The sequence below is a fragment of the Liolophura sinensis genome, chromosome 11, assembly GCF_032854445.1.
Source record: "Liolophura sinensis isolate JHLJ2023 chromosome 11, CUHK_Ljap_v2, whole genome shotgun sequence".
Taxonomy (NCBI): domain Eukaryota; kingdom Metazoa; phylum Mollusca; class Polyplacophora; order Chitonida; family Chitonidae; genus Liolophura; species Liolophura sinensis.
This window is the reverse complement of record NC_088305.1, coordinates 14232376-14376554: the sequence shown is the minus strand read 5'-3', so window position 1 is coordinate 14376554 and position 144179 is coordinate 14232376. Positions and strand designations below refer to the sequence as shown.

At 38.8% G+C, this 144179-nt stretch overlaps 2 protein-coding genes across 2 annotated transcripts; both read left to right on the top strand.

Annotated features, from left to right (window-relative positions):
- Positions 1–74881: 74881 nt before the first annotated feature.
- On the top strand, positions 74882–115048 carry LOC135478105 (kielin/chordin-like protein). The gene is made up of 38 exons (XM_064758376.1): positions 74882–74926; positions 75965–76052; positions 82125–82241; positions 83439–83549; positions 84597–84707; positions 86851–86961; positions 87295–87405; positions 90380–90490; positions 92129–92242; positions 93169–93282; positions 93974–94087; positions 95159–95269; positions 95818–95931; positions 96570–96683; positions 97548–97658; positions 98572–98685; positions 101830–101943; positions 102209–102322; positions 102632–102742; positions 103346–103459; positions 103849–103962; positions 104099–104212; positions 104353–104466; positions 104719–104832; positions 105112–105222; positions 106076–106189; positions 106327–106440; positions 106579–106692; positions 107338–107448; positions 108052–108165; positions 108304–108417; positions 108807–108863; positions 109566–109676; positions 110543–110656; positions 111160–111273; positions 111585–111695; positions 113114–113227; positions 114927–115048. The coding sequence occupies exons 1-38, from the start codon at positions 74882–74884 to the stop codon at positions 115046–115048; spliced, it is 4155 nt and encodes a 1384-aa protein (XP_064614446.1).
- Positions 115049–115218: 170 nt separating this feature from the next.
- LOC135478104 (kielin/chordin-like protein) lies at positions 115219–135412 on the top strand. Its single transcript, XM_064758375.1, has 17 exons — positions 115219–115255; positions 118012–118125; positions 119688–119801; positions 120292–120402; positions 123804–123914; positions 125298–125411; positions 126388–126501; positions 127600–127710; positions 129806–129916; positions 130667–130720; positions 131081–131188; positions 131830–131940; positions 132810–132926; positions 133293–133409; positions 133986–134105; positions 134870–134983; positions 135285–135412. The coding sequence occupies exons 1-17, from the start codon at positions 115219–115221 to the stop codon at positions 135410–135412; spliced, it is 1806 nt and encodes a 601-aa protein (XP_064614445.1).
- Positions 135413–144179: the final 8767 nt, after the last annotated feature.

The following is a 144179-nucleotide window of genomic DNA, read 5'->3' as shown; positions in this document are numbered from 1 at the left end:
GCCTCTCCTGTTGTGTTAGAGGGAAATAACGACGAGCACGGAATTCTCGGACTGAAACACCAATGAAACCAAAGTCAGGCACCAGCTTAAATTTATTTACATGTATGCTTTTAGTTTAATGTCAAATTTCCAGTCATATGACGACGATGAGTCATCAGGTGTATGTACATATACTGAGTTGTCTTGTGGAAAAGCGAGTCCATGCCGCCAAAGAGCTGCCGCCTCTAAACTGTCATGATGATACGCCAAGCATAACACTTCACCAAATGGCATTGTATTGACACCGGTCAACCAGTCCTGTTTCCTTTCTCTACAATCTTAGTGCTGAGTACCATTTTATAGTCTTTGTTATGACCCTTCCCCCGACTTCGACTGTCTCCCGACTTCAGCATTATTCCACCGAATTCCGTCAAAGCCGAGCAAAAAATGTCTGCTCGGTCGAAGAGTTATTTACTTACACGTATAAACACGTAAATGCATCGAGTTTTGGATAGAGAAAAGCAGACGTCGAACACAATTAAATTACAATTTAGTTTTAGAGTGCTCAATACGCACAAGATGATAACGTAACGTTAACTTACCTCTTACTCAGCCAGTGAACTGACATAAAGCTAACCATAAAATCAAGACTTTCATTTGGCATACATTTAGAGTAAAAACTGCAACCGGAAGCCAGAACGTAGACATTGGGGAACTCTGCAGTTAGGCCGGAAGTGCCTTCAATTAGCCCTGTAACAAAAATCATTGGGCTTCGTTTGCAGATCATACGTGCATGTATGCCGATTAGGTCATGGTTACATCTGAGTAAGTCATTTTAACTTAGTGAATCTAAGGCTTGAAGCAGACAATCGTATTATAGCTGTCAATGGAAATGGACGTTCCAGGTTAATAATCGCAGGGCCAAAAAGAATTTCAAAAACCACCACAGAACCAACTAAGGCGAGCAGAGAGTATATGTAGAACATTTTACATAGAACAAAATTCATGATACGTGAATGCAGGAAATTTACAAAACACAGATAATTTTGCTGGGAATTTCTAATCCTTATTTCGGGAAATTTGTAAATACATCTACTTGGCTCCATAACTGTCTGAATGTTGCTATATACAACTTTTCATTAGACCTTATACTCTAGTGATTCTTGGTTTTCATAGATCAAAACACGCTCACATGATTATTTATCAAAACATGACGTGCAGAGACCACGTGGTCCAGGCAAAGCAGTGTCACGTTCACAAAATAATGTCTCACGTTCAATAGGCAATAGCCAACGACCTCGCACCAACATCCAACGACCACGTGCACTTGTTCTACTGCTCTTATCTCCCTTTGTGCGCTCAACATTTCATTCGTGTTTTTTCAACCATTTCAACTTTATGTACTGCGTTTGCTTCGGAACCATATTCTAGATTCTGGCACCAAACTAAAATGAAGGCATCTAAAGTGTCTTTTTTACAGTTTCCTCCCTGGCATCTTTCGCAGCTTAAATTAAAATTTGATCGGCGTGGATAAAAACAGTCAGATACAATCCGCTTTTACTTCAGTAAATTTTTTCTGAAATTAAGGCTAAATAGCCGGGCTATAAATGTATATATGTTGATGGGTCGATGATTGGATATAGACCTGCGGCTGTTAGAGAAGTGATCCTCTTCTCCACAGCCCTCATCATCATCTTCAGTCTTTTGACCCAAAGTTTCTGTTGTGCATGTTAGAAGCCTAAAGATGCACTTACTCGTTTGCCTGCATTTTAGCAAGAGAAAATAATCAATTTAAAATTCCCTTTTTTTTGAAATTTTAGCCTCGCATAGAAATTTTTTAAAAAGAGAGTAGGCCGTTGTTTTCTGATGGGTATTACAATGTAAGTCGTACTGTTATCAACAGAAATGAACAGTTGTATACAGGAAGGTTAAAGCTGTGTTTTAAATATGATAATCTCGTATTCTGATTTTTCGTTTGAATATTCCTAAGTATACTGACCGTCACTGGCGGGGTGAATGGGATTTCGATGAGGCTAAGTTGTTTTTGCAAGGTGTCATACAGGGCATTTTCGCTCAACACAGTCTTAACATCGATCGCGACATTGCCTCCGAGTGTCTTGTGTGTCATGCCTAATGCGGAATGAAACACTGTATAGACTGCTTAGACATTCTGGAAAGGGTTGCTCGCAGTCCACTGCATAATTGATTTGCTTGACCGAATATATGGCAATACGGTCATTCACTATATAAAACATACTGCTCTATATGATAAAAAACTACGCACACATTTGTCTAGATTATAAAACTTTATATTTGTTTAGATTATATGTCTATATAAACTTTCCTAGATTTGTATATTTTTTAAGACATAAATTAGTTTTCGACTCTTACCTAACGATTGTCTTATTTTACGTGTCGTTGATTTTAGAATTGTCCGTCTACATTAGTTTTATTCTGAATGTTCTCATTACCATAACTAAAACCGTTTATTGGCTGCTGTATCACTTGGAAGATATGCCAAACTCTCCAAACATGACTGTCCACACAGTCAAGACATAATGACACAGGGCCGACAACCGTTTGGCCATCGGCTTGTGCATGGCAGGAACCGGGATCGAACTCTGAGTTATCCACTGCCAGACGGACGCTCTAGCCACTAAGATGATCCGGTTCGTGTGACTGTCTGTGTAGACTAACCTTGTGCTCGAAGAAAGACTGGTTTAAAATCATTGATAGGCTCGTCTAGATACACCAACTGGATGGGCAAATCATCGCCATGTTTCTGGCGAAGGAGAGCTAGACAAAGAAAAACAATAATACAACTCAGATGAAGGTGTTATACCCTTTAACCTCAAACAATGAAAATATAAAATATAACACATATAAACTCAGTACAAAGATTCTATTAGACTAACTAGATATCATGTTAAATATAACACAGTATTATGTTATAATAACGTTCTATCAGCACGCAGACAAGAGACTTCCTGTTAAAATTAACACATTACTTCATTGAGTGTACAAATAGCAGACAAATTAATAGACATAAAGTTGTCAAATTTAAATCATTTAAAGTTGTTAAAATTTTATTTAATAGACCATTACCATATGTTAATATGTTTTGTCTCTGTATACTTATGTCACTCATTATTATTCGATTACCATTGTTGCACTCTTGTTCTGCCGAAGCTAGGCTATCAGTAAAACTGTTTCGGCCAGAGGATTGCCGTGCGATTGACACCATGTACTGCATTCTGGCTTCCTCTATCTAAAAAGCTAATCGCCCTCATACAATTTTAAAAAAATCCCAAGCAAACAAATAAGTAAAAAAAGCTGAACCGATAAGGTGGTAATCTAGAGTTTCCACGATCAAGTTTCGTTTCAAAAGTTCCAAAATAAACGAGTAAAATAATTTTCTTTGTAATGCAGTCATGTAATAAACAAAACTTGACTCCTTTGTCACGAGATCAAAATATGACATGAGATCAAAATATGACATGACATCAAAATATGACATGAGATTAAAACATGACATGAGATCTAAATATGCAATGGTACATCTTTATCTTCGTCGAGGACGTGAACTAGAATGCTAAAACATCTCCAGACCACCTCGCGTGGCTATACATACTCTTTCTCACATTCCTCAGCAGCAATCTACACGCTCAACCGCTCAGCCCGCAAATGCTCCTTAATCATCCGTCAAGTTTTTCCAATACCAGATTTTACAAGCGATCCTGCATATCTTAAGTCCAGGTCAACAATTTAACAAGTTATTCATTTATTCTTTACAGTATCTAACACAGCTGTGTTATGTGAACAACTGCAGTCAGCTTCTAAATTTAGCTTGCCACTGTTTACATATGCTGAGTTCAGGGCCTGCTGTCTGCCTCTGCCTTAGGATGTTCCAGAATACGCTCAGTTCGGGGCCTGTTTGTTTACGACAAATGTTCAAGTATTTTCTTATTCTAGAAAATTCCACCAGTCTATATAAGACCTATGAATGGAGGTCAGAGGAGAAGGGAGAATTATTGAAAGTTTTGGATGCTTCTGCTGTGTAATACTTTAGAAGGCATTTTGTGCTGAATTTTGGTGGCTTTATAAACTCTGGCTTTGTTATATCCTATCTCCACCGAGCACTTGTTCAGTCTGAACTTGTATATTTAATTTGTGCTCTTGTGTACACAGTGTTTATTAGTACACGGACCCTGTCTGTGGAATTTTGTGTATATTTCGTCATACACTCAGTTATACTGTGGATTTTCCCTCTTATGAATATTGCCTCTGTGCAATTTTTAAGCATTGTGGAGTATATGCGTCCGTTTGGACTTGACACCGTTGTACATGTAAGTATTTTAGTATTTGTATAGATACTGCTATCCTTTCTTGTTAAACTTAAGTACTTTAGTATTTGTAAAAGTCTTGTTATCTGTTCTTGTTAAACGTAATAAATTGTTGTAAAATAAAATCTGCTGGTTTTGGTTACTTTTTTGTGCGGCTAAACTGTCGTGTATTTCGAACAAGCCATCTCTTTATAATACAGACAGTTTGGGTCTTAACAAATTGGGGACTTGCCCGGGAAGTGAATTTGAATTGGAATTGAAAGGATTTTGTGTAAGTTGTGCCATTTTTCTAGTCTTTGACTTTGTAATAAATTTTGCCAGCAGATTTTATTCATCATGTCGGATTTTAAGCCCGACGAGTTGATGGAAGCGCCAGATCAGGACATTTTTGATGTGTTAAAAAAGAATGATTGGTATGCTTTAAGCAAGTACCTGAATCTTAATATCAAAAAATCCTTACGCAAGAAAGATATACAGTTTAGTATTGCTAAATGTTTGGTAGAATTACAGGAATTTGATGAAAGTGCAAAAGATGCGTACAGGCCTGAGGGCGATGAATTCACTGTAATAAGACTGAAGGAGTTAGAACTAAAGGAAAAGGAAAATGAATGGTTGTTTAAACAAATGGAAAATGAAAAAGTGTTCGAATTGGAGAAATTGAGAGCTCAGAGCGAAATTGAAGCGAGGAAACTAGAAGGACATAGGTCTGGCTTAAGTTGTTCAGATATGCCTCCAAAATTTGACGTCGCTAGAAACATAAGATTGGTGCCACAATTTCGTGAGACTGATGTAGATAAATACTTTCTACAGTTTGAGAAGATTGCTCAAAATTTAGAGTAGCCTAAAAAGTTTTGGACTACCCTTTTATACAGAGTGTGTTAACTGGCAAAGCTATGGATATATACACAAAGTTATCAACAGAACAGGCAGCAGATTATGATTTTGTGAAAGATGTTATCTTAAAAAGATATGAGCTTGTGCCAGAGGCCTATCGGCAGAAATTTTGAAATTTTGAGAAAAGAGATCAGACTAACATTGAATTTGCTAGGCAGAAGGAACAATTGTTTGAGCTGTGGTGTTCTGCTAAAAGTGTAGATTAAGATTATGAAAAGTTAAAACAGATCATTCTGACTGAAGACTTTAAAAGATGTATTAATGATGATGTCAGAACTTTTATTGAGGACAAACAGGCTGATACATTAGAAGCAGCAGCCACTATGGCCGATACTTACATGGTTACACATAAGGTCTCATTTCAGAAAAAGCCGTCTACATTTAGAAAGCCTCAGTCCTTTTCCAGCAGTTCATTTAACTCAAACTCAGACCCACCGAAACAGACTCAAAATTTTGACAAATCAGGTGAGCAAAGAAGCCCTGTTAATTCGAACACTACTCAACGAAGGTCTGACCATACATTTACTGATAGACAGTTTAGCAGGGTTACATGTAATTATTGTAGGAAGCCAGGCCATGTTATATCAAATTATTATCTTTTAAGGAGAAGGCAAGAACAGGAGGGTGGCTCCAAGCCTACTGGTTTGTGTGTTACTGCTAAAAAGTCTGACATAGTGAACAATGTTGATGCATTTGATAATGTTAAGACTCCACCAGTAGATTGTACACGGAATTCTCAGGATAATGTTATGAAGGTTTTTGAGCCATTCATTTGTGACGGAAAAGTCTCACTTAAAAGTGACATGTGATACAAAGATCAGGGTATTAAGAGATACTGGAGCTTCTCAGTCTTTATTGTTACAAGATGTTTTGCCATTTTCTGATGAGTCATATTCTGGATCAAATGTATTAATTAGAGGTGTAACCTCTGCTGAATTTGAAACTGTGCCTCTTCACAAAGCTTACTTGTCATCAGATATTATTTCGGATCCTGCTACTGTCTGCATTAGGCCTACTTTGCCTGTTAAAAGAATTCATCTACTACTTGGTGATAATCTTGCTGGTGACAAAGTAATGGTTAATTCTATTGTGACTGATAAACCTTGTTTAAATCAAACTGTTGATCCTGTTGAGAAAGAAATTCCAGATTTTTATCCCTCTTGTGCTGTAACGAGGTCTATGTCAAACAAACTTTCTGATAACGGTAAAAACACAGTAACGGACTTACAAGATACATTTCTTACACAAATGTTTACTCAAGGAGACTGCATTGGTAATGATGAATCAGACCATAGTACACCTAGTGACATATCACATGTTTCTAAACATCAGCTTGTAACTGAACAGCATAAAGACCCAGAAATTTCATGTTTGTTTGACAGAGCTTTCGATGATTGTGTTATTTTATCTGAACCTGTGTGTTATTATGTCAAGTCTGATATACTTATGCGTAAATGGAGACCACCTGATGTATCTGTTGACGATGACTGGGCTATTAAACATCAGATTGTTGTACCTAAGGCATAGCGAACTGAAATTTTACGTATGGCACATGAAATGCCATTAGCTTGTCACTTGGTTGTTTACAAGACCTACTACATGATACTGAACCACTTCTTTTGGCCAAGATTAAAGGGAGATATAACCCTATTTTGTAAATCATGTCATACATGCCAGGCAGTGGGTAAGCCTAATCAGATTATTCCTAAGGCACCATTAGAGCCTGTACCAGCTTTTCAAGAGCCATTCAGCAGAATATTGATTGATTGTGTAGGCCCTCTACCTGAGACGAAGTCTGGGATTCAGTATGTGTTAACTATTATGTGTACAGCAACCAGATTTCTCGAGGCTGTTGCTTTAAGGAATATAAACACCAAGTCTGTTGTCAAATCTTCAACAAAGTTCTTTCCTCTGTTTGGTTTACCCAAATCCATACAGTCTGATCAAGGTTCAAAATTTATGTCTGGTAATTTTCAGCAAGTTATGTACCAGTTAGGCACTAAACAATACAAGTCGTCTGCTTACCACCCAGAAAGTCAAGGTTCAATTGAAAGATTGCACCAAGCATTGCAGAATATGATTAAGACTTATTGTTATGACACACAGAAAGACTGGGATGAAGGTATTCCATTTCTTATGTTTGCTGTTCGAGGGTCAATACAAGAATCATTGGGTTTCAGTCCATTTGATTTAGTATTTGGACATACTGTTAGAGGACCATTGTTAATTTACAAGGAACAGTTTCTCAATGATGACACAAGTAATGTAAATCTTTTGGATTAATATCTGATTTTCGTGCTAAGCTTGTCAGAGCATGTGAATTGGCTAAAGCCAATCTTGAATGTACTCAAAAGAATATAAAACGTAGATATGATGAGAAATCTGTTGTTCGGTCATTTCAGCCTGGTCACAAAGTTTTAGTATTGTTACCTGTACCTCGTAAATGCTTTGATGTCAGATATTTTGGTCCATATGTTGTTGACAAAAAGCTCAATGAGCTTAACTATGTTGTTAAAACACCTGATTGACGCAAATCAGTCAGTTATGTCACATTAACATCTTGAAACCCTATGTAGCCAGAAATGACACTGACAACACTGCTGTACATTCTATTAATGTTGTTGCTGCTGACATTGACCAGAGTTGCTGTAATACAGATGATATTGGCGAACAGGTGGTTGACTCTAAGCTCAATTCTTTAAAGCTTCAGAATTCAGATGTCTTAAAACAACTTGATTCTAAACTGCAACATCTGGAACCCATTCAGCAACAGCAACTGTCTGAACTTGTTTATGAGTTTTCACATTTGTTTCCGGATGTACCATCAAGAACTGATGTTATTTTTCACCATGTTGCTGTAGGTGCTGTTTTGCTTTAGTAAGACAATCTTGGTGTTGATCATCCAGTTAGTTTCTTTTCCCGTAAACTTAACAAGTTCCAGAGAAGTTATTCAACTGTTGAAAAAGAATGTTTGTCTGTTATTTTAGCTTTGCAACATTTTGAAGTTTATGTAAGAGCTTCGAAACAACCTGTGATTGTAAATACTGATCACAATCCACTTGTGTTTCTACAGAAAGTTAAGGAAAAGAATCAGAGATTGTTAGGGTGGAGTTTATTGTTGCAGGAATACAATCTTGAAATCAAACATGTTAAAGGAAAAGATAATGTTATTGCAGATTGTTTGTCTCGTGTATAAGTTGTGTATAAAATGCTTAATTGTATGTGGTTTTACAATGATGTATATATTATTGTTTAACATATATTGTTTAACATATATTGTAAGTAAAAAAAAAGTTAGGAAAACATTTTTTCTTGAAGGGTGGGTGTGTTATGTGGACAACTGCCGTCAGCTTCTAAAATTTAGCTTGCCACTGTTTACATATGCTGAGTTCAGGGCCTGCTGTCTGCCACTGCTTTAGAATGTTCCAGAATACGCTCAGTTCGGGGCCTGTTTGTTTACGACAAGTGTTCAAGAATTTTCTTATTCTAGACAATTCCACCAGTCTATATAAGACCAATGAAAGCAGGTCAGAGGGGAAATGAGAATTATTGAGAGTTTTGGATGCTTTCAGGCCATTTGGCATTCGTCATTTGTACTCCATTTACTGTACGTTGCACTTTGTTAGCTAATGTTTAGCCTCTTGCTAATCTTTGAGACATTATTTTGGAGCTTGTATCGCTCATTGCCTCTTTGTGCGATTACGCACAATTTCATCACAGTTTACCCTAAAAGTGACTTTAGGTACATTTCCGAGGGGTGAAACACACATCACCAGCTGGGCATTACGGACACTACTGTTAACCCATCCGCCCTGAGAAGATTAACAATCGTCAGCGTCCTGTGTCCACTACAGCTCGTCACTTATTGAACCGTCATCCTAATTCGTCATCCGAATTCCTCATATTTACAATGACTGACCCGCCTGTGGAAATCGGAATATTCCATCGGATTTGGACTCATCTGAGCAAGAGGCTACATGTTTTCTTTTAAATCATTTGTATGGTTTTGTATATAATTTTTAGTGGTATTATTTTTCTATTTTGTTCAGATACATGTATTGGACGTGTTCAAGCTTTTTTTGTGTTTCTTTTGTTTGATCTTGTGTAAGGCCTATCGTTGATCTGAGAGTTGAGCAAGCCAGTTGTTCTCATCTTTAGTTGTACCCTTACACAACAAACTCTGACACATTCAAAATAATGTCCAGTGGAACAAGACACGCCTCACGGCCTTGCACTTACCAACAGCTTTCCGGAACAGCGCGTATGATATCCCACCATCAGCTGATCCATAATCTCCAATAGCAAACGTCTGGCCCTGGAAAGGCACCGTTTTCTCTATTTGCGGAAAACAAATAAAACCAATAAATCATGGCGATGCCGCCTGAACTGTGAGTAATTAAATTGTCCTGTAAAAACTTTATCCTGATGCCAGACCTCCCCTCTTGTAGACAATGAGTAAAAAAAAGTTGGATAAAACCTCAAGAGGTTCTCAGACTTCTGTATGTTGTTTCTTCTATGACTTATCACAGCGACAGCTGCCATTTAAGCTTAACTATTCTGAGCAGCAGAAGAAAAGTCCGATCTTTAATGCAAAGCGAAGTCCATCCATGCTTTCTCAATCTGAGGATTGCAACTGGCTGTTAAAATAGCTGTTAAAATCTCTATATACCTCATTATGTGCGGTAAATTTGTATTTTACATTTGTTCATTTATCTGCTTTCCTCGACTGAAGTCTTAAGACGTAGTCAAGAATATTTAACTTATACAACGACGACCTGCATTATGGTGCCAAAAAGTGCAGGTTGCTATCCGCAGGCTGCTAGCAGACATTCCTACGTACGGCGGGGTAGGAAGCTATTATTCATCTGATTGACGTTTTCAGCCACATACCAATTAAACTATCGTCATCATACTAAAAGGACAAATAACTAAATAGTTATTTACATTTAAAGTGTTATTTCAGTCACAAGAGAAACAAGGTGAAAATATAAAAATGATGTAAATTACACCCCCTGAAATGAAGCTAACACCAGATTCACGAAAGGATTGACGTCGAATAACCCTAACGAGTGAAAAAAAAATAAGAATAACATTTTCGGCATTTTAAGGCAGTTATGCTGAAATGACGCCATGCATCCTTGAAAATACGGCTTCATATGTGGCTATACGTCAGCGCTGGGTGACGCCAAGGGTTCCGGACACAGTACTGGAAACTACAGGGCCGAATCCACAAAACCAGTTTTTGACTGAAGTCCGAAACTTGAAGTATGATGTTAGAGCTAATTTCTGAACCCTGTGAATTAAAATTTTGACCACCTGATTAATGTTGCCAGAAAAAACGAAAGATAGTGACAACGTCTTAAATTTTGATTTAAGTCAGAAATACGTTTGTGAAATCGGCCCAAGAAAACGTTTGTAGCCGTATTACTCCCCGAAAAAAAAACATCGATTTTAAAGCAATGCAACTTTTTAATAATTATTAAAACAATTGAGGCTGTCTGATCCTTAGTTTTTTAACCCTGCTTTTAAAACATACAGATCTTGACACTTAAATAGCTTTTTAAATTCTCAAGATACCTAATATCATTGACTTACCCAGTAGGTTCAATACAATGGGCGAAACAGATTCAACCAGTTTGTAATGAATCATAACTTGGGTCGAATACTCTTCAGATCCATCCTTCTTGAAAGGGGTGAAATTTTTGCCCGACGAGTTCATTGTCCTGCTCATCCAATGTCACAGTATAAGAAAATGTCCAGCTTCATTTTTCGTTAGTATAGCTTAATGTAGATTATCGGTCTGACCAACATATGCATGTACACACGGTGTGCGCAGGATTTCAATATGACGCATGCTGAGTCATTAAACAATTTATGATAACACATAAGAGGACTGATATAGACGGCATGGCACTGTTTTAATGTGTTTGTATATAATGTGTTTACACTACAGCATTCTGAGTAATTCTGGGTCAGTGATGTCTTATATTCCGCAGTCATCACTGTATTTTTTTCTTTTTGTCTAATTCTGCTCAAGTGATCGTGTTATTTGTTACTATTTAACCGTTCATATGAACCGTTAGAATTAAACCCAGAGGTAAACTGACAAGACGTCGTATATCTCGTCGTATGACGTGCCGCTACTTGCCATTCATCACACTCTAGTGGCTGCTCTGGTTTTATTCTTTATGCTCTGGTGTTTTATATTATATTAGAAAACAGTTCGCAATATCTCATACAGCGAGTTCGTCTCTCTCGATAATACTATAGGAATGCATTATCAGTGTTAACGGATAATCATGCGAGTAAACGTGATAATAATGTAAGTAAACGTATTGTCCAAATACTGGAAAGAACGCAGACTTTTAAAATCTGCGTCGACGTGACATTTCACGTGGTCCAGCACGAGCACACGTAAATGATTTAGGGAAACCTAAACGTGAAGTCCGACATTCGTATACCATGACCTGTCCTTGTAATTGGCTACAGTTTTCACTGGAAAACATCATTTATTATGCATATTTTAGACCCTGAAAAACAGCTGAGACAATGCCGAGTCAAGCTCTTCCTGTAAGGGCACGTTCCATTTATAATAAATCCTTTCCAGAAACCTATCTCCAAATGACTGCGTGATACGCCGTCTGTGGTTTCGGTCGGATTAAAAGTTCAGTGACACCGGTGGATTTAAAGGCTATAATTAAGATTATGAATATTATCGCAGTCGGCAAATGAAATAAAAAAGGTTGAAATTCAAAGCTCTTTCATCCTGATTGTTCTTCTTTTCTTTACAAATACTCACATCATATTCTAATGTTTGGATTTCGTTCCCAACAGTTTATTTTTTAAACTGAGCTCCCCCTTGGCATAGTGGGGAGCTAGCGACATCCTGACAAATCCTTCATGCTGGGCGACTTGACGTATGCCAAGTTTTAATTGTCCATATACATTAATACAAAGATAAAGCCAAATATATGTCTGCTTACTCCATAGTTTGATTTTCCCGGTAAGTGCACTTCTCTAACCTATCTAGTTGCATTGTGAACAATGTTTAAAGACAACTATGAACGATTTTCATTGGTTAAAGAAAACAGAGATAATGCAGTAGTTTTGTATCCATGTCAATATTGTCGGCAGCAAAACATTGTGTATACCGTGATCACTGAGTATCTTATAAACTATTAGTTAGCAGGCAGTGTACAATGTAATATCAAATAAAACAAAAATAAACTGTAAGCGCAGGTCGTTTTTGGATTCACAGTCTGCTTTGCCTAAAAGGTCGCAAAGAGTGAAGGTATGCAGATCTTACAATCCGTTTTACGATATATTGTGACCTTAAGGAAAAACAAGACCAACACCAACACTGAGAAACAAATCAATAAACTCAGAATCGGCAATTTTTGAATGACAATAAAATTAGCCAATCATGATGTTTTGGGGACATCTATAAAACAACATGATCTCAAATATGCTCTCTTTTTGGTCTGTCTAGATACATTTGCAGGCAGTACGCTATGCAGGTGTCTGCTTAATTGTTCGCCGACTGTTGTATCTGCAGTTGAAAGCCGTGTGTTTACATGCATAGTTTTAATAAAACCTTAACTGAGGTAAATTGACAATAGAGACGCATTTTACCGGTTACGTGTGACCATTTGCCAGCCGCCACACTGTCGTCGCTGCTCTGGTTTTACTCTCTATGCTGTATGTTGTTAAATTATATCACATTGTTTTACACTTAATTACATCGGCAGATGTATCCCATGCTATAGGACACAGTATTTTCCTTTGGTTTCATTACAACAGTTTTCTTAATTTCAGTAATATCACGATGGTCTCCCCTTGGCAAAGAGTAGCCCCAGTGCTGAGAAGTCTCGGGAATTCAACTCCATCTTGTCAAATTATACACGCAGATGTACTTGTGTTTGCTATCGGACAGACAGTCCTATTTTTTTAAAATCTAGGCCGCTTTCTTGCGGGTCAAGTGATTTTACAACTACGTTAATGTTGTAATGGGTGAATAATTTAGCGTACACGTTTTATGAGATTTTACTCTATACCCATCAAGTAAAGAGTTTTAACTAGTAAAAAAAACTTATATTCACTATTTAATTATTAATTTGTCTTTCCTGAAAAACGTTAAATCTGATAACAAGATGCCCCCTTGGCGGCTTGTAGCTGTCAACAAGGACCGAGTGCTTGGTTTTCATAAGATCGTTATCAGAAATGTACTATGTTCACTGAACACGACCTACTGTAATGTATCTTCAAGTTGAAGAAAGTTTTTGTTCCAGTATTTGCCAATGGCCTCATATATTCACTATACCTAACGCCAGAGAGAAATCACTTCGAATATGCATGACCTGCAGAAAGATTATGTCTGTGTTTATCTGCACCCCACCAAACTTTCGTCTGCTTAAAGCCAGTTGTTAAAAAAGATGACACGCCAGCGCGCCGCACAGGCCCAAGAGCATCTCACCAACGCGGTCGCTCTTAGATCAAGTTCAGTTCATGTTGGCTACCTCTCCGGCCATACGTGGGAAGTTCTGATATCAACCTGCGGATGGTCGAGCGTTCTCACAGGGTTTTGACCATAAGGCTGGTCACGGTCGCATGAGTGAAATATTCTTGAGTACGCCGTAAAACGCCAATCAAATAAATAAATAAATAAATAAAAAATATGATAGCCACAAACAAGCACTACACAAATTTCTTGGTCAATCATAGCAAACCCATGTTAAAGATCGACGGTTTAGAAAAGAGTTTTTGGTGTAGGAAAAGGGTTAAATAGACAAAACCATGTAAATCGGTTAAAACTTGTCTCTGTCAAAATACCAAAACGTTGCAAGACTGGAACAGCAGTTCTCTTCCCTTCCCAATGAAAGGAGAAGTACATTTAGATTACAATAAACACGGTGTCTGCAATTACTTACTTCCACTGAACCAAGTGACATTGTCGTGGCCCAACGCCGTGGGTTTCTCAGACATTCTAATCGTTATTTCTCCAAGGGAGTTAATTTATAGTATATTCTTTTTAGCCAGTCGCTTATTTTCCGCTGTGTGTAAAATTCGTCGTACTCGTTACTAAAATTGCCATTGGTCAGTGACTCAAAACAAAAAAGAATTAATGTGTGTCCCGATAATAACATCCTAAAGTTTGACGCCCTTTTATTTGTCATTATGGGCCATTTCTCATATTGTGTCGGGATTTTGAAAATCCCGAATGACCAATACAGCCTTTGTATACGCTGAATGGTAAATATCGTCCATTGCTTTTTGTTAGAGGTGTGTGTTTCATTAAGCTTGTGTTGGATGGAAAATCCTCAAAATCGAGGTGCGTGGTAAGTAAGTTAAGAGCCAAACATCGCCTAAACCTGTATGTGACAGTTTGTTCGGTGCCACACATATATACGAGCAAAATCGGTATTTAACACGTTACATACTTTATAAACTGTTATATTTGATTTATTTATTTCTTTGATAGGTGTTTTTCGTCCTACTCAAGAATATTTCACTTGTCTGATGGTGGGTGGAAGAAGGGCAGAGCCCGGGGAAAACCCACGACCATCCGCAGGTTAAACTGCTATTTATTTATTTTTTTGATTGGTGTTTTACGCCGTACTCAAGAATATTTCACTTATACGACGGCGGCCAGCATTATGGTGGGTGGAAACCGGGAAAAGCAAGGAGGAAACCCACAACCATCCGCAGGTTGCTGGCAGGCCTTCCCACGTATGGCCGGAGAGGAAGCCAGCATAAGTTGGACTTGAACTCACAGCGACCGCATTGGTGAGAGGCTTCTGGGTCACTAGCGCGCCTACCGACTGAGCCACGGAGGCCCCAACTGCTATTTAATCAGTTACTATAAATACACTGGTTTTATTTGACAGATATATGAATTGCTGAATCTGTTGTTTGGATGAACTACTGGGTTTGACTCGCATGGCATCAAACCTGAGTATAGTGCAACGACTGGTTGACCCGTATCAGTATAATGGCTCGGGCGGGGCGGCTTACTTGCCTTCGGTAAGTCGTCTCAGTGAAGCAGCACTAAATAAAAGAGCGGTGGAAATCCGTCCTGCATCAAGGAGGCACATTACACGTACATGCACCCTAATGATTCCTTCGTCGTCATATGACTGAAAAATTGTTGAGTACGACGTTAAACCGCAAGCACTCACTCACTCAAACCTGAGTTGTGTCATGTGAAAGACTTTAAAAAGACGGTACTTGTTTCTATCTTGTTTGGTGCTCATCTTTGAAACGTTAGAGTAAACAAACAGGACTCGTTGGTCTGGTGTCAGTATAATGTGACTGGGTGGGGTGTCAGGTCTGGTGTCTTCAGTATAATATTTTAGTGATGACAGCACTTTGGGGTGGAATGCACTGAAGAGGACACAACATATGTACACACACCTAATGACCCCTTCTAGTCTTATGTCCGAAAACTTCCTAAGTGCGACGTAAACAACCCATGTTACATAATTTGATATTAGCCCATATATTTGTTTACTGAAACCTGTTTATTTATAGGAGGTTGTACGCGGGAACGTTTAACAGCAACCTGCGGGTGGTCGTGGGTTTCCCCCACGCTCTGTCGGGTTTCATTCCGCCATAATGCAAGCCGCTGTCGTATAAGTGAAATATTCTTGAGCACGGCGTAAAATACCAATGAAATAAATAAATAAATACGTAAATGTTTATTTATATATTTAATTGATTGGTGCTATACGCCGTACTTATAACATTTCACTTATATTTTGTACCATTACTGTGGGATGACAGCCCGATACAGCTCATAAACTGACCCATCGACGGTTACACCTCCCAAATTACCTTTAGTCAATCAGAAAGCGCGCTATAACACCTCAGTTGGTGCTGACATCTTGTCCGACAGTCAGCACTTGACAGTGTAGGTTACAGGGCAGGATGTTGTCAAACAAGACCGTGAAAATCGCTAACATCCCCAAAAATTAAAATATAAATAATGTAGTTTGAATTGCCGAGAGTAGTATTGGGTTGAAATATATCCTGAGCTCAACTTGCGTCTGTTTAATCGTAGAAGTGTGCGTAAAATTTGCATACATGCCATTAGAGGTATGCTTCTATCATTATCGTCAAAGTCCATTGCACACACATAAAAGAAAAGTGTGAATCCGCTGTCTGTTAATACCCACTGTCTGCCCGGCATCATTGAAAACTGATGAGCGCTTCTCTCTTGTGTGTTACCGGCTTTATTTCCTAATTGTATAATTTCTTACATACCTTTGTCTTTGGGAGCTAGTGTTAACGTTGTTTTGGAAATGGATTTTACGATTATCGACTTGGAACGCCCTTTACGGACTACCAATGGTATATGAATGTCGGACATGAGGCTTATATTTATTTTTGTTATTCGCATATTTGCGCACTAGGGCTATTCGGACTTCCCTATGGTTCTTTACACTTTGGCGGAAACATGGAAATAATATCTTAATTTCACTCACTACATGAAGCCCTTTAATACCGACATCGCTGTGTGTTCTGTCGCGATGTTGGAATATAGGTATAAATGAGGGACAAGTACTATGTCGTAGTTCTTCCAACCAGACCGTGCCAGCTACAGTGGTGTATTTCCATGTCGGATCAAGTAAAGATGACCTTCCTTTTGATATATTCATCCAGTGGGCGAGGTTAACTATCGGCCGTCAATCAGCCCATCGTCTTTGTGCTAAGGATTGTACAGCAAACAGTTGAATCATCATTTACTAGATAATAGTAAAAACTATGCACAAAATTATGGCGAATGTGTCAATGAAAGTTGATGTAATTAGGTTTTACTTGATCCTTACGCCTGCGTGTTGTATTTATTTGATATGCTTTTTTTACGCCAAGTTCGAAAATATTTCGCTTGCACACTAGCAGCTAGTATTATGGTGGGAGGAAACCGGAGAAAGCCCAGGGGAAACCCACGATCATCCGCAGGTTGCTAACAGGCCTTCCGACATAGTGCCGCAAACGAAGTCAACAAGAACTGGCCTTGAAATCACAGCGACGGCATTGGTAAGAGATTTGTGGGTCACTGCGCCGCGCTGACACGCTTAGCACCTCGGCCACAGATTCCAACTGCCGGGCATTGAAAGATGTTTCTTATTAACTATAACGTCAATATACTTTTGCTGGATGTGAAACGTGTATTATAACAGCTTATTGCAACACGTGGGTGAGTTATCTGAAACTCAGTGTACTAAGATCTTAGTAAGTGTATGAACTTTGATGTGAATAAAATGTCTGTTTTTTATATTATGTAGGAGTCACATTCATTTAAACATTTATGGTTTTTACGGTAGGTCACGATCATCATAGTTGTTCCAGTCTGTTAGCTATGTATAAGGCATTGACCTCAAATCTGGAAGTCTAAATTAGACTGTTGTGTGTGAACTCGACCGATCATATTTCTTTTTTTTTTCCATATTTAAGTTGTCATCAAGATTGTGACAGCTAGATAAGCATTCAGATTTGTTTTGTTCATTTATTCAGTAGTTTAGCAATTTTGCCCGTATTCTGATTTGATTCTGACCTAAGTTTTAGTTTAGCTTCGGAGAACAAACTGATTTAAGCTATATGTTAAGCTGTTACTGCTGGATAACATATGGGATATAACTGGGTCGCTGTTGTGAAGCCTATACATGCTTGTGGCGGAAGCTTTACGAGTTGATTGATACTTTTAAATGTTGGTTGAGAAGTGAATTCTTTTCCACTAAATCAGTGGAGAGACAAACTGTATATTGCAGGTCTAACTTCAGTATGGAAATACAAAAGACTAAAACCAGAACAGCAACAGCAGTGTGATAGCCGGCGAATGGTCACAAAGAACTGGTGAAATATAGCCTCTTGTCTATGTATATGGCCTAATGTCAATTTTCGTCTAACTGTTCATGTAAATACTTAAATAGCAGCAACTTAAAAAAAGACCTCTAGCGAATCAATGCTTCTGGCTGACTTCTATCTAAATTTATTTCTAATATATATAGTTCATGCATTCTCTGATAAAGTGATTAAAGCCCTGTATAGCCCATAGATTTCCGAGTAGGATCGAGAGAAGTGATTCCTTCCGTCACACTTGAATGGGCTTGTGTTTCACACAACGATCTTAGCTTCCTCAGGAATATCTGCGATCTGATCAACATTAAGGGGATGGGTGATATCTGTCACTAGTATCTGAGGTGTTTTTTCCACCATACTAAATAACGTTTATATCTACACGACGGTTATATAGATATTTGGAAAATAATCACTTTCCATACTTCACAATTTCCGTGATATTTCGGGAACAGGTATTTCATTGTTTACTTACTTCATTACTTTTCTAGTTCTGTGGTGGTTTGTGTTATACGTCGTTTTGGGAATTGGCCTTGCGATTATTGATCTAGAACGTCCTTAGTGATTGACGGCTGGTATTTGAATGTCTATTTCGAGGGATATATTGTTACAGAAAGTCATATACTTAAGAAGTTTCACTGATATAAAATGAAGGTCAGTTTTTTTGGTTGTTTTTGTTTTGAGGACGATATCGGAGAACTCGGGGAAAATCGTTGTCTGTTTGCAAGTTACTTAAGTATACAATGTCAATTAAAAATCAATAGATTAATAAAATACCAAACCATTTACAAATGGTATCACGTACCATATAGAAATCGGCTTTTCGTCAGTTGACATGGGGTAGGTTCCTATACAAACTATTTATATATATACTTAAAAAATAACAACTTTGACACCACTTAGCGCAATGGCATACGCAGAATTAGCTACAAAAATATGTAGTGATGTTAATTGCAGTGTATAAGAAGTCATTGGTCTAAAACTACTCAGAATGCTGTGTTGGCGTCGTATTAAATATATGTTCACATGAAAGTGATGCAAATAAAGCCATTTTTTTCACATTTTTCACAGAGCGTCGCATGCGTTGTATTGAGTATGCATGTATGTGTGTATGTATGCATGTATTTTTGGAGTTTAACGTCATAGTTAACAATATTTCAGTCATATAACTAGTCATTCGGTGTGTATACATATACTGTGTCTTTTTGTGACAGGATCATGTGAGCCAATTCCGCCAAAATGCTGCCGTCACTAAAGTATCACGCCAAAGACTCCAGACAACACGCCCCACTCAGTCACACTATACTCACACCGGGTCAACCACTCCTGTTTCCTCGCTCTAACCTCTCAGTGCTAAGCGCCAATCCAGACAGCATCAATTACCACTTTTAAAGTCTTTGGTATGGCCGGATCCGGGTCTCATCCCGGGTCTAACCATAAGGCCAACGAAGCGACCCTGTAAGCGATGAAAGCCGCCCATGTGTCCTCTTACACAGTGTAACGTTCGTTGAATCACATGTGGTAAAGTTCGACAAAATATAGCTTTTTTTATCTCAGGTTATAACGCATATCAATGTCCACTCAGTCTGTTCGATTTGCAAATAGCATGATTTGACAATGGCCGACATTTGATGACACGATACGTTAATACTATAGCTATAGATGTGGAATATAAATCAACGGGAAAACAAATCATTATACGGATGAGATATTTTAAACACACTGACAGACTAATTAAATAAAGAACACACTGAACGTCAATTTTGACAGTTTTTCCGTCTTTGAAATTACCTTGATGCAAGCTCTGTATTTAGTTTCAGATGGATTAAAAGAGGCCTATTGACATCTACATAATAGCAAGCATTACTGCAGGCGTTGGTTGCCTTATTCAATACTCTCATTTAACTTTATGAATAATGTCGTTAAGAATAATAACTCAAGCATTCTTAACATTACTGTCGTTGCACTGTAAGCACACCTCTCAAAGTCAACGCAAAATTTGTTTCAAATGGATGAAACGGTCTAAACTGCAAACATGGTTTCTAGTTAAAGAGAAGTAGGAAGTTTAGTCAGTCATGTCAGAAATTCCAGCCAGAGCTTTTAATCAGCGCGTCTTTAACCTCAACACATCGACCGTCAGTCCACCTCAACCCACCTGGGGCTACTTCAACAAAGAAGTCGCACTTGTAAGATATCGCATATATAGGACAATGGTACATTAATAAGGACGTACACAATATCATACAAGAAATGTACCATAAAAACATTGTCGCACGTCGTTTTATGAAGGAAACCCCAGGATGTCAAGAACTCGATACATTGACCTCAGCCCTCCACAATTCATCAGCAGCCAGGATGTCATGAGTGTTTCAGGTCATTGCGCCTCAGCTTTCTAGGCAAGCTTGTGGTAAACCAGACGAACCTATAGTATATTTCTTTTAGCCAGTGACCTATATTCAGCTGTGGGTAAAATCAGTAATACTCGCTACCAAAATTGCCTTTGCTTAGTAACACGTGATAACACAGGCTCTACACATTGATATGTTGTACGTCTGTGTCATTGGAAGGAAAATGCAGTTGTTTTTTTTTTCTAATTCATGGTGCTGAACTACATAAGCATGGTTTAAACACCAAAGACTCATTACCTCTGTGACGTCATAATTGTCCGGAAACAAGCGGAATGCTGGGCAATGGGTGTGGAGAGTAATTTGTATTACAATGCATCAAGAAGCGGGTAAAACAAACTCCACGCAGTGATACACATTACACTACTGTGTCTGCGAATAAACAACTACAAATATGTCAGTGTCAGTAACAGGGTTAACAGTTAAGTCGATACCAGTTTAGGTACCTGGTGTCGCCCTGCGTCAAAGATGTTTAACTCCTCCCATTATCCAGCATACCACTCGTTTAGGAGAAATTATAACGTCATCCGAGGCAATTACTTCTTGGTGTCGAAAAAAGGCTGATTGAGTTTAACATTATAAATTAGAACAAGACTTCTACTTTTTTTGGTAACGAGTATGACTGATTTTACAGACATCTGAATATAGGCGACTGGCTAAAAGAAATAGACTGTAGAGGTCAATCGCGTGGGCCCGGTGAAAGATATAGGCCTACATCTTCTCAGCGCTACGATCAGTCGGCTGGTCACGCCTGTTCAGATGTGCGGGAATTATCTTTGATATATTAAATTGTGATGTGAACTACCGCTTAACATGTCAAGACTTTTTCAGAGAGGTCTTCGGACATCCTGGTCGTTCCTGTGAGGTCAACCGAGTGGGCTGATTGTGTTTTTATACAGCTGATCCCCTTGAGTGTGAATGTAAAGTCCACCTGATCAATGGTGGAGTGGATACTGCGTTACTTATGTCTGTACTCCCAGAAGCGGTTTCCTCAAACCGGACCCGGCGAACGTGTGAAACACGGCGCGTTTAATTCTCTCTTCGTTATGTCTTCTGTCAACCTTAGCCCGTGTTAAACAGCCATTTCACTGATCAACTAATCTGGAACTGTTATGTACCGAATCGGCATTTTGGTCTCGTGAGTTCGCAGATTTATGCGAGACATAAATGGGGGCTTTTGTAATCTAGGGGGGCTAAAACACGCGATTTTACGGTAGTTTATAACACCGTTAACCCGGCAAACCTGACCATGCAAAATGTATATTCAGTCTACCAACTACCGTAAGTCACGCCTTTTAGCCGCGTTTGTTTGCGATAATCCCCACCTAGTGTAGCCCGAGCGTGCGTGACATCATGAGATTCATGAGGTATTAATTCAGTTCATTTGACAGCTGTTTGTACGTCGTTTAACGGTTGTGGAACATCTCATCACTGAGAATGTTTACAGGTTATTGCGTTGCCATAGGATTTGCTCAGTGTAGACTTTCAGAAAAATGTTAAAGTCCATAACGGGCTTATTTTCGGTAGTCAGGCCATCAGTAAGCTATGGGACTGTCGTTTAAGAGAACCAGGTTTAATTTATTGATAGAATTCTCATGAGTTTCAAGTCTCTGTGCTCTACTCTGTTTTCAGAACACCCATTTTTTCTGCCGTTGTTTGTCATTGGTTTTGTTTTATTTTTGTACCCAACAGAACTACACCACATTCTATGGATTCCCAAGAATTCAAAATTCAAAATGCTATGTTTTCCTAATGTAAAGTTACACATAGAAGTACTCTTTCTAGAGTAGGTCTTTCGGAGATTTGCTGTCTCAGAATTAAATTTGACCTGTTTGTTGTTGAAATGCTTTAAGGTTTTCAGGTCAATAATATTACTTTTGGCTCAGGAGTCAAATAATATGTCCATGTCTGTGTAACTCAAACCTTCCTCCAGCACATGGTGAATGATGAATGCAAATTATCAGTTTCTTCTCCCTGATTTAGCTTACACTGTACTTCGGATTCACACGCAGAAGAGATCTCTACAATACCACACTTGACATACTTGTCCTCGAATTGGATATGTCGAGTCACGACAAATATGACCTACTAAACCATAGCGATAGCATAACTAGTTCATGTTAATTTTTGCTCTGTTTTTTGCCACCCCACTTTTTGTGAAATCCTGTTTAGTGTTTTATTTTTACTAGCACTTGCTCTCTCGGTATTGTGGAGCTTACTGACAGTGAAGACAACTGTTTGATATGCAATCTGTGTATCTGTTTACACAGTGAAGCAGGAGCCCCTCACCAATGCGGTCGCTGTGACTTCAAGTCCAGCTTATGATGGCTTCCTCTCGGGCCGTAAGTGGGAAGGTCCTGCAGCAACCTGCGGATGGTCGTGGGTTTCCCCCGGGCTGTGCCCGGTTTCCACCCACCATAATGCTGGCCGCCGTCGTGTAAGTAAAATATTCTTGAGTACGGCGTAAAACACCAATCAAATAAATAAATAAATACACAGTGAAGCTATTCTGAGTAAGCAAGACAGTGTCGCGACTTGAACTCCAATATTTTTCCAATTTTTAGCCAACTGTGCGCTTGCTGACTACAGTGTCTTTGATTTCACATCTTCTTTCACCACTGTCCTCCGGCTTTTTAGCAAATTGCGGCAGTTTATTTTGGGTTTTTTAACTGCCTGGACAAAACACGAATTCAGCGCTCCCTCCGCTCTTCCGAAGAGTTACTGCTGTCGTATAGGTGAAATATTCTTGTGTGCGGTGTGTCGGCCAGCATAGCAAAAGATCTTGCACATCGCAGAAGTGAGATTTACATAAGAAGTACATGTATTTAGCATCACAGATGGCGATGCTGTCATTCAGTATTTCAGTCATTGACCTTCATGCAAGGATGTGGTTTTATACATTTATTTATTTATTTGAATGGTGTTTTACGCCGTAATATTTCACCTATACAATGGCGGCCAGCATTACGCTGAGAGGAAACCGATCAGAGCCCAGGGGAAAGCCACGACCATCCGCAGGTTGAGGGGAGATCTAACCAGGTCTGGGCGGAAAGGAGGCCAGCACGAGCTGGACTTGAACTCACAGAGACCACAGTGGTTTATATATAAATGTAGATTATAATAGTACACGCGACATGCCAAAGTCTCGATCGAGACCATATTCACTAGTTATGATGGCGTATTTACTCCAGACAAGGTTGAAATATTGCTGATGAAGCGTAAATCCAAAACGATCCAACCTTCATCCATTCTAGTTTAACAGGGGAAACGTCGAATTTTTCACCACACAATAAATACTGCCCAAATCTTCCCTCGCTTTTACTTCAGACATCTTCACAGACAAGACTGTTGAGTACGACGTTAAACCCCCAGCACTCACTCACTCACAGACATAACAAACCTGCTCTGCGGAAAAGCCAATAAGAATCTGCAGGCAACACTCACAAAACAACCGGTTCTCAGACAAGCGGAATGGAGCAGAAAACGTCCTGGTTAATCATGATTTAATTTGCAAAGGGTGTCGTCCTACATTGATCTTTCTTCGTTGATCTTTCTTCGTTGATTGTCCTGCATTGATCTTTCTTCGTTGATTGTCCTGAAAGACACCCGTAGATCTAAAACCTATCACTTCTGAAATATTTTAACACACCAGTTAAACAACAGTTTCTGAAAAATTAATAAGAGCTAACAATTATAAGGCAGCCGGTGTGGGCAAACACTTTTCAATTTACTTGTGTCCTGTTCTGAGACCATGACCTATTTTTTTCAACGGGTGGAGTTTACATACACATGTGATTTAAGTTGCGGACAACCACAATAGCACATTTATGAGGGAAACTCGACGTTACAGTCGACAAATATCTGACTGATTTACCTGACCGTGTTTATATTTCAATTAAGGATACTGTTTTAATTACTTGATGGCCTTTACGATGGCGGCCATCATTATGGTGGTAGAAAACGACGGAGCCCGGCGCAAACCAACGGCTCTCCGCCCGTTGCTAGAAGACATTCTCATGTACGCCCATAGAGGATGCCAGAATTAAGTGGCTTTGAACTCACGGCAACCGCTATGCTGATAGTTTCCTGAGGCAAATAATTATTTATCAACCATATGCAAATGTAAAATAAAACATACCTTACTTTTGTGACTTATAACTCGCCCGGACTTGTTTCCCTCGGGCAAAGAAACTAACAAACTCAAGCAATTTTCTTATTTTCAAGTTACAAAGATGCGCGAAACTGGTACATGCCTTAAGATTTGATGGACTTTAAAAGGAGGTCCATTTGGAAATGCGAACTAGTACTTGAATTACCTTCGGATGGTTGAAGCACATGTACGTATGTATGAGGAATACGTTGGCTATTTGCATTCGTCCAACATTCATTGTACGACGTCAACATCTTCCTCCTAGATGTTTTGCTTTCTAATCACCATGCAGGTCTGTACCGAATCAGGACTATGGGATAGTGGATCTCGAGCAACCTGGTCACGGAAACGCTCAAAGAACATGTCAAGAATTTTAGTTTTGTCTGCTTCTGATCTGTGCTCGCTCAGTCCTTGATGTAAGCTTCCCTCAATCCACGGTGTTACGGCAGCCACAAGTGCTTTGGCAAGGTCTCTGGCTTCCGAGGACTCTAAAACAAACGTTGATATTCAATGTACATATTCATGTAACAGAGATATTCCATTTATATCTTTCATGTTTTTTTTATGGCTTGGGATTTAACTATTCATAAGCACACACATTTTCACTATGTTTAGGGATCCAAGACATCCAAACTTGAATCCCTATTGTATGTGCTCGGGTAATTATTATCTTCACCAATATTTTGGATCGTTTTCTTTTTTTGTTGTTGTTGTTGTTTTTTTTAACAAAACACCTAATCAGACACCAAATATCCTCGAGGCCTGTTCCCTTTGCATTGTTTCAGTTTTATGGTATGTTAAATGTGATGAAACCATAACATTTTGAGTAATTCTAGACCAGTAATGTCTAATATATTGCAATTAATCTAAGTGATTTTTTTTACCTAATTCTCCTTGTGCCATTGTACTAGTTAGCGTGTAATGTATTTTTATGTATGCATTTACATGAACAGTTAGAATAAAACCTTTACTGTGGTAAATTTATCATGTATACCCTGTAAAGTTTTTCATTAAATTTATGAAACTTCAGTATGCTTTACTGGAACACTGGACCAAAAGCTGCATTTACACAAAACCTTGGCTCGCTATATATCGGTGAAAATTCATGTGACCGAAAACCTTGGGTTTTTTTTTTTCTTGCAATTTCCACCCTGGTTAAAATATTCCCGACAGGTTTATCCACCTATTTGATAAACTGGTGCGCGCTGATTCCGAATGTGTAACTTAGGAAAAAAACGGAAGTGGCATCTTTATGACCGGAAGAGGATATTTCACTCTAATAAATGAACCTAGGACGCAAACTCCTAAAGACTAACATCATCTCAATGCAAGGAGAGAAACCGAAAGTGACCTCTGCAAACTAGTATGAAATGGCAAAGAAATCGCACTTTTTATTATATTTTTTCATAATTTTCACTTTTCATAATTTTAAAAACTTCTTCTACTAAAACGGCAGAACAGAAATAGGCATAACTTTGGTATCAGTTCAGCAGAAAATATCGCGTTTGTGTCCACTTCAGCAGAAAATATCACGTTTGTGTCCGGTTCAGCAGAAAATATCGCGTTTGTGTCGGTTCAGCGGGAAAATATTGCGTTTGTGTCCGGTTCAGCAGAAAATATCTTTCTAACTTTCTGCACATCTGGTGATATTTCGTTTGCCAATAAGTAAAATGGCTAATCTGGTGATCTTTGGTGAATTCATTGGCGATATAACATACGTATTGAGACCACCCAGAGGAGGACATTCTCTGCAGGATATGTGGAAAAGCTTCTTCACTCCTTAGTACTCTGCCTTTTTCCACCCTTAAAACCATACACCGTGGTATAAGAGAATATTTTTGAACGCTCTATTTAACCTAAATCAAATAAACTTGATAAGACTTGTGTATAATTGTGGGAAAAGGTGTAGGCGTAAAGAAAACTGGCTTCATTTAAATATAGTTGACGTTTTAGTATTCATCGCAATCACTTACCATTTTCATGATTTTCAGCAAGTTTTCTGCACTGTTGTCTGAATGGACACTGGACTACATTCGTTTCTAAGGATACCAGCAAAAGGCCGCTCTTTAACACGGAGGATTCTGTATCCTTGAATGGTCTCTCTAGCTCCTCCCGTGACCGGAAGTGAAGAGCGAATTCTGTACGTTCAAACTCCACCTGTGGGGATGTTTAAATGTGTAGGGAAGAAATCGTTACCTTTCACACAGCCTGGAAAACATTTACTTCATTGTTGCATGACGCCATAATTAGGAAGTTTTCGCATCTATCATGGCAGTCAGTTTTATACGTTGAGAAATCCGGATCAACAGACGTTAGATCACGCTAAGGACAACAAGAGCGTCGTCAACAGCTCAGTGTGACCAAAGGCCCCCACACACTAATATTGGTGGAATGTTCGGCGTCAATTCGGCAGAATACTCCCCTGACCCGAATTCAACTCGTATTGAGCCAACGCCTTTAGTCTGGAGGTTTGTCAGATATCTGGCCAAGGGCGGTGATTCCCCGCCCCCCTCCCCCCACACACCCCCCACCCCGAATTAAGTGCTTTCACACCGCCGTTTACAACCCAAATAAATAACAAAATAGAACTTACTAAGAAGAAGTGAATAATTGAGGTCAAACACCTCATTGGCAATGATTCATCCATATTATGGTGAGAACATATTGGAGCCAGAAAACAATTGTGCCTTTCCACATGAGAATAAAAACATCCAAAACCAAAACAAGAACAGATAAACTTCAAAATAACCCTGGGAAACAAAATCAACTAAAAAATTTTAAAATCCGCAATAAATAGTTGTAAACATATGAAGGATACGATATAAATACCAAATGTTACTGTACATGCCGGTGAACTTTAGATATTTAATGACACCATCGAAAACAAATATTTATTGAGAACTAATCTCTAGAAAGCGTTGTTACCTTATTAATGACGCCATCATCAAACAAGTTTCTCCAGACATTCGACATATTAGCATGAAAATCTTTCACTGGAAATGTCACCCGATCATCTGGTGTACAACACAAACTAGTGACCACTAAATATCCACCTGAGAAAGATACATTCATCAGATCGTAAAATACCGCTGCCAAAGCTTGACCCAGGGTACAACACATGAACGATGGAATTTAGCTTAGACACCATACAAGCACAATAGAATTTAACTGAGACATCATACACGTGCCATGGCATTAAAACTGAGACATCATACACGTGCCATGGCAATGAAACTAAGGTACCACATACGTGGGATGGCATTTAAATTAAGACACCATACATGTACGCAGACACTTAGTCTGAGACATCATTCATTTATGACGACATTTAAACTGATACATCATACAAGTACAATGGTATTTAAACTGAGACGCCATACATGTACACTCGCAATGAAACTGATACAACATACATGTACAATGGCATGAAAAGTGCTTGTCCAATGAGACTATACGTTGTTACGTAGTAGGCCCCTATGTTCCACACATAACATCACAACGTGTCAAATATATGAGTAAACACATACGAACACGATATCACATTATGGTTGATTCATTTGATTGTATGATCTCATTTAAAATGATTGACTGAAGATATAATATGAATTACTTTAAAACATCTGGTTGATGATGTTATATGAAGTCATTTAGAACTATTGTAGCCATTCAATTACAGGTATATACTCTCGATATACAGGTCATGTGCAGTGTGTTAGTAATGAGACTATGGTTTGGTCATTAGATGGTATTTATTCCCGAGAACATATCATGACATACGAATTAACTGACTACTTATCATTACACTATAATCGGTTTCATACCAAAGTCTTTAAAAAAAATACGTATTTCTGCCTCGTTCGACGCTCTGCAGAGATAAGTTAGAGTGAGGAAAAAGGGTTTGTTTGGCCGATGTCTTGCCGTTGTCGTATGAATGAAAAATTCTTAACTACGACGTAAATCTCCGAAAAGCATATATGCATTACGCAATGTGACTAAGAATGATCATTTCGTTGGTGGTCATGTATGATACGCTGTTTTACAGCGTTTGTAATATCGGGGTTTATATCATGTCATTTGATAAAAATAAATAACTCCTGAGCATATACACTGTTGTTTGTAATGAGTGACTCTTAAAGACATAAGTGCGACTCTTCCTGACTAAAGGAGGACTTGCGTGACACATTACGATAAACTTTACGAGAACGTGTATTGGTTATAGATCTGTCTGTGTTCCTTTTGGTCTGTTGGTCTGTTGGTCTGTTTGTCTGTCTGTCTGTTGGCCTCTCTGCCTGTTGGTCTATCTGTCTGCATGCTTGTCGGTTTGTCTGTCTTCATGCCTGTTAGATAGTTTGTCTTTTAGTCTGTCCGTCCGTTGGTCTGTCTGTCTCTTGGCCTGACTGCTAGTTTGTCTGTTGGTCTGTTTGTTGGTGTGTATGACTGTTAATCTGTCTGCATGTTAGGTGTGCTGATGTATCTGTCTGTTGGCCTGTTTGTTGGTGTGTCTGTCTGTTGGTCTGTCTCTCTGTTAATCTCTGTAGAACTTGTCTGTCTGTAATTTGTCTGTTGGTGTGTCTGTCTGTCGGTTAATCTATGGTCTAACTGTTGGTCTGTCTGTTGGTATGTCTGTCTTTATGTTGGGTCTGTCTGTCGGTTTGTCTGTCTGTTGGTCTGTCCCTGTCTGCCTTTACGTGTATGTGTTTGTTGGTCGGTCTGTTTTTCTGTCTAACTATCCATCTATTGACCTGATTGTCCCGATTGACTGTTTGTTTCCCTGTCTCTCTGTTCACCTGAATGCCTTCATGTCTCCCTGGCCGCTTGTCTGTCTTTCTGTCTGACCTAGGCTCTTTAACTTTTTGCTGGTTTGCCTGTCAATATGTGTTCAAAATATTGACGATCAATCTGTTAACATGGGCCAATTGTTTAACCTTTGACCTGTATGAAAGTCGACATGGGCATTTTGCGGGCTGACGTAGCTTCATGCATCAGTGATTTGCGCTTATTATTATGTCCATTCGTCTTTTTAAGCCGAAATGGCTGACATTTGTAGTAACTTTCTTTCAGTCCACTCAAACTGTCCCCGACAGCCTTAACCTGACATGTAGATTATAACTTTACATACTACGATGATAAAGAATGTTATGTGATATGTAACTCTCTGCACAGAACGTAACCTCGCCTGATTCTGATATTGACATGCGTTTGTGGCATTTTTGTCCTACCCGATTTTAGTTCTTTCGCCCTCTGAAGAAGAAACATCTCCCAGTCCTGAGCAGCCTGCACCTTGATCGCGTTATGTGCCTCTCCTTTTGTGTCAGAGGGAAATAACGACGAACACGGAATTCGCGGACTGAAACACCAATGAAACCAAAGTCAGGCACCAGCTTAAATTTATTTACATGTATGCTTTAAGTTTAATGTTGTCAAATTTCCAGTCATATGACGACGATGAGTCATCAGGTGTATGTTCATATACTGTGTTGTCTTGTGGAAAAGCGAGTCACATGCAGCCAAAGAGTGAGTGAGTGAGTGCTTGGGGTTTAACGTCGTACTCAACAATTTTTCAGTCATATGACGACGAAGGAATCCTTAGGGTGGATGTACGTATAATGTACCTGCTTGTTGCAGGACGGATTTCCACCGCTCTTTTATTTATAGCTGCTTCACTTAGGCGACTTACTGAAGGCAAGGAAGCTGCCGAAGCCATTATACTAATACGGGACAACCAGTCTTTGCACTATCCCCTTCATGCTAAACGCCAAGCGAGAAAGTGACAACTTCCTCTTTTAAAGTCTTACGTGTGACTCGAGTCAATCTGTTAACAGATTTAGTAAAAACTAAAGGTGTCACTCGATCAAGGATTGATCCTGGATCTACCGCTCTCGAAGCGGACGCTCTACCAACTGTGCTATCCAGGCCGGTGTGCCACCACAGAGCTGCCGCCTCTAAACAATCATGTCGATACGCCAGGCATAACACTTCACCCAGTGGCATTGTATTGACACCGGGTCAACCAGTCCTGTTTCCTTTCTCTACAATCTTGGGCCTCGTGTCTCCCCACTTCAGCATTAGCAACCGAAGCCGTCAAATTCATTTGTCTGCTCGGTCGAAGAATTATGTACTTACACGTATAAACACGTAAATGTACGTCGAACACAATTAAATTACAATTTAGTGTTAGAGTGCTCAATACGCACAAGATGATAACGTAACGTTAACTTACCTCTTACTCAGCCAGTGAACTGACATAGAGCAAACCATAAAATCAAGACTTTCATTTGGCATACATTTAGAGTAAAAACTGCAACCGGAAGCCAGAACGTAGACATTGGGGAACTCTGCAGTTAGGCCGGAAGTGCCTTCAATTAGCCCTGTAACAAAAATCATTGGGCTTCGTTTGCAGATCATACGTGCATGTATGCCGATTAGGTCATGGTTACATCTGAGTAAGTCATTTTAACTTAGTGAATCTAAGGCTTGAAGCAGACAATCGTATTATAGCTGTCAATCAAAATGGAAGTTCCAGGTTAATAATCGCAGGGCCAAAAAGAATTTCAAAAACTACCACAGAACCAACTAAGGCGAGCAGAGAGTATATGTAGAACATTTTACATAGAACAAAATTCATGATAGGTGAATGCAGGAAAGTTACAAAACACAGATAATTTTGCTAGGAATTTCGAATCCTTATTTCGGGAAATTTGTAAATACATCTACTTGGCTCCATAACTGTCTGAACGTTGCTATATACAACTTTTCATTAGACCTTATACTCTAGTGATTCTTGGTTTTCATAGACCAATACACGGTCACATGATTATTTAGGAAAACATGACGTGCAGAGATCACGTGGTCCAGCAAAGCAGTGTCACATTCACAAAATAATGTCTCACGTTCAATAGGCAATAGCCAACGACCTCGCACCAACATCCAACGACCACGTGGACTTGTTCTACTGCTCTTATCTCCCTTTGTGCGCTCAACATTTCATTCGTGTTTTTTCAACCATTTGAACTTTATGTACTGCATTTGTTTCGGAACCATATTTTAGATTCTGGCACCAAACTAATGGAGGCATCTCAAGTGTCTTTTCTACAGTTTCCTCCCTGGCATCTTTCGCAGCTTAAATTAAAATTTGATCATAACTAAAACCGCTTATTGGCTGCTGTATCACTTGGAAGATATGGCAAACTCTCCAAACATGACTGTCCACACGGTCAATATATACTGACACAGGCCCCAGAAACGTTTGGCCATCGGTTTGTGCATGGCCAAAACCGGGATCGAGACGGACGCTGTAGCCACTAAGATCATCCGGTTTGTGTGACTCTCTGCGTAGACTAACCTTGTGCTCGAAGAAAGACTGGTTTAAAATCATTGATAGGCTCGTCTAGATACACCAACTGGATGGGCAAATCATCGCCATGTTTCTGGCGAAGGAGAGCTAGACAAAGAAAAACAATAATACAACTCAGATGAAGGTGTTAGACCCTTTAACCTCAAACAATGAAAATATAAAATATAACACATATATTCTATTAACTCAGTATAAAGATTGTATTAGACTAACTAGATATCATGTTAAATATAACACAGTATTATGTTATAATAACGTTCTATCAGCACGCAGACAACAGGCTTTCTGTTAAAATTAACACATTACTTCATTGAGTGTACACATACCAGACAAATTAATAGACATAAAGTTGTCAAATTTAAATCATTTAAAGTTGTCAAATTTTACTCAATAGACCATTACCATATGTTAATATGTTTTGTCTTTGTATACTTATGTCACTCATTATTATTCGATTACCATTGTTGCACTCTTGTTTTGCCGATGACAGGCTTTCAGTAAAGCTGTTTCGGCCAGAGGATGGCCACGTGATTTTCTCCGAGTACTGCATTCTGGCTTCCTCTATCGATAAGGCTAATCGCCGTCATATAATTTAAATATTAATCCCAAGCAAACAAAAAAGTTAGTAAAACTAAACCGATAAGGTGGTAGACTAGAGTTTCCACGATCAAGTTTCGTTCCAAAATAAACGAGTAAAATAATTTTCTTTGTAATGCAGTCATGTAATAAACAAAACTTGACTCCTTTGTCACGAGATCAAAATATGACATGAGATCTAAATATGCAATGGTACATCTTTATCTTCGTCGAGGACGTGAACTAGAATGCTAAAACATCTCCAGACCACCTCACGTGGCTATACATACTCTTTCTCACATTCCTCAGCAGCAATCTACAGGCTCAACCGCTCAGCCCACAAATGCTCCTTAATCATCCGTCAAGTTTTTTCCAATACCAGATTTTACAAGCGATCCTGCATATCTTAAGTCCAGGTCAACAATTCAACAAGTTATTCATTTATTTTTACAGTATCTAACACAGCTGTGTTATGTGAACAACTGCCGTCAGCTTCAAAATTTAGCTTGCCACTGTTTACATATGCTGAGTTCAGGGCCTGCTGTCTGCCTCTGCCTTAGGATGTTCCAGAATACGCTCAGTTCGGGGCCTGTTTGTTTACGACAAATGTTCAAGAATTTTCTTATTCTAGAAAATTCCACCCGTCTATATAAGACCTATTAAAGCAGGTCAGAGGAGAAAGGAGAATTATTGAGAGTTTTGGATGCATTCGCGGTGTATTACTTTAGTAGGTCTTTTGTGCTGATTTTTGGTGGCTTTATAGCCTCTGGCTTTGTTATATCCTATCTCCACCGAGCACTTGTTCAGTCTGAACTTGTATATTTAATTTGTGCTCTTGTGTACACAGTGTTTATTAGTACACGGACCCTGTCTGTGGAATTTTGTGTATATTTCGTCATACACTCAGTTATACTGTGGATTTTCCCTCTTATCAATATTGCCTCTGTGCAATTTTTAAGCATTGTGGAGTATATGCGTCCGTTTGGACTTGACACCGTTGTACATGTAAGTACTTTAGTACTTGTATAGATACTGCTATCCTTTCTTGTTAAACTTAAGTACTTTAGTATTTGTAAAAGTCTTGTTATCTGTTCTTGTTAAACGTAATAAATTGTTGTAAAATAAAATCTGCTGGTTTTGGTTACTTTTTTGTGCGGCTAAACTGTCGTGTATTTCGAACAAGCCATCTCTTTATAATACAGACCGTTTGGGTCGTAACAAATTGGAGGCTTGCCCGGGAAGTGAATTTGAATTGGAATTGAAAGGATTTTGTGTAAGTTGTGCCATTTTTCTAGTCTTTGACTTTGTAATAAATTTTGCCAGCAGATTTTATTCATCATGTCGGATTTTAAGCCCGGCGAGTTTATGGAAGCGCCAGATCAGGACATTTTTGATGTGTTAAAAAGAATGATTTGTATGCCTTAAGAAAGTACCTGAATCTTAATATCAAAAGATCCTTACGCAAGAAAGATATACAGTTTAGTATAGCTAAATGTTTGGTAGAATTACAGGAGTTTGATGAAAGTGCATCCGATGCGTACAGGCCTGAGGGCGAAGAATCCACTGTAATAAGACTGAAGGAGTTAGAACTGAAGGAAAAGGAAAATGAAAGGTTGTTTAAGGGAAAATGAAAGAGTGTTCGAATTGGAGAAATTGAGACCTCAGAGGGAAATTGAAGCGAGGAAACTAGAAGGACATAGGTCTGGCTTAAGTTGTTCAGATATGCCTCCAAAATTTGACGTCGCTAGAAACATAAGATTGGTGCCACAATTTCGTGAGACTGATGTAGATAAATATTTTCTACAGTTTGAGAAGATTGCTCAAAATTTAGAGTGGCCTAAAAAGTTTTGGACTACCCTTTTACAGAGTGTGTTAACTGGCAAAGCTATGGATATATACACAAAGTTATCAACAGAACAGGCAGCAGATTATGATTTTGTGAAAGATGTTATCTTAAAAAGATATGAGCTTGTGCCAGAGGCCTATCGGCAGAAATTTTGAAATTTTGGGAAAAGAGATCAGACTTACATTGAATTTGCTAGGCAGAAGGAACAATTGTTTGCTCTGTGGTGTTCTGCTAAAAGTGTAGATAAAGATTATGAAAAGTTAAAACAGATCATTCTGACTGAAGACTTTAAAAGATGTATTAATGATGATGTCAGAACTTTTATTGAGGACAAAGAGGCTGATACATTAGAAGCAGCAGCCACTATGGCCGATACTTACACTGTTACACATAAGGTCTCATTTCAGAAAAAACCGTCTACATTTAGAAAGCCTCAGTCCTTTTCCAGCAGTTCATTTAACTCAAATTCAGACCCACCGAAACAGACTCAAAATTTTGACAAATCAGGTGAGCAAAGAAGCCCTGTTAATTCGAACACTACTCAACGAAGGTCTGACCATACATTTACTGATAGACAGTTTAGCAGGGTTACATGTAATTATTGTAAGAAGCCAGGCCATGTTATATCAAATTATTATGTTTTAAAGAGAAGGCAAGAACAGGAGGGTGGCTCCAAGCCTACTGGTTTGTGTGTTACTGCTAAAAAGTCTGACATAGTGAACAATGTTGATGCATTTGATAATGTTAAGACTCCACCAGTAGATTGTACACGGAATTCACAGGATAATGTTATGAAGGTTTTTGAGCCATTTATTTGTGAAGGTAAAGTCTCACTTAAAAGTGATATGTGATACAAAGATCAGGGTATTAAGAGATACTGGAGCTTCTCAGTCTTTATTGTTACAGATGTTTTGCCATTTTCTGATGAGTCATATTCTGGATCAAATGTATTAATCAGAGATGTAAGCTCTGCTGAATTTGAATCTGTGCCTCTTCACAAAGCTTACTTGTCATCAGATATTATTTCGGACCCTGCTACTGTCTGCATTAGGCCTACTTTGCCTTTTAAAGGAATTCATCTACTACTTGGTGATGATCATGCTGGTGACAAAGTAATGGTTAAGTTTATTGTGACTGATAAACCTTGTTTAAATCAAACTGTTAATCCTGTTGAGAAAGAAATTCCAGATTTGTATCCCTGTTGTGCTGTAACGAGGTCTATGTCAAACAAACTTTCTGATGACGGTAAAAACACAGTAACAGACTTACAAGATACATTTCTTACACAAACAGTTGTGTTATGTGAACAACTGCCGCCAGCTTCTAAATTTAGCTTGCCACTGTTTACATATGCTGAGTTCAGGGCCTGCTATCTGCCTCTGCTTTAGAATGTTCCAGAATACGCTCAGTTCGGGGCCTGTTTGTTTACGACAAGTGTTCAAGAATTTTCTTATTCTAGACAATTCCACCAGTCTATATAAGACCTATGAAAGCAGGTCAGAAGAGAAAGGAGACTTATTGAGAGTTTTGGATGCTTTCAGGCCATTTGGCATTCGTCATTTGTACTCCATTTTCTGTACTTTGCACTTTGTTAGCTAATGTTTAGCCTCTTGCTAATCTTTGAGACATTATTTTGGAGCTTGTATCGCTCATTGCCTCTTTGTGCAATTACGCACAATTTCATCACATATTACCCTGAAAGTGACTTTAGGTACATTTCCGAGGAGTGAAACACACACCACCAGCTGAGCATTTCGGACACTACTGTTAACCCATCCGCCCTGAGAAGATTAACAATCGTCAGCGTCCTGTGTCCACTACAGCTTGTCACTTATTAAACCGTCATCCTAATTCGTCATCCGAATTCCTCAGATTTACAATGACTGACCCGCCTGTGGAAGTCGGAATATTCCATCGGATTTGGACTCATCTGAGCAAGAGACTACATGTTTTTTTTTTTAAAATCATTTGTATGGTTTTGTATATAATTTTCAGTGTATTATTTTTTATGTTATGTATTATGTATTGGACGTGTTTATGCATTATCGTGTTTCTTTTGTTTGATCTTGTGTAAGGCCTATCGTTGATCTGAGAGTTGAGCAAGCTAGTTGTTCTCATCTTTAGTTGTACCCTTACACAAGAAACTCTGACACATTCAAAATAATGTCCAGTGGAACAAGACACGCCTCACGGCCCTTACACTTACCAACAGCTTTCCGGAACAGCGCGTATGATATCCCACCATCAGCTGATCCATAATCTCCAATAGCAAACGTCTGACCCTGGAAAGGCACCGTTTTCTCTATTTGCGGGAAAAAATAAAACCAATAAATCATGGCGATGCCGCCTGAACTGTGAGTAATTGCCTTGTCCTGTATAAACTTTCTCCTGATGCCCAGACTTCCCCTCTTGCAGACAATGAGTAAAAAAAAATTGGATAAAACCTCAAGAGGTTCTCAGACTTCTATATGTTGTTTCTTCTATGACTTATCACAGCGACAGCGGCCATTTAAGCTTAACTATTCTGAGCAGCAGAAGAAAAGTCCGATCTTTAATGCAGTTTTCAAAGCGAAGTCCACCCATGCTTTCTCAATCTGAGGATTGCAACTGGCTGTTAAAATAGCTGTTAAAATCTCTATATACCTCATTATGTGCGGTAAATTTGTATTTTACATTTGTTCATTTATCTGCTTTTCTCTACTGAAGTTTTAAGACGTAGTCAAGAATATTTCACTTATACAACGACAACCTGCATTATGGTGCCAGAAAGTGCAGGTTGCTATACGCAGGCTGCTAGCAGACATTCCTACGTACGGCGGGGGAGGAAGCTATTATTCATCTGATTGTGGTTTTAAGCCACATACCAATTAAACTATCGTCATCATACTAAAAGGACAAATAACTAAATAGTTATTTACATTTAAAGTGTTATTTCAGTCACAAGAGAAACATGGTGAAAATATAAAAATGATGTAAATCATACCCCCTGAAATAGAGCTAACACCAGATTTACGATAGGATTGACGTCAAATAACCCTAACGAGTGAAAAAAAAATAAGAATAACATTTTTGGCATTTTAAGGGCAGTTATGCTGAAATGACGCCATGCATCCTTGAAAATACGGCTTCATATGTGGCTATACGTCAGCGCTGGGTGACGCCAAGGGTTCCGGGCACAATACTGGAAACTACAGGGCCGAATCCATAAAACCAGTTTTTGACTGAAGTCAGAAACTTGAAATATGATGTTACAGCTAATTTCTAAACCCTGTGAATTAAAATTTTGACCACCTGTTGTCTGAAAAAACGAAAGATAGTGACAACGCCTTAAATTTTGATTTAAGTCAGAAATACGTTTGTGAAATCGGCCCAAGAAAACGTTTTGTAGCCGTATTACTCCTCTGAAACAAAAACATCGATTTTAAGGCAATGCAACTCTTTAATAATTATTAAAACAATTGAGTCTGTCTGATCCTTATTATTTAACCCTGCTTTTAAAACATACAGATCTTGACACTTAAATAGCTTTTTAAATTCTCAAGGTACCTAATATCATTGACTTACCCAGTAGGTTCAATACAATGGGCGATACGGATTCAATCAGTTTTGTAATGAATCATAACTTGGGTCGAATACTCTTCAGATCCATCCTTCTTGAAAGGGGTGAAATTTTTGCCCGACGAGCTCATTGTCCTGCTAATCCAATGTCACAGTATAAGAAAATGTCCAAGAACCAGCTTCATTTTTCTTTAGTATAGCTTAATGTGGCTTATCGGTCTGGCCAACATATGCATGTACACACCGTGTGCGCAGGATTTCAATATGACGCATGCTGAGTCATTAAACAACTCATGATAACACATAAGAGGACTGATATAGACGGCATGGCACTGTTTTAATGTGTTTGTGTATAATGTGTTTACAGTACAGCATTCTGAGTTATTCTGGATCAGTGATGTCTTATATTCCGCCGTCATTACTGTATTTTTTCTTTTTGTCTAATTCCGCTTAAGCCATCGCGTATTTTTTTTTACTATTTAACCATTCACATAAACAGTTGGAATTTTATTTATTTATTTATTTGATTGGTGTTTCACGCCGTGCTCAAGAATATTTCACTTATATGACGGCGGCCAGCATTGTGGGGGGTGGAAGCCAGGCAGAGCCCGGGGGAAACCCACGACCATCCGCAGGTTTCTAAAGGACTTTCACACGTACGGCCGGAGAGGAAGCCAGCATGAGCTGGACTTGAACTCACCGCACTGGTAAGAGGCTCATGGGTAATTAGGCTGCGCTAGCGAGCTAACCAGCTGCAGAGGCTCCGAGTTGGAATTAGACCCACAGGTGAACTGAAAAGACGCCGTATATCACCGGTGACGCGTGACCATTTGCCATTCATCTCACCGTAGTCGATGCTCTGGTTTTATTCTTTATGCTCTGGTCTTTTCTATTATACTAGAAAAAAGTTCGCAACATCTCATACAGTGTATTGGTTACTCTCGCTCATACAGTAGGAATGCATTATCAGTGTTAGCTTGTAATAATGCAAGTAAACGTGATAATAATGTGAGTGAACGTATTGTTCAAAATACTGGAAAGAACGCAGACTTTTAAAATCTACGTTGACGTGACATTTCACGTGGTTCAACACGAGCACTCGTAACTGATTCAGGGAAACCTAAACGTGAAGTCCGACATTCATGACCAGGTAATGCAACAGTTTTATATCTACAGAGTTCGTGCAATATTGTTGGCAGCAAAACATTGTTTATACCGTGATTACCAACTATGTTATAAACTATTAGTTATCAGATAATGTACGTTGTAACACAAAAAAAACACAAATAAACCGTGAGGGCATATCCTTTTTGGATTCTCTGTCGGCTTTGCACAAATGGTCATAAACAGTGAGGGTATGCAGATCTTATAATCGGTTTTACGATTTATTGTGACCTTAAGGAAAAACAAGACCAACACCAACACTGAGAAACAAATCAATAAACTCAGAATCGGCAATTTTTGAATGACAATAAAATTAGCCAATCATGATGTTTTGGGGACATGTATAAAACAACATGATCTCAAATATGCTCTCTTTTTGATCTGGCTAGATATATTTGCAACCAGTACGTTGTGCAGATGTCTGCTTGGTTGTTCGCCGAACGTTGTATCTGCAGCCGAAAGGTAAATTGACAATAGACTGCATTTTACCGGATACGTTTGACCATTTGCCAGCCATCACACTGTCGTCGCTGCTCTTGTCTTAATATCTAAGCTGTATGTCCTTAAATTATATCACATTGTTTCACACTTAATTACATCGGCAGATGTATCCCATGCTCTAGAACACAGTATTTTCCTTCGGTTTCATTACAACAGTCTTCTTAATTTCATTAATATCACGATGGTCTCCCTTTGGCAAAGAATAGCCCCAGTGCTGAGAAAACTCGGGAATTTAACTCCATCGTGTCAAATTATATTCGCAGATGTACTTGTGTTTGCTATCGGACAAGTCAGTCCTATGCTTCTTTTTTTTTTTTTGAAAACTAGTCCGCTTTCTTAAGGGTCAAGTGATATTACAATTACGCCACTGTTGTAATGGATGAATAATTTAGCGTTCACGTTTTTATGGGAACCCCCTATATACCCATTAAGAGTTTTAACTAGTAAAAACTTAACTAGTAACTTATCTCACTATTTAATTATTAATTTGTCTTTCCTGCAAGACGTTAAATCTGATAACAAGATGCCCCCTTGGAGTCTTGTAACTGTCAACAAGAACCGAGTGTTTTGTTTTCGTAAGATCGTTATCAGAAATGTACTATGTTCACTGAACACGGCCTACTGTAATGTATCTTTACGTTGAAGAACGTTTTTTCTAGTATTTGCCAATGGCCTCATATATTCGTTTGTTTTCACTATACCTAACGCCTTTAGAAATCGGTGAGAATATATATCACAGTGATCCCTACAGAATGACTCCATCATATCTGAGTTCATATGCACCTCACCAAACTTCCGTCTGTTTAGAGCCAGTTGTGGAAAAAGAGGACACGTCAGCGCGCCGGATTAACCCAAAAGCCTCTCACAATTGCGGTCGCTGTTAGATCACGTCCAGTTCATGTTGGCTACCTCTCCGGCCGTGCGGATGGTCGTGGGTTTTCCCAGGGTTCTGACCTTAATGCTGCCTACAGTCCTATGAGTGAAATATTCTTGAGTACGCCGTAAAACACCATTCAAAAAAAAATAAATAAACAAAAAAGATGATAGCGGCAAACAAGCACTACACAAATGTCTTAGTCAATCATAGCAGAGCTATGTTAATGATCGACATTTTAGACAAGACTTTTTTGATGTAGGAAAAGGGTTATATAGACAAAACCATGTAAATCGATTAAAACTTGTCTCTATCAAAATACCAAAACGTTGCAAGATTGGTACAGCAGTTCTCTTCCCTTCCCATTGAAAGGAGAAGTATATTTAGATCACAATAAACGCGGTGTACGCAATTACTTACTCCCACGGGACCAAGCGACATTATCGTGGTCCAGCGCCGTGAGTTTCTAAGGCATTGTGGACGCAGACCCCCATTGCAACTTTCGTTTTTAGGTAGGATTGTAGTACTGTGAATTTTAGGGTATAACGTCTTTTTTTTTTTTTTGCTCCCAGGCTTCCATTCTTGGCGTACAGGTGCATGTTTGGTATTAAAATGCTGGAAACTGTCCAAACTTCGAGGAGGTATGAGCTTTATTGATGAAAATTTGAAATTTTGGGTGAGAGGATACAGGGTGTGAGGTAGTGATGAGGCTGCGAGTGACGTCCCCTTGGCGTTGCTAGGCACGCCTCCTAGCTGCCGGCATGGAAAGGTCCAGATTTTTACGGTCAACCGATGTCAAGATTTTTATGGCTTGTTTCTCACAGGCTGGGCCAGGTATGCACGAAAGCTTATTGGCCACGGAATGTGTGGGATTGAGCTACAGCGCTAGACGTTGACATTGTCGCTTCTGGAAAATTAACGGGGGTCTGAGGCCTTATTCTAAACGTTAATTCTGCAAGGGAGTTAATTTATAGTATATTCCTTTTAGCCAGTCGCCTACTTTCAGCTGTGTGTAAAATTCGTAGTACTTGTTACTAAAATTGCCTTTGGTGAGTGACACATAACAACACAAGCTCTACATATCGTTATGTTGAAAGTCTATGTTCTTGAACAGAAAATGAAATCAGAACGCTTTTTCTAATTGATAATGTTAAACTAAATAAGCTCGGCTTCAACGCAAGAACCTTGGTGACGTCATAATTATGCAGTTACCAGGGGCATGCTGGATGTTGGGCGGAGTTCAATATGTTTCGACGAAGGGCGACATCAGTTACTTAAACAACTATTGTTAAACAAATTACTCTCCAATGTAATATGGATGTAAAGACGTTGAGAGTGTGTAGTATTACATGTTTCTGACAAAAAGTATCTTTACTTTTCACTGAGTGAGTGATTTTAAACATAACAGAAAATAGCCGAGTGTAATAGTATTTTTAACAGAAAGTCTATTTTCTGAATGATGCTAGAATGTATTCTTTTATTTTAACATAACACTGTGTTATATTCAACATAATATCCTATTAGCCAACGATAAAGTTTATTTTGATTCAGTAGAATATGTGTGCTACATTTAACACATTATTCTGTTCCAAAAACAGGATACATTCCGCCATCACTCACACAACGGACTATCCGTTAAATTCAACAGATTATGTTTTTGAGAGTGTGGTCTGTCAGCAACCTGCGGATGGTCGTGCGTTTAAAACGTATATTTCGTATAAGTGAAATATTCTTGAGTACACCGATCAAATAAATAAATAAGTAAATAGATAAGCATATATCCGATCTCTCCTGACTGAGCAGAGGAATACGCACTTCTAACCCAACAAACATGTACATCAAAATCAACATTTGAACACAACGTTTTTACGTATTGGTAGCTACTATCGTTAAAAAGAAGATTGCAGACCAATTTTTTTTTTCAGTGGTCTGGAACGTGTAATATTCTGAACTATGATTTTCACAGTAAGAGATACAACCGGATATATTTATTTATTTATTTGATTGGTGTTTTACGCCGTACTCAAGAATATTTCACTTATACAACGCGGCCAGCATTATGGTGGGAGGAAACTCGTCAGAACCCGGGAGGAACCCACGACCATCCGCAGGTTGCTGACAGGCCTTCCCACAGACGGCCGATGAGGGAGCCAGCATGAGCTGGACTTCAGCTCACGGCGACCGAATTGGCGAGAGCCTCCTGGGTCATTAGGCTGCGATAGCGCGCTTACCAACTGAGCCACGGAGGCCCCTCCAACCGTATATATATCTGACCTTAAAGGCTTCACGAAAATACTTTGTTTTTATTTTTAAATATGAAGTACATGATGTGGCCGAACATATAAAAGTACTACAAAGATTCTCAGCTTTTTTTTTTCAGGGGCGGAAACATGGCTTTAAACTACAGTTTTCCATGGTCCCGGGAGTCAGTCCGGAAATTAAGTACAGCCTGCAAAGGTGACGTCAATTGTTATGTCTCTCAAAAGAAGTTTGTTGGTAGGAGAGCTGGAATTGGTGGCTCTAATCTGGTGTCGCATTTCCTGTTTCATCGATGACATCATTTCCGACTATTTCCGACAATAACTGAAAATATGCATGAGGAGAGGAGGTCATTAAGAAATATAAAAATACGCCTCAAAAATGAAAAAAATCTAATTTTTGGGGTATATCTTTCCTCAAACCATAGTTTTGTTTATAATACCTTTTCATGTATCCTGTAACCTGCCAGACAGTCTAGGTATCGTTAACGAAATTTGAACGAAATACCTCCGTCCTTCTCTCCCACGCCAGTAGTGGGGTGATGGCGTTAATAATGTGATGTTTTGTATAAATTATGAAAAAAATATTATTAAACATAAACATTAATACAACTTTTGGATCAGGTTTCCACCTCTGGCTATAAAGTCGTTTAGAATAATATTTACGCAACGCTATGAGGATATAGTTCATTTCATCCATACATATACTCACCCCTACATGTAGAAAAGCGTGAATACTTTACATTGATCCGCCCACAACTGTAGTTATTTATGCACGCCCCAAACCACAACGCCTCTGCAATGCAAACGGAAAAAATTTCCCTCTCTGAATATTCACTTTTATGCATCCCATGTACAATTTGAATTTTAAAAGCATAGCTTTTAATAGCGTGCTTAATTAAAAAAAACATAATGTGTGTCCCAAATGTGACATCCTAAAGTTTGACGCCCTTTTATTTGTCATCATTCCCAATCCTCGGATTATGTCGGAATTTTTGATAATCCTGAATGACCAATAGAGCCCTTTTATACGCTGAATGGTAAATATCGCCCATTGCCTTCTGTCAAGGGTGTGTATTTCATTAAGCTTGTGTTTGATTGAAAAGCCTCGAAATTGAGGTGCGGGGAAAGTAAGTTAAGAGCCAAACATCGCCTAAACCTGTATGTATCAGTTTGTTCGGTGCCACACATATATAAGGGAGATATCGGTATTTAACACGTTACATACTTTATAAACTGCTATATTTGATTTATTTATTTATTTAATAGGTGTTTTGCGCCGTACTCAAGAATATTTTACCACTACGATGGTGGGTGGAAACCGGGCAGAGCGCCGGGGGAAACCCACGACCATCCGCAGGTTAAACTGCTATATAATCAGTTACTATAAATACATTAGTTTTATTTGACAGATATATGAAATGCTGAGTCTATAGTATGGATGAACTACTGTGTTTGAGATACTGACATCATTAGGAAGGAGGGGTGGGGGATGTGGAAGGGGAGGGGGGGGTTGTTGAAGGGGAGGTGGGGGGGGGTTGTTGATGGGGAGGTAGGGGTGTTGAAGGGGAGGTGGGGAGGGGGGTACATCATCTTGGTAGTTCCAGCTTTTCATATGATTCCACCTTTATGATATGGTAACTATTGGCAACCACTATTCCATCCTCTACATCCTCTGTCTCGATTTCATTCTGAAGGGACATGACAGTCCAGGATAGCTATATTTTTTGTATCCCTTTCAATACGATTGACTTGGAATGTTATGCATAGTGTGACATTGCCCAACATTCAGCACGCTTCATGGAAACTTTTATATTTTAATTTAAAAAAAAATTACGTTAAACAGTATAAGCACATGTCGTGCCCACACTGGTTTGCCAGCTTTGATTAGCTGAACTCGGTCGCTTTCATCCCAGCAATTCGTATAGTTTCACCTGTAGGGGGTGCGTGTCAGAGCGGTCCGACATGTACATCGAGGACACCATGGTAATCGCGCCCTATAAGCTAAAAAAGGATGAACAGTTTTAAAACCACAAAAATAAAGAATCAGCCAAAAGTGCGGTTGAATTAGGAGACAACTGCCACTTTACGTGTTATTTTTGGCCTAAGGGAAGGCCAGAACGAGTAGAATACAATACATGTGTTTGAAAGACCACTTCAAAATAGAGACAGCATCGCGACATGTAAGATGACGTTATTCGGCCTGTCACTCCTTTAAAATCTTCTGTTGAACGACTGCGGTGGACTGACGGTTTAAGAAATACACCCGAGGCGATGGTTGAATTGACTGCTGCTGAAAGTTAATTTATACAGGTAGATTAGGTGTATAAATGTTAATCAATGTCAGGTACATTTTTAATAACAGCGACATTCACCCATTTTTGTGTGATAAAAAACAAAACAAAACAAAAAACACCACAATAATATGTAGAGTTACCTGTATCACTCACTGCATACAGCATATGGGATGAGTCTTGGATGTCAGAGAAAAATTGTGGTTTATATGAATGTAAAACATGCTATGGTCTCTCTTGTCCAAAGAAGGCATGATAATTTAATTCTGAGATACGAACCTCAACTGAATTCATTCTCAGAAAATGAGAGCACCTCGTAAAGATCACATCTAAACATTTTTCAGACCTTATAGTCACCATCTTGTTTATACAGCATATTTTTTTCTGAAAAAAAGATCATCATAAAATCAGGGAACTGTCTATAGCAAACCTATAACGTCACTGTGAAACATTAAACACCTGGTTATACTGCACGTGACGTTGGCACCATTAAGCACTGATGAAAGCACTGATGCTGTTTGTTGGAACGTGCCTATTCTGCAACACAAGAGACTATTCACGTCAGTATATAAAACATTGGAAAACTATTAGAAATTTATGTGTCGGTGTTACCACTGATTCATTGAGTATGTATCCTAGAAATTCTTCTAATTTTGGGGACAGATTAGCAGTGTTGAAAGTAGAATATTACATTTCTTTACCAGCCTTTGGAAAAGTAAAGATATAAGTGCTGTTCGTTAAATGGTCTAACTACACGAGAGAAGACTACTCAATATTCCTACTAAAATAACATATATTTTGAAATGGACAGGCCAGGTGTCCCAAAAATGAGAAGAAATAGAGTAAGCGTAGAATATTTATTCCAGATAGTCTGGAAAATGGACCTTGAGTCAGTAAAGTCGCGTTCAAGCCTCCAGGGCAATTTGTTCAACCCGTAAATCGAATTGGACCAGTGGATTCAAAGTAACTCAGACGATACAATTTGTCAAATGCTACAAAGGCATAGAATAACATATGTTGTATTTTCATTCGACCAGCAGAATTCGACGAATCGCATATACCCTCGCGCAACCTGAACGCGGCTAGACAACACGTGACAATAATCATTTGATGAATGTGCACCCACCGAACTGTACTGCTATCTGACGGGGGATAAATGATATTAACTAGGTCGTGATTTATCCTTCAGGTGAAATTAATTTACTTAAAAAAAAAAGTGAATGTAAATTTGTCAACCAAAGAGACATGGGTGTTCCCTAAAGAATTGAGGAAAAACACCGATGTGTTCGGTCGTGAAATGAAATAAAAACGTGACTGGATGTTTAAAGCGGACAGGTGAAATAAATAAAAAGTGAGTCTAAAATTTCTTTTACACATTTACAGATTTAATGTGTACGGGGGGATTCGAGGATGAGCTATACAAAAGATCTAAATAGCAGTGGAACGTATCGTTTTCTTCCGTGACTTTACAGTACTCGTGCTCTACATAAGAGTTTTAGGAGTACACATATAGTCATAATTGTGACATTATAAAGAACAAAATGGCTCACCACTTTGGACTGTCTGGTTTCAGGCTAGAGGGAATTTTAGGAGTTTCCCATTGATACCCTCTTAAAAGTAAGGAGTTGCCAGTGACAAAAAATTGATTGGAAACTATATCAGAAACTATACCACTATAGGTATTTTTGATGGTTAAGTATGACGGTTGAAGTATGAGATTTGTTGAGGTGTTTTTCACCCAAAATACCCTATTTAACCATTATTATTATGGAACTAATGCATTAAAGCGTCCATTTTAGTTGACGGCTGGTATACAAACGTCTGTTTCGGCGCTTTCATTTAAATCTCAAAAGTAAGTAATGTCTATAAAGTAAATATAGTTTTGAACAAAGTGGTTAATGGTCTTTCCACTGACGTTTACATCCTTGAGGTATTGTTGTAGGTTAACCCAGCCCGGTAGGCTTGGTCATTCCTTTTCTAGGATGATTTTGGTCAATACATATTTATGTTATACTCATCTCAAATTTTTGGGATCTCAGCCTGGGATCAAACCTGGGTCGTGTCATATGAAAGACTTAAAAAAAAAAAACGGTACTTGTTTCTGTCTTGTTTGGTGCTCATCGTTGAAACGTTAGAGCAAAGAAACAGGGCTGATTAGTCTGGTTTCCGTATAATGTGACTGGGTGGGATGTCGTGTCTGGTGTCTTCAGTAGGATATTTCGGTGATGACAGCTCTTTAAAGACAAGCACTCAAAAAGACACAACATATGTACACACACCTAATGACTCTTCCTCGTTATATGTCCGAAAATCTACATTCTCACATATATATATATATATATATATATATATATATATATATATATATATATATATATATATATATATACATATCTACATTCACACATATCTCAATTCGTCTTTTTTCCTTCATCTTTTTTCCGTGGGATGCTGGTAAATAAAATAGAACATTCATCGCACCGAAGTGAATCTATGTTACATAATTTGATAATAGCCTATATATTTATTTACTGACACCTATTTATAGAGGTTGTACGTGGGAACGTCTACCAGCAACCCGCGGGTGGTCGTGGGTTTCCGCCACGCTCTGACCGGTTTCCTCCCACCATAATGCAAGCCGCCGTCGTACAATTGAAATATTCTTGGGTACAGCGTAAAACAACAATCAAATGAATAAATAAATATTTATTTATATATTTAATTGAATGGTGTTATACGCCCTGCTTATAATATTTCAGTCGGTTAGCGCGCTAGCGCAGCGTAATGACCCAGGAGCCTCTCACCAATGAGAGCTGTGAGTTCAAGTCCAGCTCATGCTGGCATCCTCTCCGGCCGTAAGTGGGAAGGCCTGACAGCAACCTGCGGATGGTCGTGGGTTTCCCCGGGCTGTGCCAGGTTTCCACCCATCGTAATGCTGGCCGTCGTCGTATAAGTGAAATACTCTTGAGTACGGCGTAAAACACCAATCAAATAAATAAAAAAATAAATAAATAAATATAACATTTCACTTATATTTTGTACCCTTATTGTGGGATGAAAGGTCGATACATCTTATAAACTGACCCATCGACGGCTACACCTCCCAAATTACCTCTAGTCAATCAGAAAGCGCGCTAAAACACCCCAGTTGGTGCTGATATCTTGTCCGACATTCAGCACTTGACAGCGTAGGTTACAGCGCGGGAAGTTGTCAAACAAGACCGTGAAAATCAGCTAACATCCTCAAAAATTAAAACATAAATGATGTAGTTTGAATTGCCGAGAGTACTATTGAGTTGAATTACAACTTGCGTCTGTTTAATCGTAGAAGTGTGCGTAGAATTTGCATAAACGCCGTGAGCGGTTTGTTAATATCAACATTATCGTCAAAGTCACATAAGAGAAACCTTTTTAAAAATCTGCTTGGCGGTGCAAGCGCAATGTAAATGGTGAACACTTTATTTGTTTTAGTCGCATATTTGTGCACTAGGGTTATTCAGACTTCCCTATGGTTCTTTACACTTTAGTGGAATTATAACGTCAATATCTGTCTATTTATTTGATTTTTTATGGTTTATTGCGGTAGTGGAGAGACAAATTGTACACTGCAGATGTAAATTCAGTATGGAAATGCAAAAATACTATAAAATACAGCTCGGTGACTAAAACCAGAACAGCTACTGCAGTGTGATAGCCGGTGAATGGTCAAAAAGAACTGGTGAAATACAGGATCGTGTCAATTCAATGTATTAGCCAGATAATACTGAAAAAATGTTTATATCTACATGACGGTTATAAAGAATATTTGGACAATAATAACTTTCAGATACTTTACAATTTCCGTATTATTTCGGGGACATGTATGTAACCATTTACTTATTTCACTACTTACTTAGTTCTGTGGTGGTTTGTGTTATACGTCGTTTTGGGAATTGGCCTTGCGATTGATCTAGAACGTCCTTAGTGATTGACGGCTGGTATTCGAATGTCTGTTTCGAGGGATATATTGTTACTGAAAGTCATATACTTAAGAAGTTTCACTTATATACAATGAGGTTCAGTTTTGTTTGTTTGTTTGTTTGTTTCTTTTTTTGAGGACGATATCGGAATGCCCAGGAAAATCGTTGTTTATTTACAAGTTACTTAAGTATACAATGTCAATTAACAATGAAAAGATTAATAAAATACAAAACCATTTACAAATGGTCACACGTGACCGATGGAAATCGGCTTTTTGTCAGGTAACCTTTGGTAGGTTCCTGTACAAAACTATGTATGTACATACTTTAAAAAACTAACAACTTTGACTTTTGACCACTTTGCATATGACACACGCAGGTTTAGCTAAAAAAAGTATGCAGTGATGTTAATTTCATCCATGAGACGTCAATGGTATAAAACTTCAGAAGTTTCACTTATATACAATGACGGTTAGGGTAGGTTCCTGTGCAAACTATTTATGTATATATTAAAAAAAAAATAACAACTTTGACACCTCATAGCACCATGACATACGCAGAATTAGTTAAAAAATATGCAGTGATGCGATTTGCAATCTATGAGACGTCACTGGTCTCAAACTACTCAGAATGATGTGTTGACGTCGTATTTAATATACGTTTACACGAAAACGATGCAAGTGGCGCCTCGGGAGTTGTTTATTTGTTTCTATTATTATTGTATTTTTTTGTATTTTTGTGTATGCGTATTTTGACTGGGACACGCAAGTCGAGAGCTCAAGATTACTGAATCCTTGGGATACTACGCCATAATCCATGATATCCAAATCAAGATTCAGCGTCGTAGTCCGTAAATAATCTGTATCTGACGCGTATTGACTGCAAGTTTATACAACCAATGAAATAGCATGGATGCTGATACCAATATTATAGCCCCGGGTTATGCGGAATTGGTAACATCATTCGGTGATTGATTCTGACACCAGCTTTACTAACAATATATGTTTCTTGCATTTTCTTTCGGAAACTGATGTTATATGCTATTCTTGAAATATTACTTGGAACGCCATTTCGTCGTTTTTAAGTGGTATTCAAATGAGTTATGTTTTCTGTCCCTCAGGTCTTCTGTCTTTACTTTGCATTGAAAAGAGACTAAATAACTACAGCTAAATGTTGCCAGCACAAATAGAAAAAAATGCTATTAATTTCGATCGTCTGGCTATAATTTGACTTAATGAATTGTAGTGTTTGTTTTACACTCCGCTATATTAGTTGCACAAACACTGCTTTTGGCTCACCTACGGCTATCCGCGATGCAGGAGTTACCCAGCGGGAAAATGACACCTGACAAGAATTCTTTAAAATCAATTTTTTTTAAAATTCTTTAAATTCTTTTTCTAGCTGTAGACATCAGCAGTTTTCAATAATCCCTAGCCTCGTTACAATAAACAAATTTTAGTTTGTTAGTTCTATCGTTAATATAATTTTGACACCTCCATGGCATTACCTTTTAGAATAACCTTTATAGCTCTAATTACAATGACCATAGTAATTTAGCTTTTCTTGAAATATTCCTCTTTTACTTTCGAGTAGATATGGAACATGATTAATCTGGATTTTTGAGGTTTCGATGACAGCTATAAAGTTTTGATAAAGCTAGATCCATTGAATCCTGAAGCAGAAATTGCATTTATATACTCATTTCAGTCCGAGGTTTGTCCAGTTTCTCATTAATTTGTTCAGATCCCAATTTTAATAGATAATTATCGGATTTATTTAGACTCTCAATTTATTCTAAATTTACTGTCATTGATCTTTTGTCAAACCTTACCAGTTTTAAACGTTATTACGTCTGTCACTGAAAAAAAAACAATACACGGTGATCAGGTAAAAGATTTGGATGTCGTACATAAAACTGGTCTTCAGTCTTTAGATTAGTTCTCATTAAAACATGATAACTAGATTAAGGCTTAATATTTATGGTTATCATGGCCAGTATTACAACCCTCACAACCTTCAACCCTTTTCTTTGCAGAAATAACTTGTGACGTTGATTGAAATCATCACACAACACGCGGGTTGTGACAAATGCTTTTAAGGCGACATATGCGAGTGCCATATGCATGACCTTTGGGTACTTTGCTGTCCAAGTAAATGAGTTAATTCTAAGCGAATTAGTGATCAGTATCAAAGGAATTTTACGTGGATAATGATTTTAATGGGTTTTTTTTCTACAGTTGGTTAGATTATGGTTTGGCGTGGGCTCATTTTGCTCACGCAGACAGGCTTTACTTGCCGTTGCGTGCGACACTTTCCCTAATTAATGTTTGTGTTTGACGAGCTGCGTTATATTCCTCTCGTTTCACACAATGTCTTTCCGTGAGTTTTGGTGATGGTTACAAACAAGAAGCATATTTTTAATTGAAACACGATACGCTAAACACCTCTGGCTGGTCGTGACAGGAATGTAAACGTGTTTTGTCGGATTATAGGGGTCTTGCCAGTGAACGCTAGCAGCAAACGCAATAATTGGTACATAAATTTGACGAGGTAATTTGGGTCACGGTGATGAGGCAGCACGTGATGTCGGAAAACCCCAAAACTCCGTCTTAGCCATTGGTTTTAACAATACTTTATGTACAAGCATTCTATTCAATTAGATTATGCAAAATATGATTCTAACTAACATCTGAAAATTTTTTTATTGATGAATGCTGATTAAAAAGTTCCTTGACATGAGGACTAAACCCGCAAATGTCATCGTGCGTCACACAGGTTCCAAAAGTCAACATTATGCAGTTGTGGCAGTGATGTAAAGTGAGCATAGAGAGCCTCACATGCAGTGTATGGAGTATGTACGTATGTATGTATGTATGTATGTATGTATGTATGGATGGATGGATGGATGGATGGATGGATGGATGGATGGATGTATGTATGTATGGATGGATGGATGGATGGATGTATGTATGTATGTATGTATGTATGTATGTATGTATGTATGTATGTATGTATGTATGTATGGATGTATGTATGGATGTATGGATGTATGTATGTATGTATGTATGTATGGATGGATGGATGTATGGATGGATGGATGGATGGATGGATGGATGGATGGATGGATGGATGGATGGATGGATGTATGTATATTTGGATTGTGACGTCATACTTAACAATATTTGAGTCATATAACTAATCAGTATGTGTGTGTACATATACTGTGTCTTCTTGTCACAAGGCCATGTGGGCCAATGCCGGCAAAACGCTGCCGTCACTGAAGTATCATACCAACGACACCAGACGACACACCTCACTTAGTCACACTATACTGACACCGGGTACCTCCAACTTCTCGGTGCTAAGCGCCAAGCGAGATATTGAGATATTAATGAGATCTTATAAACACACTGACAGGCTAATTAAATATAGAACAGATTTAACGTCAATTTTGACACTTTTTCCGTCTTTTAAATTAACTTGATGCAAGCTCAGTATTTCATTTCAGATGGATTGAAAGAGGCCTATTGACATCCACATAATAGCAAGCATTACTGCAGGCGTTGGCTGCCTTATTCATTAATCTTCTTTAATTTTATGAATAATTTCGTTAAGAAAAATAATTCTAGCATACTTAACATTACTGCCGTCGTACTCTAAGCAGACCAATCAAAGTCAACGCATATTAATATACGTGTATATATATGCAACGACAAAACCCCGTTAACAGCTATATTCGTTATCAACTTATGTAACACAAACAGATAATTTGAAAGAGGAGAAAGAGAGCACGAGCGCAATTTTATTCATTTATTTATTGATTTATTTATTTATGCGGATTTGCTGACAGACCCTCCCACGTAGGACCAGCAGGCTGCCTTCCTCTCCGGGCTAACGTGGGATGGTCTGACAGCAACCTGCGGATGGTAATGGGTTTTTCCCGGTTTCTGTTAGGTTTCCTCCCACTATAATGACGGCCGCCGTCGTTTAGGTAAAATAGTCTTGAGTACGGCGTAAAACACCAATAAAAAACAAATAAAAATTAACGTAGGACCAGAGAGGAACCCATCATAAGCTGGACTTGAACTCCAGGCCTCAGCATTGGCACAGTACTACTCGATCTTAACGATATATCTGGCACGGGCGTGGGTCGGAACATCCGCCTAGGAAGGGCATAAAATCACAGCAAAATGTTCACATCATACGCTGATCATCCAGCAAACGTGGGTGCACCATTCATGTATGATGGGCGTAGAATCCGTCCATAAACCTCGTAGGATTTTACGACATACACTAATACTCACACATACAACAGTCTAACTTAAGACAAATGCCGCCTTGTTCGACACCAACCTTCTTACTCTCTTAGGATAAAAAAATATGTTCACAAACGGTCTAGTTTCCGGCATGGTTACTGATTGACACACAATCATGACAGAATGATTATAATCATAATCGGTAAATGAAAAAAATAAAAACCTACATGTACAATGCACGATTTTCTTCAGTGTAAATTTTCGGAGGAAGTCAAATCAAGTGCTAAATATAGTTTAGGATACACAGGGCATGATGGTCTAGCAATGTCATTATAATAATGGAAATGAAGAGCTCGAATGTATACGTAATGATACTCCTGAGTTCTAGTGGAGCACTTGGGAACCCGAAAGGGAATGGTTTTAAACTATTTGGCTTCAGGGTGGAAACACAAGCCACTTTTTGTTATCCAAAACAGGATTTATTGTCATATTGCCTGTTACGTTTTTTAATGTTGCAAAAAAGTAAACAAAATTTAACAGAATTTATTAATTTCTATCACCCTTTTATCCGATAACTACGGCAGTGTGCATTGCACTACTTTATTTGCGAAAATGACGGGTAAAACTGCTGTATTTTAAATCATATTTTCTTCGGAACTCCTCAAAGAGACGTGTTTATAACGCTGTGTATTATGACTAGTGGGGACTGGGTGAGAGGGGATCTCGTGGTGAATGCGGTCGCTATGTGTTCAAGTACAGCTCATGCTAAAATTAAATAAGTGAAACATGATGAGATTTGATACCGCTTCCTTGTCTCCCGAGATTCTCGTGATTGTAGGATAACAGTCACACGACAACAATTCTACAGTAGCGGGTCGTCTTTAAGTCGCTCTAAAACGGATGACTTTCTCTTAGCATATCAAAACTAAGCTAACACCTTCGGACGTTTATTCGCCTAGCATTGCCCTTTTTGTGCATAAGGAATTTTAAAAATACTCCTAGTTTTATACCTGACAGTTTTTCAATTAACCCCATCTGCCTAGGTGATTTATTTGATAAATTTTATTTTTAGATAGTTAACCTATATTTGGTTTGACCTTGCCGGTATATAATGGAAATGTGGAGTTCACTTTTAATCAAGAAATGATAGGTTTCTCTAGATATGTGCTGCTCATTTGGAGAAAACCCGCTGGCAGTATTTCCAACAAAAAAAAAATGAAAATCCAAGGAACAAGGTTTTAGACTGGGTGAAACTGACAAGTTGTCGAAATAAAAAGGAGAATAGCGCAATTAGCAGACAACCGTGATATATTATGATAGTCCCCAAACATTACACTGTGAAAATTTCTGGTAAACGTTCACCGATTGCTCTATACGTTTTTACATATATGGTGTTAATCTTTACCTTGTACAGTAAACACCCCATATTCATAAGATTAACTAAGGTATTTTACTTGAAATAGGAAATGTTTACACTGGAATAGCATTACTCGAAACACATACATGTGCATTATTCAGGAATAGATATAGCCCACTCTCCACCAAAATAGTTGGACGTTTACACTTGGCCATGAAATACGCTTATATCTTTTAAATTATGTATATTAAATCATTACTTTCCTAAAGTTTCCCAAGATAAATGTTAAATTTTACATAACAAAAATATATAAAGGTATACTTTTTTATGTGAAGTGAAACTATACTGCACCTTTTTCAATAAACGCGTACGGGAATCTTTAAACAGTGTAGAACAAAGGCTGTAACAGATATGATAAATTGCCCATATAATACACGTCCGCCTTCGCCACACTCCTCAAAATGCCTGGGGTGACTGAAGAGGGTTCGAACCAATCACGTTGCTTAAGTTTATACACAAGCCGTAGTGGGCTTTGTGGCTTAATAATCCCTCGCGGATAAGGCAAAATAAGGCGATTTGTTTCCTCTGTGGAGTTTTGTACAAATAAAAAAAAATACGACAACAAGGAGAGTGAAAGCCGACCCAAGGACGACTGTGTGTCTAAGGACAAGTGGTCATACATAACAGGTGAAACCCGGCCTCTTGTCATGTTTCCTCAGTAAGGGGCTATATTCTACATTTATGTATACAGTTAGAAAAAAACAACTTACACATCTCCCGGCATTATGGCTTAAGCAGAATTGACATTAAAATAACTGCAGTAATTTTAATTGCAATTTATCAGACGTAAATGCAAGGAACAAGGAACGAGTGCGTGCGTGATCAAATTAAACTGCATGGAGGAAAAAAATATCAGAGCATGGGTAGAATTTGTCTGTAGGTTTATTGATGTGATTTTTGATTTTTAGATATTTTTTTCACTATGTCTGTCATTTGTCTGTATTTAATTTAACGTCCACGTAATTTCCAGGGCATGTTTACATTTATATTTGTCGAATTTTTATTATCAACATTTTAGTCCTGATGGCGTTGTATGGAGTTGGTCTCTGTTGTACCTATCGTAAGTGTACGTACGTATGTGTGTATCGTTGTTTGGGGTTTTACATTGTACTTAAGAATTTTCAATCGTATGATTACAAGGAGTCATTAGGTGTATGTACAGTAAACAGTGCAGGACAAGTATCTTCTGTCAAGTCACATTATACTGATATTGGACCAACCAGTCCTGTTTCCTTGCTCTACCCTCCTCGCGCCAAGCGATGCAACAAGGGGTCCCATTTTCAAAGCTGATGATATGTCTCGCCACCGAATCGATCTTATTTTTTTAAGTATGAATTAGAATGGTTTCCGTATACTTCAGCTTTTGTACTAGGAAAATGTAAACCTAAACATAATTATGTGCTTTCTTCTTAAGCACTGGGAGGTAAGCTTTAAATGAATTAAGTAAAAAGTGATGATACCCTTTTAATTAGATACATGCAGATTTGTGTTCATTTATAAGGCAGATCATCCTGGTGAATAAAAAGGCAATTTGGTGAAGGGATTGTGCTATAAATGCACCGATTATATAAATGTATCCCAAGTCTTACCTTGTTAAAGTCTCCTCCCTTAATGGATATACGGATCGATTGGTGTTTATTTCTTAATACAGACTATATGGTGTGGCCTGACTTATAAAATTTAAAAAAAAAAAATTCTCAGCGTTTTGCTTGGGGCTTCTTCGTTTTCCTAAGGCCCCATTAGTGATTCAGTAAGCCTATTGTAGCGGTCTCAACACTGAAAGCTGTCCAAACAGACTCTGTACTTGCGTGTGGGGTGGGTGGGTGTGTGTGTGTGGGGGGGGGGGGGGGGGGGGCAGGGTGTGTGTGTGGGGGGGGGGGGTAGAGCCCGAATTGGAGTGCTATGCTCACCCGGGTTCCCAGTATGTAGGGCATGAGAGGAGTAAAGCTAATGTGTCGGTAATGGTTAGAGTACATATGCTGAGATCTAATAGTACACTACTGCTGGCTTAACACTCGGATACCTGCCAACTCCATGGGATAATTTGTTAACACGTGTCACAAGGTGTAATGAATGAAGTTCACTCTGGCATGTCCTTAAAGGAAAACGTGTACAGTGTTGTTTACAGCGGGACGTAAGCTTGAACCTGCGTTGTTTTAATTCTGCTCGTGGCCGTGCTATTCTTTAGTTTTCAGTTAATCTTAAATCGCTTTGTAAATATAGAAGGTCGCGTTTGTAATGAAGGACTAATGTATCTTCTGACACAGTTCATTATTGTCAAATGTCTCCTGTCTAACTTTGCATCCTTCATGGGTAACTAATGTTCATGCCAGTCATGAGCTCTGCGTGTTCATACATAAACCCTGCTTCGAAACATAATGACTACACTGATACCATAATAGCTATTCGCGTGCGAGGCACGTTGCGGAATTTACTCTTCCACAATGAATGACCACGTGCTAGTCTAGGCTAGTCATGTATAAGGGCGTACATTTAAATTTAAATAGCCCTGACATTATTCCAGTTGTAAAAGCTTTCGTGTACAAAATAACAACATTATTTACAATCACAACGATATGCATGTACTTGGCTACTTAAATATCGTTAAATCTGACCGGTTTGAAATCCAGTTAAAGTTGTAATTTGACTCTGAGGTATAATAGTTCATGAAGTGGAACATGCTGTCTTATTTAGATGGTATGTTTTATCAGAGCGTCTAATCAGCCCCATCCACAAATAAACCCCACCACTGTCATCCATGTGAAACATGGTTAAGTATAGTGAGGACATGTATTTATTTATTCGTGTGACTAGTATTTTACACTGAACACAAAAAAATTTCCACTTATTCGACGCGCTGTCAGTATTATGATGGGAGGACACACAGCTATAAAATAAATACGTCCTGTTATTGAGCAAAGCCGTTTGGTAAAATCCAGCGCCAATATGTCCAGTTCAAAGCAGGATTCATTGTCTCACCAATATAATAATGATCGATTTGTGTTTTAAGTTATGGAGAAGACCTTTTTGACTTATCAGGTGTACCACGGAAGGAAACGGGAGTGACAGGTGCAAAACACCTGACTTTGCCAGATAACAGACACAAATCCTGACTTATAAGCCGCACTCTAAACACCAAGTGCTGGAAGCGAACACCTGACCTCAGTGGTCAAGAAAGTATTAAACATGAAAACATCGCGCGCTAAAATGGTACATTAGTATCAAACGATTACCCTTACGTGATTTGACAGGAGCTGAAACATGGAAGGCAAAGAAGGTCAGTTATACTCAACGATTGAGGCAGATGCAGAGTTACGATATAGGGGCGAATGTATTCAAGAATACAGTATAATGAAAGCCGGACAGCATAGGGAGTCAAAACGAAATAACCACATTTATTCCACAGTATTTTGTTTCTGTTCTTTGTAAGGTATAGTTTACTATGAGATACTGTACTATTTACAATTGTGGTTGCAAGAATGTATTCTTGGACTTGTGCTTGGACCACGTAAATGTCTAAAAGCTCTGGATTTGTGCCTGTGTTATTCACAGCGTTTCTTGAAGTCATTTTAAAGCGAAAACTGGTTCGTTTTTACGTGCAGCCAGTCGTTGGTTTAGTGTGCATGCTTTCTTTCTTTTTTTTTTCTTGGAGCGGGGTCGGGTAGGGAATTATAAGGCGATAGTGATACAGAGCAGCCTGTTGAATTATGGGATGTTAACGAATTTGACGCATAACTTCATTAGATAAAAACGGTGTTTACTGTTACGGGCGAGAAAGTTTTGTCGCCTAAAGGTGTTTATATCAACTTTTTAAAGATGTGTAAAATATTTGATACATATTAACGTTTAAGTGGTTTGTTTTCAATACATCTTCCGACGTTGACGAAAAAAATGTTGCACAAGATGTGGCCTACATTCCATAAAAAATATAACCAGACACAATTTAAATCAAAGAAGCCAGTTGACATATAAATGTCTATATTATCGTATCGGGGCCTCCGTGGCTCAGTTGGTTGGCGCGCGTAGCGTAATGACCCTGGAGCCTCTCACCAATGCGGAGTTCAAGTCCAGCTCATGCTGGCTTCCTCTCCGGCAGTACGTAGGAAGGTCAGCCAGCAACCTGCGGATGGTTGTGGGTTACCCCCGGGTTCTGCCCTGTTTCCATCCTCCATAATGCTGGCCGCCGTCATATAAGTAAAATATTCTTGAGTACATCGTAAAACACAAATCAAATAAATAAATAGATAAATTATCGTATTACAGATTGCCCAATAGCGCCACGTAAAACAGCCTGCTAAGAGTTGTATTACTACATGAGATATGTTGTTGTTTGCTTGTGAAGTTCCTTAAACTAGTCGGTAGGCAACTAATCATTGAAGAAGGACAGGATTTGCCTTTAGTGATCGTTTTTTACGTAATTTGTCATGGATGAAAGCTAACCGACGTCAACAATTCTGTATACTCTTAAATTCCAATGGCTTATTATTGCATCATCCATTATTATAAGATGGCAATAAGTCGTCAGTGCTGATGTCCTGAAGCACGAAGTAGAAGCCAATGACATCGACCAATGACCAAATCCACCTCGCAGCTAGAGACATAACTGCTCTAGTACACAAGAACAACAGTTTCATATCGATTGCGTCAAAGAATTTCGGAAGGTTCCTTTAAAACTCTTGTGCTTAATGGTAATATTTTCCCTTGCGAGTTTTATTTATTTGATTGATGTTTTACGCCGTACTCAAGAATATTTCACTTATACGACGGCGGCCATCATTATGGTGGGTGGAAACCCGGCACAGCCCGGGGGAAACACACGACCATCCGCAGGTTGCTGACAGAAAGAGAGTTTTATTGATGGCATATAGTCTATGAACGTTAACAGGGTTTTCTTGATACAAACGTTCTCAAAATATCACGGCTATTTTGTGAAATAATTTCATGCTATTAGACAGCAATAATAAAAACCATAATTAGACAGCAATAATAAAAACCAGCCATAATTACCGCGAGTGTGCCAGAGGCATTCACTCGGACAGCATCAGAACTGCACAAACCTCCATTTTGTAATCACGTGACCCCGTTGTTAGGGTACACTTGGCTGCTCTTCTCAACATTAAAATCCGCTTTTTTTTCAAATTAGTTGCTTATAGTTCCTTCTTTTGAGTATTACAACACAAATTAAAGTTAAAACTCTCAGACAAGCTGTCAATCGGCCTGTTCCAGGTGTTAATCTCCTTCCGGACGATGCAGTTAGTTCGATTCGAGTTGGCGATTGGCGAAGTTTGATATGGTGTTACTGCGAAGCTGTGACGTTATGGTCTTTATTGTTTAGTGATAACTGTATAGGTGATACAAACACAAGATCTTCCGCTGGTCGCTGTCAGAACTCCAACGTATGGCCTGAGAAGAAAACACCATGAGTTGGACTCACAGCGATCTCAGTCGATGAGACACTCCAAGGTCTTTGCAACGCTAACCATTCTTCAAATAAGAAAACCGTCCTAACGTTTCAGTACAGGTTAATGTTAAGAACAAATAGTATTTAACCGGCGATTTATTCTTACTGTACCAGATAAAAGAGAGCATTGCTCGCCCTACATGGGCAAATGGACTGGCCGGAAATAAGCTATTAGTAATTACGCACTGGGCCTAAAGACAATATATTTTCTTAGGTTACGCTTGACCGAGTTTTCTATGATACTATAATCGATTCTCAGTTAAAATAACTGTCTTGTGTATTTTGAGTGTATGCGATTTTTACTTTTTTTTGTGCCCTGACCTAGTTTCAAGCAACGAGGAGAATCTCTAAACTGTTCTTTAAAATGTATGCACCAGCTGACATATCCCTTCTTAAGTTGGTGATGATTTTTCCTTTGACAATATAAAAAGAGTTCATGTCTCCAGAGCAACACTAATCGGAAGTTTGCCTTGATTCTACTGAGTATCTTGACGTTTGTTTACCCCGAGGTGTACAACTCACACAAACCGCCGCGAATCGCGATACTACATCTGTATCATTCCGGCACATGTGAGTTGCACCTGACTGATGGCGCATTACGAGATGTCCTCATCCGACTTTCATAAATACCTGCAGCAAGGTCCTCCAGCAACCTGCGGATGGTCGTTTGTTTCCTCCGGGCTGTGCCCGGTTTCCGCCCACCATAATGCTGGCCGCCGTCGTATAAGTGAAATATTCTTGAGTACGGCGTAAAATACCAATCAAAAAAAAAAACATTGTGAATTCTATTCTGAGTCAAATGCGGAAATCCGTGTACAAGCAAATTAGATATTTATTAGTGGGATGTACATTTTACCATGTCAGTCAATTCCTTACAGTTCACCTAGAAATTACTGGGTATGACATCTTGACACACAACACTTTTAAGACCTTCCACGCGCTCTGGTGTCTAAACACGATTGTTTTGTTTTGTTTTTTTTTGCGGGGTGGGTGGGGGTAGCAAGCGATGTTGGTCGGGGGTGCTTACTGATACAGGTCTTTCAAATCTTTCTTATAGCCATACAGCCATACATATGGTGAGTAGGCCGTGGTCTGGTGGCTGGAAGCGTTTGCCTTTCCATTGCAAGGACACAAGAGGTGTTGGTTTAAACCCCGCATTGGACATGGCCTTGTACATTCCATTCGAGACAATAAATGGTCCACGGCACAAAATATGTGACCACCTGTCTTCCACCAATAGGGTGTGCATACATGTTTTTCTGTTCGTCACATGTGGAAAAATTTGACAGTAGCTTGCTAAATGGCGATGTATGGTTTCCGTCGGGCATTTAGGTGTGGTCCAACCCAAAAACTGACCACCATTGTGTAAGTTAAATAATCATTGAGTAAAAACGGCAATCAAATAAATAAGAAAACAAATAAATACAGCCATAAATTGGAGTATCGATCTTCCTGGTGTTTTACGCCGTACTCAAGAATATTTCGCTTATACGACGGCAACAAGCATTATGGTGGGAGGAAACCTGCTTTAGACAGTCACCATTTAGGCTACTCACCGCATTAGCTCAAGTGGTCAAATCTGACTCCGTCTCGTGACATATTGTCCAAACAAGGAAATAAAAAACTAAAACAATTCAAATGCGCGCGTAGCGTTATGTTACTGGTTGTGTATTGTACCTTTCAAGTCTGTATTTGTATAGGACCGGTACAGCATGAAGACTGCAGACTCTTAACACCGGAAACCTCAGTATGCTAACAGGAGAAATTCTCCTTAACATATGCGGGCATGCGGTCACGGGCAAGACTACAGACTCCAACGCCGGAAACCTCAGTGTGCCCAAAGCAGAGATTCTCCTTATCGTGTGCGTGCATGGGGTCACGGAGTAGTAGTAGTAAGTCAAGCAATTCGAGCATTTCTGACCCGAGGGATACTCAGTGTAAAAAAAAAATATTGAAAACGAGGACACATGATATCGTCCAAATAGAACATGTTTCTGTCATGTTTGTCCTGTATTAACACGAGACTTAAATTTATCACACAAATTGGAGACATTAATTTAAGAATAAAACAACATAACACTTTTAAATTAAGTACGTACCTGCAAAAAGGTCATTTCACACCATTTCCAAATACGGTCATTTCCAAAATATGGTTTTCATGATTAATTTTCATTTTTGGAGGGAAAAAAATTTTGACGATAGTTCTGCCATACTGATTGAACCGAGGCACTGTGACGTATTGTTTTTTTTTACATTGTTACTTTTACATCTATACTTTTAATATTAAGTATACATAAAATGTAACAATACATACGTATTTAATGTAAAAGGTTAGAATGCATTAGGCAGGCAACTAAATAGAATCGGTTGAAGTTAAGCTAAGTAAGGCTCGTAAACTCATAACGACGTCATACCACAATACCATCTTCCCTTGATTATAACCAAGGTACGAGTCTGTGTCAAACGTAAGAAAGGCAGTTGACAAGCAACTCCCTTTCGAATCAGTTCGTAGATAAAGGAAAGGTTTATTTCTTACTGTCCGTTACTGTCTTACCAAAGATTACAAACTGAGACATTTGTATACTGTATACCCGACAGTACTGAAGTATTTTTGCTAGGTTAACTTACGTGCTGGAATCGACACTCATTCACACAGTATTTATTAACTGACATAAATAATAGCTTATGGTGTTTCTCGCGATAAAACTGAAATATTGTTAAAAGCGACGTTAAAACTTTTACTCACTCACTCACTTATGGTGTTTCTACTGAGCCAGAGAGAGCCCCCTTCCCCGTAAAAGTACAAAAAACACATTTCTGTGAAATGTGCAATTTTATTGTAAGTATTGGACATCTGACATGCTGTGTTGAGTACATGAATGTTTAGTGTCCTAGGTGAACATCGTTTGCTATGAAGAAGTTGCCAGCGTTATGCTTGAGTGAATTAGTGTCATACGTGTATATCTTCGGGTATGAAGAAGTTGCCACAGTGGATACTTTGGTGGATGTCTACCGCGTAACAGTGTATTATGCAACAGGTTTTATACGTTTATCCACTCTTAAAATACCAGATTCCTTGGTTTTTAGCATATTGATTTTTTTTTTTAAAATACGGAACTGTAAATGGATTTCCTTCTCTTTCCGTCTCCTCTCTCTGTGTAATACAGACATACCGACAGGTAAAGATATGTGTTCAGCTGAAGGCGTTGAACACACCTTCGACCACCAGTTACAATTAATCAGAAGCGACACGCTTCACTGATCCGTTCTGTCTCCCACTCAAATCCTTGCTTGACTTCTCTATTTCTGTGATTAACCGCGCGAGCCATACCTGAAACTTTAACCGTATAAAAAACCCCACAAGCCCGCTAAGGGAAAAAATGACGGCGAATAAGATGTGGAGAAAAGTAAGGTAAAAAAAGATCAATGTAATTATGCGCCCAACAAAACCTCAGTAGCACGGCGATAGTTGTATAATAAAAGCTATTTTGAGAGATTCTGAAATTTTTTTTTAAAAATATGATTTCTCAGCGGAGTGTAGTTTACCACAGCTGACTGGTTATATCAAGTTGGTAGTTGTCTTTTCTCATCAGACCTAACCTGGAGCCGGCGGAGTGTGGACACTACCTGTGCCTGGTTATACCCCTATAATCAGGCAATACGCAAATAGGTATTTACTTCACATCCTGTTAGTAATCAAGTGACTTCTGCTTATTGATCTGAGTTCACCTGGATTTTAACATATCAGTTTGTCTTTACTTAGACGCACACTTTTCTGTGTAAAGTATGTTCAATTGACTGGAGATTGATTAGAGACTAATTTTCTTTCTTTTTTTATTTCTTTAGTTCTTTTATGTAAGTCATTAGATCACAATAAGCAGCCAGTTGAGTTTCAGTTTTTCGGTTTGTGCTGATTAGTGATTTGTGCTCCATTCCATACAAAAACAATTGCTCTATCTTTTTTTTTTCACAATTTTTGTCTCTCAGATATTTGAAGTTTATAACGCTTGCCTACAACATATACTCCGATGTACGCAATATTTCAAATTCATTTCACTCGACATTGCATACAATGTATACCAACAGAAAAGTTAGTGTCACCGATAAATATTTCATCACCCATTAACTCGTACAGATTTGCTTTTTGTTCCTTCTTTATCGCCATACATTATTTGCATATGATAATGATCTGTCAGAACAAAACCGATGCCTAAATTTAGGTGTAGATACATTGTTTGATACCCTCAGTCGAATGCTTTAATGGGTCTTTATTTAGCTGTAGATTAAAATTTTGTCCTTCAGGTAGCATTTTTGGAAAGATGAGAAAAAAAAATCCGAAATTGAATGTTAAAGCGAGGCTTGATTCATGATGCTAAACGCCATATAAATTTTATCTAATGTAGCTTATTAAGGGCGTTTTCACGTGGCCACATCCCGCGATAAAACAGAACGGTCGATAGAGATTCTGTTTCATTTTTACAGGCCCACGGGAGAGGTTTCTCCGAGACTTCAGTTACAGAACGCCAGCAACTACAAAGACCATGGCCTGGCAACAGCGACCACGACTTGTGGTATTTATATCATTTTTAGGTAAGAGTAGACACTAGACGCACAGACAACATATTGTGAGCCTATCTGCTCATCATCCAGTTTCATCGCTCTTAATTAATATTTGCCCAGTTTCATTTTAATATTATTCAGCATCCACTTCCACGTTTCTTGGTCTGTAAAACTAAGTCTAACCTCGGTACGTAGTTATTTTAATGCTTTATGTGAGGAGTTGCCTATGCTACGAGAAACTCACAGGCTTTTATATCTAAAAGGTTATATGTAATTAGCACCAATTATCCGATAAATTATCAGATTGACTACGGCTAGATTTTAGCTCGAGCCAGATGACAGGACTGGTGGCTTAGGCGAGTGGCGAGGTCTAGTGGCTAAGTCTAGTGGCTAGGAGTATTGGATAGGATTAGTAGCTTGGACCACTGAGCAGGAATGGTGGCTAGAACCAGATAGGACTAGTGACTGGGACTAGTGGCTTGGGTCAGCGGGTAGAGCCAAATGATGAGATGGTTGGATAAAAGTAGTGGGTAGGGGATAGAGGATATGGGTGGATGGGACTAGTGTTTGGACCTAGTGGCTAGGATTAGTGCAGCTAGATTAGTGGATGGAGCTAATGACTGGGCTAGTGGCGACTACTGCTGGCTAGGACTAGTGGCTGAGGCTAGTAGAGCCTTGGGGCTCCAGTGGGTTTCTTCCACCCCATGAAGCATCTTATCTGTACACCGTCATATACAGGACGTGAAAGGCAGTATGGGCCGATCTAAAATAGAGGTTGAGAGATTTAGAAATTTCGACTCGATCTTATTTTTATGTAACATGCATGCCACATGTCTCAGTAACACCAAAGCGTGTTTTATAGCTTCTGGGATCACCAAAGAAAAAATGCACCGTCTATTTCTGCTTGTTTTTCTACATTGCGGTATTTACTTCAGTCGAGTGAATAATCCATAAAATATATGTATTAAAAAAAACCCATACTTTTTGTTCTATATTATGTTGTCTTCCCCCGTTAAGCCTTTACTCTCTGTCAATTTTGAGGTTTTTCATTTGTTTTTTTTCATGATGTTTTTGTGATGTTTTTTTGTTTTTGTGAACATTTGTGTAGCTCAGTTACTGGTGACGAAAAAAAAAGAACACACTGACTTAGCATCGATATACATCGATATGTAAATATATGTAATGACAGGCACTTCGTGACCGTGTCATCTGAAATGATAATCAGTTAGACAGTTGCATTTGTGACGTTTGCAGTTATTCCTTTCCGTTTTCTGACAATACCAAGGTGCTATTGTTGAATACTTACCATTAACACATCAACAGTATCATTTAGCGAAAAGGCTTACGGAAACGATGATTAACTTACTACAACCGACTGTAAAAGAAAACGCGCTTGCCAAGCAATGTCCCATATCGCTGCCAGTACCTTTATGTGCTTTATCAGTAGCAAAGCTGATCAAGCTTCATTAATTTTCACGCTCCGTTGTGGAAGAGACACATTTGTACAATAATTGCATACGCTGTTCGGCACAGTCGAGCACACTGAGGAGTTAATTGTTTGCAATTTTGTATATCAGTGGAAATGTGTCCGTGTGACATATATTTCGTCGTGAAAAGTGTCGTTGGAAGCAATCGTGAAGTCAGATGCATTCGTGGAGTTGATAACAAATGAGAAATAGAAGTGTGTAAACGCATTACAGTAAACTGTATATCTGGTTCCCCTTTATTGTCTTAACTTGGGCTAGTCCACTGGGCCCAGTGGTCCACAAGTGTTAAACGTGACACTAACTCTAGTCTCAGCTAAATACCCCCTCCCCCTCCCTCCCTTCACTTTCCATTCCCAATTCGATCAAGGCTTTTATTAACAGTTTAAGCTGGCTTAGCTTTAATAAGTTTTCGAAAACCGGCCCGATAATGATGACGTAATGCATGTGAGATGCGGCAGTCCTTAGAGAAACAGAGAAAAAAACGGCAACAGAGAAAGACGTAAACAGTGCTTTTTTATGTGTTCCACCCTGGACGATGTTTGATGTTTTACGTCTTTAATAAATGTACATGTAGGTAGAAAGGGCTGAACGCACGAGTCATGATAGTTGGGGTATACACGTTCCAGTGCAGCATGTTGAAAGTCAGGACTGGCAATTACATAAAACCGCTGTTGCTTTTAAGTTTAACACAAGAGCGTAACACGTCATTGGCCTCATCAGTAGTTCGCTTATCTCCACATTATCGTCAAGGCATGCAACTTTTTTGCCCCAGTATTAGTTTTAATCTGGCTTAGAATCAAAGCGATAAGTATGGTAATGCTATTGACGAGTTTGGATGTGAATAAATTAACATCACTTATTTATATGAGCAAAAAAAGTGTGGACTACTTTGCTCAGATGAATTGTAAATGAGGATTGGCTTTTTCTTCTTGGGAAGGGAAGCAATGAGCCCAAAAGATGCGAATTTGTAGGACAATGTTACAGAAGCAGTGCTGCTAAGCTAATGGTTGTACATATCGCCCTCTGAACAGTAATCCTATATGTTCAAGTAGCAGTTTATGGTTATCTTAAATATGACGTCTTAGTTACCCCCCCCCCCTCTCTCTCTCTCTCTCTCTCTCTCTCTCTCTCTCTCTCTCTCTCTCTCTCTCAGTAATGAGTGTTAAGAATGATACGTTTTAGGTTTACGTGTATGGCATGGGTTTTATTTAGTTGACATCACACTTCTGTAGCGTTGTTTATTGCTACATTTACTCAAACTAGTGCAGCAAATGGTTTGACTTCCAACATCTCGGTCGTGAAACCACCTCTGGGGTTAACGTTATTCTATCTCCGAGAGATCGACACAGTTTCGCTTTGTCAGATTGTCGATCTAACATCGTCCTCACAATGGGTAGGGGACTGAAAGGAGCAATTGTCCACACATACATACAACTTATAATACATCATCCCTCTCTCCAAAGCCCCACCTTAAACACTAGACAGCTATCTCCGATCTCTTATCTACACAATCAACAATTTCAGCAAAATAAAAAAGTAGCAAAAAAGATTGGCAATAAACTCAGTATACCTGATTCAAGATAAAATGCCAGCTATTTTTTAATGAACTCCAGTTAGACCTGAACGACTGGATACAAACAAACAAAACGGAAAGAAACGGAAAATGCGCTAAATCAAAAATTACATGTCAAGAAGAAAAAAATCGCATGTAGCGTAAAACAGTTGAAGATGCACACGTATTGAGGGCAAGTCATGTATGTAATGGAAGGGACAGGCGGGAGTGAGAAACTACATGTAGTGCTAATGATGTGCAGGTGTGGTTTAAAACGTTCACTTGCCTAATTACACACATTTGAAATGAATGTTTAACAATAATTCATATTTGCATGCATTTTACACAACATTTATTTAAAATTTGTGCTTTTGAGTTTATTTGTGGTATAAATTATGAAAAAGGTTTTGACAGAAGCGGGATAATCTAAAATTTATTGTTAGAGTGGCTAAGTAAGTGGATAGGCGAGGCTCATTTGGGACCCCTTCGTGAACCGAATATCTTATAGTACATGGCAACTAGAAGCGCTTAGCGCGGGACGGAATTCACGTTAAAGTTGTATAATCTCTGTCTAAAAAGTTCAACGGCTTCTGCATTGGAAATGAAAAGTTATCTCTCTACTCCAATACCGAACCGACTGACCTGAACATATGAAAGGAATAGGCGCATTTCCTTCAAATGTTTCTGTGGGTGATATTTCTCCAGATTTGCTGCCCGTCTTTTTTATGTCTTTTTGACTTCAAGTCCAGCTCATGCCGGCCACCTCTCCAGTCGTACGTGTGAGGATCTGTCAGCAACTTGCGGATAACCCTTGGGCTGTGCCTGGTTTCCTCCAACCATAATGCTTACCACTGTTGCATACGTGATATATTTTCAAGTGCGGCGTAAAACACCAGTCAAGTAAATAAAGAAAATCTTTTTACGCAACAAGTTGTTATTTAATTATGTTAGCCTTCCAAAATGACTTCTGATTTATTGATTTATTGGATTGGTGTTTTACGCCGTACTCAAGAATATAAAATGAGTTCCCTTCCATGATTTAATAGTCAGCTGAAGGAAATCGCATTGGATTTGATTTAATTTTTGCTTAACGTCACAGAAAAGACGGAGAAAGTAGGGTGCTAAACCACCGAACTTTGTCAAGTTCTGATGAACTTCCGCGTGTGACTCACAGTGTACGCACACAATATTGCTTAGTAAACAAATGGTCTTGGACGAACGTTAGACCACACAAAGGCCACACCAACAGCAAAAATTCCCAAATGCCATATCCAATTTCCGGTCTGAATCCACACCGTGTGTCCTAGCGGTTGACAAGAAAGAGCGGTAATATCTGGGCTCGGCCCTGTTTGAGACTATGTGGATTAAGGGATTGGTTGGAGTCTGCGCTGAAGACGACCCTCTGTTGTTAGATGCTCAAATAATGTAGGTGTGACATTTAAACCTTGAGCGTAACAAACCAACCACCAAACGGGAAAGACTCCCATGGAGATCGTGCGTGTAAACGGAACTGAAACAAAAAAAAAATATTAACTTTGACTGGCACCATCTAAACCTCAAAGAGCTCAATGGAATAAAGAGTCACTAGATTTATTGGCTAACTGGGCCTACATATAGAGACAGACTGCAAATCTCAAAATTATCAGTGCATGCAGGAAAAAAATAATCGCGCAACACTGACAATGTTTATTAACTCTGTGGACACGGTGTAACCGACACAGAGTAGTAAATAGCTTGGGACAAATTATCATTGGTTTCTTAATAGAATGCTTGGAGAACATTGCCGCTAGGCATGTCTGCATGAGACACACCAAGTGCGGAAAAAATGTGCCTTCATTAAACCTACGTAATGACGTTTATATCATTCACCGTATGCAGAAACTATCATGCGCGCTACTCAACATCAGAACTTTCTTCACATGCAAGAAAAAAGGTCATCGGCAAAATGTTTTTTCTCCAGTAGAGGATCTGGTAAATTCATTTCTCATTATGTCCAAGAGCTTGTCCCTGGTCGTTTGATTGCTTCATTTTGTCTGTACTTTATTCCTTGCAATTAAGATGTTTGAGTGAAGCTGTCACGCAGTTGTCTAAATGTTATGTGAAGTTGGAGAATCGGTATATACATGTAGCTGCAACTAACATTTCTATCTGGTCACAAAAACGACGTATTGCCGAAAGTACTGGTTGCCATCGTAATCAAGTGAACGTAAAGTTAAGAGTGCTTCGTGAAACCGGGCCCTAGCTTAATACGACACATTTTGTTGACCTGGCAGGGCCTAAAGATTCTCATACACACAAATAATCTGTCATGATTGTCACACACTTTTTATCGGGCTCTCTGTAGTATTATGTTTACTATCTCTAAATATATTAAATATATTTAATATATTGTGGGGATTGTTGCTTCTTCTCAATTCTCGGTATATATCAAATGTTAATGTTTACTGCAGACTGTGAACTGTTTGTAGTGCACGTATTAGTAACTGCTGATTATTTGATATTTTATACTGGTGTTAAAGGGTGATGCTTGTTGGAGATTACAAAATTTTTGTCGTGTCCGTCTCTAGTCGCTGAAGTTTATTGTTTTCTGGAGACAACGGAGTTTTTGTCGTGTCCTTCACTGGGCCCGCTTGCACATAGATATTGTAGTTGCAATCGATTGTAGACCTTACAACTGAGTTAACAATTGATTAAAAAATTCGTCGCTTAAACAAAAGAATTGTAAGACCATTGAAAATTTTTGTTAGAATCCCGATAGTAGGCAAAATATGACTGTGACTCGTACATAAATGTAGCCTGTGTAATTGGTCAATGTACCGGTTATTAACTTTTCTTACCTTCATATTCAAAAGGGTTCAACATCATAATGATTAAGCAGTTACCAACAACACCATATGAAAAAATGTTAGTGATATTTTTTCGAGACAATTACTTTGCACATCTTTACAAACGGAGTCGAAAAGTACCAACAGTCTACCTAAGGCAAATACTTGTACTTACAGCTTATTGTGAGGCAATTGTAAATATTTACAAAAGAGTTGACCCGATTGTAAGTTACAACAATCGTTGCTTAAAATCTCTTCGTGTACGATTGTAAACTCAGTCTACGACCGAGGTTTGTGTGCTTTACCTTAAACTTAGACTCACGAGGCCTTTGTGTAAGTGGTCGCTAAATGTGAATGTTTACTTTAAGCTACGGATTGTTTGTCGTGTCCGCCTCTGATTGATAATTGTAAACGTTTACTGTAGGCTACGGAGTGTCTGTCTCTGATTGTTAGAAGTGCTGCTGGCTACGGAGTGTTTGTCGTGTCTGTCTCTGATTGTTAAATGTGAACGTTTACTGTAGGCTACGGAGTGTCTGTCTCTGATTGTTAAATGTGAATGCTTACTGCTGGCTACGGGATATTTGTCGTTTCCGTCTCTGATTGTTAAATGTAAACGTTTAGTGTAGGCTACGGATTGTTTGTCGTGTCTGTCTGCGATTGTTAAATTTGAACGTTTACGGTAGGCTACGGAGTGTCCGTCTCTGATTGTTAAACGTGAATGTTTACTGTACGCTGTGGAGTGTTTGTTTTGTCCGTCTCTGAATTTTAAATGTGAATATTTACTGTAGGCTACGGATTGTTCGTCGCGTCCGTCTCTGGCTTGTCCTACTCTTGGTGCTGATTGTTAATGGTTATTGCAAGCTAGGAGATGTTTAACTTGCCCTGCTCTTAGTGCTAATTGTTACTGCTTATTCCACGCATTGTGTCCGGCACGTCGTGTCAAATGCTGTTTTTCAAAGAACTTGACCTTGTTCGTCGTTTTCGGTTCTCAATGCTTAATGTTAATGTTGAATTAAATATGTTGATCGTGTCCTGCATTCGGTTTTAATCTTCTGCTCTGCACTGGCGGATGAGTGTTGATTGTGCGCTGCATGCAGTGCTAATCTGTTGTTCTACACTGGCGGATGCGTGTTGTCCACGCATCAAGTCCAACTCACTATAGTAAATTCATGACGTTCTAAGTACAGTGCGGGGTGCGTGTCCTACCCGACTTTCAGGTGGAAATTGTTGATGTTAAATGGAGGTAGCAGTGTTTGCTTGGTACAAGTTTTGGCGGTAAATGTTGGTGTCATTAAAATCAACAGACTTTTCGTCTCTAGACGCGGACATATTTACCTGATGGATCATTTTTTAAGACGAAGTAATTTCTATTAAGCTAAAACATTTGCCAAGGAATATAAACCCAGTAAGCAAGAGCTGTAATTGCCAAATGGGACTGTAAATATCTTGAAAAGTGCTTGATCTTCGACTTGTTTGTAAAACTAGACGTAGTTGTGTTAAAAAACAGAAGTTATTGCTTTTGGGAGTTTGCTTTTCTGGTTAGAATCCTGTATGTATTGTAGGCGTATGGTATGGTAGGATCGTTGGAAATAAACTAACTGGGACACTTCAAGACGCTTACGATCAGCCATAACAAGATCATATTTACCATTACAATATTTAGTATATGCTGATAACATACAGCCTCATCTCTTTATCTAACAAGACCAAGTCGGTACATATTGTAGTTGAAAGCTTGTAAATTGGTGCGCTAAGTTAAAAATCAGATTTAACTTTCGAATAATAAAATAACTTTTTCTAGCAAATAAAGATGTGTGCTTGTAAATGGCGCGAGGCTAAATGGGGTTGACTGTTTCAAATACTTTGTGTCCCAATGAAATCCAAAATGAACACTTCATCTATCACACGCACAAAAAACCGTTTCAATAAGTAAGTACTTTGGTCTATCTTCAGTGCTAAAAAGATAATTGAAATTTGATGCTGATATTTCTGAACAGTTGTAAACACCATCTCTTTTGACGACTTCTGTAAACTTTTTATTGTCCTGTTATATATATGAAAACATTAATTTATATGAAGTTCAATTAATTTCTAGAAAAATATTCGGAAGAACAGACTGCTATTTTTACAAACCTTTTTCAATATTTTACAAAACTATACATAGTAGTTAGTCTAGCATGACTGTTGTCAGTACACGTGAACTGATTTTAGCGCCTGTAAGGCGTGGAAGTAAATCACTAAATCACTCAATCAGTCATTCAATCAATACATCCCAGAACAACCGATGGTACACAGAATCTTACCGTGTAATATGTATTGATGTGATCTAGAAATGTATCGAATTGCCGTTACTTCATAAATGTGTTGATGTGGTGAATTATTTGTTACCCTGCTGTTCTGTTCTGTTGCAGTTCTCGCTTGGGTCCACTATACCATTGCGGGTGAGTTTCTTTGTATTATATAGTCCAAGTAAAGAAATTTTACTGTTTGTTTTCATTTGAATTAGACTTTTATCCTGTGGGCAAAAACAGTCAAAACGTCTGTAATCAGACAGAAAATTATTACACTGTACAGAATACATCAGCTAAGCATTTAGTCGAGGTGGGGGGGGGGGGGGGGAGGGGGATTCATCCCCTGACTTAAAAAATCGGTGACAAACAACACGTCAAGTTGGTCTCCATGTTTAATTGGCTAACTAAATGAAATTTCCTACACGTTTATATCAACACCTGGCCAATAAAACACTCGCTTTCAAATCGTTATGGCTGTATTGTCTCATGCATTCACCTCGGGCCTGATGTGAGAATTTTTTCACATGAATGTATGCAATGAATTGTAAAGATAGGGTAAGCTGCCCGGAGATAGATGCGTTGTTGCTTAAACTCAAATAAAATTTGTAGTATCTTGTTTCTTGGCTTAACGATGCAAATCACGTAGGCTTAATTAATTTTCGTCATCTTGAGCTTAATCAGCCATACCCGTGTGCATTTAAAAATGTAAAACAGCCAGCCATATCTGTGGGTTGTCTGCCCTAAGTTTATCGGCAATGATTAGGCCACGCTGACATAGCATCCCGGGTACAGCAATCATCCTGGTGTAAATAATGTTACCAGGTTTTCCTTTAGTTGGTAGATAACTTTTAACAGCAACAAAAGACGCCAGCTTAATGTAGCTTTGACTAACAATACAAAAAATTTCACGTCTCTAATTATAAATTGCGCTTAGGTAGTGAATTATTGGGATATGAAAAAATCACGTTAAACAAATTAGACGCATAAAAGAAATAAAATGTCATTTTTATACTGTAAATAAAAGACCGTTACCTATAGACCCTGCAGCAAAACATGCTATTTTTGCGATTTTTTCTTGAGAAATGTTAAGGCTGCAAAGACAGCTAAACAAGCGAAAGCTGTATCTCTAGTGGGATCGCAAAATTGCGAATTTGTGGTTAGTTCCGGATATCATTTATCTCGTTCCCGGAGAAGACACAAGTTACAAAACAAACTGCTGGCAGTAAACGTGAGTGTAAACACGAAGCGTGAACTTAATAAACCTAATGAAAACTTTCCAGTGTTACCTCCAAGAGCTCAGAGCCATCCTACATGGTCAGTTTGCAAGTTACATCCCAATAAGGCCATCCCGTAGGTTTGTACACAACTGGCCCCCATAGCTCAGTCGGTAGAGCGTCCACTTAGAGAGACGGTATATCCAGTGTCGATCCCGAGTCGGGTGACACCTATGACCTTAGAAGAGGAATTTGTAACTTTCTGTCTTGGGGTGAAGCATTAAGAGCAAGGACTAGTTGATCCGTATTAGTATAATGGCTCGGTTAGTGCGGCTTACATACCTTCGTTAAGTCTTCTCACTGAATCAGTAATAAATAAATACTGAATAAAAATTAAGTACGACGTTAAACGAATGGGAAATCTATATCCCTTGGGCTATCAACATCGCTGAAAATTTTTCCTCTAAGCTATTGGCTTATAGCAAAAATGTGGCTTAAGACAATACTGTTTAATAAATCTGACGCTGAAGATAATAGCGATCAACATTTTGAGGTTGAAGACAAATACGCTTAACACCCGCGGCGCCTTAAGACAACAACGCTTAACAGTGTGATCATAAACACAATGGCAGCTAACAAATGTGTCACCGAAGCCAATGGCGTATAACAAATGTGAGCCTTAAGACAACACAAGAGACGCTTAGAGCGTAACAAATGTGCTCCATTAAAATGTGACGTTTAGTGCGACGATGCTTAACAAATGCGACGTTAAAGATGGTGAAGCTTAAAAACTGTGATGCTTAAGATAATGGCATTTACACAACGCGACGCTTTGGACGATGGCCCTTACAGGGTATGAAGATTAGGATGATAACGCTTACAGAATGTGACGATTAGAATGATAACGCTTACAAAATGTGACAATTGGAATGATGACACTTACAAAATGTGACGCTTTGGATGATAACGCTCACAGAATTTAACGATTTTGACGATCAGGCTTGGTAAATGTGACGATTTGGATGATGACGCTCAGAGAATTTAACGATTTGCATGATGACGCTAAGAGAATGTGACGATTTGGATAATGACGCTTGGAGAATGTGACGATTTGGATAACGACGCTTAGAGAATGTGACAATTTGAATGTTGACGCATACAGAATGTGACGACTGGGATGATAACGCTTACAAAATGTGACGGTATGGATGATGAAGCCTAAAAATGTGACAATTTGGATGATGACGCTAACAGGATACGACGATTGGGATGAAGACGCTTACAGAATGTGAGGACTGGAATGATGACACTTACAAAATGTGACGATTTGGATGATGACGTTTGGAGAATGTGACGATTTGGATGATGACGCTCACAGAATTTCACTATTTGGATGATGACGCTTAGAGAATGTGACGATTTGGAAAATGACACTTAGAGAATGTGACGATTTGGATAATGACGCTTAGAGAATGTGACAATTTGGATGATGACGCTTAGAGAATGTGACGATTTGGATGATGACGCTCACAGAATGTAGCGATTTGGATGATGTCGCTTGCATTTTCAAGTTTACACGTCTTACATGAATCGCTGGAAGAGTTCATTGAGTGTTCTGCTTAATGCGAATGGATGGATTTTCAAAAGTACAACTTAGTGTGACTGACACATCAGGCAGGCATGGGCTTGTACATTCGCGATGGCTGGCTCTTTCGCAAAATCCTCAGTCAACCTCAGTCAACTGGGCCATTGACGCATCAAGTTGCATGTGGCCTTATGTTAGATTTAGTCATTCTCATGCAATGTATCTATTTACTCTTCTATTTTCTGTGTACCCTTTTCGTAGAACGTGATAACGCGTATACGTGAATGTGTTCTTGCTTCTTTGCAGAGTGTCCTCCAGATAAACCGAAGACAGAATGCGATTACAAACCGTGTGAGCGGTTCCCCTGTACCCGTTACCCTAAAGCGGACTGTCTGTAAGTCGCGTTATGTAGTGTCTGCGCACAAGCGCACAAGCTATGTGAAGTCACTTGACACTGCACCTTGTACGCTGTTAGAATTTCTTGTAAACGTTCAGGGATTATTGTGTAGATGTTTTTACGCATATTGTGTAGATGTTTACCTTTTACACTAAACATTTCACATTTACAAAATGAAGTAGGGTATTTTTACTTGAAACAGGAATCTTTTACATTGCGTTAGTAACAATCAGTAAACATGTACTCGTCCACGTACGGGTATATCCCACTCAGGGATAAGCTTATTTGGCAGGTCGTATGGCTGGAAAGTACTTGTATAATACGTTATATTTTATGTAATGTGTGTAGTATCGACATTTGGCGTGACAAAAGGGTTATTATTTCAGAGCAAGCTATTGTGGCGGGTGCTCCGCAACGCATTACATACAAGGATTTGAAGTCAATTGTGGTAAGTTGACATCATAAGCGATCATAAGTTGAGCTAGAAAGCACCAATTTTGGTAATTTTTTCCAGATCTATCTTTTGCTTGCTCATTTATTTTCTGGATAAGTGATAAGGTGAAATATTCTTGTGTACATGTACGGCCTGTGAAAAAAAATCTGTCATTCTCTGTTTCCAGAAGCAAATAAGACGAAATCTAGATCATGAATGCTCTTTGTTTTGACAGATTGTTCGCCCCAGGAACCCGCCGTTACTTGTCTGGATGATCCTTGTGCAAAGACTTCATGTAAAACCTATCCCAACGCTGTCTGTGTGTAAGTATATAGGGGGGTGGTTATGTTCCCCCTTTGAAGGAAACGACTGCGTTAATATAAAGAGAGCATCAGGAGAAACATCTGTGAACCTGCCATCTGACATCTGTAAACCTGTATCAATATTATGCATTTAATTGTATTAAGGTGGCATGATACCCACGATTGATTTTGTACCCGCGTGTGCACCTACAAGCGATTTGTGTGTGTGTGTGTGTGTGTGTGTGTGTGTGTGTGTGTGTGTGTGTGTGTGTGTGTGGGTGTATGGGTGTGTGTGTGTGTGTGTGTGTGTGTGTGTGTGTGTGTGTGTGTGAACAAAACTCAAATCATCTTTTACTTATCTGTATTAAAAGCTACGCCATCATGATTGCTGTGTTTAGATTGGGAAAACCTATTCTGACCTAAGAGTACCAGAACAGCAGCTGAATAATTAACACAACTTACCATTGAAATCAGTTCGAATTCTCGCAGACTATATTGGGCGCTGCATAAGGTTAAAACAGGCACACATTTCTCAGTAGTTGCATTTAGAAGTTACGTAATCAACAAGTCAGAGTAAAATCTTTTGGTAAATATACACTATTTTGTATTTGGTCACACTAAACGTCTAATTATTGCTATCTACCATTATTTTGCCACTGCTATACTTGGTATATGGTCACATAAATGACACATTGCCAGTATAAGGCGAGTGTTGCATTTGGGGCGAAGATTCACATTGTCAGGGTGATACATGGGGGCGTAGATAGACATTGTCATGGTGATACATGGGGGTGTAGATAGACATTGTCATGGTGATACATGGGGGTGTAGATACACATTGTCATAGTAATACATGGGGTGTAGATACATATTGTCACGATGATACTAGAGATGGAAATACACATTGTAATGGTGATACATGGGAGTGCAGATGCACATTGTCACGGTATTATATGGTGGTGTAAATACACACTGTTATAATGATACATGGGGGTTTAGTACACATTGCCATGGTGATACATATGGTGTAGATACACATTGCCATGGTGATACATGGGAGTGCAGATGGACATTGTCATGGTATTATATGGTGGTGGAGATACACATTGCCATGATAATACATGTGGGGTGTAGATAAACATTGTCATGGTGATACATGTGGTGTAGATACACATTGCCATGGTGATACATGGGGGCGTAGATAGACATTGTCATGGTGATACATGGGGTGTAGATGCACATTGTCATGGTGATACATGGGGTGTAGATGCACATTGTCATGGTGATACATAGGAATGTAGATATACATTGTCATGGTGATACATGGGAATGTAGATATACATTGTTATGGTGATACATAGGAATGTAGATATACATTGTCATGGTGATACATGGGGTGTAGATGCACATTGTCATGGTGATACATGGGGGTGTAGATAGACATTGTCATGGTGATACATGGGGGTGTAGATAGACATTGTTATGGTGATACATGGGGTGTAGATGCACATTGCCATGGTGATACATGGGGTGTAGATGCACATTGTCATGGTGATACATGGGGGTGTTGTGACACATTGTTATTATGATACATGTGGGTTTAATACAGATTGCCAATCTTTGATACTTGAGGTGTAGATACACATTGCCAGGATTTCATACTTGAGGTGAGGATACACATTGCCAGGTTTTTATACTTGAAGTGTAGATACACATTGTCATGTGATATTTGAGGTGTAGATATACATTTTCGTGGTGATACATAGGGTTTTAATACATTTTGCCATTTTGCCAATACATGTTGGTGTAGATACACATTGTCATGGTGATACCTGGGGGTGTAGATACACATTGTCATGGTGATACATGGGGGTGTAGATGCACATTGTCATGGTGATCCATGGGTGCGTAGATACACACTGTCATGGTGATTCTTGAGGTGTAGATACACATCTTCATGGTGATACATGGAGGTGTAGATACACATTGTCATGGTGATACATGAGGGTTTAATAAACATTGTCATGGTGATACATGGAGGTGTGGATAAACATTGCCATAATGATACATGTACGTTTAATACAGATTGCCAAGCTTTGATACTTGGTGTAGATGCAAACTATTATGGTGATACATGTGGGTTTAATGCAGATTGCTAATCTTTGATACTTGGGGTGTAGATACACATTGCCAATCTTTGATACTTGGGGTGTAGATACACATTGCCAGGTTTTCATTCTTGAGGTGTAGATACACATCCCCAGGTATTCATACTTGGGGTCTAGATGCACATTGCCAGGTTTTCATACCTGAGGTGTAGATACACATTGCCAGGTTTTCATACTCGGGGTGTAGATACAAATTGCCAGGATTTCATACTTGGGTGTAGCTACACATTGCCAGGTTTTCATACTTGAGGTGTAGATAAACATTGCCCGGTTTTCATACTTGGTTGTAGCTACACATTGCCAGGTTGATATTTGACGTCGCTAATTACCAGTGTAATGGGTAACACTTGTGTGTATTCCTACATTTCTTATATATTTGTTCACACATTCTTAGTGAAACACTTTGTATGTAGAAACGTCTGTCAGCAACTTGCGGATGGTCGTGCGTTTCCCCCGGGCTCTGCCCGGTTTCCTCCCACCATTATGCTGGCCGCCGCCGTATAAGTGAAATATACTTGAGTACGGCGTGAAACACCGATCAAATAAATAAATAAATAAATCAACTTATGTAGAAGCAAAATGTCAGTGTAATTACTTCTTGTCTAGTCACACCGTGACAATGTAATATTAGTGACACGGTTACTGACACCAAGTATTCCCATACTCAGTAACACGAGGCGTAAATACAAATTTATGGTGTCGGTAACCTTCATATTCGACGAGGTGTCAATTTATATGGCAGCTCTGTCATGGCCATTTTCAAAGTTGGATGAGAAACGATGTTGTGTAATTGTGGGTAGGGTAGTAAAATTCGTGTCATAAAATGTACAGGGCCCTGTCTCAAATATAATAGCTGCTCTATTTTATTTTCTTTTCGGATAAAACAGGCCATGGTACGGCTTGTGCAACATGTACTTAACTAGGCGAAAAGAGGCGATTACATGTTTTAATTACGTCTGTATTTTAACACTTAAGAAAATTTTTTTTCTCTAAATTTCCTAAACGTTTTCAAAAGATCTCAAGGACGATTTTCGCTAGAGTACACGATAGTATCGGTGTTAATAATGCAGCGTGAAAGATATAGAAAATAAAGAGCGACTATAATAGCCTTTGTAGTTCACAGCGCTTGCTACTCAAATTTGTTTTGTTTGTACTATATGGGCGTATGTTGCCTTAGGTCGTTTCTGGTAGTTTAGAGATATATAGGTCTACGATAATGACATTTATTCACAAATGTGCCTATAAGCATTTCAGGAAAATCTATAAAAAGAAAATTCTTGTACGATAATGACATTTATTTACAAATGTGCCTATAAGCATTTCAGGAAAATCTATAAATAGAAAATTCTTGTTCTTTTCTTGTCATTTTTAAAAGCCTGACACATGCAGCTGAGAAAAGTTTATAGTGCATGCATCAGCATAGGAATATTCAAATGCCGTGACGTCATCACATTTAATTATGTTCTTGATAATTTACTAATTATTGGAGACGTATATCTCTTATAAGGATACCGTGGAGCGGGAGTGAGGTAAAGTTTAATTGCATACATAGTGTTATATATAGTGTTTATCTTTATCCGTTACATGACAAGTAGGAAATTGTTATATTTGTTTTTTGTGTGTTACTTTTACCTCTGTGATTAAAAGCGCTTAAAAAATATGATGTAGATAATTGTGCTGGTTTGAAGATACTGAGAGAGAAGATTTCAAGTTAATTTACATTGCACATATCTTTTGTTTTCCCTTCAGGTCAACACAGTGTGGCTCTTGTAGAGCCGAATTTTTTGTGGACGGGCGACGTGTAAACTGCAACAGTGCGTATGAATCATCTTGCTTTTCCCATAAAATAGAAAAAAAAAACAGTTAGTTTTATAACAGGTATATAATACATAATCGTGGTTCATAAGAAAAAATTTCTATTCACAGAAACGAAAACAAATTACGCACAGATATCATTTTCTGGCATATGTGGACACGCACATAATAACGCCTGTCCACAACTGGTGTTGGGAACCATTCAGCCGTGCTCCCATTTCTCCCGGATAAAAATCCCTAACTGCTTATTGGGGGACGGACAGTTTTTTACCGACGCTGTTTTGTCAGCTGGTGATGTTGTCATAATCAACGTGAATAGCTACAGGCGAGTCAGTTAGCCTTGGTGGGCTCCCCATTCAGTGAATATTAGGTCCACCCAAGCCTCGAGCTCCGTCACAAAAGCACAACCCACTGATAACGACTGGCGGCCAGATTGGCGCCTATATTTATAGCGCTATGGTGAACAAAAGGAATAAAGGCTTTGTGCATTTGACCCTGAATAGAATAATCTTACAAGAAGAAGAACTTAGTAGGATAAAGATGATGTAAAACTAAAAAAAAAATGTATAATTATCCCGGAACTTCAAAGTGCCGTAGTAAATTCTTGGTTCTCTCCGACAACACAAGGGCTTTTTCGCGCATAGCCTTCTCCCGGATTCCCTTTCACAAAGTAGTTTACGTCCACGGTGACGTGATATGCGTAAGTGTACTGTTGTCTACACGTAAAATTACGCTTGGGTTTTCAGTCAAGCCTGTTTACGTTTGCCAGAAAGTGAATGTTAACAGCACTATAACCTTATAACATCCCAAACTAGCCTCCGCTTTCGCCGGAGAACGATAAATCGTATGTTTATAACATTGTAGTCTTGTGAGGTCCCATCTCAGCCTCCGGTTGTAGGAACCCACAAAGAATAGTCAGAAAGGCATGTCTACAACATTACAGCTTTGTAACCTCCCATCTCAGCCTCCGGTTGTAGGAACCCACAAAAAATCGTCACAAAGACATGTCTACAACATTACAGCTTTGTAACCTCCCATCTCAACCTCCGGTTGTAGGAACTCACAAAGAATAGTCACAAAAGCATGTCTACAACATTACAGCTTTGTAACCTCCCAACTCAGCCACCGGAAACAGGAACGACAAAGCATAGTTACCAAACAGAGTTTGTGTACAACATTATAGCCCTGTAACGTTCCCACCCAGCTTCTGGTTACAGGAACGACAAAGAACAGTCATCAGTCAGTCTAAGACATTAATATATTGGACAATGTGCCTAAGATCAACCGAGAGTATTATCTAATATCCAAATATATTTGGACAGACAATGTCATGATATGGTTATGTTTTCAGTTTGCCAGTACAAAGGTCGGCAATATTTTATTGGCCAGACATTCAAAGAGGATTGTAAGACTTGCATGTGTGGTTATGACAACCAAGTGAGGTGTAACCCGGAGATCTGTGCTACAGGTAAGTCTAGAATCACAGGGGCTTAACTATTTTTATTAAAAACAAAATACAATAAATATTATAATCTGAGTTATTCGGGAACAGGGGTGAAAATAGATTAAAACGGCCACATTTTTTCATGTTGTTAGTTACTTTTTAAGCTGGAAGTCCTACGTTGCCATGGGATACGCCATGCTAAAACCAACCGAAAAGACGATGGTGCTCACATATGGTTAGAAATCAAACCAGGATTCGGATGTAGTGAACGGAAAAAGTCGTGTCCTCGGGTTATGGCGATAACTAGCGCTTGATTGATCAAAACTGATAACATGGCAGCGCTTTCAATTTTCTTAATATTTTAACTGCGATAGCTCAGTTATGGAACATCACAGAGACAAGAAGTTATGTTTTTAAAAGGTTACGTGGGATACTGCACCGATGCATGTATACATTTCGACTGATGTTATCTTTTCGTTTAGCTGACTTCCTACGCGGCTTTTGCATTCATAATCCCGAAAACTAATGGAGAACAAGACAGAGAAAACTACACACAGAACTGAAAACTACATACAGATATTGCCACAGTGACATCATGGAATCAAATTTTCCCTTTTTGTCTTAATTTCCAATCCTTTGATAATATAGTCAGAATAGAGTGTTTCAACGGCACAGATACTCTTTGGTTAAACCTGTTTCGGAACACAAGAAACGCATAGATATACAGCCAGGAAGAGACAGGACAGCTATTTTATAATTGTGTCTTCACCATTTCATCATTTTGTTACAGTTTCAGCTACTTTTTGGTGAGCGATGAATTATCGCTCTCCGCTTGATTAACAAATGATTAATTGTATATCACATAAAAAATGAAATAAAATAACAGTCCATGTCCAAAAAAAACTCACATAGCAGTATTTTTAGCGTGTTTTTTATTTGTTGTTTTTTTTGTTTGTTTTTTTTTTTTTTTTACTTAAATAAATGTTTTAAATTATCACTTTTCATTCTTAAGGTTTACTGTTTAAGCCTGAGCATTGGTATCAGCCGTGCACAGTCCACATGTTCAGCTTCGATGAAAAGCTAAGAAGGGGTACCGGGCGCAGTAAATGAGTTTTTAGATATCTATACTATATGGCAGTGCTTATTGGAAAATGTAGTACAAGATCATCAACTTAAATGGAGTATCAAGTGTAAGGTAACAAAGGCATTATTTCTTTTCAGAATGCATTGTTAGAGGTAAATCGTACGCTGTCGGAGCCAGATTCGACGAAGACTGTAACGAGTGCTTATGTAATGTTGATGGTACGACAACCTGTACGGACAGAATATGTGGTAAGTACACATGTACTCCAGCATTTACAGTGTATATCCTTACTTGTGCCGTAGTTGCCCGTTGGGCATACACGTTGATCCCGTTGAGATAAAGCTTGCCACATAACCACAGTATGCAGCTTAAGTTGATTGTAACTGTAAAGGGTACAAATGTCCTAAACATTTGCTGCTTTTGTAGTTAAAATCCAGTTAGCTGAAGTTTGTTGAACTGTGCGCACAATGTCACGTGAAAATATAGGACTGCTATGACAAACATCCATATACAAACTCTAAAAGGAAACCATATACAGATATACGTCCGTCAATCTCAGAGCCAGTTGCAAATTACAGCCCCTTGGGCGCGTAACGGTGCTGATGTTCTGTCCGTTTAAAAGGTGTTCCAAATTGTCCCCTGTCTAATCTGTGTGGTCATTGCTATGTCTAGTTTGGCTCGTAGATAGATAGGCATGCAGCGTGCTAACGCTGCACAATGACTCAGGAGCCTCTCATCTATCCTACCGTCCTGAGTTCAAATCCATTTCACGCTGGCTTCCTCTATGGTGGTACGTAGGAAGGTCTGCTAACAATTTGTGGATAGCCCTGTGCTACTTCGAGCTTTACTCGGCGTTCTTTTTTGGGCCTTTTCAGTCTAAACAATACAAAATACTTACCACATTCAGCTCGCAAAATTTTTAACAATAGTCCTCCTGAGTCAGATGTGGGCTTATCCAAAATTACAACCACATAATCAAATGACCCCATTGTTTTTATAGTTTGCTAGAACGGAAATAAAAGGCAGCTTCTTGACTTGAAGTCGCATTGCTTTAAATTATTAAACGATGATTTTCCACAGGAAGTTGCTCTGCCTCCTCAGCATAATACACAGCAAGCGGGAGTCGTAAACTGGAAACTCCATGCCTATATGTTAAATTCTCAAAATGTGTACAGCTGTCGTCTAGGTCATTCATTTTCTTAGCTAATATATATAAACCATTTATGGAATAAATGACTGGGTTAAAGATCTCCTATATAAATGCATTTAAAAAACACGTTTGCTTGTCATGACAGAATGTAAGGCTAATGGGAGGACGTTTAAGGTCGATGAGACTTACATGGAGGAGTGCAGCACGTGCACATGCCAAGTGGGTGGCTCATTCTCATGCGACAACAAACCCTGCCGTGAGTATGCAAACGAATGTCGAATTGTGCAGAAGATAGGCATGCGCACAACACCAGCGCAAAGTGTGAGCCAATGACAAAACAATCCGCCGCGAAAGACTAGACGTCCGTGAAGATTTGTGTTGACTACGAATTTTACAGATTGTATACTGGGCGTCCTTGGCCGAGTAATATGAGTGCCAGCTCGGCGCAACGACTCAGGAGTCACTATGAATTCAAGTCCAGCTCAGGCTTGTTTCCTCTCCGGTCGTACGTGAGTCGTACAACCCTGTAGCTAGTTGCTTTCCCTCTGGCTCTGCCCTGTTTCCTCCCACGATAATGATGGTCGCCTTTGTGTTAGTGAAATATTCTTGAGTACGGCCTAAAACACAAGTAAATAAGTAAATTAAATAATTTTTTGAAATATTTGAATGCCCCACGGAGTACAGGAAATCGATAAGCTAACAACATGATTTGAAATGATTCATAAATTAAATATCCTCTCGCTCATGATACAAGCGAGAACCTAGGTAGGAACTGGATGGTATGGACAAGTATACCGGTGTGGGGTAATCTTCAGCAGAACATCATACCTTGTAACACTGTGCTAAACCCGGTTATCAAGCCCCTATATGGAGAAAGTTGATGTCTAGCAGCACGTGCCAAGGCGGAGACGAAGCTCATATGAGTTTTAACCTGATTAGTGTGCTAAATGTTCATGTATATGTACTTAATGGTAAGTAAACAAACCAATCAAGATCCAAATGATTTGTTCGGCGAACCCACAGACCGCAATAAACTTCTCAATCTCGGTTTTAAGGTAGAAAAATTGTTATAGAAAAGGCCGATTGAACACTATTTCTTTTGGGCCTTTTTGACCATGTTATATGTAGGCATACGTGTATAGTACATTTCGATTGCGTGTGTTTTTATCGCCTTAGAAACCTGCACGTATAAAGGTCAAAGTGTGAGGGTGGGTAACACTGTCCGTGATGACTGTAACACCTGTACGTGTGGAGCGGACGGGCGGGTAACCTGCACAAACCTCATTTGTGGTAAGTTTTACGCCTTGCATAATCACACTACAGAGCATATAGTGCTCCCTACGCTCGTTTTGCATCACTGCCATCTCTAGGCAGGTTTGCAGACGCCACGTTAATTATCCAGTTCCCTTAAACTGAGTTCTGCTTTTCGGTTCTCTTGTCTTAAATGTCACAAATTGTTAGTAGACGTGCTCATTGGTCAGCTGAGTATATCTCGAGCGTATCATCGTGGGAGTAGAACACCGTGTTTTCATTTAACTTTGGAGATTTTGGACGTTATTCCTTTGTTTGTGTGTTTTTTGTTGTGTTTTTTCATTCATTCTGCCGCAGACATATCGAGACCAAACTTTGATGACATCAGATTGAAATGGTGTACCTGTTCCCGAGAGACAAAGGCTCGGAGTCACGCTAAACTGACAATTATTCTCTTGTTATGTGGGTTAAGTGATCCCCTGCTAGTTTGCAACAAAACTGCCGTTACAAATGCAGGAGTGAACATAAGTCTACCAGGCTTAGGCCCGAAGTATTCCGAGGTGGAAAGGCTCCTCATACTTTCCTCGATATGTTTCCCCGGCAGCTTCATTTTCATTGGTGGTTGTAATATCTGCGTCCTGTGTGAACTGATCTTGGAATGCAAGTAATAAGGGTATGATGACACGGTGGGTTCCTGATTTGGGCGGAAGTTGTTTTGTGCGTGGCCAACCTGGTCTTGTGTTCGAATCAAGCTGTCGTTGGTTCGCCTGAAGATTAACGTCAGTGGTTTGTCATATCCGTAGCCAAGGGCCTTGCTTCACGCAGACGTTCAGCGTATGTCCCTGGTAGGGAAACAGTGTAAGGGGAGGTAACCCGTGTACACCTACTTGACACGACAGCCTACGTGCCGCCTCTCTCTGAATATAGATCCAAATATGTATATAACAAAGGATGTATTAGATAATACCACCTGCCATTAATATTTTTTATTAATTAATTTTAGTAATATCTCTGCAGCTTAAAGTTGTACAGAGACTTCTTAAAATTGTTGATTTACACAAACATCTTTGCCATAGTTTGTTCTTCCCCGAATCCCTTTCACAAGATACACTTTTAAACATATGTATTACATTTTGTTTGTTGAACAGAATGTGACTACAAAGGCGCCACCTACAAAGTCGGAGAAAGTTTCACTGACGACTGTAACGATTGTGACTGTATGACAAACGGTGTTGTACGCTGTGGCCAAAACCCATGTTGTAAGTATATAGGGAGTTCCAGCAACCTGCGGATGGTCGTGGGTTTCAGCCGAGTTGTGCCCGGTTTCCTCCCACCATAATGTTGGCCGCCGTCGTATAAGTGAAATATTCTTGAGTACGGCGTAAAACACCAATCAAATAAATGAATAAATAAATCATTTTCTCTGAATGGTTATTGATTCGGCAAAAGTTTAAACGTGGAGCACCGTAATATGACGCACACATTTATGGCATAATGGCATGTTGCTTCGATCCTCAGATTCCGAACGAGCACACCTTTGCTTCATTAAAGTATATACCTCAGTTTCATTATTACATATGTGTACATTGCAGCCTGTAGTCGAGCTGGAAGAACGTACAGAATCGCTGAGCAGTTCGCCGATGACTGTAACACGTGTACCTGCAATACCAACGGTCTGATCACGTGTACGAATAACCCTTGCAGTAAGTACATCGAGATAGTCATTCCTTGTGGAAATATTTTCTTCACATTTCTTTTTTTCAGTACAACTTGAAGTTTGTGTAAGAAATATATCTCATTTGGATATCTTGTTGTACACTGTATGTGCTCTATATCCTGGTAGGCCAACTGCACGTATGTGACCTGCATATCCTGAAAGACCAAATACATGATCTAGATACTCAGAATGGCTAAAAACATTATCTGGATATCTTAGTGGGCGAAACATAGGATCTGAATATCCTGATAGGCCACTTAGGTGATGTGGATATCATAATAGACCAGGCAGATGGTCTGAATATCCCGATAGGCCACTAAGGAGATGTGGATATCCTGATAGGCTAAACAGATGGTCTGGATATCCTGATAGCCCACTTAGATGATGTGAATATCCTTACAGGCCAAATTGCTGATTTAGATATTTCTGTAACCTGCTATTCACAATGAAGAACAACTCCAAAATAACGTGAGAAGTGGAATTGCAAGGTTTGGAAAGTGTGACCAATCCTTATGGAATGATAGTACGTTATAAACATATAACTGAAAGAAAAAAAAACATAAACGATCCTTTAGTGTTCCTGTCGTGGCGTATACTAAAATTCCATTGTGGAGTTTACTGTGTAGGGCTTTCAGTACTGGTTGTTGTGATGAGCACCACCCTTTAGGCAGATCTTTGTAGATCATTTTATTTGAAAACGCAATCTTTTTCAGTGTTTTTCTGCGTCAGAGTTTCTAAATTGTACGCTATATAATTTGTCAAGGTTCACCATTTTATGCGTTTGCATCTCGCAGCATGGCAATTAGAATGTTCATGAGCACAAAAGCACCATTACTCATTTTGTTCTGATTTCTCATGCACACCATGGACACAAACATTTTTACTTGAGCCGATATTCGCACGTTAGTCACAATTATCATTTACACTAGCATTGAACTGTAATATAGACAACACTAGAGTAATCCACTGATTAAAGTAATTCTAATCTGAATGTAATCTGACCCAGACCTATCATTATTTGACCAATTTAGGCAAATCCTGGTATAAAATTTTGATGTTGTCCACTTTGATGTTTGGGCGTGAGCTTTCGCGTCTGTAAGAGCAATTGTTAACTGATATTCCAACAAGATTGCTGACACCTCATAGGGTACATGAACTACTTATGGCTTGCAGAACAAGGGTGTGGTGATTTCCTTTTCTCTTACATTTATGTGCTTACTTTGAAAGAATGGGTTCTTGCGTTTGAAGGCTGATTAGATTTACATGTGCTAGGCATCATGGATGTTCCTGGAAATTCACTTTGTGACATGGAAGGTATACTTGATGTATTCAATTTGAATTAGGTTGTTTAAGAGGGAGCCGGCGATACGCCTTCGGAGAAACGTTCCCTGAAGATTGTAACACGTGCAGGTGCCATAACAACGGGATAATCACGTGCACGAGCAACCCTTGTGGTAAATAAACATCAATGTCCGGATGGATGCACGCTTTCACTTCCTCTCACCTTCCCTTACAGTATTGCACCCTTTTCTATACCTCGGCGTGGTTACGGAGCACAATCACATAATTTTCTTGTTCGTGTTGTTGTTGTTGTTGTACTTACTGTTGTTGTTGTGCCAGCTTCATGTTGCATTTAGCTGCTCTTGGACCAATGTCAGTTCTCATAGGTCATGTTGTATTAAGCTACTCGTGGACCATTGTCAATGCTCATGGGTCATGTTGTATTTAGCTGCTCTTGGACCATTGTCAATGCCCATGAGTAATGTTGTATTTAGCTGCTCTTGGACCATTGTCAATGCTCATGGGTCATGTTGTATTTAGCTTCTCCTGGACCATTGTCAATGCCCATGGGTCATGTTGTATTTAGCTGCTCTTGGACCATTGTCAATGCTCATGGATCATGTTGTATTTAGCTGTTCTTGGACCATTGTCAATGCTCAATGTCCTTTTAGTACAATCTGCCCTTTTGCTCGCAGTTTTGTGCATGCCTTACGTCGCTGTAAATTACCTCAGAAGAACGTTCACTTCGATAAATTCGATAGATTAGCATATACATATGTGATGGTAAATCGAAGACGACCAAAGAGAATACTTGATAGGAACTTACGCTGAAGATCTAAAACATAAATTCAAAGGATCTACATTACATCAATAACTCCTCTTTCCCTCACTCATAAAACATTTCTCATAGCTGACAGCATTAGACATTTAAATAAACATACAGTCACGTAATCGAAATTAGTGCACATTCATCGCACATCTCTAGTGAGAAAATCTCATGGACGAAACGCTGTGGAGAAATCTTTGGTATGTTTGAAATTGAAGATGGTAAGCAAACTGAAGCATTGGAAGACACAATTTATTTACTGGCACTTTTATCCAAGTCCACAAAGACAACAATGAAGCAGATTTATTCATGTAAATGAGCGTAAAAACCACTTCCATCCGTGTTGACTGGTCTTGATCTTTTGTTTGTCTCCCGCTGTCATTTCGTTTGTCGTTGTGGAAATGTACTTTCACAGTCTGTGCCAGCCTCAATCATCTCATAATTTTACGTATCAGAAGTGATGTCCTGTAATCTGTATGTTCATTTACGCTTGCAATCTGCACGAGTTTTTTTAAATTAAAATTAATATGTGGTATAAACATTTTAACTCGAGGTTAATGCGTGTCTATTCATCGTGTGTTTAATTAATTTATATCAAAATGTTTAACACATGGAGGAGTCTTTGTGGCCCTCCCACCCCCAGCCCCCGCCTCAAAAAAAAAACGATCATGTATAGATTCCAATTTTTATTATCATTAGGGTTTCCGGGGCAATACAAGAATAACATGCGTGTTTGAGTACAAACTGTTCAAAACGCAAATGTTTGTGTTTATGAGGCACCTGTTACAAACGATTTGTAAGATTTGAGTTTTGCAAACCTGTATGTAATAAAATACACATACACATGTTTCAGGGTGTACCTTTGATGGAAGGACGTACCCCATTGGCGAGAATTTTCTCAAAGACTGCAACGAATGTATTTGTAATACGAATGGCCAGGTTACCTGCACAGACAGACCATGTGGTAAGTAAATCTCCATTTATTTGCTGTGGTTATAGCCCACTATGGCCACAGTTGCACTATGGTCCGAACTCGCAAATGCCTTTCGACTGAGAGAATAAGAGTGCAACTTTGTTCGAAGACGAGCTCCCTTCAAGACATGCAGAAATTCAGCCTCTTTTAGAGTTCTAGATCAGTGATGGGGAAAATGATTCAGAAGTTTTGTAAGGTACAAGTACATGAGCAGATCATCGGAGGTTACTGAATGAGTCTGTCACCAGACTTCGTGTGGTCTCTACCCCACATTGACATCATTGTTTTAATAAACAAAAACAATAACAAGCTGAAACGCACCACTTCTTGGCAAAGTGAAATGACAAGAGATCTAATTTGATAGACACGGTGCTATGGAAAACATATATAGCTCTATGTAAACTAAGATTGAAGTATTTCACCTGATCAGCAATACACACAGGGAGCATTCTATTTTGAAGCTGTACAAAACATTTTTATTGTATTGTGCTTATTTTAAAAAAATTATTAGATATATATATCTTTCCCAGTTTTATTTGTTGAGTACATGATGTAGTCCTGACTTCGTTCCTCAGAAATACCTTACCCTATAAATAATAAAACATACCCGTATCTCGGAAATACTTTACCCCATAACTACCCTATAGTTAATAAAACACACCCATATGTCAAAAATACCTTACCTATAATTACCCTATTATTATTGAAACATACCCATATCTCCGAAATACCTTACCCTATAATTAATAAAACATACCCATATCTCAGAATATTTAATTAATATAATTAATAAAACATATGGCTATCTTGTGGCATCTCTTGTATATTTCAGCTTGCAGAGTTAATGGAAGAAACTATGATATTGGAGAGAGATTTAATTCAGACTGCAACGTGTGTACTTGTACAGAATCGGGTGCCGTGTCATGTACTAATGAGATTTGTGGTAGGTATTGATGTTCAAGCTTTATCTTTGTGATTGATTAAACAGCATGTGTGTCATTTAGCGTCATCGACGCCAACTATTCGTTGAACCCTTATAGTTATATGACTCAAACCGACTTGTCTCATATATACCATGTGCATTTCTGTCGACCTCGTCAGAGGCAAATCTGAACTGACTGTCGTACAGCAGTATGATCAAGATGGAGTGTGATGGCGTGTGCGTGTATTTTAGTGGAACTTGTATGCCAAAATTAATGTGATATGGAAGTTTTCACCAACTGTTAACAAATGTTTTTCATGAAAACTGAATTTACCCTCTAATGACAATAATAACTGACCCTGCTTGATCCCAGCTGCAAATTCTTCTGTGTTAACTGTTGTAGAGCAGCTATCCCTACGTGGCAATCCTATTGACTGATACTTGGATCCTGTGCACTTGTTTTTCTTCAGAACTTTTCCAAAAATTATTTGTTACACTATATATGGGGATCATGTCGTTTTTGCTAATCATTTTGCGGATTTTTAACTGTCACAAATTATCTGCGGTCTACATTTTACTGCCGATATAGATATGGCTTACGAGAGGAGAACCTGGACATTTGTGTGTAAACATTTACCAGGCGCGGATGATAAGTAAATTATATCGAATGCGTCAGCTGATTATTTTTGCTGTATGTTTTTTTCCAGGATGTGACCGACCAAATGGTCCGAGGCTCAGCATTGGAGAGACGTATAATGTCGATTGCAATGAATGTATCTGCAATGCTAATGGTCAAATCACCTGTACCAACCGTGCCTGCTGTGAGTCTCTCATTTATTTATTCATTTATTTACTTTCTTATTTATTTAAAAGTCGTTTTACGCCGAACTCAAGAATGTTTTAATTATACATGCACGACGGCGTCCAAGGTTTTGGTGTAAGGAAACCGTACATAGTCCGTGAGAATCTCTCGTTTTTACAGAACATACATTAAGATGGTGTTGAGACAGAGGTAATGCATGATCGTACATTTTCGTCAGTGAATTTTTACGAAAAAGTGGATTATGAGGTGCAACACGTTTCATATATGTATTTGTGTCTTCTAGATACTTTGCGTTTCATACATTTACGTGTGGTACGTATTCTGGGTGCACCATTCAACGTACGTGTGTGTGTGTGCGTTTGTTACGTTTGTTACGTTTTCTAGATGCACCATTCATCGTACATGTGCGTGTGTTACGTTTTTTAGATGCATTATTCATCGTATATGTACGTGTGTTACGTATTCTAGGTGCAACACTCATTGTGTATGTACGTGTGTTGGGTTTTCTAGATGCATCATTCATCGTACATGTGCACCCTGGGTTATGTATACATATATATAGTCCATTTTCCAGTACAGTTCATATCAAGGGTTGTGTTTCGCGGATTGATTCCAAATAGAACACTTTTGATATATAGAACCTACATGTATGTTGTTTTCTGGAGGGAACAACCCTGCCAAATAATGGTGTCCGAGTGTTTAATGCAACACGATGGTCTGTCCGAGGGTTTTATCCATGGCGTTCAAGTATTTGATCCATGTGGGCTCATCCCTGATCGAGGATCAGGTGAAACATTTTTGAGTGAGGCGTCAAACACTAGGAAAATAAATAAACAATGGCCTGGATATTTGTGATACATATACACCGTCCATATATCACAGACGGAAAGTTGAATATTTTTAATCTTTATTTGATTTTTACAGCGTGTACCAGGGCTGACGGTCGGTCCATCCGGATTGGAGATTCTTACCCTGATGACTGTAACACGTGTACCTGTAATGAGAATGGCGTTATTACCTGTACTGAAAACCCATGCTGTGAGTTCAGATTAAAGACTACTGAAAACATTCGATTTAATAATTCACTCTATTCTGAATCTCTAAAAAGTTGACGATCCTCTGTGAGTGGTAATGATAGATAAAATATAGCTATAACACGTGACAAAAAGTAAAATATTGTTTGCATAGAATGACTGTTACATTCGAACATGCAACACATAACAGCGCATTAAATTTTTTTTTTACAAATGGATTTTCTGAGCTGACAGCTTTTTGTTTTCTTGTTTTTTTAATTATCTCAACTTAAGTTTAACTCTGCTTCCAATAATCATGTAGGTGAAGCATATTACTGTCATTGGGTGTTTTCTCTCTTATGAAGAAAGAAACGTGGTACGAGAGTCAGTTATTGATTAAACGTTGTTTCGGGCATGTCTTTTATAATTTCAAAAACTTTTTATGTCAGTTTGACATAACATTGTTTCAACATGTTTTCAGCACTTTTGTTATGGCATTCATTTTTTACCACTTTGCTGATATATTAACGGCATTATTGTCAAAAAGAATCACAATTAGATCATTTACTTCCGTTTCTACTGGGGATATACTTGTATTAGTAGCATAATTAAAAGAAGGAATAACATTTACCTTAGTCGTCTCCGTTTGTAGACAGAATATACTTGTACCATGGCATTAATAGCAGAAAGAATGACATTCACACTATTTTTGTCAGTTTGTACCCGGGATAACGGAGCTAGGATTGAAATCGGCGGTGTCTACGATTTTGACTGTAACAAGTGCACGTGCCAGCCCTCAGGGAGAATTACCTGCACAGACAGTCCATGCGGTAAGTATGTCCAGACCGTTGTCATGGGGACGAGAGTATCACACGCCCGTGCATGCGCACTGTCAAGTGTAATTTCACCTTATACATCGGACATACCAACTGTCCTAAATGTCTACAGCTGCGACGAGAGGATGTGTTGGCATCAGTGGAATGATGTTTCGCGTCGTGCAATAAAAGACTTGTGATATGTAAGTCCTATGTCACACCCAGCGCCACTTTTTGAGAGTAGAAAATCTGCCGGTACCCCATTTAATCACGAATAACGAGAAAACACTGAAAAAGTACCAGGCATCGGTGATGCTGTCCACTATCAGAACCCGCTTTATTCCTTCATGTATACAACACCAAAGATTACAACATGAAAAGTAACAGGCAATCGGTGTTACCAGGTAATGTTGTTGTATGAAAACTAGGAAAGGCAAGTGCGTGCTACCGGGGACTAACCAACAACAACAAGGCATAGAAGCTCCTTGATTGGTTAAAATATACGGCCTCATTAACATGTACATTTAACATTTAGAAAACATTTCATATCTAACTTATGTCTCCTGCAGGAGATGGAAAAAACAAAAGAATCGAAACTTTGCAATATTGAGATCGCTGAGTTAGTAAGCTAGGTCCATATTGGCTTTTTGCATGTGGTTGTGACCAGTGATGTTTAGCTGGACATTCTGCCAAATTGACTACTTGTCATAACTGTGGGAACATTCAAACTCATACTCCTGTAGAGGTCGATTTCCTTTGAGTTGTAGACCACAAATTAATCCCCCCCCCCCCCCACAAAAACAAAATAGATCGTCCAGTTCATTTTTTAGGCTTTCTTTACCGACCAGATTTGACCAATCAAATGCAGGACTGTGCATTTAGAAAACAATTGAGGGTATGACATCACTCTTTGCGAGAATTCCTTATGTAGGAAAAACGCTGGCCATAGTTTTGTATTTATATCAACGATAACAGTACCGTAACGCAATGGCGAATACAAACGTCAGATATCTTCTACATACATATGCAAATGAACACGAGCTTTGTTGCTTTCCTGAACCTGCCTCTTGTGTTGTGTCATTTCAGAATGTACAGATAGCGGGAAGAAGTATAAAATCGGCGATTCCTTCAGCAAGGACTGTAACCGCTGTAACTGCCTGACGGGAGGAATTATCGGCTGTACAAACAATATCTGCTGTAAGTATTTAGGTTGGCATATATAAAATAAGACACGCAGCAATTCGGCTTATGACTTGTACTTCCTCCCTGAGCCTGTTTGCGTTTGACATCGTGTTACACTGCGCAGGTGTGAAACAGCTTTACCACACAGTAGCGAATAAAACAACTTAAAATTTAAAGTAATGTGTGTATAACCACAAAATATCGCTTAAGTCTAACATAATTTTCATGCCGCTACACCCTGAAGATATTACGATGTCATTTATAACTATATTAGGCCTAATGGTGAAGGCACATAAACAATGTATAATAATTCACTCAGGACTATTTCATTCATAAGACGACGCCCGGCATTATGGTGGGAGACCGATCCCGGGGGTAGAGCACATAAATAGGGCAGATAATCGGGATAATGCTATATATACATTGTTTTACATTTGCATTCTTATGTCCATTATGAAGTCATCAATAAATAACAGCCCTTTATAAATCTCATAATATATGCTAGTTATATTTTCTTGGCAAGTATTACTCTTCAAATGCGTCATGCTCTGTGATTGTTACAGCTTGCACTCGTGATGACGGCTCTATTATCAGAGTGGGACAGTCTTACAATGTGGACTGTAACAGGTGTATTTGTAACGCTGACGGCGGTATCACGTGTTCTAACGATCCATGCTGTAAGTTGTTTCTACCCACGGAGTAAATCCCTAATTGCAGTAAGCTAAAAATAGCCTGGGTTCCACCGGAACGCTATATGTCGCCGCTGCTTCTTTTTAACTCTTCATGTTGTAGTGTTTTGTTTTTATAATCGATTTGCTTATCACTCATTTGCCTAAAGCACATCTTGGGCATTTCCATCATCACTGAAAACTGTTAACGCTTCTCTTTGTATGATTCCGTCCTAATTTCGTTCTTTGTGTATTTTCTTCGTTCTTTGCTGGTTTGTGTCAGGCGTTCTTTGGGGAATTTATTTATTATTTATTGATTTGATTAGTGTTTTACGCCGAACTCAAGAATATTTCACTTATACGACGGCGGCCAGTATTATGGTAGGAGGAAACCGGGCAGGGCCCGGGGGGAAACCCACTGTTCTTTTGGGAACTGTCCGTGCCATTGTTGACCTGGAACATCAGTCTTGGTTGACGGCTGGTATACTAATGTATAGTCCTTAAATATATTCTTGTCCGTCCTTGTTTCACTATAAATATTTCGCGATCGTAAAGATCACATTTAAGTCTCAGCAGCTCTGGGTTAACCCTCTATGCCTCAGAATTATTTTTGATATTTAGATGCAATAACGTGTTGTCTGTTTCAGTCTGTACCAAACCGGATGGAGCTCGGATTGACATAGGTGGATCGTACACTGACGACTGTAACACGTGTGCTTGTAACGCTGCCGGAGTCATTGTGTGCACAACAGACATCTGCCGTAAGTCGTGAGACTTCTACGCTAGGTTGGGTTTATTTTTTCCAGAAGAAGTTTCCATAGCACTCGCTGTAGCCGCAAAGATATTAGGACTCTTTGAATTAAGCCAATAATACTAACTGAATAAATGTATCAACCACAGACTACTTGTTATTTTATGCAATATGACGTCTAGTTTGACCTTTAGAGGAAGCTGATGGCGACACTGTAACAATTTCAATGTGTCTGTCTGCAAGGTTTATTGAAGAATCTATGTTACTGAACGAAAAGGTGTTTTGTCTGAAAAGTACCGCATAAGTTGTACCCCCAAGGCTGGTCTCAAATACTCAGTGTGTGTACCCGGACGAAAAAGATTTTAAACAGGAAACGTTCATATATGCCGTGTTTCGAGGTATAAAACCTTTACAAATTATCAGTTTGTTATAATATGGGAGTTTCGAGTTCGAACTCTTTTGTCGTTGAAGGTAGAAAAAGGTTAACTGTATCATGTAACCTGTCAAAAATGTTGGGCCAATATTTTTGATGACCATTACTATAACACGGGCTTCAGAAAAAAGTGTCAGAAAATAATTTAGAGTGTACTAATGATAGAGAAAATTAAGAAGCTGAACGTTTGTGATCTTGAAAAAAAAGAGATGTCATTTGTGTCTCTGGGAAAATGTCAAAGAGGTGATCAGTAAGTCATTTTCAACAAAGGTTGCATAACATTTTCACCAGCCACATAACACAGTAGAACTGTTTTTACCTTTGAGGGCAAAAGATTTCCTACTCGAAACCTCCCCTATTGTTTTTTTTTATTATTATTATTATTTCGTGTCCATTTTTAGAAATTGGTATAAACAATAGGAAACTGATTCTACACTTCAGGTTGTAATTTTGGCGGTCAGGAATACAGAATTGGAGACAGATTCTCTAACGACTGTAACACGTGTGTCTGTCAGAGGGGAGGCAATCCCGTCTGTACGCAAAGAGCATGCTGTAAGTTTTATACACACTATGGATAGAAACCTGGCTGATGTTGGGCTAAATACAACCCGAGAACAATAGTAATAGCGAACACGTTCCGAATTTAGCAATGCAATGCCAATCATTGAATGTAATATGCTGACTTGTGAATTCTATTGATATATTAGACACGTTTTGCTACAGTTGATAGCTGTAATAGCTGAGGTTCTACCCCCAGATATTACTGTGATATACCTTACACGATTTGCTACAACTGATAGTTGTGATAGCTGAGGTTCTATCCCCAGATATTCCTGTGATATACTTTACAGGCTTTGTTACAATTGATAGCTGTAATAGCTGAGGCTCTACCCCCAGATATTACTGTGATAGCTCTACTTCCAGATATTACTGTGATATACTTCACAGGCTTTGCTACAATTGACAGCTGTGATAGCTGAGGTTCTACCCCCAGATATTACTCTGATAGCTCTACCCCCATATATTACTGTGAAAATACTTTACACGCTTTGCTACAATTGACAGCTGTGATAGCTGAGGTTCTACCCTCAGATATTACTGTGATATACATTACACGCTTTGCTACAACTGAGGGCTGAGGTTATACCCTCAGAAATTAATGTGCTATACTTTACAGGCTTTGCTGCAATTGATACCTGTGATAGCTGAGGTTATACCCTCAGAAATTAATGTGATATACAGTACACGCTTTGTTACGACTGAGGGCTGAGGTTATACCCTCAGAAATTAATGTGATATACTTTACACGCTTCGCTACAATGAGTGCGCTGCTGTAACAGCTTAGGCCCTCTCATCAGTTATTACCCGCATATACGTTGATACCTTCGGTGCCCTGTAATAACTGGTACAATACATGCGTTTCTACAGAAAGTTCACAATATTAAATTTCCTTGTCTTTTCTCAGCGTGCACGAGATCTAACGGTCTGTCCATCCGGATTGGAGAATCTTACCCTGATGACTGTAACACGTGCACCTGTAATGAGAATGGCGCCATCACCTGTACTGACAGACCGTGCTGTGAGTTTAACTTTACTTCGCTGTATGGTGCATGTTATATAGGTTTACTATCTATATGCTAGTAAGCAACTTCATGTGTGAGTCCACGTTAAGTGCATAAATATGGATTAACTAAGATTTCCATGTGATGCCAAATGCCAAAATATATCAAAACTGTAAGATACGGAGTTAAGCTGTAAACAACTATTAAATTCTACAAGAAAATTGTGCATGGTGATTGGCGAAAGACACGTATGTCGCACCATAAATGCACCAGTCATCTTTCAAATTATTATCTCCTCAACACATCGAGAATATTTTGGTCATCAAGCTATTTCTATTCGTGGTTTTGATTCGTAACATGCGCATCGATCTATCTGCATGCCCGCCTCTCCGATCCACACGAACGTGAACCACGTTGGTCCACGAAACGCTGTACCAATCAGTGTCTCCACAAGGTTCAATCTGTACACAGCAAGCCACAGTGCTTCTAAGTCATTTGGACTTAATTACATTGGTATCAGAATGGCTGATATCAGTTCAAGGGATACAGAATGGATTTCGATTGGCTGCTGCGGCATATTCCAGGCTATACCTAGCTTTAGGTGAATTTTAGGTATGGCAAATTTATTCAAGCGTGACTAAGGCTATACGGTTTAACCCTGAAAACGTTATCTCCCCTATCAGGCATTCAGTGTCGATTCTGTATCCCTTTAACTTAATAAGTAGATAAATGGACAGAGACTCAACGAAGCGATCGATAAATGGTATATGATCACAAACCTGTCTGTAGTGTAATGAGCATACTAACTGACTAAGGTTCTAACAGCGCTCTTTAATACTCCATGACGGCTGGTGTTTAGGCTTTGAACATCACACTTAATGGTTAGATACAGCTTTTCAGTCGGGGAGCCGTTTGAGCCCCATAATTAGGGCTAACATTGATAAATTATTGAGCGACATAGCAAAAGTCATTTAGTGTGAAATAATAATAAATCACATATTCTTTCAACATCAACTTAAATAGCAATTTAAACGTTCTATTTCTTCTTGATTTAGTCTTTTTCGGCCTTAAGCTCTGGTTTGAGAACTCACTGAGCCTACGAGTGCGCAATGCTGAGGAGTTCTGATAGACTACAGAACTACTTTGTAGACTTTACCCATGAGCAGTATTTAGAAAATGACTATTCTCACTAGACGGTCATCTGTGAAACAGAACAATAAAAGACTCTTACTTGAAACATGCATGTGTTCGCTACGACCACAAGCTTTTCATAACCTCTGCATCCCCTGCGTTTCTGATATGTGTGCTACGTGATGACAGTTGTTGCTGGATAACAAATAAAGCTGTGTTTGCACTGTGCGATTCTTGAATCAAATCGAATAAAACATGATTTCTTACATGTGACCTTAGCATCCGAGAAATCACAATCGCCTGAACGCGGCCGATAAAATAGACTTGTTCATGTTTTCTTCCACTAGTCGAATTCGACGAGTCGAAGCGACAAATGGCATCAGTGAACGTGACTTAAACGTTGTGCCAGACTAACCTCCAATCCACAGTGTCAACATAAATATACTCTCCACACAAAAACATATTTGGTATCAGCGGGTTGCAGCATAGTGAAATCACAAACCACTGTTTCCCGGTACTGTAAATCGTAGTTTCTGTTCACCTTACGCGTAGGTTTACCCACAATAAGCATATATCCAATGCACAATTCACTAAGGTTTGATTGAAATACAGAAAAAGTGACAATAAACCCTGGTCGAACATTTTTTCCAGGACAGAGTAAGTGTGTCCCCAGTATACAACCTCCGTCTGTTTATGTGCACCTTGTGTTTAGTTTTGTTACACTACTTTCCACAAGACTAGGACGGTCTTTAATGCAAAAAGTGTCCGATGTGAAAAAGCGACGTTAAGCCCTAATCATTCATTCTTTCCAGTACACAGATCTTTTCGATATTGTACAGCCTTTGTCTGTTTGCGCGCCTTATGTTTAGTTTCGCCACATCGCTGCAAAGAGTGTCCGACGTGGGACACAATGCGGAGTGTATGCCATCACTGCTTATACAGTTTCAATCACTTAACCAGGCACAAAGCCAGTTTAAGTCGACTGTGTGACACCACTGCCTTTTGTACTTACGTGTGTGTAAAACTGTCTGCAAGGTGGTATTTGGTGGAGGGTATTCTGCACTTGGCTTACAAGATTTGAAGAGAAATGATGGGCACTGGGGTTAGTGGTACACGTTAAATACTAGTTGTACAAACATTGTACAAACATTATTGTGCCCAGAAACTATTTGAGTGCTTAAATATTCCGAACAGTGCTTTTTTGTTAAGTGACTGATACACTTAAATTTTGTAATACGGTATAAGCACGTCCCTACCTCGTCACTCAACAATAACTCATTCCCTTAGGTCTAATTTAACAGACATACCGCAATTTTCCGCAGATTTAATGAGCCTGGATTTCGTGTCCTCACCAAATGTTTTGCTTTAATAACGGTTCATATGTGGCTCAAGCCTTGAGCCATCTATGGCGATGATTAATACGGTTTTTTTTTGCAGCTGTTCAGCTACTCTCTTTGACAATACTGTTAACGCTCTGTCGTAGTTATAATTTAGCTCCGTCACTTGTCGAGACGTACTAAAAACATCTGCCTTGCCCAAAGAATGGTTTGCTAATAAACATCACTCGGAATAAAATGCATGAGATTTGTAGTCCGTATTGCTCAATACTTACCCGGGAACGATCGTGATTTGCTGCTTGCTAGTTTTTCGGAAGACAGACTTGCGCTGATGCTTGATCAGTCGGTGCTGGTGGTGAAATTTCTCTCTTCGGACATCGGTGAGTTTTACTGGAATACGCACTATAATAACTCCGTACTGGAAGCTTATTAACCAGTCAATAAAGTACTAGTACACTATCACCTCGCCCTGTTCAATAAAAACGCAGTTGCGAGCGTAACACTAGAATCTAAAACTATTTTGAAATGTTCGTTTAGTACATATTCTTCAGTCCGGAGTAAAACACCAATCAAATAAACAAATAAATAATTTACATAACAAGCATAGCATGTCTCTGGCCAATTTGGTCTTGATTTGCTTTACCTCATGAAAACTAGATCAGTGTGAACAATCATCATCTTTATAAATTACAGCCTGCACACGACCTAACGGTGTGAGCATTAGGATCAGAGAAACGTACACGGACGACTGTAACACGTGTACGTGTAGAGATGACGGCACTATCTCCTGTACCGAGGATATATGCTGTGAGTATGCTCATTTTGTTTTCTCGTTTTCATGGCACTGTCTTACAAGCTCATTTACCTGGTGACAAATCTCTGCACTACATATTACATGTGTACCACGGACGACACACGAGTCACAAACTAAGTAAGATGGACTTAATTCTTCTTGCACCAAGGTGTTCAATAGCCTGTCCTCGTTTTGTTATTAACATAAAATACGCATAATGGAAAAGAAATAAATTCTTGTTTTTCCTTTACTTTTGTTTTTCTGTTCTTTTTATCAAAGTCTGCACAAGTCCCAGCAATCAGAGAATTAATGTTGGCAATAATTACCCAGACGACTGTAACACGTGTACGTGTAGATCAGACGGAACCTTCGACTGTACAACCAAAGTTTGCAGTAAGTGACATGTGGCACGTGTTAAAGAAGTAGAAAAAAACTTACAACAGAGGTGTGTTCAAGAGCTTTTCATCTCAATGTACAGAGACACAGCTTGGAAACGTTTATTAGCATAATATAAAACAATAATTTGTATATTATTATATGTTTTGGTAATAGATTGTCAATACATAACAACAGACCATAACAGTGTTAAAAATTACCCTAAAACTCACACATCTGTCATAATTTCTGGGTAAAAGATAAGAATTGCTTAAAACTAGAGTCCTTTACGTGCACACAAATACATTTTTACATCCTTACTTACAGGCTGTACATTTGGAGGTCAACAGTATCGTATCGGAGCTGATTTCCCTAACGACTGTAACACGTGTGTCTGTAACGAGGGTGGAAATGTTGTTTGTACCCAGAGAGCTTGTTGTAAGTGTCCTTTATGCACTTTCATGTTCCTGTATCGGCTTTTGGGGCTTTTACTCGCCAGGAACACCCACTGGCTGATGGTTCTCTGGCAAAGGATGACTTGGTCATGTCTAGAGCAAATTCCCTTATTCGATCTGGGCTATATATCTGGACATGGAATTTTTCTCCTAACATTTGGATTAATTGTGCAAATGTTAGAAGTTTTGTTTAGGCTTTTTAAGTTTTAGGTAATTCCAGTGACGTCAATTGGGTCACCTATACTAACGTCCATGGTGTTAGTTTTAAATTTCCATGTACTAGGGTACGTTCTGTGTAACAAAATAATTCCAGTTGATTTTCAAAGATAGAAAGTCTGTGTGTACATAGTTGGTGTCAAAAAACAGGCGATGTCTGAAAACACAGATTATGTTTTCTGATCATGTGAAACGATGCACGTAAGTGGCATCTTTGAAAATTGACAACATATAGCGTTTTCTTCATTTATAAATATAGAGACTTGTTCAAATGTTTAATAAAAGGAAAAAATTGTCAGCATTTAAAAAGACAACATCTTCTAGATGCATTTTTTATAAAAAGGAATATCATTGATTTTAATGTTCACAGCCTGCACGCGTCCCAACGGTGCAAGCATTAGGATCGGACAAACGTACCCGGACGACTGTAACACGTGTACGTGTAGAGATGACGGCTCTATCTCCTGTACCGAACGGCCATGCTGTAAGTTTTCCTCATTCATTAATGTAGAGCTTTGTTTAAATGTTTAGTTGAAGAGAAAATTTATCAATATTTAAATATACAATATCTTATCGATTAATCATTTTTAAAAAGGAATATCATTTTTTTAATGCCCACAGCCTGCACACGTCCCAACGGTGAAACCATTAGAATCGGACAAACGTACGCGGACGACTGTAACACGTGTACGTGTAGAAATGACGGCACTATTTCCTGTACCGAACGGCCATGCTGTAAGTTTTCCTCATTCATTAATGTAGAGCTTTGTCTAAATGTCCAGTGGAAAGTAAAATTTGTCAGTATTCAAAAATACAATATCTTCTTGATGAATCATTTATAAAAATAACTAATATTGTTTGTGTTGTCCACAGCCTGCACACGTCCCAACGGTGCAAGCATTAGGATCGGACAAACGTTCCCGGACAACTGTAACACGTGTACGTGTAGAGATGACGGCTCTATCTCCTGTACCGAACGGCCGTGCTGTAAGTTTTTCTCATTCATTAATGTAGAGCTTTGTTTAAATGTTTAGTTGAAGAGAAAATTTATCAATATTTAAATATACAATATCTTCTCGATTAATCATGTTTAAAAAGGAATATCATTTTTTAATGCCCACAGCCTGCACGCGTCCAAACGGTGAAAGCATTAGGATCGGACAAACGTACGCGGACGACTGTAATACGTGTACGTGTAGAAATGACGGCACTATTTCCTGTACCGAACGGCCATGCTGTAAGTTTTCCTCATTCATTAATGTAGATCTTTGTCTAAATGTCCAGTGGAAAGTAAAATTTGTCAGTATTCAAAAATACAATATCTTCTTGATGAATCATTTATAAAAAAAAAACTATTATTGTTTGTGTTGTCCACAGCCTGCACACGTCCCAACGGTGAAAGCATTAGGATCGGACAAACGTACCCGGACGACTGTAATACGTGTACTTGTAGAGTTGACGGCACTATCTCCTGTACCAATGATATATGCTGTGAGTATGCTTATACTCTATTATGCCATGGAACTGTCTTCCAAAGTTGTCGCAGGCTCATTCAGCAGGTGGCGTATCGCACCACCACATGTCACAATGGAGGTTACTCCAGCCACAAGTTAAGGCGGACCCCATTGGTCTTGCAGTAACAATGATTTGTTCAGCTTGTTTTTACTTTCAGTTGTAAATAATAAATGCACGTAGTTGTCAAGAAAATGTAATGCTTTGTTGTTTTATTACATTTCCACTTAGTTTGCACAAGTCCCAGCAATCAGAGAATTGATGTCGGCGATAATTACCCAGACGACTGTAACACGTGTACGTGTAGATCAGACGGAACCTTCGACTGTACAACCAAAGTCTGCAGTAAGTGACTTTGTAGCACATGTGAAAGAAATACAATAAAATGTTACAGCAAAAGTGTGGCCAACAGGTTTTCATCTCAATGTACAGAGACACAGCGTGAAAACGTCTCTTAGCATAACTTGGTGACAGATTGTCAATACTTAACATAAAACCATAACAGTGTCAAATCTTACCCTAAAACAGACACATCTGTCACAATTTTTGTGTAACAGATAAGAATTGCTTAAAACTAGAGTCCTTTGCGTCCACGCAAATACATTTTTACATCCTTACTTACAGGCTGTACGTTTGGAGGTCAACAGTATCGTATCGGAGCTGATTTCCCTAACGACTGTAACACGTGTGTCTGTAACGAGGGTGGAAATGTTGTTTGTACCCAGAGAGCTTGTTGTAAGTGTCCTTTATGCACTTTCATGTTCCTGTATCGGCTTTTGGGGCTTTTACTCGCCAGGAACACCCACTGGCTGATGGTTCTCTGGCAAAGGATGACTTGGTCATGTCTAGAGCAAATTCCCTTATTCGATCTGGGCTATATATCTGGACATGGAATTTTTCTCCTAACATTTGGATTAATTGTGCAAATGTTAGAAGTTTTGTTTAGGCTTTTTAAGTTTTAGGTAACTACAGTGACGTCAATTGGGTCACCTATACTAACGTCCATGGTGTTAGTTTTAAATTTCCATGTACTAGGGTACGTTCTGTGTAACAAAATAATTCCAGTTGATTTTCAAAGATAGAAAGTCTGTGTGTACATAGTTGGTGTCAAAAACAAGCGTTGTCTGAAAACACAGAATATGTTTTCTGATCATGTGAAACGATGCACGTAAACGATGCTTTGAAAATTAACAACATATAGCGTTTACTTCATTCATAAATATAGAGCCTTGTGCAAATGTTTAATAGGAGAAAAACATTGTCACCATTTAAAATACAATATTTTCTCGTTGAATCATTTATAAAAAGAAATATCATTGTTTTTTTATACCCACAGCCTGCACGCGTCCCAACGGTGCAAGCATTAGGATCGGACAAACGTACCCGGACGACTGTAACACGTGTACGTGTAGAGATGACGGCACTATCTCCTGTACCGAACGGCCATGCTGTAAGTTTTCCCCATTCAATAATATAGAGCTTTGTTCAAATGTTCAGTGGAAAGTAAAATTTGTCAGTATTCAAAAATACAATATCTTCTTGATGAATCATTTATAAAAATAACTATTATTGTTTGTGTTGTCCACAGCCTGCACACGTCCCAACGGTGCAAGCATTAGGATCGGACAAACGTACCCGGACGACTGTAACACGTGTACGTGTAGAGATGACGGCTCTATCTCCTGTACCCAACGGCCGTGCTGTAAGTTTTTCTCATTCATTAATGTAGAGCTTTGTTTAAATGTTTAGTTGAAGAGAAAATTTATCAATACTTAAATATACAATATCTTCTCGATTAATCATTTTTAAAAAGGAATATCATTTTTTTAATGCCCACAGCCTGCACGCGTCCCAACGGTGAAAGCATTAGGATCGGACAAACGTACCCGGACGACTGTAACACGTGTACGTGTAGAAATGACGGCACTATTTCCTGTACGGAACGGCCATGCTGTAAGTTTTCCTCATTCATTAATATAGAGCTTTGTCTAAATATCCAGTGGAAAGTAAAATTTGTCAGTATTCAAAAATACAATATCTTCTTGATGAATCATTTATAAAAATAACTATTATTGTTTGTGTTGTCCACAGCCTGCACACGTCCCAACGGTGAAAGCATTAGGATCGGACAAACGTACCCGGACGACTGTAATACGTGTACTTGTAGAGTTGACGGCACTATCTCCTGTACCAATGATATATGCTGTGAGTATGCTTATACTCTATTATGCCATGGAACTGTCTTCCAAAGTTGTCGCAGGCTAAATTAGCAGGTGGCGTATCGCACCACCACATGTCATAATGGACGTTACGCCAGTCACAAATTAAGACGGACCACATTAGTCTTACAGTAACTATGAACTGTTCAGTTTGTTTTTATTTTCAGTTGTAAATAATAAATGCACATAGTTCTCAAGAAAATGTAATGCATTGTTGTATTCTTACATTTCCACTTAGTTTGCACAAGTCCCAGCAATCAGAGAATTGATGTCGGAAATAATTACCCAGACGACTGTAACACGTGTACGTGTACATCAGACGGAACCTTCGACTGTACAACCAAAGTCTGCAGTAAGTGACTTTGTATCACATGTAAAAGAAATACCAAAAAATGTTTCAACAAAAGTAAGGCCAACAGGTTTTCATCTCAATATACAGGGACACAGCGTGAAAACGTTTCTTAGCATAACTTGGTGACAGATTGTCAATCCATAATATCAAATCATAACAGTGTTAAAACTTACCCTAAAACTTCCACATGTGTCATAATTTCTGCGTGAATGATAATAATTGCTTAAACCTAAATTCTTTTGAATGCACGCAAATGCATTTTTACATCCTTACTTACAGGCTGTACGTTTGGAGGTCAACAGTATCGTATCGGAGCTGATTTCCCTAACGACTGTAACACGTGTGTCTGTAACGAGGGTGGAAATGTTGTTTGTACCCAGAGAGCTTGTTGTAAGTGTCCTTTATGCACTTTCATGTTCCTGTATCGGCTTTTGGGGCTTTTACTCGCCAGGAACACCCACTGGCTGATGGTTCTCTGGCAAAGGATGACTTGGTCATGTCTAGAGCAAATTCCCTTATTCGATCTGGGCTATATATCTGGACATGGAATTTTTCTCCTAACATTTGGATTAATTGTGCAAATGTTAGAAGTTTTGTTTAGGCTTTTTAAGTTTTAGGTAACTACAGTGACGTCAATTGGGTCACCTATACTAACGTCCATGGTGTTAGTTTTAAATTTCCATGTACTAGGGTACGTTCTGTGTAACAAAATAATTCCAGTTGATTTTCAAAGATAGAAAGTCTGTGTGTACATAGTTGGTGTCAAAAAACAGGCAATGTCTGAAAACACAGAATATGTTTTCTGATCATGTGAAACGATGCACGTAAACGATGCTTTGAAAATTAACAACATATAGCGTTTACTTCATTCATAAATATACAGCCTTGTGCAAATGTTTAATAGGAGAAAAACATTGTCAGCATTTAAAATACAATATTTTCTCGTTGAATCATTTATAAAAAGAAATATCATTGTTTTTTTTATACCCACAGCCTGCACGCGTCCCAACGGTGCAAGCATTAGGATCGGACAAACGTACCCGGACGACTGTAACACGTGTACGTGTAGAGATGACGGCACTATCTCCTGTACCGAACGGCCATGCTGTAAGTTTTCCCCATTCAATAATACAGAGCTTTGTTCAAATGTTCAGTGGAAAGTAAAATTTGTCAGTATTCAAAAATACAATATCTTTTCTCTGAATGAGTTAGAAAGAGAAATATTATTTTTTGTGTTGTCCACAGCCTGCACACGTCCCAACGGTGCAAGCATTAGGATCGGACAAACGTACCCGGACGACTGTAACACGTGTACGTGTAGAGATGACGGCTCTATCTCCTGTACCGAACGGCCCTGCTGTAAGTTTTTCTCATTCATTAATATAGAGCTTTGTTTAAATGTTTAGTTGAAGAGAAAATTTATCAATATTTAAATATACAATATCTTCTCGATTAATCATTTTTAAAAAGGAATATCATTTTTTTAATCCCCACAGCCTGCACGCGTCCCAACGGTGAAAGCATTAGGATCGAACAAACGTACGCGGACGACTGTAACACGTGTACGTGTAGAAATGACGGCACTATTTCCTGTACCGAACGGCCATGCTGTAAGTTTTCCTCATTCATTAATGTAGAGCTTTGTATAAATGTCCAGTGGAAAGTAAAATTTGTCAGTATTCAAAAATACAATATCTTCTTGATGAATCATTTATAAAAATAACTATTATTGTTTGTGTTGTCCACAGCCTGCACACGTCCCAACGGTGAAAGCATTAGGATCGGACAAACGTACCCGGACGACTGTAATACGTGTACTTGTAGAGTTGACGGCACTATCTCCTGTACCAATGATATATGCTGTGAGTATGCTTATACTCTATTATGCCATGGAACTGTCTTCCAAAGTTGTCGCAGGCTAAATTAGCAGGTGGCGTATCGCACCACCACATGTCATAATGGACGTTACGCCAGTCACAAATTAAGACGGACCACATTAGTCTTACAGTAACTATGAACTGTTCAGTTTGTTTTTATTTTCAGTTGTAAATAATAAATGCACATAGTTCTCAAGAAAATGTAATGCATTGTTGTATTCTTACATTTCCACTTAGTTTGCACAAGTCCCAGCAATCAGAGAATTGATGTCGGCGATAATTACCCAGACGACTGTAACACGTGTACGTGTACATCAGACGGAACCTTCGACTGTACAACCAAAGTCTGCAGTAAGTGACTTTGTAGCACATGTAAAAGAAATACCAAAAAATGTTTCAACAAAAGTAAGGCCAACAGGTTTTCATCTCAATGTACAGAGACACAGCGTGAAAACGTTTCTTAGCATAACTTGGTGACAGATTGTCAATCCATAATATCAAATCATAACAGCGTTAAAACTTACCCTAAAACTTCCACATGTGTCATAATTTCTGCGTGAATGATAATAATTGCTTAAACCTAAATTCTTTTGAATGCACGCAAATACATTTTTACATCCTTACTTACAGGCTGTACCTTTGGGGGTCAACAGTATCGTATCGGAGCTGATTTCCCTAACGACTGTAACACGTGTGTCTGTAACGAGGGTGGAAATGTTGTTTGTACCCAGAGAGCTTGTTGTAAGTACCCAGTTTCTGTGTCCTTTATACACTTTTATCTTTTTATTTCGGCTTTTGGGGCTTTTACCCACCAGGAACATACAATGGCTGATGGTTCTCTGGCAAAGAATGACTTGGTCATGACTGGAGCGAATCCTATGTTTGATCCAGATTATATATTAGGACATGGATTTTTTTCTCTTATCATTTGGATTATTTGTGCAAAAGTTAGAAGTTTTGTTCAGGCTTTTTAAGTTTTAAGTCAATGCAGTGACGTCAATTGGGTCACCTATACTAACGTCCATACTGTTAATTTTAAATTTACAGTTACAAAGGTATGTCCTCTGTAACAAAATAATTCCAGTTGATTTTCAAAGATAGAAAGTCTGTGTGTACATAGTTGGTGTCAAAAACAAGCGTTGTCTGAAAACACAGAATGTGTTTCCTGATCATGTAAAACGATGCACGGAAGTGGCATCTTTGAAAATTAACAACATATAGCGTTTTCTTAATTCATAAATATAGAGCCTTGTGCAAGTGTTTAATAGGAGGAAAACATTGCCAGCATTTAAAAATACAATATTTTATCGATGAATCATTTATAAAAAGGAATCATTGTTTTTTTATACCCACAGCCTGCACGCGCCCCAACGGTGCAAGCATTAGGATCGGACAAACGTACCCGGACGACTGTAACACGTGTACGTGTAGAGATGACGGCACTATTTCCTGTACCGAACGGCCATGCTGTAAGTTTTCCCCATTCATTAATGTAGAGCTTTGTTCAAATGTTCAGTAGAAAGGAAATTTGGTCAGTATTCAAAAACGCAATATCTTCTCGATAATTCATTTATAAAAATAACTATTATTGTTTGTGTTGTCCACAGCCTGCACACGTCCCAACGGTGCAAGCATTAGGATCGGACAAACGTACCCGGACGACTGTAACACGTGTACGTGTAGAGATGACGGCACTATTTCCTGTACCGAACGGCCATGCTGTAAGTTTTCCCCATTCATTAATGTAGAGCTTTGTTTAAATGTCCAGTGGAAAGTAAAATTTGTCAGTATTAAAAAATACAATATCTTCTTGATGAATAATTTATAAAAATAACTATTATTGTTTGTGTTGTCCACAGCCTGCACACGTCCCAACGGTGCAAGCATTAGGATCGGACAAACATACGCGGATGACTGTAATACGTGTACGTGTAGAGAAGACGGCACTATCTCCTGTACCAATGATATATGCTGTGAGTATGCTTATAGTCTATTATGCTACGGGACCGTCTTCCAAAGTTGTCGCGGGCTTTTTTAGAAAGTGGCGTATCGCACCACCACGTGTCACAATGGACGTTACGCCAGTCACAAGTTAAGACGGACCCCACTGGTCTTGTAGTAACTATGATTTGTTCAGCGTATTTTTATTTCAGTTATAAATAATAGATGCACATGGTTGTGAACAAAATGTAATGCATTGTTGTATTCTTACATTTTCACTTAGTCTGCACAAGCCCCAGCAATCAGAGAATTGATGTCGGCGATAATTACCCAGACGACTGTAACACGTGTACGTGTAGATCAGACGGAACCTTTGACTGTACAACCAAAGTCTGCAGTAAGTGACTTTGTAGCACATGTAAAAGAAATACAATAAAATGTTACAACAAAAGTGTGGCCAACAGGTTTTCATCTCAATGTACAGAGACACAGCGTGAAATCGTTTCTTAGCATATTAAAAAACAGTGATATGTAAATCAATGTTTGTATTGATAATATATTGTCAATACATAACATTAAACCATAGCAGTATGAAAATTTACCCTAAATCTCTTACATCTGCCAAAATTTCTGCTTAAAAGATAATAATTGCTTAAAACTGGAGTGCTTTGAGTGCATGCATTTATATTTCCACATCTTTACGTACAGGCTGTACATTTGGAGGTCAACAGTATCGTATCGGAGCTGATTTCGCTAACGACTGTAACACGTGTGTCTGTAACGAGGGTGGAAATGTTGTATGTACCCAGAGAGCTTGTTGTAAGTACCCAGTTTCTGTGTCCGTTATGCACTTCCATGTTCCTATTTCATCTGTGTAAGTTTTTACTCACCAGGAACACACAATGGCTGATGATTTTCTTGCAAAGGCTATAAAATATGCGTTGTTAAACACATTCTTATACCAGTCGTCAACCAAGGATGGACGTTTCAGGTCGACAACAACAAGACCAATTTCCAAAGCGAGGTTTACCATGCATTATGAAAGGGTTAAGAAAGTATACAAAGTACAAAATTAGGACGGAATCAAGCAAAGAGAAGCAGCCAAGAGTTTTCAATGATATTGGAAACTTAGACCTTACTCCGTCTGTCTTGACTGCCATATTGACGTTTTCTATTACTTGATGAAGGGCGTTCATTTTCTTTGGGATCTACACGGTTTAAATCCTTCGCACATAAAACAAACATGATATGCTCTCACAGACAACGTTTTACCGTATTCATTAAACAAACGAATAGTTCGATCCATGTGTATAAACCCCCAACATGGTGAAGTGGATATAAAACCATAGTCATAAAGCCCAGTAGTTTTCTGTACTAAAGCCATTCTCGCAGGTGCACTGTAATGTCACATCGTAAGCTTAAAAATATAGCGCATCATACAGAATGCACCGGACTGAATTGTTTAGTAAATCAATGTCTATCTGACATCAGCGTCATGACTGGTGCAAATCCTATATTTCATCCAGATTATATTTCAGAACATGGATTTTTTTTCTTAACATATGGATTGTTTGTGCAAAGGTTAAACGTTTTGTTCAGACTTTTTAAGTTATAAGTTACTGTAGTGACGACAACTGGGTCACGTGTACTAATGTCCACGCGGTTAGTTTTAAACGTACATGTGCTAAGGTACGTTCTCTGTAACAAAAAAATACAGTTAATTTTCAAAGAGAATTCTGGGTGTACATAGTTGGTGTCAAAGACAAGTGTTGTCTGAAAGCTACACAAAATATTTTCTGATCATGTTAAACGATACACGAAAATGGCATTTTATAAAATTAATAACATATAGCGTTTTCCTCATTCATAAATGTAGGGCTTTGTTTAAATGTTTAATAAAAGGAAAAAATTATCAGTATACAAAAGACAATATCTTGTCGATGCATCATTTATAAAAAGGAATGTCACGGTTACTTTTGTCCACAGCCTGCACGCGTCCCAACGGTGCAAGCATTAGGATCGGACAAACGTACCCGGACGACTGTAACACGTGTACGTGTAGAGATGACGGCACTATCTCCTGTACCGAACGGCCATGCTGTAAGTTTACTTCATTCATAAATGTAGAGCTTTGTTCAAATATTTAGTGGAAGAGAAAATTTGTCAACATTTAAAAATACAATATCTTCTCCATGAATCATTTATAAAAAGGAATACCATTGTTTTTATGCCCACAGCCTGCACACGTCCCAACGGTGAAAGCATTAGGATCGGACAAACGTACCCGGAAGACTGTAACACGTGTACGTGTAGAGATGACGGCACTATCTCCTGTACCGAACGGCCATGCTGTAAGTTTTCAAACATGATCTGCCCACTTTTTGCAATATAAATATTAAAATTTGACAGGGAGGTATTGTGTATATCTGTCCATAGCAAGATGTGCCTTATTTTCATTTACTCCAAAAAAAAAAGACATGACTAGTAGGCATATGTGTATATAGATGAAAGATTCCTATGCTTGTTTGACAGTGTAGGGTGTTTTCTAGTGTACGGCGTAAAACACCAAGAAATAAAATGAAGTGAAATAACGGTATATGTAAGAGGACGAGGAGGCCAGTTGTCACTTGTATATCTGCCTGCATATTTCTATAGTTTTACATTATTTTGTAATTATATGTTTTGTTAACCACCATGCTATGTAACATTGACTGAAACGCACCACCCAGTGTTCTGAGTCCTGCAAAGAGCATTTTCTGCATGACTGTGGCATAGATACATTTTCATCTCTTTTTTTAAAGGGAAAAACTATGTCAGTCAAAAAAATGCCTAAAAATTGAAATGATTAATGGGATGAGATTTTGTAAATATGATTCCACATCGGCATGTTGTGGTAGTTCTAAGCGCTATGTTCTAGCACAAGCTAGAAAGTTTGACGACGATGAGCCCTACATATTCCTTTAATAAAAAGTACATCTCCACATATAATTCCACAGTGCGTGTACAAATAAGTAATTAAATTTTTCAATCTGTTGCCCATCTATTTCACTGTGATTATGACAACGGAAAAAGGTTGTCTTACTGCATACCAAATTGCGTTTATTTTCTAATCTGTTGCGCATTTATCATTCACTCTTAAGAAAAAAGGTTCTGTATGGACTAAAAAGGGTTCTTTGGCTTTTTTCACCTCCAGAACCTTTTTTTGGTGCTGTACAGAACCCTTTTGAAAAGGATCAACATAGAACCCATTAGATATGTTACGTGACCATGAAATCGGCGGTAAAACTAAAAAAAACTAAAAAAATGGTTTTGAACACAGAACCGACTGGGCGCTTTAGAACCCTTTCGTGCGCTGGAGATGAAAAGGGTTTTAATACAGATCCCTCGGAAAAAACCCCTTTTGAACCTTTTTTGTTAAGTGTTATTTGTTTTGTGGCACATGGTAGCGGAGTGGCAAATTGTTTTGTGACTCATGAATGTCATACTCCCTTCTCAGCTCGCACTGCACAAATATACAATTCTACGTTATCTGCTGTCATAAAGTATTTATGATCTGATGTTCCTAGCCTGCACACGTCCCAACGGTGCAAGCATTAGAATTGGACAAACGTACCCGGACGACTGTAACACGTGTACGTGTAGAGATGACGGCACTATTTCCTGTACCACTGATATATGCTGTGAGTATGACATTTTGTGTTCTCAAGCCTGTCTTCTGATACTTTGTGTTTTCAATGCTGTCTTTTGACATTTTGTATTCTCAATACTATCATATGACATTTTGTGTTCTCAGTACTGTTCTGTTACATTATGTGTTCTCAATACTGCCACATGACATTTTGTGTTTTCAGTACTGTTCTGTTACATTATGTGTTCTCAATACTGCCATATGACATTTTGTATTCTCAATACGGCCTAATTACATTTTGTGTTCTCAATACTGTCTTCTGACATTTTGTGATCTTAATACTGTCTTTTGACGTAAAGTATATAGGAGTGACGTTCATTCTGTTGTATTTAATTTTTTTTAATATTTTCTCTCTCTTTTAGTCTGCACAAGTCCCAGCAATCAGAGAATTGATGTCGGCAATAATTACCCAGACGACTGTAACACGTGTACGTGTAGATCAGACGGAACCTTCGACTGTACAACCAAAGTCTGCAGTAAGTAGCTTTGTCCATAAGTAAATCCAGTCCATGCACTGTTAGAAAGGGAAAGAAACCATACATATGAAAAATTCCATAACTAGCCCTGTTTTGTCTGATTACAACAATTACTGTAATGACCGGTCAAGTGTAATTTATATGTGTTAAGTGTATTTGTACTCATTCTATGAGGTGCATGTCGGATTATTTGAGAAAAATAATTCTGAACAAGGGTAAGCAAACAGTCATTTAAATATATAGATTAATCATGTTAGCTGATGTCCTTGGCACTCGATAACGAGAGAGATAAACAGACAAAGGGGGAACGTCATGAATCTAGAGATAAATAATGCTTTTTTTAATCACTTTTTTTTTAATATGGGCAACATATTGATTCGTTTTGAAAACAGGCTGTACATTCGGAGGTCAACAGTATCGAATCGGAGCTAGTTTCCCAAATGACTGTAATACCTGTGTATGTAATGAGGGTGGCGCAGTTGCCTGTACCCGGAGAGCCTGTGGTAAGTGATCATTTACGGTAAATGTCACGCGGATGTTGTAGAAAAAAAAAGATAGAAGCGCTTCTATTTATTTTTTTTTTTTATAACTGCCCTGAAAAATTACCGCTGTGGTCCTGTTTTGGTCACATATTTCTTTAGTGCGTGAAATTGGTGTTGCCTTCAGAGCCTCAGTACTTATCAAAAAGCAATGTAAGTAGATCAAAGAAAACCGGATGCGTGACATATTTTAAAGTAGTATTTATTGCACTGCTGGTATAAATGATTCAAGTGCTCACTTACGAAATAAATTTTACTTAAAGAGGTCATCGAAGCTAAATATTAAAACCAAATACTTTTCTTTCTCAGCATGCACGAGATCTAACGGTCAGTCTATCCGGATTGGAGATTCTTACCCTGATGACTGTAACACGTGTACCTGTAATGAGGGTGGCGCTATCACCTGTACCAACAAACCATGCTGTGAGTGAGGTTATGTTATGTTATGTTATACATGTATTATGTTATGTTATGGTATGTTATGTTATGTTATGTTATGGTAATGTATGCATGAATGCTGGAGTTTTAACGTCGTACTTTTTCAGTTCTATCGTGACCATGACTAATTAGATGTGTGTATGTATATTGTGACTTCTTATAGCAGGGCGAGCCCATGTCACCAAAGTGCCGCCGCCACTTAAGTGTCATGCCGCAGACACCTGACAAGGCACCTCACTTAGATGTAGTCACATTAAAAGTGTCACGCCAAATCCCAAGGGCAGGGCCTCCCACGTACTTCCGGAGAGGAAGCCAGCATGAGCTGGACTTGAACTCCAAGTGACCACATTGGTGGGAGGCTCCTGGGTGAAAGCCCCGTGCTATCATGTTAACCCCTTCCGCCACGGTGGCCCCAAAACAAATTATTCCCTTCTTGGCATCCCCATTGGACACAAGGCAAAGACTTACAAGTATTATATCTAAAGAATGATGAAACACGATTCTTTCTACATGTATTAAAATCCTAATGGAAATATTTCAACTATATTTCAGCTTGCACACGACCCAATGGCGCCACCATTAGGATACAGCAAACGTACAGGGACGATTGTAACACGTGCACGTGTAGAGATGACGGCACTATATCCTGTACTCAACGGCCATGCTGTGAGTTTGTTAATATACTTGGGTGCACACTTCATATTTTTATGTTTTGGATTTATACCCAGATATGTATTATTGAAATAAATGATCTAGGAGCTTATGCTGGCTTCCTCTCCGGCCGTACGTGGGAAGGTCTAGCAGCAACCTGCGGATGGTCTTGGGTGTCCCCCGGGCTCTGATCGGTTTCCTCCCACCATAATTCTGGCCGCCGTCGTATAAGTGAAATATTCTTGATTACGGCGTAAAACACCAATCACACAAATACATAAATAAATAAATCTTTATTTGTGTATGACCCTTCCAGTGGCCTAATGGTCAGAACGTCCGCTTCGAAATCGGAAGACCCGGGATCAAAAACTGGTTGGTGCTCTAACTAAAAAATTAGAGCAAGACAACAGTACTGGTTGTTCCGGTGTCAGTATAATGTGACTGGGTGAGGTGTCTTGTCCCATTCCTCGTCGTCTTATGACTGTGACGAAGAAGAAGGACATATAACCTCAAGCATTAATTCGCTCATTTTCATTTTACTGTAAATGCCTTTTTTGTGGGCATAAACTTTCGCGGAGTTGGTAAGAAAACACATTCGCTGGAATCAACTGCCGCGGATCTTAACAGAATTTTTGGACAACTGATCAAACTTCAATACAGAAACGTCAAGTAATAAAACAACTCAAGCATTCAATCAGTGTTATCATTTAAACTTGTTTGTACCTGTAAAATGTGACAAAAATTGTATACAATACAGTAACTTGACCGGGCCAAGGAAGTTAATCTTCTTAAACTTTAAATCTTCTGAAGACTGTTAATCTTTTTAGACGCAGCCCTTACCTGTCGTGTTAGCAAATAGTGGTGTCACTCACTCCGGGAGACGACGAAGGATTAAATGTGATATAAATAAACTCCACTGTTTAATTCTCATGCATCAGCTGTGAAAGTACAGTCGATAAATAATCGTATGTATGTCGTATCACGTACACTCGCCCAGTACAAATTATGGATTTGTATGTCTCTAACCGAGACAATAAATCAACAACAACGCTGCATTGTGGCGATTCTTAGGCGGAGCTAAACGCCCCTAAAAGAAAGCGAGATTAACTGGTGTCAAAAACAGGCAATGTCTGAAAACACAGAATGTGTTTTCTGATCATGTGAAACGATGCACGGAAGTGGCATCTTTGAAAATTGACAACATATAGCGTTTTCTTCATTTATAAATATAGAGACTTGTTCAAATGTTTAATAAAAGGAAAAAATGGTCAGCATTTAAAAAGACAACATCTTCTAGATGCATTTTTTATAAAAAGGAATATCATTGCTTTTTATGCTCACAGCCTGCACACGTCCCAACGGTGCAAGCATTAGGATCGGACAAACGTACCCGGACGACTGTAACACGTGTACGTGTAGAGATGACGGCTCTATCTCCTGTACCGAACGGCCGTGCTGTAAGTTTTCCTCATTCATTAATGTAGAGCTTTGTTTAAATGTTTAGTTGAAGAGAAAATTTATCAATATTTAAATATACAATATCTTCTCGATTAATCATTTTTAAAAAGGAGCATCATTTTTTAATGCCCACAGCCTGCACGCGTCCCAACGGTGAAAGCATTAGGATCGGACAAACGTACGCGGACGACTGTAACACGTGTACGTGTAGAAATGACGGCACTATTTCCTGTACCGAACGGCCATGCTGTAAGTTTTCCTCATTCATTAATGTAGAGCTTTGTCTAAATGTCCAGTGGAAAGTAAAATTTGTCAGTATTCAAAAACGCAATATCTTCTCCATAAATTATTTATAAAAAGAAGTATTATTGTTTGTGTTGTCCACAGCCTGCACACGTCCCAACGGTGAAAGCATTAGGATCGGACAAACGTACTCGGATGACTGTAATACGTGTACGTGCAGAGAAGACGGCACTATCTCCTGTACCAATGATATATGCTGTGAGTATGCTTATATTCTATTATGCTACGGAACCGTCTTCCAAAGTTGTCGCGATCTTATTTAGCAATTGGCGTATCGCACCACCACATGTCACAATGGACGTTACGCCAGTCACAAGTTAAGACGGACCCCACTGGTCTTGTAGTAACTATGATTTGTTCAGCGTATTTTTATTTCAGTTGTAAATAATAGATGCACATGGTTGTGAAGAAAATGTAATGCATTGTTGTATTCTTACATTTTCACTTAGTCTGCACAAGCCCCAGCAATCAGTATGCTTGAACTGAACAGAACATAGTTCATTGCGTTATACACAATTGGGAAAAAGTTCTAGACAACATACTAGTCCTGTTACCTAAATAAATACAGATTACCCGTTTTACTACAAATGTGAGAAAAGAATGGCAGTAGTCTAAGACGCAAAATACAGAAAGAAAAAAAAAACAGAAAAAGAAAGAATCAACATTGCTAATTTTACGAAATGCTAAATACAATGTAGACGAAAGACTAGAACGAGATCGAAAAGACAAAGCAAGACTGAGAGCAGATGCAGTCTTGCAGCATGGACAGAACACGTTCACGTGTGTATAGCATTAGGAAAACTGGTTACTGGCGTATATAAATTGCATTACTAAGTTCATTATTTCAGAATTATGTTTAGTAAATTTTGTATTCAAAACACTTTACCAGCTTTTAATAGTCATGCTATGAGGGAGGTTTTTTAAAACGTTAGGCCGGATTGTGTCCTAATGTCGACAAGGAAAAGAAAAAATGCGTAGCGCCTTTCTCCTACGGGTTTCCACAAGAACATCATGAACTTGGTATCAAATTTACATGCACATAGTCATAGTTCAAGGCGCTGCAGCCGTACCAATGTTGTGTTGATATAATATTGCATGTCCGTTTTCCAATTCTATATTCTTCCAGTTTCTTGTTACGAGCAGATTTTCTTGAAATTGATCACACCAACTTTCAGCTTGTGGATCTTAATTCTTAGAATTTACTGAAACAGAATTGCATTGTTTTTCTTACCGATATCATTGCTGTGTTTTCTTTCAGTCTGCACAAGTCCCAGCAATCAGAGAATTGATGTTGGCAATAATTACCCAGATGACTGTAACACGTGTACGTGTAGATCAGATGGAACCTTCGACTGTACAACCAAAGTTTGCAGTAAGTATTTAGCCGTATGCTCGTTAACTAGCCCTATATCTACATCATATTATCCAAAGTCTGCCGTAAGTAGCTTTGTCTTTCCACGAGTAAGCTTCGAGGTACAAGAAATATGGAAGAACAGTGATGATTTGTTTTTATAGTGAAACAGTCTACAGAATCTCTGTAAGGTTTTTTTCACAGTCATTTACAAAACTGCAGGCATGTTATTGTATTCTTGCTTGGTTGCATTTATTCAGTAACACACCGTTAGTTTTGCCAAGCTTTGGCCGAGTAGTTATGTTGACAAAGGTTTTAGATACAAAAGAGAGAAGTGTTAAAATAATTTATACAAACATATTGCCTGGCCTCATCAGATATGATACTATCTTTGTGTGCTCCACTTAACATACAGTATCGTTTAAAAAATTAAAAAATATTTTTACCCAAATTTTTCGGCACAGCGTTTCAATTTCCCTAAAACATTACATTGCATTACCTTTGATTGCAGGTTGTACATTTGGAGGTCAGCAATACCGAATCGGAGCTGATTTCCCCAACGACTGTAACACGTGTACCTGTAACGAAGGTGGCAATGTTGTTTGTACCCAGAAAGCTTGTTGTAAGTAGAAATAAGTGATAAGATGCAAAGGGATGCAAGTTTAAACTTTTCATTGAAGCTCTACTAACAATTTTTGTGAACAAATTAAATTGTCAATGTGTCTCAGATCTAACAAATGGCCCATCCGCGTGAGGGATTCATACTCTGGTGACTGTAACACGCGTGTCTGTCACGAGCATGGCGTTATCACCTGGACTGACGACCCACGCTGTGAGTTCAGCATAAAGACTACTGAAAGCATTCGGTTTAATAATTCTCTCAATTCTGAACCTCTAAAAAATTTGACGACCCTCTTTCAGATATACTTGAAACAAGCTTCTTATTTATTTCAACTACTTATCAAAACAGTTAATTTCTTTTATTATTTTTCAGGCGTGTATGATGATAAATAAAGTAAATGAAGATGCGCTGTCTTTGTGTTATCTTTTCAATAAAATCTTCAGTTACGTTTCAGTGGATTTGAACGACAATTGCTGCACGCCTGCAATATAAGGCAATTATGTCCTGCTAGACGTTGTATCTACAGTGCCGGGGCGGGGATTTTTTTTTTTTTTTGGAGGAGATCTAGATAAAGCAGGAAAGACTAATCCTCCAAACGTGTTTTAGGTTTTCCATATAGATTGTGACATAGATAACCTAGTATGATTTAACTTGGTTGAGAGACGAATTATTCCCTTGGCAGGGAATGGACGGTAGGGGGCGCCATTTGAAGCGCTCGTAACGCGATATGTAGACGGGATATGACAGTTGTCTTTTTTTGTTGTATATTTTTTCTATTTGATGTAGAGTAATTATTCAATCGATTCGACTGAATCCCTAACGATGAACAGTCATACCCAGCCTGTACATGTTCCCAGTAGGGTGCTGATAAAAAAAAAACCTCTGGGTGTCAGGGGATAAGGTTTTTTTTTTTCCGGTTATACCTCTGCGACGGGTTTTCATTTGGATTCGTTGAAATCGGCGGATTTATCGCGGTTTTTTTTTTCTCTCCTGGAACACAACTCCAAACAGGTAACTTTTATTACAGTGGACATATATTCAGCAGTATGTAGTTTGCCTCGTGTAACAGCTTGTATTTCTTGTTACATACACAATTACTTAAACAAAGATCAGAGATTTTTTTTCGGTCATCAATAGAATTTGTTTATCTTACATTTCTTCGCTTGACTCCAAACTACATGTATTTTAAATAAAAGGGGAAAAAACCTTTATGAAAAGAAAAAGCACTAACTGTCAAACAGACAATTTTACTTTCATGGAGGTGGATGAGGATAGGTGTTGGTTTGGGGTCGATGATACTAGTAACCAGTTTACGCTAAGGAATTGTACATTTTTCAAAATATGTCAGGTTTAATGTTTGGCTGGAAATGTTTGGAATTATACTTTCGAATATACAACTTCAAGAGCAGTAATTCTGGGGGGCGGCTATGTACGCTTTGCATAACTTATGGCAACGTAACTATAGTAAAAAGGAGAAGAACGTCAACAAAAAAAATAGAAAGGGTGTCTTGGATTTGAGCCATCGACTGCCAGGTACAACGTACAGTGGGACTAGTACTATAGGCCAATGTGCAGATCACGTGGCTTTGATATCTGATCATAGCGAAACACAATAGGCAGAAATAATAAATGTTGAAAGGTAAAGTCCATTCCAAGGGAAACAGCAGGCATTAGTTTCACGTAGTGTAGCAAATTGCTCCCAGCTTAAGTAGATGAGAAACTTTCGAACCGTTTGGAGAACTTGTGGTGCTAAACTCAGGAAAACTATACAACACGACGAAACGCTAAAAGTAGAAGGGCAACCAGCAGCCCTAAATTACCGTAGCCCAAATACGACAGTTTCCTTTATTCTTAACTTCTGTAACTTTTTTCTTTTTCTAAACATCTGAACATATCAAACAAATGGTCTCTTTGCAAACTTTCTGACCAGTCTAGGTCAGTGCTTAGTAGATGAGGAACAGTTTTTGAAAACTGTTGTTGCTAAATTATGGAAAACTATCCAACACGACGAAAAACTAAGTCATATTTTCTCTCTTTTTTCCAGGCCTTTCTTTACAGCCGTGGCTTGGGGAGAAATCGGAAAGTTGTAAAATGATGCTTCTTCAACGAATATAAATGATGAATAGTGTGAATAAAGGGATTTACTCTCGTGTGTGTTGATATGTTATGTTCACGTGTGGCATTTGTGTGACTCGGCTGAGCCATTAAGTCATAAATTATCTGTACGTCTTACACAAACCAATTGTACGTAGTTCAGTAAAACTTTCACGAATAGTTTTAGCTATCCTTTATAAATAAATCTATTCTCTGATGCCAAAAATTGTCGCCAATAGAAGTTTCCCTAGTCCAACATGGAAAAGGATTAAATAATCATGAAATTTAAGCTTTACTCTTTATTGATTTATTTATTTAATTGGTGTTTTACGTCGTACTCAAGAATATTTTACTTATACGACGGCGGCCAGCATTATGGTGGGGGGAAATCGGGCAGATCCCACGACCAAGCGCAGGTTGCTGGTAGACCTTCCCATAATTGAAACTTTACTTGAATAAAGGGGCCACTATTTCTGGAATATTAAGCAACGGTTCTAAAATTCATACTGGATAAAACATTTTAGCTTGTTTGTCCTAGGATGTATGGCATAATTTTCTGCACAGAAACAGGTGTTTTACACTGGAATAATGCATAAGCAGTTCAAAGTGGAATATCGGGTCTACATAGTCATTTTCAGGGTCTAATAAATCATACTTCCGATTTGAGACATCAATTTTGTTAAAATAGGTTGAAAGAAACGTTTTCAGAGTTTCCATTGCAAGCGTTATGATGCATCTGCGTTTTTGTTTGTTAATCATTTAAAGCATTCATTGCACTTATTGTAGACTTAACGTTATAGTTTGCACAAAGCCACATGGTGGGGGGGGGGAGGGGGGCGTATTGACCGTAGTAAATAAATAAATACATAAACTGTTAATCATTTTTGTATGTTTCAAGCATGCACAAAACCAGACGGCACCAGCATACGGATCTTGGCAACTTACACAGACGACTGTAATACGTGTACGTGTAGGGAAGATGGAACAATCGACTGTACCAATGACGTGTGTCGTAAGTTTACTTGACTTGAGTGGTCGTTTTCTCACATTCACGTGTATCGTCAGTTGATTTAAATGAGTTAACACATAGAATGGCCACATTCTCTCTCAGAGACTTATATCAAAACCAACGTGGCCATTTTGGTTGAACAGTGTATTAGGAGGTGTGTCAGTGTCTGCATGAACAGTTGAAATCGAAGCCTCTTGGAATTGTCCATTAAAATATATATGCTGTGATTTTATTCATTTTATAATGAAAGCATACATTTTACATTAAGATTGATGTAGCATTTCTATCTGTAAAACAGGGTGTGATTTCGAAGGACAAAGTTATCGAATCGGGGCATCGTTTGCCAACGACTGTAACACGTGCAACTGTAATCGAGGTGGAAATGTTGTCTGCACCCAAAAAGCCTGCTGTAAGTGTTAAACTCATCTTGTAATATGAGATAAACTTTTTATTGATGTTTCCATTTGAAGACATAGCTATAGGACTTGTGGCGGGTTAGTTGAATGGTCAGCATACTAGCGCATCACAATGGCTCACATGCCTCTCACAACTGGGACTGCTGCGAGTTCAAGTCCAGCTCATGCTGGCTCCCTCTCAGTTGCCAACAACAGCCAAGTGTTCGTGGGTTTCCCTCGAGTTCTGCCGGTTTCTCTCCACCATAACTCCGGACGCCTTCGCATAAGAGAAATATTCTTGAGCACGGCTTTAAAAGTCGAATGAAATAAATCACTAGAGCTCAAGAACTGCAAACTAAGCCAATGCTGGATTTGGGCATTAGTCCAAAACTTCTATGCAAGAAGAATGTTTGAAGGTATATGCTTAATTAGTACTAGCACATCAGAAAGTCAGTAGTCAGTATTTTATCGAATTGATTTATTTCTATTCAAGAGATAAAACTGAACACAATTTTGGGCTAAAACCCAAATTCATTTTTCGAAACAGGCTGTGATCTGTGCTTACTATTTATTTGGTAAATATCAGCGCCTGAAAATCTTTGCACGTTCCCAAGCCCTGGGCGTAAGCCGTGAAATTGTATTGTCCTACAGTGGATTTTACCCGTTTGTGTTGAATAGCATGTGTACGTTCTGACGGTCAACGATTCCGGATCGGAAACACGTACACGGACGACTGTAACACGTGTACCTGTAACGAAGGAGGGGATATCACGTGTACTGACAAACCATGCTGTGAGTTTGCCCATACTTATTATCCGACAATTCATTATTTTTCATTAGGTTAAATGTAACTATTGTGAGCCTGTTTCCAGGCCTCCCCACTGTTTTGTCTTAACCAAAGTAAACATAGAAATCCATAATGAAAACATCGTTGAAAGTGGATGAGATGTTTCGTGATGTTACGCTTTTCTGATGTTTTAGTTTATGTTTTCGTGCGTTTGTTAACTACTTGTATGATCCGAGTGGAGATGTCTGTTAAGATCGTCAGTCTGTTTCCATCCAGTTCTGAACAAGTCATGTGAATGAAATGTTCATGTGTCCGACACGAAGAAGTCTGAAGCGACGGAAGAATACGGTAATGTTTTCTTTGCTAAACAGGAACAGTATTTTTTGTTTCAACCTTGGTTAAAGGAAATAACAACATGAACTTTGCAGATTCATGGAGGTGGGTAAGGATAGGTGTTGGTTTAGGGTCGATGATACTAGTAACCATTTTACGCTAAGGAACTGCACATTTTTCAAAATATGTCAGGTTTATTGTTTAGCTGGAAATGTCTCGAGAAATGGCTACAAATGTCATTTTTCCTTTGTCATCGTTGTGTTGTTTCTTCACATAGTTTGCACACGGCCGAATGGACAGCAAATCAGAATACAGAATACGTACGTGGATGACTGCAATACGTGCACATGCAGAGAAGATGGCACCATCTCATGTACTCAGAGGGCTTGTCGTAAGTACTGACTTTCAGTCAGGATCCGGGACCCGTTCTACGAAGCAGCGCAATTTCCCTGATTACATGCTATGAAGAGATACGTCATTATGTTAAATGCGCTTAAGACTTTGTAAAACGGGTCTCTGGTTGGTATGTTGATAAAGGGGGATTATATGGATATTAATTTAAAAGCGACTAAACACATTAACCCTGTTTACACTAAGTTACCAACGGACGAAGCGTTGAAGCATGATCGACCAATGACCAGTGGGTCTGCTGCTGTTTTAAGCCATTGACTTGTGTGGTATCCTGTCACAAGTAGTTCGGTGTCAAAACCTGCCTTGAGCATGGAATTTGTACATACCTAATCTCTCATTGTCCACGGGGTGTTGATGAGAATAAGCGATCGACAAGATTTGTATGTTCCAATTGCGCAATCTAACATACGTTGAAGACCACCATGGTGTGCATATCTGTACGTTACGCTTGGGAACGTTCGTCAGTATGTTACAACGGTCATTCAAATTCATATATCCTTATAGCTAACCCCCAGGGTACATTTTTAAAACAGTGTTGCATTTAACACTGTAAAGATCACGAAGTGTCGCTGACCATTTTTAAACTGTTAATGTTTTTACACTTGCCAAAGTTTTTACACTCCAATTCTTAATCAACATCTTAAAGAAACTCTTGAAAGTGGTCAACTGGTCAAATACATGTAACGCTTATGATCTCCACAGGGTTAAAGGTAACACTTTAGTTTTAAGAGTGTATAAGTCAAAATTGTCAGAGTACGGCGCAAGAAGAATAACAAAGAAATAATGAAATCAATTCATAACTCTTTGTAGTATCTAGTTGGAATTCATTCTGGGTCCCTAGGTTACATGTACACCTGATCGCCACACGTGAAAATATATCCACCCCACTGTAATTAAGCAATTCGTCTGTTCGTTGCTAAACCATGATCCAAAGAAAAGCTTTATTATAATTTCAGGCTGTACAAAACCGGACGGTTCGACTGTACGAATTGGAGGAACCTACGCCGATGACTGTAACACGTGCACGTGTAGAACAGATGGAACTATTGATTGCACCAAGGATATCTGCAGTAAGTCAAACTATTCGATTTATTTATTTATTTGATTGGTGTTCTACACAGTACTCAAGAATTTGATTTATTTATTTATTTGATTGGTGTTTTACGCCGCTCTCAAGAATATTTCACTTATACGACGACGGCCAGCATTATGGTGGAAGGAAACCGGGCAGAGCGCGAGGGAAACCCACAGTACACAAGAATATTTCGCTTATGCGAAATGTTGATTGTTAAAGCAGTACAGCGATCATTGCCTAGCCTTTACCTATATGAAGTCTTGACTGTGACCTTAAACACAAGAAAAAAATATCCATTTTAAGGCCACTTTAACGCCGAGGAACTTTGTTATGCTATTATATGTTACCCCACATCATATATTCCGTTCTTAGAAACAACAAAGCTAAGCGTTTCTTGTATCCTTGAAAGTTGCTTTACCCCGCGCACAATTCTTACCCAACGTGAAGTATCTACCTGAACGACGTCAAGAGCATAGATTTATTTTTTTTTAATTTGATTGGAGATTTACGCCGTATTCAAGAATATTTCACTTATACGACGGCGGCCAGCATTATGGTGGGAGGAAACCAGGCAGAGGCCGGGAAAAACCCACGACCATCCGCAGGTTGCTGGCTGACCTCGCCACATACAGCCGGAGAGGAAGCCAGCATGAGCTGGACTTGAACTCACAGCGACCGCATTGGTGAGAACACCATAGATTATCACATCATGATATTTTATACACGTTTTGTCTCTTCAGGAGCACCCAGTTTCATAGATCATGGACGCATTTGCAGGCTATGTGTGCCTCATTATGTGTGCTCAGTGCCATATCTTATAATATAGAGTGAGGTCTTTGCAAGAGCTCAAAGAGAAATGGCACTATTAAACGTGTCATCAGTATTTTCTTGATTCCAACGCAGCACTGCACCGTTTGAAAGGGTGCAAGTCTCCGGCAGCTAAATAAGGTTCATGACAAAATCTATATTAATTAGAAATTGTTGTGCACAGTAAAATGAGAAAGAATGCTAGATGAAACTGGTTAGTGCCAACGGACCTACGAAAAAAACATATATCTACACGCATGTGTATGTAATCTTGTGTGTTCTGTAGGATGTACATTTGGCGGCCAGGAGTACCGAATCGGAGACTCTTTCCCCAACGACTGCAACAGCTGTACTTGTCAAAGAGGAGGCAATGTTGCCTGCACTAGAAAAGCTTGTGGTAAGCTCATTTAGTTGAAGCTTTTCCTTAACATATTTTCGTGTTACGGCTTCGGCAAGGTAACAGAGGGATGACTCTGAGCTTTATTCGAATTAAGACGGAAACCAATTGTTGGAAGGTGATGTAAGCTCATTTAATTAAAGCATATCTCTGGCAGGCTTCTTTGTTAAATCGGGAGGCGTAGTAACAGAATAGGAGATAAGACTGAGTCTAACTCTAAGCTCCTAGAGGATTAAGAAAGAAACGAATACATTGGTTTGAAGTAAGCGTGACTTTAGACATTGAGAAAAATTTTAATTAAGATGGCAGATCATTGGCAAAGATCTGACTCGCGTTAAATTCCAGTTAAATTAGAAAAAAGACTTTAAAAAGATGCCAAAACAGATCAAAGAGTTTGAAAACTTCTTTGCAAATATAATCTTAAATGTGTTTTTTAGTTTTTTTATTATTTTTTTTCTGAAATGTGTCTGAAAGTAATGTAGTATAACTGGTATTTGGGATTCTAATTTATAACACAAAGACAACATATACAAAAGTTGGTCCCAAATACCCCCGATACAAACGTTCTTTTCAGTTGACTCTTTCTTTTAAAGAAAAATCAAAAAACATATTGGAGACCACATTACAACTAAGTTTTGCAAACTAACATCTGAAGTTTTAATAATTAACGCGTCATCCAACGCGATCAAAACAGAATACAGCTGGTTGTTTTGTTTTGCGCTGGATCTGTATCCATGCAATTCAAACATCCATACATTCATATGTTATTGATCAGTGGAGCGTGGAGCGTCACCAAATGATTACAAACACAATAGTAGCCTTACAGTAATGCAGTCGTCGATTGTGTGTGTTATTAACACAAGCTGCAGACTCTGTTTTCCCTTGTACTTAGGTTAGGTCCTCTATGCGTGTTCGAAACCAGCTCTCGTTGTATTGTCTGCTGCTTTTAGGCTAAAGATTTACAAGGCATCTGCTGAAGATCGGTGGTTTATTCCGGCTGCTTGAGCATCGGCCATCAAATGGCAAATTCATAAAATCGGCATTAAACACCAGTGAAATACATAAATCTGGACAGTGCTGTGCAAATGTCTCACATACTCTTATTGCTTGAAATAATGTTAGTGTTATTTTCTGTTAATTCATCCATGGACACACTCCTTAACTTTAGTTTTACATTCAGATTTATGTCTGTCGTGTTTTGTTTTACACGAGGCATTTTCCGAACAATTTTACGAAAGTGATTAATTGATGGATAATTATTCAGTGAGTGTATCGCCAAGAATATGGTGAAACTTTTGTTTCTTTTCGTAAATGAGATAATATTTCTCCCTTATCTATGTTTCAAGCATGTACAAAACCAGACGGGTCAAGCATACGGATCTCGCAAACTTACACGGACGACTGTAACACGTGTACTTGTCGGGAAGATGGAACAATTGCCTGTACCAAAGACATCTGCCGTACGTATATTGTGTGTATTACCTGGAACAGTTCGAGGGGGCCTCCCTGGCCTAGCGCGCTAGTGCAGCGCTTTGACCTAGAAGTCAATGCGACCGCTGTGAGTTGCGTTTGCTTACCAATATGATGGTTGTGGGCTCAATTTCAGTCCATCCTGCCTTTCACTCCAGTCGTAGATCTGAAGGTCTGACAGCAACCTGCGGATGGTTGTAGGTTTCCCACGGGCTCTGCCCGTTTTCCTCTTACCACAATGCTGGTCACCGTCTTAATGGTAAATAGTTTTATGACTTCTTTTCCCCATCTGATGGACAAATTGTTATCTGATGTTTACATACAGAGGTATGTAACGAAAATGATATGATTCTGGATGTAACTGTTAATGGAAGCAAACACTTTTGTGTAGCTGAATGACAGTTGGTGTCAAATACGCAGCAGTTTCGGGGGGGGGGGGGATTGATATGATTTGCCTACAGGCGCAATGATGGATATTCTGTCACTTGCCATTTTACGATGTTTTGGAAGGAAAGGAGCAGCTTGCCTAAATACCCTGAAGCTGGAATCTGCGAATTGGTACTATACTACAAGTAGTGGTAGATATATGTATTTAGCTCTATTTGATCTTCTTCGTGTTCTGTAGGATGTACATTCGGCGGCCAGGAGTACCGAATTGGAGATTCTTTCCGCGACGACTGCAACGACTGCATTTGCGAAAGGGGCGGCAATGCTGCCTGCACGAGAAAAGCATGTGGTAAGCTAATTTAATTGAAGCATGTCGTCTGAAGTTGTCCTCGTTAAAGGTAAGATGTAGTAACAAAATGGCGAAGTGGTATGACGGTGTAAGTTTTTAGGCGAATTGTGAAGGGACCTAGCACATCAGCCAAGTAGTGAAAGAAAAGATGTCAAAGTACAGATATTTCCATTAACGTGAAAATGCATTAGGAATTTATCATGTGTCTGACGAGGTGCGATGTTTTTCTGCTAGTGTCAGCCTCGTTCCGCCACTGAAACGTACTCTATGGAAAAAAAAAACCCAATACTGGTTGCTCATAAATAAATGGATAATGCCCTAACATATGGATTGTTAACCATCTTTTGGCACTTTCTGTATGAGTCTATCAGTCCGTTAGTCAGTTAATCTGTCAAGGATCTGATTTGCTGGCTTACTTCTCAAAACGGTTAATTATATTGAATTGTAATTAGGTGCATGGTATCACAGAGAGAAATGTTACAGGCCAAGTTCGAATTTTGGGGCGTTTTGCATTTAAAACGATATTCTCGCTATTTTTACTCTGTTATAGAACTTGACATTAGTTTTTACCCAAAGAAGACATCCCAAACCTGTTTGGGAAATGTCTATCTCTTGAAATTATTCTCGAAAGATTGTATGATATGCACGTGTCTAGAAATAATATAATTATGAGTCTGAATGATGTTTATTACACAAAACCCGACTTTCTGCGTTAAATGACCCGTATGTTTCTTCCATTAAATTTTTCAGCCTGCACCTTTAGGAACGCCACCTACAGGATCGGACAGGACTTCACTCTGGATTGTAACACTTGCAATTGTGGTACTGATGGAACAGTATCCTGCAGCGATATAGCCTGTAGTAAGTAGATTTGACTGAAAAGTATTCAAATGTTTTAACTTCGAGAAGGGAGGCCACAACCACTTAGTGAGTAATTTTGATGCTTAGGGATTAACGTCGTAGTTAACAATGTTTCAGTCATCTGACTACGAAGGCGTCCCTATTAATTAATACCATATATATATATATATATATATATATATATATATATATATATATATATATATATATATATATATATATAGTATGTGCCCTACTCTTTGGAGCGTAGATATGGTGTCTTTCTACTCATGTACGTATATTTTTAATTCGAATTCTTTCCAGCTTGTGCTTTTGAGGGAAAGTCATACCGACATCAGGAATCATTCACACAGAGTTGTAATACCTGTACTTGTGATAACGGAAAAGTTACCTGTACGGAGAAAATTTGTGGTAAGTCCTGGACGCGATTCTTCAGTGTTATATGAGCGCCAATGTTTGCGTTGACGTCCAGGCTGTTAATAATTTATTTATTTATTTATTTATTTGATTTGTGTTTTACGCCACAATATTTCTCTTAAACGACATCGGCCAATATTATTGTGGAAGGAAACCAGACAGTGCCCAGGTGAAACCCACGACCATGCGCAGGTTGTTGGCAGATCACATACGAAGTTTGTTAATAAGGAATGCTTTCTGCTATTAGGTGAATAAGTAATAAACTTGATTATAAGTTTCAATCTGGCTGATGTATCACATTGGGTGCGATTATAAAACCCTTAGTTCTCGGCTTTTCTTGTCATAAATGCTCATGGAGTACGTGCACTCCACAAAGCTGGATTGTTTAACTCACGCACTTCCCAAACAATTGTTCATACCGTAGAGACGTAAGTGTGTAAGCGTAGATCCGCTGGATAAGCTCCACAAGTCAAACTTTCTAATACGCGTCTACACTAAAGCTCTTTAGTTATTTTACTTGTGCTAAATACGACATTTGCTATACATGTATAGCCTTTTGAAATCAGACTGTACCCGGTGTTAAAATCTATCACGGACGATCTCTTCATAGTTTATGTTATTTGTTTTGCTTTTAGAATGTACACTCAATGGCGCATCTTATAAGGTTGGACAAAAATTCTCTGACTCGTGTAACGAGTGCACATGCTTGGAGGATGGATCAGTGTCATGTACTTCCAATTCCTGCGGTAAGTAAATCGTCATGGTTACATGCGCCACCTGACCCGTTCTGACATTCTCTTGCCATTCATCAGAGGTACTGTGCCGAGGGCACCGAGGCCTGGTGGTTCTCGCCTCTCGCCAAAGCCGTTGTTATGAGTTCAAATCCAGCTTATGCTGGCTTCATACATGGAATGTCCGTCCCCAACCTGTGGATGGTTGTGGTTGTCCCCCGGCCTCTGCCCGGTTTCTTCCCACCATAATGCTGGTCACCATCGTATGTAAGTGATTGCATATAATTTGTCATAAGTAACTCTTTCTGATTACACTCTATTTTCCTGGTATTTTCTTGTCGTACTCAGGTGTGAGGTAACTTGGATCACGTATAACATCAAGTACCGCCAATGATTACCCTGTGTTGTTAAACGCTGGTTATTTATTTATTATATTTATTTGATTGGTGTTTTACGCCGTACTCAGTAATATTTCACTTTTGTGACGGCGGCCAATATTATGGTGGGAGGAAACCCAAAGTAAATTCACCACCATCCGCAGAATTCTGTCAGACCCTCCCACGCTAAACACTGGTCACTGTTTGTCTCATTTACGCACAGGTGAATTGGATATTTGTGTAATATTCCAAGCATTCACTCATTCATTCATTCAGGAGGACGGCTGGCTGCGAGCATCGGGCCATTGACTGGTGAAGTCGCGTGTTCGACCCTAACTCTCGCTGTTCCGCCTGTGGCATGTCAAGCAGTATAAAACGTGCTTTGGGAAGGTCGTTTATTTACACTGGCACACCCATTTTATCTTGTTGAGCTTGGCGATAAGCACCACTAGATCAATCAATTTTGCCTCGTGAAAAAATAATGTACCTTTTTTCTTCCTTCTTCAGAATGCGATTACCATTATAAAAAGTACAAATCTGGGGAAACATTTAGAGATGGCTGTAAAATGTGCACATGTGGGGATGACCAAAAAGTTACCTGCCATACCAGGGATTGTGAATCCGGTAACTTATATATTTTTTTCCTTTTTGTTTCCTTTTGTTCTTAAACCGTCAGTTACGACCATCCGATGTATTGGAAATATTTTCGAGTACGGCGTAAAACACGACAATACAATTTTAAAGTGTATGCGTGTGGGCTCGATGGATGAGATCATTAAAACTCTGGCTCTCTGCGACCGGTAGGCCCTTGATGTCGCACGTTCGAATCCAGCTCTCGCTGTAGCCGGCAGGCGTAAATCAAGAGTTTGGTCAGGTACCTGGTTAGGCTTGGTGGTTTAATCCGGGCACTCTGATTTTCTTAACTCATAAACCCATCCGCCATGACAAATTCTTTGGCACGGTGTTTAACGCCAATCTTTTATATTTCAGTGTGTACTTACAAGAACAGAGAGCTGATCCCGGGAGAGAGATTCTATGATGGATGTAAATACTGTGAGTGTTGGCGAAATGGAGAGATTACCTGCGATACGAAAACCTGTCCAACTCGTGAGTAGACTCATTCTTTCTCAGGCAAGGCGTAAGAAAACCAGATTTTATTTTGTAATGCATTTTGTCCTTAAACATGGACCAGAGTTAACGATTGTTTTGAGGCCTGCTCATGTGGGTATAGGCTCTTTGTCCCATGTGGCTTTTAGCTTTACCCAGAGAGTTGATGATCGTCTGAGGGTACCGAGATCAGTTGATCAGTTGGACACGATCCCAGCCTAGCTTCAACATTAATGTCGGTATGAGCTGGATTCGAACCTGAAGTCTCTTTTTACAATGATGAGGGCCTCCGTGGAAGAGGGGCTTTGCACGCCAACGCGGCGCATTGACCGAGGAGCCTCTAGCCAATGCGGTCACTGTGAGTTCAAGTTCAGTTGATGCTGGTTTCCTCTCAGGTCGTATGTGGTAAGGTCTGCAGTAACATGCGGATGGTCGTGGGTTTCCCCCGGGGGTCTGCCCGATTTCTTCCCACTATAATGCAGGCCGGCATTATATTGGTGAAATATTCTTGAGAACAGTAAAACACCAATAAAAAAAAAAACAAATAATACATTGATTACGTCATGGTGTTGACAGAGTGTACTTACCGAGGCGCCAAACATGCCGTGGGGACGTCATTTAAAGATGCGTGTAACACATGTTCTTGTAACACCAACGGACAGGTCGCATGTACCAAACGGGCATGTGCTCCACAAGGTAAGGGACATAACTATGTAGTAACATGATTAGACATGAGTTGCCCATAAAACGATATATTATTTCAATGTGTGATGCATGCTTATTCTGTAACAAAAGCAAAAAACCACAAAGGAATAACAAAACAAGTTGACAAGACAGCCTTAACATGTTTATTGATATTTGATGCTGGGTAATTTTTCCATGATTATAGTTGTACGTACAACGTACACTATAATGCTGGCCGCCGTCGTATAATTGAAATATTCTTGAGTACGGAGCAAAAAACCAATGAAATACATAAATAAATAATTGTACGTAATACGTGTACCCAGCAGTTTCTCTCTCTCCAATGCCGTTTTTGTGAGTTCAAGTCCACGTCAAGCAAGATTTCTCTCCAATCACACGTGTGAAGATCTGACTGCAACCTACGGGTGTTCGTGGGTTTCTCCCGGGCTCTGCCCAATTTCCTCAGACAATAATGATTGCCGCCGTGGTATAAGTAAAATACCAATCTATTCTTGAGTATGGCGTAAAACACCAATCAAATAAATAAATGAACAAATAATGATGTGAAATGATCGTATAACCAGGTATTTGCGTATGCATAACGCTTCTAAGCGCCTCAAGGTTGTCATTCACACACATGCGCAAATTTACGTAAAAGTGATGTACTTGACGTACGCTTTTATAGTGTAACCAAAATTCCTCAAGCCAGCTGGTAAAATCTTTGTGTTAACAATGACATAACTATATTAGTCGATGTATACCGCTTTTTCACACAGTGTGTTTCTACAAGAACCGCCAGGTGGCGTATGGTGCGGTGTTCAAGGACAACTGTAGAACTTGCGTTTGTGGAGGAGGCCAGGGTGTGACGTGTTCGCCCAAGACTTGTCCATGTATGTACTCTTTCATCTCTACACGATAGAAATGGCATACACTGGACCCTTCGAAAAATTATGGAAGATTTTCCTAGTTATTTAATATCCTAAACATCATAGTTCAGAGGTAATATTTGTATTTAGGATTGACATGGCATTGCCATTCTGGGAATAACCTGGTTTCTTTCAGAAGTCGATGAATGAAATCATTAGGAATTATGTGTCATGTTTCGGAGATCTTCAAACGGATGATCTGAAGTTTGTAAGCTGTTTCCATGCTCTTGTGATTTACATGTTTCTCTTATCTTACTTCCCCCAGTGTGCATCTACAAGAGTAAAGTGTTTGAAGTTGGTAGCACTTTCACGGATGGCTGTAAACAATGTTCTTGCGGAGCGACCAAATCTGTTACCTGTAACGTGGCCAGTTGCTCGGGTAAGGTTTTCTAATGATCTATCCGCCTCGAAATCGGGAAACCGGATCATCCCCTTGTTAGTTCATACCAAAGACTTTAAGAATGGTGCATGTTGCAGCCTCGTTTGGCGCTCAACTTAATGACTCCTCGTCATCATGTCACTGAAAAGTTGTTAAGTACTACATTAAACCCCCAAGCATTCATCCACTCATTCTTACGATCTCTCATCATACTTCTTTACGTCTCCATCTACTCTTGATTAGTCTCGGTATAATTTCTGTCGTTACTTCATGTATGTAAGGTTAGCAAGTTTTACCTTATTTGATTCAAACTTATTATTACTCTTTTTCAATAATTGGCTCTAATGTCGCGTATAATTTCCTATAATCAGCAAACATTTTCCCCATCAATACCGATTTAAGGAGTTCACCATTTAATTTCTCCTTTATTTTGGATTTCAGGTTGCGTTCATCAGAGCAAGCTCCGTGCGATAGGAGAGAGGTTCAACGATGGCTGCCGAAGTTGTCAGTGTGTGTCAAACCGTAAAATACGATGCAATGCTGCTGCCTGTCAACCATCTAGTAAGACATTTTTTTTTTTATTGAATTAGCAGTTTTCTTTTCCCTTGGCTACCGGGGGCATTTGGAACTATTTTTGGCAACAGGCCAGGTTCCTATTAAAATAAGCCATTCTAAAATCTTTCAAATCGATCTCAACAGAAACTGATGTTATTGACCATGTTGTTGTTATTACAATAACAGAACATTGTGTTGTCCAGAAACTTTTCGTAGCGAGGAAGCCGTCCCGAAACCAAGCAATAGCTTACTGGATGGATGTGTGCTAATCTCTTTGCATCAAACAGGACATGTACACTGCCCGTGATATTAATTTTTTAATTACTTTTGTATTACTTTTGTATTTCGAATGAAATCGTTTTGTGATACCGATTAAACTGTACAAATTACTTACTCTTTAAACTAAACAATTTATCAGATTGGAAAATGCTAAAACCCTTCGGAAATGTAATCTATACCGTCGATCTCGGTGTGATGAGATTTCTAAAACTAACTTGTAGTTCTATGTTCAGAACTCGTTTTACTTTAGCCGCTATAAATATGACAGTGGGTTAGGTTGGTTGAAAAATGATTTCAGTATATTGACCATGTTGCCATTACTGACTTTTTTCGATGCTTCTAGAACCTTGTTTGACGACCACTGCAAGAGAGATTACGTTTGATAATTTTTGACAGCAACAGCAGTAAATACCCGTATCGGATTTCCACGCATTTAGTTCAATAACAAATGTGAAAATATATGTACAAATTATCAAAAACAAGGCCGTTATTGCATCAATCTCTATATGTTCACCTCACCTCTGTATATGCCTCCTGCAGGTTTGCATATAGACTATAAATGCTGTAAATCCTGTCCGTAGCCACTGGACGTGATAAATTCAAAACCAGTGGAAACGGAAGAATTCCACACTGAGACCTGGACAGTTTCTCACAACATGCTTAACTGTGTGTTTCAAAATAAAGAAGCGACACTGTGATGTATGTCACGTGCACGCGCGTAACTGGTGAAATCCGGTCTGTTGTCATTTCGTAAATACTCAGGTTCCAGTCATGTTTACTCAGATTAAAGTGTATTAGCAGTTAGATTTAGTAATAATTTTGGTCTGAGCTGAAGTCTCATTATTGTTTCACTTGGACAAAACTGATTTTATTATCTAAGACTGGCGTGATCTTTAGTAACACGTTGCAACAAACATTCAAAGCTGAATAAATTCAATACTGAGCATATCGCCATAGGCTGACAGAGTTCTTTTATGAGAAGTACGGCGTTAAACCCCCAAGCCCGCACTGAAGCTGGCCCCGAAATGTTAGAGTGCAAAGTGTATTCAATCTCTTTAAAGGCTGTAGATTCAATCACAAGACATATCGAAGAGGTGTCAGATTTACCTACGGGTGCAAAATCTGTCAATGCATGTCAGATGGTTTCGTGCGTTGTGATTCAAGGAATTGTGGTAAACGCAGTAAGTAAAGCCAGCACCGTATGTACCCTCGTATCTACCTTGTACCCTCATATCTACCTTGCACCCTCGTATCTACCTTGTACTCATACATCCACCTGCACACTGATTTTGGTGGATTGTTGGTCACACTAGTTTTTAATCCGGTTAGCTCTCACACTTATACCCTATATCATATTATTACCTGAAAAAAAACTTGCTAACACGTTATTTGTACATATATTTGGTAGCGCTACATACCTCACATTTTATTTTGTTGCTTCTTTGCATATTATACTCAATGTATAAATGCTTTGCTATCAATATCGCACACTTGATTTGTATCACAAGCTTTGTTATCTATATCACACGTTTTGTTATCTATATCACACGTTTTCTTATCTATATATCGGGCTTTGTTATCTATATCACGGGCTTTGTTATCTGTACCACGGGCTTTGTTATCTATATATCGGGTTTTGTTTTCTATATATCGGGCTTTGTTATCTATATCACGGGCTTTGTTATCTATACCACGGGCTTTGTTATCTATATCACGGGCTTTGTTATCTATATCACGGGCTTTGTTATCTATACCACGGGCTTTGTTATCTATACCACGGGCTTTGTTATCTATACCACGGGTTTTGTTATCTATACCACATGCTTTGATATCTATATCACTGGCTTTGTTATCTATATCAGGGAATCTGTTGTCTATATTACAGGATTTGCTGTCTGCATGACAGGTTTAATTATCTATATGACAGACTTGGTTATCTGTATCACAGACTTTGCTATCTGTATCATACTCTTTGCCATCTGTATCACAGGCTTTCTTTTTTATTGATATGACTTGAATTTGCAATTGTTCCATAGATATATAACAACTTTAAAGTTAGCAGTAGGCAACATTTGACATTGTTGATCTTCGCCTGTTATACTCAGTGCATAATAAGCGATTTGTTATCTAAATTTATATGACAGGCTTTGTTATCCTTGTTAAGGGCTTTGTTATCGATATCACAGGCTTTGTTATCATGTATTTGTATTTGTAACCATTCCACAGATTTATATCATCATTTCATGTTAGCAGTAAATATACACGAAATTTTCACGCCTGTCGTCAAAAATATCCTGCCATGCAATGCAACGTGTGAACCGTTAGGCTTTTTTTTAATTGCCTTGCAGCTGCACTTTAGATTTTCTTGGCTGTTCACTAATCGCTCAGGCCACTTTACTTTCTCTAACCAGTGAGACTTCCAAATTACTTGTGCCAAGTCTAAGTCTGTTAAACCTTATGTTATTAGATACTTACATGTATGTGTCACAGCTATATGGCTACAAGAATCACATTCATTCATTAGCCATACATATGAAAACAGAATTCATTTAGACAGTTAAAGTGTGCCGCGCTCAATGGGTGTCTACTTTGCACTCTCTCCATACCCTCTGGCCTGACACTGGCATCTTTGGTGAGACAGTAGAGTTTCGTTCAAATACATGTAAAATTTTTCCGCCGTACGAAAAAGTACAAGATAAACGAGGATCTTCAGTGTGCAAGTTAGATTTGGGTCACATGATCACACAGCATGGGGTCAGACAACTGAAGACGTGTACTGAAAGATTCCACTGTCTTCACTGACATGGGTATATGCTTGTTACCCACTCTTGGTCAGTTGATGTTTGCAACACCAACATGAGTTGTAACTTCCCAGTTATTTATTTATTTATTTGATTGGTGTTTTACGCCGTACTCAAGAATATTTCACTTATACGACGGCGGCCAGCATTATGGTGGGAGGAAACCGGTCGGAGCCCGGAGGAAACCCACCACCATCCGCAGGTTGCTGGCAGACCTTCCCACGTACGGCCGGAGAGGAAGCCAGCATGAGCTGGACTTGAACTCACAGCGACCGCATTGGTGAGAGACTCCTGGGTCATTACGCTGTGCTAGCGCGCTAACCGACTGAGCCACGGAGGCCCCTAACTTCCCAGTTACAACACACGGCTTTATCAACAATATGCCGTTCTGTTCTATACGCCACTATGTTCCCTATGCTATGTGCCTTTATGTCATTGTTATTAAAGGAAAAGACCTCTAAAAATGGAAGTTTGCATCACTGAGTAGACCACTTAAAACTTTGCATAATTATACTTTCATTTATTTTTTTAGATTTTTGCGAAAAGAGTTAAAAGCGATCAAACATTTGACTTCTAAGGCGGGCTTTATGGGCCATACCATCAGAGGTTAGGAACTCTGACGCCACAGGAAGTTTACCTAATCACGACACTGGATGTTGCAATAACTCTTTTTACCCATGAGTGAAAGATTACTGAAATAATGTCCCTCAAAAATTCCTTCCTCCTCGTTAACACCTGGAAAAAGGTGATGTGACGTCAAAGTTCCTAGTTACCGTCAGAATGGCTCATATAGCCCATCATAGTTTTCAAATATTTGAATTCCTTTCAACACTCTCAAAAACATCTAAAAAAATAAATCAAAGTATTTTTACGCATTGTTTTCGGTTGTCTTTATGATCAACTTTACTTCATATTTTAACTTAAAGCTAAATATTTGCTAAGAAGTTCACTATTAGTGCTGATAAACCCATGGGCTAACACCACCCACTTAAGGTATGGTAATGCGTATAGAAATGGAATAGTTTTTGAATGGAACATGTTACCGTTATAATGTAATTGTACATGTACAATGCGGTATAATTTTGAATCCAAAGGCTAGACTACAGTTGTTTAAATTTTGTGGCACCTCCCAAATGATAATACAGTATTAAGAAGTACTGACGTTGAAAGACTTTATGTTTCCTGGGTATACTGCTGCAAGGCATCTGTTTTGTGGAATTATATGTTCCGGGCGATTTGAACTTATAGTAAGGTATCTAAAATCTTTTGTTCACTGGACAAAAAAATCCAAATGACGAGATAAAAAAGCCCGGCCGGAAGCATTTAAATTTTATGGTCAGCTATTATTTAAAGAGATGCAAAGTTTGCTATATTGTGTTATATAGTAAATGCAATACTTTTTTTTTTGCAGCTTCCAATCTCTGTTCCAACGGAAACACACGGAAAGTGTGTACAACAAACGTGTGCAAAGGCCTGTCTTGTTCATATGGCAGATACTGCGCGTAAGTTGATGACACTCACCTTGTCAACACCACTGACTGTCTTAGTGATATCAGAATGAACAACAACCGCCCTTAGCGTAATGTACAGTAGCGGTTTTTAAATGTTTCCAATAGACACGTTTTTATGGTTAGATTTGTATATTCACAGTCATACTTCAGCCCCAAGAGAAACCAAGTGGAAATTTTAAAATGATAAAAAAGAATATCCTATGTAACAGAGCCAATCCCACTATGCAGAAACATTGACGGTGAATATCAGTATTTAACACTCATGAGTGGAAAGTCATTAAAAACAAAATCTTCGGCAATTTCCTGTTGCGACGAGATAAAATCAGGCAGATATGAATTCGAATCATCCAGTTATGCAGAAAGGACGTCACGCACGTTTGAAAGTAGACTTCTGTGGCTATAAGTCAGTGATTGGTGACGCCAACTTTTCTTGCATGACGTCACAACGGGCAAAATGAAAATCGAAAGAAAACATTTGTTTGGGTATTATTCTCTGAAACTACCAATAGCGGTTTTCAGACGTTGCACTTTTTTAAAGATTTATTAAAACAATTCGATTCTTACCATTTGACTCGACTTTTAGCACGTACAGATCTTGACATTGAAATAGCTCTTTAAAGTAAACCCTACCCAACAGAACTCAGTATTTGGTTTATCATCTGTCCAAGCAAAATGTTCCTTTAAATACAGATGTCAGGAAGTTAGATGACCAAATTTAGAAACAGGCTCGACTCCCAATCAGGATTACTTGCGGAGTTTCGAGTTCGAACTCTTTTATCGAGGAAGATAGAAATAGTCCAACTGTAACATGTAACCTGTCGAAAATGTTAGGCAACCATTTTTTATCAAAATTACTTTAGAATGTGCACCTGAAACAAAGTTTTATGAAAAGTAATTTAGACTTGACAAATGATGGAGGAAAATGAGAAGCTGAACGTTTGTGAACTTGAAAAGTTCCTAAAGGAAAGAGGTGTCATTTGTGCATTACGAACAGGGTAAGACAGATGATAGGCAAATTGTCAACAAAGGCTGCCTTACATTTCTTACATGGTACAGGAGGGCTACATGGCACGGGACTCCTTTATTAGTTTCCTTACCATAAAACGTCCATGATTTGTTTTATGCACTGTGTTTTTATATCTCACTGCTCTAACTCCTGACACATTAAAAAAAAAAACGTGTGCCAGAGATCAGCAACCTGTCTTTGTGCAATGTTCCCGAGTAACTATACGTGTGTTTTGTTTGATTCTAGTGCGGACCCATGTCAGAACTGTAAACCTGTCTGCGCGAAGAAATGGTAGACTCGCCAACTGACGTCCAGATTTCTACTAACGCCCGGAGTTCTCATCGGACCCAACAGCACTGTGCGAAAGTTGTGCTCTTCTTTCGTTCATCTTTCGTAAGGCACCTCTTTCGAGTGTATAAATACTGTTCATGAATGTGAACGTCTCCAATTTTGACGACCGACATCCGGGGATCTTTAGACCAATTGTTATTTTTTTTTCTGTCATGTCCCAGTGAGGAGAGAAAAAGTCATCCAATCTTATAGTACAACATTAGTCTACTTAACCTCGGAGCCGGATATGCAAAGGCAATTTTATAATGTAGATAGTAAAAATATTGAGCCTTTTACTAAGTAATACTGTTACTGAACACCACCTAGTTTTGCATGCTTTCCCCTGACTGCACATGCGTGGATAGCATAGACATGTATCAGTACAGATGAAGACATATATGCGAACATAATCATTCATATGTTTTATTTCACAAAACTTATCTGTCATAACATAACTGGGTGAACAATTTCATATTCATAATCTGTGTTCTCGCTAATTTAGACTATGTCTGAGAGAGAGAAAGAAAATATGGCCATAGACAAAACAAAACAAAACAAAGTTTTTGCTTGATATTGTCAAGTTTTACATCCTTTCTGTGATTTAAGTCAGGAAAAATGTATATAATGTTCTGAAATAAAAAAAAGTGGATTTATTAGCTAATTTCCATTTTGGCACCCTGTAAGACATTGCTTAGAACCGTTCATTGCTATTCCCTTCACGAGCAAATAGTAGCTTTCCTTTTGTAGTTTTGAAAGAAAAATACTGCTTTGTATTTATGTCAAATTTCTATTTTTTGAGATGCACCTCTCGTGTATAAATATTTGTTTTTTTTAATGGAATAAAACAGCATACGGACATTATTTGTCATTTTAATGAGGTTTGTTGTTAACAGACTTTTTTTAATACTTCTTAAAATTATGAAAAACTATGTTAAAGCTGTCATCTTTGCGTTGTCTTGTTTACGGGTGGGGCTTTTTCTATAGCAGAGTTTTGGGTATGATATCCTTTAAAGACATGGGATGGCAACGATTTATTTATTTGGAGTTTTACGCCGTACTCAAAAATTTTTCACTTACACAACGGTGGCCAGCATTATAGTGAAAAACTGACAGAGATTGGAAGAAACCCAGAGCACTGCTTGGGTTGCTTTAATCCCACGCAGGAAAGAACAGCAAGCCAGCATGAGCAGGATTTGAACTCACAGGTTGACGAACTGCGGTAGCACGCTAACTACCAGAAAAGGCAACGACATTTGATGCATAGGCTCATATGGCCTGGCGGAAATTCAGAAGATTCCTTGCTGACCTGGTCGTACTTGTATACAGTTCGACTTTATAACGTTTTATAACGACAAGACTTTGAATCAGGAGCTATAAATCCGGGCGTAAATGGGCTTGGGGTCCTAATCACTAGGTTAACTAGACAGCCTCCACCTAAGCTTATGAACAATATGTCAACATGAACTTTTCATATTTTTTTCACAATTCTGTGTACTGGAAAGGAATAACGCATTTATTGATATATTTTCGATATATTCACACACGTACAAGTTGAGTGTATATCTCGTTAAGATAGATGACACATGCACTTTGGAGAGTGGTCGCATCTGGTGCCTTCTACATATATCATTAGACGCCATGTAGCCTGTGGCAAAACGTAACGTGTAACATTGACACGGTGACATTAAATTTCACTGCCCAAGGACAAAGAGAATGATCTTCGATCAAGACTGAACACAAAGGATTCAAACCCCAGTAGTCGACGCGCGGGAACTCATGCCTACCAAAACCAACGGTGCGTAAAACCGAACCATAACTGTTTTTTAAGCTTCCTGGTCACAAACCAGCGATAGAGAATGATTCCATAACCTGGCTAATATAGCCTGTAATTGACATTTTCCTTTCCGAACCTTATTACAAGTCAGATGAAATTGATAGTCTTGATGTTCTCACAAAGAACTAGCCATGGGTGAAATTTCAATATCCCTTCTCTCTAAGCTGATCACAACGTTACCATTAATATCTTGGTCAAGAGTGAGTCTTACGCTCGTCAAAAATCCCTTTACTGGGTTCATATACGTTGTTTTACTTGACCACAACGAGAAAAAATATTCTGGTTAATGGTGAACAGTGTGACACAAATCTAAATCCAATTATGTAAAAAATACAGACAAATATTTCTCAATGGAAAGGATCAGTAGAAATCATGCCTTCTATGTCTAGCATCTTTATAGTTATTAACATGGAAATATGTAGCTCGATTCCAACTGAAGTTGAAGACAGCCATCTCTCTAAGATG

Bases quoted from the DNA above. Each gene is read 5' to 3' on its own strand.
- LOC135478105 (XM_064758376.1), top strand. From the start codon at position 74,882: ATGGCATTTACACAACGCGACGCTTTGGACGATGGCCCTTACAGG. The intron at 90,491-92,128 runs GTAAGTAAATCT...GTTTTTTTCCAG, and splicing joins CTGCACAGACAGACCATGTG to GATGTGACCGACCAAATGGT. The intron at 104,213-104,352 runs GTAAGTTTTCCT...TGTTGTCCACAG, and splicing joins CTGTACCGAACGGCCATGCT to CCTGCACACGTCCCAACGGT.
- LOC135478104 (XM_064758375.1), top strand. From the start codon at position 115,219: ATGTCGGATTATTTGAGAAAAATAATTCTGAACAAGG. The intron at 120,403-123,803 runs GTAAGTAGAAAT...TCTGTAAAACAG, and splicing joins TTGTACCCAGAAAGCTTGTT to GGTGTGATTTCGAAGGACAA. The intron at 131,189-131,829 runs GTAAGTCCTGGA...TTTTGCTTTTAG, and splicing joins CTGTACGGAGAAAATTTGTG to AATGTACACTCAATGGCGCA.